Source organism: Balaenoptera borealis (assembly GCF_965194805.1).
Source record: "Balaenoptera borealis genome assembly, chromosome: X".
Lineage (NCBI taxonomy): Eukaryota > Metazoa > Chordata > Mammalia > Artiodactyla > Balaenopteridae > Balaenoptera > Balaenoptera borealis.
Genome location: NC_138881.1, coordinates 107,462,581 through 107,606,759, shown reverse-complemented (window position 1 = coordinate 107,606,759; position 144,179 = coordinate 107,462,581).

The following is a 144,179-nucleotide window of genomic DNA, read 5'->3' as shown; positions in this document are numbered from 1 at the left end:
CAGTCGAAATTCAAATGTAACATAGTTAGTTAGTAACTTGGTTAAGTTACATTCCAATAAAGTCCCAATTAAATTCAATCCAATTAACTTGGACCCTTAGTTACACAGAATTATAGTTTATTGCCATTACCTCTCCCTCTCTGAAAAAAGAAGAAAAATAAATAAAATGATGTCATATCAGGAATTTAGTGAAACAAAAATATCTCTGGATGATGTCCTGTGCTCAATAAAATTGCAACACAATGTTCTTATTTCCTGTATCATCATCTTCATTCCTAAGGTCCTGGGCAGTGAATACTGATGTTCACACTGATGACTCTTTAAGAACCTGAGGCAGCAAGGACTGATTCAGTTGTATCCTTTAGGTTCTAGGTTCTAAAGCAGAGAAGTGTGCTAAGATCCTATGGAAAGATTTTCCAGCAAAAATGAAGAGTGAAATTACAAAGAATTTTCACAGGGTATGACAGAATCTTGGCAGGATAGAACAGTGGACTGAAACTAACAAGATGAAGTATAATAAGAGCAAATGAAAAGTTCTGTACTTAACGCCCTCTTCCTCCAAAAAAAGAAAAAAAATAAAAGACTAAGGTTGAAGTGACTGCTTGTGAAGAAGCCTATGGGCTTAGCTGACTCTAGTGGCAAAACCAGTCAATGCTGGTGTTTTGACCAAAAAGCGAATGTAATCTGAGAGTACATTGTGTCTTTTCTAGAAGGTTACAGTCCCACTATCACCTGTGCTGGTCAGATGACTTACATAATATGGTGTTTATGGGGGATATATAGAGAGAATATTGACAAACTGGAGTATGATAAACAAAGATGACCTTGATGGCTAATGGTTTCTATAAGCAATGGCTGAAGAAACTGAGAGGGTCAAATCTGAGTTGCAGGTAGAGGGCATATAGCCCTTTTATAACTTAGGAAGTGCTGACATGTAGAAGACAATACATTTATTGATATTTTGTGTGGCTCCAGAGGCTGTCACTCTGACCAATGGACTTTAAAAGGTAGGAACATTTCTAGGTTCCATGACTTGATTCCTGCACTCTGCAGGGAGTTGTGTTAGATGACCTTGCTAGATCCCTTCCCATTACAACATTCAAGCTTCTGAAATGTATCCAGCTGATTGTTAATCCTCCCCTCACCTTAAGTCTTACTATAGAAAATTCATTTGGCTGGAAGAAAACAAGATCATACCAAGACAAGTTGAGCTAAACTCATTCACACCAGATGTAGGCATTTCTGCACTGAAAAGGTAACCATTGCTTCGTCTTCATCTATCTGATTTTTCTCTATATCTTTTGTTGCTTTTTCTTTCTCTCCTAATTTTTAAATTATATTTTGGAGATTCCATTGTTCAAACTCAGTAAAACCTAAATTGCAACACAGTTATACAGTATTAAGACCATCTCCATTGCCCTGGGCTGATTATGGGGACATAAATGTATGTATGAATGGGGAATTTTGAAAGTTGATTCCCCTTTTTTCCTTTCTGGAAACTTAAGAGTTTAAGTCCTGGATGGAAGAACACTAACTTTTGGGTTGATTCATAAGCTAATTGAAAAAATAGAACTATAATTCTGATACTTGAGAAAGGAATTGCTGAAGCAAAAAGACCACTATTTTACAGTTTCAAAGGCAGCAGTGGCAGCGGCAGCAGTATTAGCAGGGTCTTTGCTTGGGGTAGACATGGCAAGAGGTTGCTTGACAGAGGGGCATTATGCCATCTCATAACCTCCATTAGCCCTGCCATTCTCAATCCAAAAATACATCAGGCTAATAGTGGCAGAGGATATGTATAGTCTACCACTACAAAAATAGTCCAGCCTGATTAAGCATCTGAAAAGATGTTCAATTTCACTAGTCGTCAGGGAAATGTGAATTGAAACCATAGGGAGGTACAACTACACACCCACTAGAGTGGCTAAAATTAAATAGATTGACAACAGCAAAGCTTTATTATTATGTGAAGTAACCAAGACTCCCGTACTTTGCTGGTAAGAGTATAAAATGTTACAATCACTTTAGAAAACTATTTTGCACTTTCTTATGATTCAACATACATCTACCCTGTGACCCAGCATTTTGACTCCTAGGCACTTTTTCCAGGAGAAGTACATGTCTACAAAAGAGACTTTGTACAGAATATTTATAACAGCTTTTCAAAAAATACCCTCAAGATAGAAACAACTCACATATCCCTCAACAGGAGAATGGATGAACAAATTATGCTGTATGCGTTCATCGGAATACTACGCAGCAAAAATGAATTACTGATACATGGTGAAACATAGATCCATCTTTTTTTTTTAAATTTTATTTATTTATTTTTATGGCTGTGTTGGGGTCTTCGTTTCTGTGCGAGGGCTTTCTCTAGTTGCGGCAAGTGGGGGCCACTCTTCATCGCGGTGCACGGGCCTCTCACTATCGCAGCCTCTCTTGTTGCGGAGCACAGGCTCCAGACGCGCAGGCTCAGTAATTGTGGCTCACCGGCTTAGTTGCTCCACGGCATGTGGGATCTTCCCAGACCAGGGCTTGAACCTGTGTCCCCTGAATTGGCAGGCAGATTCTCAACCACTGCGCCACCAGGGAAGCGAGATCTGTCTTTTTTTAAAGTTAATTTAAAAATATTTACTTATTTATTTATTGGCCGCACCACACGGCATGCAGGATCTTAGTTCCCCGACCGGGCATCGAATCCAGGCCCCCTGCAGTGGAATTGCGGAATCCTAACCACTGGACTGCCAGGGAAGTCCAGATCGTCTTTTTTAAAACCACTTTATTGAGGTATGATTGACATACAAAACACTGTAAATAGTTAATGTATACAGTGTGATGAGTTTAGAGATAAGTATACATCCATGACACCATCACCACAATCAATGCCATAAACATATCCATTACCTATAAAGCTTCTTCCCACTTTTTGTTTGTTTAGATAAAAGCACAGCATAAGATCTACTCTTTTAGTAGATTTTTAAGTGTAAAATTCAGTGTTAACTATATGCCCATATGATGTACAATAGATCTCTAGGACTTAATCACCCTATATAACTGAAACTTTGCACCCTTTGACCAAGGCCTTCTCCTTTCCCCCTCCCCCAGTGCTTTTTCACCACCATTCTGTGCTCTGCTTCTATGAGTTTGACTATCTTATATTCCTCATATAGGTGTAATTTAGTATTTGTTCCTTTGTGTCTCATTCATTTCACCTAGCATAACGTCCTACAGATTGATCTATGTTGTCGCAAATGACAGGATTTACTTTATTTTGTTAATGCTGGCCAAAAAAAATATGATGGGGAAAGAATGTTCTCATCAATTAATAGATCAATGTTATATACACAAGGTTGAATGAAAGAAACCAGAGACAAAAGAGTATATACTTATAATTCCATTTCAGTGAATTTCAGGAACAGACAAAACAATCAGAACAGTGGTTACCTGGGCTAGGGGTTGCCGTGAGGGATTGACTGGGAAGAGGTAACAAGGGAACTTTCTTCTGGGAGGATAGAAATATTCCATATCCTGACTTGGGTTTTGTTACAGGAGTGTATACTTTTGTCAAAACTTATTACATTTGTACCCTTAAGACATGTGCATTTCTCTATACATAAATTTTACTTCAATAAAAATAAAATGTAAAAAGTAGGCCAGTAATTAGAAAGTAGAACCTTCATGTAAATCAAAGCAAGAACCATGTGCTTAAAAGCTTGATATGGAGATGCATCTTTGAGAGAGATTCCCTAGGTAGATCTCCAAGCAGATCACCATACCTACATTTCCTCACCATATAGAAGTTCTGGAGTTACCACTGGGTTGACTCCTATGGAAATGAATAGCTGAGAAGAAGATATAATCTTCATAGACCAAAAGATCCTGTATGGTCTGGACATTTGGCCATTGAAACATGTACTCAACCTAAAAGAGGATCTAAATAATAGGAAGAAGTCTCAGAAGAGATCATTTGAAGGGTTGGGAAAGGTCCAAGCCTTCCATATTGCTTTTCATGGAAGCCATTTGTTCAGCAAGCAAGAAGCATGACTTCAGAACCAGTTAGGTTCTGGGTTATAATCTATGCCTTTTCATATGCTCAAGCCTTTGTCTATAAAATGGAGTTCATACCATTTCCCATAAATAATTTAAGTGAGAATTATAAATGTTAGCTATAAATCCTCTAGTTCTCCAGGAAACATCTGGTTCAGTGGCTTGTACATGGGTAAATGGGAGCTAATATTAACAATGTTCCATCCTCTGCTATTGCCTCCAGTATAGCCCCTCCACTTTTACACGTCTCTATCCTTGCTCAGACTATCAGGCACTCCCCCAATGGAAGCTCTCTATCCCTCTCTGATATACCAATGTATGCCCAGCATGCAGCCTCTGACTCTTTTTTTTTTTAATTATTGAAGTATGGTTGAATTCCAATAATATATTAGTTTCAGGTGTACAACACAGTGATTAGATATTTGTATACATTACCCACCATAGAAAGTTATTATAAAATATTGAATGTATTCCCTGTGCTATACATTACATCCCTCTAACTTATTTTATAACTGGTAGTTTGTACTTTTAAATTCCCTTCACCTATATTGCCTTTCCCCTACTCCACTGCCCTCTGGTAACCATTAGTTTGTTCTTTGTATCTGTGAGTCTGTTTTTGGTTTGTTATATTTGTTTGTTTTCTTTTTTAGATTCCACATATAAGTGAAAACATATAGTATGTGTCTTTCTCTACCTGACATTTTACTAAGCAGAATACCCTCCAGGTCCATCCATGTTGTCTCAAATGGGAAAATTTCATTCTTTTTTATGGCTGAGTAATATTCTATTGCATATATGTACTACATCTTATTTATCCATTCATGTGTCAATGAACACTTAGGTTGCTTCCATATCTTGGCTATTGTAAATAATGTTGCTGTGAACAAAGGGATTCATATATCTTATTGAATTAGCGTTTTCATTTTCTTTGGATAAATATGCAGAAGTGGAATTGCTGGATCATATGGTAGTTCTAGTCTTAGATTTTGAGGAACCTCCATACTGTTTTCCATAGTGGCCGCACCAATTTACATTCCCACCAACAGTGCACAAGTCTTGCCTTTTCTCCACACCCTCCACAACATTGTTATTTGTAGACGTTTTGATGATAACCATATGACAGGTGTGAGGTGATATCTTATTGTGATTTTAATTTGCATTTCCCTGGTGATTAGTGATGTTGAACATCTGTTCATGTGCCTGTTGGCTATCTGTATGTCTTCTTTGAAAAAAGCCTCAGGTCCTCTGCCCATTTTCTAATCAGATTGGGTTTTTTAATATTAATGTATGAATTCTTTATATATTTTGGATGTTAACACCTTGTCAGACATATCATTTCACGCTCTGACTCTTTTCAACTTCTCTTTGAAGAGGGCTCCTTTTCCCTGTTTGGTCTGGCAAATTCCCCCCAAAGAAACTTTCCCTCTGTGCCTAAAGATATCTACTTTATAGTTATAGAGTTGTGCAAATTAGATGGACTTTGAAATTGGACAGACTTTGATTCAAATCCTGGTTCTACCCCTAAACAGCTGTGTGATTCTTGGAAGATAAGCTCACTGAGGTTCAGTTTTCTCATCTATAAAATGAAGACAGTAATAATACTTTCCTTATAAGATTAAATATATTATGCATGTATAAAGCATGTAGAATAGGCTCACAGTAGGTGCCCACGAGGCAGTACCTGTTACTATTCGGATCAAAGGTCTGAAAGGACCTGCTCCACCTGTAGGTCCATCTGTAGGGTGGACCCACTTGCTTGCACTTTTCTTTTAAAATGTATCATCTGCTTTCCTATTTCAATTTCATTCTCTGTTGTGTGATGCCTAGTGGGAGTTAATTACTGCACGTACACTCCGTCTGTACTATGCCTGAGCCCCTTTGCCTGGTTGAGACTTCTGACTTGCCTCAGCTTTTATACCACAGCTGATCTGCTCTTTGTTGTTTAAGTTAACAGCCAAAAGCATGATGTATGCTTTTTCTCTTGTTCAATCTGTACCCTCTTGATCTTGTCCCCTAGCTCTCTGGCTGTAACCTTGTACCTGTTTGCCATGAACCAAACATGACCTATCTGTGAATTGGTTCAGAGTCATGACTTCTTTTGGCCTGCCTTGTCCTAGTATCACTCTTAATTCAACATCAGCATTGCATGGCTATGTACTTTTCCCTGTGTCTTAGATCCCCAATTATGCCCTGTTATATTGGGAAGAGAAGGCCATGCTCATCCATTTGTTTTCTTTTCAGTGGCAAATATGTGCTTAGTCAACATCCATTTTCTGATTACTAAAGAAAAGCCAGAAGATGTGCACATATATACAGTGGAATGAATATTACTCAGCCATAAAAAGAAATGAAACTGAGTTATTTGTAGTGAGGTGGATGGACCTAGTTTGTCATACAGAGTGAAGTAAGTCAGAAAGAGAAAAACAAATACCGTATGCTAACACATATATATGGAATCTTAAAAAAAAAAAAAGGTTCTGAAGAACCTAGGGGCAGGACAGGAATAAAGATGCAGACGTAGAGAATGGACTTGAGGACACGGGGAGGGGGAAGGGTAAGCTGGGACGAAGTGAGAGAGTGGCATGGACATATATACACTACCAAACGTAAAATAGATAGCTAGTGGGAAGCAGCTGCATAGCACAGGGAGATCAGCTGGGTGCTTTGTGACCACCTAGAGGGGTGGAATAGGGAGGGTGGGAGGGAGATGCAAGAGGCAGGAGAATGGAGATATATGTATATGTATAGCTGATTCACTTTGTTATAAAGCAGAAACTAACACACCATTGTAAAGCAATTATACTCCAATAAAGATGTTAAAAAAAAAAAAAAAAGCTTTACAGACGAGCAAAAGCTAAGAAAATTCAGCATCACCAAACCAGGAAAAAAAAAAAAAAAGCCAATGCTACTGCACTGTCCAAGAGAGTAGTCATTGGTACATGTGGCTATTTAAATTTAAATTAAAAGTAATTAAATAAAATGAAAAATTCAGTTGGTCAGTTGCACTAGCCATATTTTAAGGGCTCAGTAGCCACCTGTGGCTAGTGGCTACTGTATTGGATATTTCAAATGTGGGGTTTCGATTAGGATATTATGTGTCTTTAATTATAGCATCTTGGAAGTCTGTTAGGGAGAGAATGTGAAATGTCAGATGAATTTTACCTCTGGCCTGATAATCAAAAGGGGACAAGAATAACATTAATAGTTAAAGAGTATGGACTTGAGAGCCAGATGACCTAGTTTAAAAGTATGCCTCTAACATTTACTAGCTGTGTGACCTTTGGTAATCTCTTAGTTTCTCTCTGCCTATTTCTCTATCTGTAAAGTTTGGGTAATACTAGTGCCTGTCTCATAGTCAATTTAGAACAGTGCTCAGTACAAAATAAATCCTATATACATGTTTTTTGTTGTTCTTGTTATGAAATTGAGAGATAGTGTTTTGGAAACTGGATTTTAGGGCAATTGTTTACCAGCAATGCATTTGTTACATTGCCAGTAAATAATTTAAGAAACAAAGATTTGATGATGGTTTGAATACCTGTGATTTCTTATAGTCAAGACCCCCAAATTAGGTTGTATCTCTTGTAGTTGGGACTGGGTCTGGTTTTAGGGGAAGGAGGAAATGGTTGTATTTTATTTCCATGCTGAGTTTCAAATCCTAGGGAGTTTTCTCAAGTGAGAGTCAAACAAACCAGCCAGAGAGTCAAGAATGGTCGGAGGGGAGTATTAGGCTGGAAAATTAGATTGAAAAATAATCTCTGCAAAGATAGCATTTGCAGCAGGTGGGAACACTCACTGAAGGATATATTGAGAAAACAAGTTGAATTTTAGTAAAGGGGATGATCCAGGAGTAATGTTAGGTAATGAGAAGCTTAAAGAAATACAAAAAAAAAGACAAAGAGATGTTAGCATTCCTTACTGTTCTCTTTCCCTGTTTCAATGGTAGCAGAATACCCATAAAGACATGGGGCCCATCCCCTTGTTGAGAAGAGGGTAAAAAGTCTTTTGAGTCTTAGCATTTTTTCTCTTGCAGGTTTAACTCAGGATTTAGATTCTATACCAAAGAATTTCTCTGGGTTAAAGTACTGAATAAGTGTACTCCAAAAGTATTTGGGTAACTTCAGCCCAATCTAGTCCAGCTTTTCTTGACTGGGCTGGAAGACTTCCTAAGCAGACCTGTTACCCTTGGTTCTCTTCCTCACCTCAAGTCCATCTAACCCACATTTCCTACCTCCAGAAAAACCTCCTCAGGCCAATTCAGTCCTTTCTTTGTAATAGCAATGGGTCTGACCAATGACAATGCAGAAGGACTGCCAGGAAGAAAATCAAATAACATATCTGGCACAAATAGTATAGAGTAACTTGGTATTTAATTATTTTCACTTAATACTTAAACTGAATCTTTAAAAAAATCCCTCAGTTACAACAAATAGTCTATACACAGGTAGAGAAGCAACAGAGCAGTGTGTATTTAGTTAGACGTAAGTAAATTGTTATGATTCAAGCAAGGAAAGTGGCAAGGAGGTTGGATTGGCAGAAGAGATGACACTACAGAGGTAGCCACGGACTTAAACACGAAAAGCACGTTGTACCATGCTTAGAACAGAGTTGGCAACGCAATAAACATCAGTTAAATAGATGAGCATTGGATGGTTGCGATAAAGATTTTGGAATTCATACTGTTGGGGATAAACTATTAGTGGGGAAAGAAAGATAAGAGTTGAAGTGATAATTAGGAGTGTTGACAAGACTTGATTGTGTTTGATAGGTTGAGAGACATGGAGGGATCGAGATTGACTTGTGCACTTCTGACATGAACAACTGATGAGTAGTGATGCTCTTCACTAAGAACACCAGAGGAGGAGTAGATTTGAGGTGGGGTAGATGATAAATCTAGCTTGGAAAATGTTGCCTGTGAGTTATCTGTGGGTCATCTAAGTGGAGGTTTTCAGTTGGAAGCCAAATAATGAACCTGGACTCAGGAAATACAATGGGGTAGCAGTCACCAATTTGGAAAATGATCAGAAAAAGCAGAAGAGTAGATGATTTTAGGAAAGAGAGCCAAGGAAGAAGCTTGGAATATATCAATATTTAAGTGATGGATAGAGTAAAGTGAAGGAAAATGAGGATAAATGTATAAGAAATTTGATGAGAGCTAAGACAAACTAAGCGGTACTATAAACATAACCAGAATAATTACTAAAAAAAAAGTGATGGTCATTAGAAATATATGGCACATAGAATTCAAAGATCTTTGCATTTAGAGGTAAGTGCTGAGCTTAGTGAATAACTTCAGTAGCAAGTTTATTTTATTTTATTTTATTTTTTATTTCTAGGTGCGTTGGGTCTTTGTTGCTGTGTGAGGGCTTTCTCTAGTTGCAGAGAGCGGGGGCTACTCTTCACTGCGGTGCACGGGCTTCTCATTGCAGTGACTTCTCTTGTTGCGGAGCACGGGCTCTAGGCGTGTGGGCTTCGGTAGTTGTGGCTCGTGGGCTCAGTAGTTGTGGCTCACAGGCTTAGTTGCTCTGCGGCATGTGGGATCTTCCCAGACCCGGGTCTCCTGCATTGGCAGGCGGATTCTCAACCACTGTGCCACCAGCGAAGCCTGCAAGTGTATTTTAGTAACCAGATTTTACTCAGTTAAAAGGGAAGTAGGGACAGTGAGTGTAGATTACTCATGGAAGATGCTTGCTGTGGATGTGAAGAGTGGAGGTAATAGCTAGAGGGAGATAGTTGAAGGACCGTAGTGCCTTTTTATTACCACTGAACTTAAAATATATATATGTGTGTGTGTATATATATATGTATATATATATGGAGAAGACTTGGAAATGTTTACTGACTGATGGAAAGGGTCTGTTGTCTGTTGCTTGGGAGAAGTTGAGAAAGTGAGATTGTGGCATCCTTCCCCTTACAGAAAGGACACAGAAGCAGAATTTAGGCTGAGGTCACACAAAGGTACAGCGCTACTGGAGTGAGCCGTGCCTGAAAATCTCATCTGGTGCATGAGTGATCATTAATTGCCTCCTGTATTGAGCATTAATGAGAAGGCGGTGGTGACCATTAATTAGGAGATGTTTGCAAGATGAAAAAAAGTGTTCACTCCTGGGGAATTCAATGGATGACATTAAAGGACACTGGCTCCTAACAGGATTAAAGAGGGGAAATTAATGACAGGAAAACTTGAATAAAGAGGTGTCATGAAATGGCATCCAGGCAGGTGAAAATTATCAGAAAATTCCCATCTTGAAGTGGCCACAAAATCTGTGTCTAAACAAGCAGGGCAAATGAAGATTGAAGTAATTGTTATAAAATCTCAAGGTCCCCAACCCCATTATGGAGAAAAGGTAAATGTATATCAGAACTTCTCAGGAGTGTGCGTGGCTCAGGGTCCATACCTGGGGTTTGTGGAACGCAGAAACAATCACACTCCTCTCTACCTATCATATTCTACTCATCTCCCTCCCCTTATTTATCCAGAAGGAACCACATTATAAGGAACATAAAATTAAAACCTAAAAGGAAAACAAAACAAAGTCTTTACAAAAGGCCTTCCTGTGGGTGTAGCTCCACGGAATGGGAGCAGTGCCTTCACTCTATTTGGGGCATAAGCTTGAATGGCCCACTTATGCATGTGAGATTCTGACCTGGTGTCTTTTATTTTAGCCTCAGGTGGAATCCATCTTTTCCCATCAATTACAGCCTTAAGGACGGGTTCCCCTTGGGTACTCCCCTCTTTCCTTAATTGTTGCCTTGCCTGATAATTTGGATATTGAGGGAGCCAAATTGAGATCATGGGGTACTCATTTAGCATCAGACAGGTGGATCTGCAAAAGGTTTACTGTTGGAAGTAGCTTTGAGAGAAGTCCCTTTGAGACCTGGAGAAGAAGCTCAACTCCCATTTTGAATGTATTTATTCTGTCAGTAAATATTTAAGCAGCAACTATGTTCCCGGCACTGTGCTAGGCACTAGGGATAGAGCAGTGAATGAGATATAAGCCCTGGCTTCCTAGGAATCATATACTATTGGGAATTTTGGCTGCAGAAATTTTTTATACCTTCACCCCTTGGCTCAGCATCTGATGTCACCAGACCCTACGTTGGACAAAAGACTTGACGGCTTTGTCGTGCCCTGTGTCGTGACTTGATGCTGATACACTCAGCCTGCCTGCCCACTGCCTTGCATGATTCTTGCATTTAGCCTCTTGGGTCCCAGACATGGGCCTTGAGACCTGGACCACTTTGCTGCTGTTGCTTTGTAGACCTGAGGGAGGCGCCAGTACAAGAAAGCTATTTTTTTTCTTTTTCTATTTTTTTAATTGAAGTATACTAGATTCACAAGGTTGTGTTAATTTCTGTTGTACAACAAAATGATTCAGTTATACATACGTATACATTATTTTCTATATTCTTTTCCATTATGGTTTATCACAGGAGATTGAATATAGTTCCCTGTGCTGTACAGTAGGACCTTGTTGTTTATCCATTCTATATGTAATAGTTTACATCTGATAATCCCAAACTCCCAATCCAACCCTTCCCCACCTCCCTCCACTCCCCCTTGGCAACCATATGTCTGTTCTCTACGCAGGAAAGCTATTTTACATCAATCTTGTTTTCACAGGCTGCATTGTGAGATTTAGGGGTTGAGGGGGAGAAACAACAGGGAATTAGCAAAGTCAGGCAAGGACTGAGGTTCAGGTGCTGGCTGTTGGCCCTATTGCCCTTGATAAAGTTTGAGCCATTGGGCAAGTGAATGCAATCCCTCTGTACCTTCAATTGTACAATAAAAGAGTTAAACTACATATGTAATTCTCAATATTTTCAATTTTGAAGGACCCTTTTTATTAGCAAAGAATTTCACAGACTGCCATGATAGTAATGCGTACTTAATGTACCTGTGAGTTGAATACTTAAGGACAGTAAGACTATAAAACAAATGTGTTTCTTAAATAATTGCAGCATCCTATGCAGTTTGAATATAGTACTTTGTTCATGCAGTCGGTTGTTCACCCACAGTTTACTAGCACCTAAGATGGGGCAGGAGCCTGGCTAAGTGGTAGGGAAAACAAAGATGAATGAGCCAGGCTTTCTACTTTCAAAGACTCGTTCTCCGTAGGCGAGACAGGTGAATTATTGGGAGACAGGTAGCGTGGTACAGGTACAGGGTTCTCTGGCAGCTCAGAAAAGGAGCACCTGAGGCAGCCTGTGAAGGCTTTCCTGTGAAGGTCATGTCTAAGCTAAGGCCCAAAGCGTCTGTAGGAGTTCAACAGGTAAGGAGAAGGGGCAGGTAAAAGCCCTCAGGCTGAGGGGACAATTAGTCCCATTATTTATCCTACCTACAGAGGATCCTGGCGCACATAGCTTCCTGTGCTAGCACCTTTCCCTCAGGGGCCTTTAACACATAGAATGAGAATTGCTGGACTAAGTGCACATGAAGATTCCTCCTAACTTGTATAAAGGATGGTGCTGCTTCTCTTAACTTTTCACATGATTAATGTATGCCCATCATAAAAAGTAAAGACATGCAAACAAACCAAAGGGCCACAACCAATAATTCCAGATAACGGACTTTCAGTGAAGTCATGTTTTCTTTGTTTAATTAAATTATGGAGACTTTGAGATCTCCATCTGCCTAGGTCCTCTTTTTTATAAATTTATTTATTTATTTATTTATTTATTTATTTTTGGCTGTGTTGGGTCTTCGTTTCTGTGCCAGGGCTTTCTCTAGTTGCGGCGAGCGGGAGCCACTCTTCATCGCGGTGCGCGGGCCTCTCACTATCGCGGCCTCTCTTGTTGCGGAGCACAGGCTCCAGACGCGCAGGCTCAGTAGTTGTGGCTCACGGGCCTAATTGCTCCACGGCATGTGGGATCTTCCCAGACCAGGGCTCGAACCCGTGTCCCCTGCATTGGCAGGCAGATTCTCAACCACTGCGCCACCAGGGAAGCCCGTGCCTAGGTCCTCTTGCACGTCTTCCCACTTTATGAGAATCTTCAAGGGTGCTTGTGAGTTGTCCTTGTCAAAGTGCTCTGCCCCTGCTGCCAGCGGTCCTCAGGATCAGTGGCTTCGCTCGGTACAGGGACTTTCTGTTTATGTCCACTGTGGTTATCACAACCTCAGCCATGCACTGAAGACCCTGTGACACGTCCCAGGTGCCTTACAGCTGATAAAAGGCTGAAACTTTTGAGCAAGTCTGGCTATCCAATTTGTGGGGTTCAGTGGCAAAAAAATATGAGCTGCTTGCTCAAAAATTTATTATGAATTTCAAGATGGCAACCGTACAGCATTAAAAGCGTGGCGGGACCCATCTCAGTGTGTTGCCCTGTGCACCTGCACATGTGGTACACCCATGAAGTTAGCCCTTCTTTTCAGAACATTTCGCTGAAAGATTGGAGATCATAGAAGGGAAATGCAGCATAGAAGATACTTCACCACCCCCACTAGTAGTCTACGCGGCTGCTCTCACAGCACATAAGGATTTCATAAAGGGCATCTCTCTGCCTAGGTCTTGGCTTGCTTCTGTGTGGCCAGCAGCTAGCTAACTGCCACTCCCTGCACCAAACAACAAAGAATGTGATTGTATTTACACGATAGCTTCCAGGTCAAGCTCCAGCTCCTTCTCTGCTCAGGGAGAGAAAATGTTTCCCCTTACCTCCAAATGAGGACCAATTCCCACGCTCTGATTTCCTTCCCCAAGTCCTGTCATTTTAATGACTGCTAATGGGAATGTCAACTCCTCTGAAAGGACAATTCCCACTCTCTTGTTTGAGGCCTTGTGGAATTGTACCCTTACTCTGTAAGCATAAAGACAGTGACATCAGAAGATGATGTATTCAGCATCAGTGCATTTCCAAACTTCGGATCATTTGGTTTCAAATTAAAAATACAATACATAGAATGCTACCAATCCAGTCTAATTTAAGTCACGTAAACCTTGTGGTTCCCCTTTCATTAGAATTACATGTATGCAGTAGGTCAGGTTCATGTCTGTGCTTCTCTCCTGTAGTTTTCTAGGTCTCAACTAAAGCTATCTAGTGGGAAATTGCTAAACATTTCCACATCTCCAAGTGCACAAGCAACCATCCAAGCACAGAGTGGTCTAAATTCATCGAAAGCCACCACCCTACCAACCCCATAGCAATAAAATCTGCAGAAACAGCCCTGACTCCATCATATATAAGAATTTACATTATGGAAGAGAACAGCTACTTTTGACTCTAAAACCTCTACATTCAAATTACTTTATAGTTTTCTCCTAGAAAAACTGACGTGTTTTATTTATATAACCAGGGCTGTTCAGGGGAATTTCACCAAACCTAAAGAGCAGTCTGCCCCAAAGTTGATTTGAGTTCTTATTATTTCCGAAAAAGAAAATGACTTCCGGTTTTTACATGATAGTTTTTTCCCTCTAGTGTCCATCAAGATTTCTAAAAACTTAGAGTCAATTTTCAGTTAAGGTAAGGGTACCCTGTTTGAAGAGACAAAATAAATAAGGTATTCATAATCCTGCCATCACCAAAGACTTTTGGAGTGTGTTTATCTAGCTTGTTGTCTTTATTTTTACAAAATACTAATTTAAAGAACATAAGAAAATCACAAATACATCCTAGCCATAAACCTTTCATGAAGAATTCAGTAAAAAGTGAAAGTCCCTATTGAACCCTCCTGCCCCACTCTCACTCTCTTCCGTAGAAGTAACCACCAAAAAGAGAATTTTTTGCGAACTCTCTGATCTTCTTTTATACATTTACACACATAGATGAGAGTACGTGGACATGTAACTAGGATAAGACCTAGAATATGAACGGTCACGCAGAGAACGCATATTTTCAAATGGTCATAAACACAGCCAAATCTCTCTCCAAAACGCCATGACCAATTCACACTATGATGCATAAAGTTCCCATTTTTCTGCATGCTTCTCAACATTGGATGTTATCATTTTTAATTTTTTCCAATTTGTGTTTATACTCCTTGCACTAATTCCATAATTCTTTTTATACGAGACAGCTAGTTTTGATATATAGTAGGTTACGTTCTCCTTATCTAGGCTTCATTTTTTCTCACCTGTTGAATGGGACTAATAATGCTGTCCTCTGCATAGGGCTGTTGTGAAATTTAGAGGGATACACAGGGGTCAGATCATGTACGACCTTTACAGAGTTTGGTAAGGAGTTTGGATTTTTATCGTGCATATGATAGAAATTAAGGAGAGGGTTTTAAGCATGAGAGTGATGTGATTTGATATATGCTTTAAAAGATCACTCTGGCTAAGAATATTGGTGTGTTAAAATTAAAAAGAGGCCTACATACTGGTTTGCTCCCCTCCCTCCCAGAGAAATCTGTGCTGGGATTATCACAAAGAGAGATAATAGGGAGTAGAGTTGTGAGATTTAATGAATAAAAATAAAGGATGCCTGGTTAAATTTATTTACTTATTTATTTAATTTTTATTGGAGTATAGTTCCTTTAAAATATTGTGTTAGTTTCTGCTGTACAGCAAAGTGAATCAACTATACATGTGTGTCTATATATATATATATATATATATATCCCCTCATTTTTGGATTTCCTTCCCATTTAGGTCACCACAGAGCATTGAGTAGAGTTCCCTGTGCTATATAGTAGGTTCTCATTAGTTATTTATTTTATACATAGTAGTGTATATATGTCAATCCCAATCTCCCAGTTCATCCCACCCCCCTCCCCCCTTGGTATCCATACGTTTGTTCTCTATGTCTGTGTCTCTCTATTTCTGCTTTGCAAATATGTTCATCTGTATTATTTTTCTAGATTCGACATATAAGCGATATTATATATTTGTTTTTCTCTTTCTGACTTACTTCACTCTGTATGACAGTCTCTAGGTCCATCCACGTCTCTACAAATGACCCAGTTTTGTTCCCTTTTATGGCTGAGGAATATTCCATTGTATATATGTACCACATCTTCTTTATCCATTCATCTGTTGATGGGCATTTAGGTTGCTTCCATAACCTGGTTATTTTTTTTTAATTAATTAATTTATTTATTTATTTATCCATTTATGGCTGTGTTGGGTCTTCGTTTCTGTGCGAGGGCCTTCTCCAGTTGCGGCAAGCGGGGGCCACTCCCCACCACGGCGCGCCGGCCTCTCACTATCGTGGCCTCTCCCGTTGCGGAGCACAGGCTCCAGACGCGCAGGCTCAGCAGCTGTAGCTCACGGGCCCAGTCGCTCCGCGGCATGTGGGATCTTCCCAGACCAGGGCTCGAACCCGCGTCCCCTGCACCGGCAGGCAGACTCTCAACCACTGCACCACCAGGGAGGCCCCCATAACCTGGTTATTGCAAATAGTGCTGCAATGATCTTTGGGGTGCATGTAACTTTTTGAATTATGGTTTTCTCTGGGTATATGCCCAGTAGTGGGATTGCTGGGTCATATATTAATTCTATTTTTAGATTTTAAGGAACCTCCATACTGTTCTCCATAGTGGCTGTATCAATTTACATTCCCACCAACAGTGCAAGAGGGTTCCCTTTTCTCCACACCCTCTCCAGCATTTGTTGTTTGTAGATTTTCTGATGATGCCCATTCTGACTGGTGTGAGGTGATACCTCACTGTAGTTTTGATTTGCATTTCTCTAATAATTAGTGATGTTGAGCATCTTTTCATGGGTTTGTTGGCTCTCTGTATGTCTTCTTTGGAGAAATGTCTGTTTAGGTCTTCTGCCGATTATTTGATTAGGTTGTTTGTTTTTTTGATATTGAGCTGTATGAGCTGTTCGTATATTTTGGAGATTAATCCTTTGTCAGTTGCTTCGGTTGCAAATATTTTCTCCCATTCTGAGGGTTGTCTTTTCGTCTTGTTTATGGTTTCCTTTGCTGTGCAAAAGCTTTTAAGTTTCACTGGGTCCCATTTGTTTATTTTTGTTTTTAGTTTCCTTACTCTAGGAGGTGGGTCAAAAAAGATCTTGTGATTTATGTCAAAGAGTATTCTTCCTATGTTTTCCTCTAGGAATTTTATAGTGTCTGGCCTTACACTTAGGTCTTTAAACCATTTTGAGTTTATTTTTGTATATGGTGTTAGGGAGTGTTCTTTTTTTTTTAACATCTTTATTGGAGTATAATTGCTTTACAATGGAGTGTTAGTTTCTACTTTATAACAAAGTGAATCAGTTATACATATACATATACCCCCACATATCCTCCCTCTTGCGTCTCCCTCCCACCCTCCCTATCCCACCCCTCTAGGTGGTCACAAAGCACTGAGCTGATCTCCCTGTGCTATGCAGCTGCTTCCCACTAGCTATCTACTTTACATTTGGTAGTGTATATATGTCCATGCCACTCTCTCACTTCATCCCAGCCTACCCTTCCCCCTCCCCGTGTCCTCAAGTCCATTCTCTATGTCTGCGTCTTTATTACTGTCCTGCCCCTAGGTTCTTCAGAACCATTTTTTTGTTTTTTAGATTCCATATATATGTGTTAGCATATAGTATTTGTTTTTCTCTTTCTGACTTACTTCACTCTGTATGACAGACTCTAGGTCCATCTACCTCACTACAAATAACTCAATTTCATTTCTTTTTATGGCTGAGTAGTATTCCATTGTATATATGTGCCACATCTTCTTTATCCATTCATCTGTCGATGGACACTTAGGTTGTTTCCATGTCCTGGCTATTGTAAATATTGCTGCAGTGAACATTGTGGTACATGTGTCTTTTTGAATTATGGTTTTCTCAGGGTATATGCCCAGTAGTGGGATTGCTGGGTTGTATGGTAGTTCTAGTTTTCATTTTTTAAGGAACCTCCATACTGTTCTCCATAGTGGCTGTATCAGTTTATATTCCCACCAGCAGTGCAAGAGGGTTCCCTTTTCTCCACACCCTCTCCAGCATTTATTGTTTGTAGATTTTTTGGTGATGGCCATTCTGACCGGTGTGAGGTGATACCTCATTGTAGTTTTGATTTGCATTTCTCTAATGATTAGTGATGTTGAGCATCCTTTCATGTGTTTGTCGGCAGTCTGTATATCTTCTATGGAGAAATGTCTATTTAGGTCTTCTGCCCATTTTTGGATTGGGTTGTTTGGTTTTTTTTGATATTGAGCTGCATGAGCTGCTTGTATATTTTGGAGATTAATCCTTTGTCAGTTGCTTCATTTGCAAATATTTTCTCCCATTCTGAGGGTTGTCTTTTCGTCTTGTTTATGGTTTCCTTTGCTGCACAAAAGTTTTTAAGTTTCATTCGGTCCCATTTGTTTATTTTTGTATTTCTTTCCATTTCTCTAGGAGGTGGGTCCAAAAGGATCTTGCTGTGATTTATGTCATAGAGTGTTCTGCCTATGTTTTCCTCTAAGAGTTTGATAGTGTCTGGCCTTACATTTAGGTCTTTAATCCATTTTGAGTTTATTTTTGTGTATGGTGTTAGGGAGTGTTCTAATTTCATTCTTTTTGATGTAGCTGTCCGGTTTTCCCAGCACCAGTTACTGAAGAGGCTGTCTTTTCTCCATTGTATATTCTTGCCACCTTTATCAAAGATAAGGTGACCATATGTGTGTGGGTTTATCTCTGGGCTTTCTATCCTGTTCCATTGATCTATATTTCTGTTTTTATGCCAGTACCATACAGTCTTGCTTACTGTAGCTTTGTAGTGTAGTCTGAAATCAAATTTCACATACACAATGAATAATTTTTTAGTATAGGTTTTCCCAAGTAATACGGGTGGTATACGCCTACTAAAATAATTATTTCTTATTTATCTGCAATTCAAATTTGACCAAGTACCTTGTTTTTCACCTGGGAACCATCATAGCAAGGAAGTGCTGACTATGAAAGCTATCATGCCTTCTGTTTCTTCCCTTTTATAAACAGATTCCCTGATATCTTTCTTGTCTGAATTCTTGCAGCCTTTTATCTGTCCCTTTCTTGGCAAACTCCTTGATGGAAGGACTCATGTCTTTCCTAGTAAACTCCGTGAGGGCCGAGCTCATTCACTGCTATGCTAAACACAATGCCTGCAAGTAGTAGTTACTCAGTAAATATTTGTTGAGTGAAAAATAAATAGATCTACAGAAATGAGAGGCAGGGATGACCTCAACCACCACAATCTCATTATTTTTGGTTTCCCTTCTGTATTTCTGAGGCAGTGTAATATGACAAGTCTCCTGAGAGATGATTCTAATTAGGACTGTTGGTGATTTATAGAACTAGGGACATTAGCAGGAGCTGGTACACACTGATTAATCTGCCAGCCTTAGGATGACACACATTAGCTTAATAGTCTATGAGTGATGCCTCTCAGGCTGTGTGGGCTGTTCCCTTCTCTTCACCTGCACCATTTATACTCCCTGGCTGCCTCATTCTGCTCTTTTTTCCCAGAGGGAGACAAGATCAAGTTTTTTGAATACTGGACAGTCCAGCCTCCTAGTCCTTCATAGTTATTTGTCAAAGCTTTTTTTTTCTCTTCTTCTTCTTCTGAGAAGGGTGAAAGGAAACTTGCGACTATCACATGCATTTTGTGAGGTGCTAAATGCTTCACCAATGGGTTCTTTTTATCAAGTTGAGTCAGAAAGCCAATTCTAATAACAGTGGCTGAACTATATTAGGAGGGAGCTGAACGACTGTCATTTTTTCTCCAGGAAATGTAGTTAATGTTAAATTTATTGCCTTTAAACTTGGTGTCATCGAAGAATGAGCCTGGGACATACGGCTATCTCTTGCCACTCCTACCCATCAAGACATTTATGCATATATATATGTATTTATGCTTATATATATTTACCTGTCATGTATTATGCATTATATATATTACATCTCAATCTATCAATCCAGGTGAAATCAAATCTAGTGGAAATAATAAACACTAAAACCTGTCTTGTAGGAGAAAAAATGACACATGGATCCTGAGAGGTGTATGTAGAGAGTGGGAAGAAAAGTTAAAGGTGAGAAAGGAGGAGCAAAGATGTATGGGTCAATCTAATATATATACCAGCATCAACACCAGCCAGAGTTCCTTCTCTATCTTCCTAGTTCCTCCATGAATTTCAGAGCTTCCCCTTTAAAACTGAATGACTCTTTTAGGGATGAACAGCTTGTAATTAATTTGAGACTGCCAGTAGCTAAATGTATCTTCAAAACTGGGGTGCCTGATGTTTGAGCTGATGTCTTGACATACACGTGCATAAGGCATTCTGTCTTTACTTTATGGAAATAACCAATCACCCTGGTTATTTTGGTCTCGATTTATTTTTAGATTTCTATATCGGTGTCACCTTGGGTTTTTTGGTTTAGTTTTGCTCTATTTTTATCTCTTGGACTGTTTATAGCATGTGAAAAAGAGAAGAATTTCCTTATTTGAAACACCACTGACTAAATACTGTGGTGTTTACTTTGCGTTTGGGTCCTAAATTGAATCAGAGATAGGGATGAAGATGGAGAGGTAGTTCTTTCCATGCTTTGCAAGGAACTGCTAAAATACCTTGATTGCTCAGTTTCACCACCGGCTTCCAATATGGGCTTTGACATCCCACCTGCATGTGTAAATTTCAAATGATGCTGTTACTAGGCAAAGAGCCATTCCAGATATGGATCCCAGGTGTGAATGTCCTGGATTCTGTGCTTTAGAGGTCCGTTTCTGGATCACCTGAGTGGACAGCAACTTGAAAGGGAGCTGATAGGGAAAGAGAAAGTAAACATGGAATCAGGAGAAATTGACCACTCCACCATCATAGTAAGAGAATTTTGTATACCTCTCCAAGTAATTGATAGATCAAGAAGATAAAATGCAGTAAAGATATAGATAGAAGACTAACGAAAGAATAAAAAATGAATAACAAAATTAACAAGTTGGATCTAGTGGACATATACAATTAGAATACTGTTTCCAACTATTAGAGAGTAGAGATTCTTTTCAAGCATGTAAAAAAGTGATCATGTACAATGGCCACAAAACACATTTGTAAAAATGTGTAAGAATCAGTATCATACGGATATCCTCTAACCAAAATGCATTTAAGTAAGAAATGAGTAACAAAAATGTAACCAATCCCCTTATAGTTGGAAATTTAAAAGCATGTTAGTATTTTACTCATGGGTCACATAAGAAAACATAGATATAGAATTCATCTAAAACCTAATATTAAATAAAATAGTACATATCAAAGTACAGTAGGGGAATACAGATAAAGTGGTAGTGAAAGGAAATATAGAGTCTGAAATGCTTGTATTAGAAGTTAAAAAAGACTGAAAATTAATAAGTTAAACATCCAACTTAAGAATTAAAAAAGCAGTAGGATAACAGCAAAGGTATTATATGTAGGAAAAAAAATATAGGAGCGAAATGTAAAAGTTGAGGTGCTACATACATAAAGCAATAGTTCTCAATACTTATTGAATGTTCACTTGGAGTTAGACCTCACCCCAGACTAATTAAATCAGAACCACTGGGTGAGTACGCTCAGGCATAACTATTACTTTAAGATGTTCCTCAGTTGATTCTAATGTGTAGAAAGGATTGAGATCCAGTAATAAAGGTGATACACAGAGACAAAAGTGGTTTTCTAAAAAGGATTAAAGTACTATTTAAAATGCTACCATTTAAATGTGTAATATATTTATGGAGAAAATTTTAAAACTTGTCAAAACCATTAATTTGAGAGATTTATCTTGTTCATGGAGGGGAAAACTCAATTTTGTAAATATGTCAATTCTTTCCAATTGAGCAATTTCAGTAAAAATCCCAGCAAGATTTTTCATGGAACCTAAAAAGCTGAATTTAAAAAGTGCAAACCATAAATGAAAAGGATTGATAAATTTGGTCACGGGGGGGAGGAGCTTCAAGATGGCAGAAGAGTAAGACGCGGAGATCACCTTCCTCCCCACAAATACGTCAGAAATACATCTACATGTGGAACAACTCCTACAGAACACCTACTGAACGCTGGCAGAAGACCTCAGACCTCCCAAAAGGCAAGAAACTCCCCACGTAACTGGGTAGGGCAAAAGAAAAAAGAAAAAACAGAGACAAAAGAATAGGGACAGGACCTGCACCACTGGGAGGGAGCTGTGAAGGAGGAAAGGTTTCCACCCACTAGGAAGCGCCTTCGCGGGCAGAGACTGCGGGCGGCGGAGGGGGGAAGCTTCGGAGCCACGGAGGAGAGCGCAGCAACGGGTGCGGAGGGCAAAGCGGAGAGATTCCCGAACAGAGGACCGGTGCCGACCAGCACTCACCAGCCCGAGAGGCTTGTCTCCTGGCCCGCCAGCATGGGTGGGGGCTGGGAGCTGAGGCTCGGGCTTCGGAGCTCGGATCCCAGGGAGAGGACTGGGGTTGGCGGCGTGAACACAGCCTGAAGGGGCTAGTGCGCCACAGCTAGACAGGAGGGAGTCCGGGAAAGTCTGGAGCTACCGAAGAGGCAAGAGACTTTTTCTTGTCTCTTTGTTTCCTGGTGCGCGAGGAGAGGGGATTAACAGCTCCACTTAAAGGAGCTCCAGAGACGGGCGCGAGCCGTGGCTAACAGCGGGGACCCCAGAGACGGGCATGAGACACTAAGGCTGCTGCTTTAGCCACCAAGAAGCCTGTGTGCAAGCACAGGTAATTTTCCACACCTCCCCTCCCGGGAGCCTGTGCAGCCCGCCACTGCCAGGGTCCCGTGATCCGGGGACAACTTCCCCGGGAGAACGCACGGCGCGCCTCAGGCTGCTGCAACGTCACGCTGGCCTCTGTCGCCGCAGGCTCGCCCCACATCCATACCCCTCCCTCCCCCCGGCTGAGTGAGCCAGAGCCCCCGAATCAGCTGCTCCTTTAATCCCGTCCTGTCTGAGTGAAGAACAGATGCCCTCAAGCGACCTACACGCAGAGGTGGGGCCAAACCAAAGCTGAACCCCAGGAGCCGAGTGAACACAGAAGAAAAGGGAAATCTCTCCCAGCAGCCTCAGGAGCAGTGGATTAAATCTCCACAATCAACTTGATGTACCCTGCATCTGTGGAATACCTGAATAGACAACAATTCATGCCAAACTGAGGAGGCAGACTTTGGGAGCAACGATATATATATTTTTTCCCCTTTTTCTCTTTTTGTGAGTGTGTGTGTATATGCTTCTTTGTGTGATTTTGTCTGTATAGCTTTGCTTTTACCATTTGTCCTAGGGTTCTGTCTGTCTGGTTTTTGTTTTTGTTTTTTTCTTTTTTATTAAAAAAATTTTTTTCCTAATTATTTTTTATTTTAATAACTTTATTTTATTTTACTTTATTTTATTTTATTTTATCTTCTTCTTTCTTTCTTTCTTTTTTTTTCTCCCTTTTATTCTGAGACATGTGGAGGACAGGCTCTTGGTGCTCCAGCCAGGCGTCATGGCTGTGCCACTGAGGTGGGAGAGCCAAGTTCAGGACATTGGTCCACAAGAGACCTCCCAGGTCCACGTAATATCAAATGGCAAAAATCTCCCAGAGATCTCCATCTCAACGCCAAAACCCAGCTCCACTCAATGACCAGAAAGCTACAGTGCTGGCCACCCTATGCCAAACAACTAGCAAGGCAGGAACACAACCCCATCCATTAGCACAGAGGCTGCCTAATATCATAATAAGGCCACAGACACCCCAAAACACACCACCAGACGTGGACCTGCCCACCAGAAAGACAAGATCCAGCCTCATCCCCCAGAACACAGGCACTAGTCCCCTCCACCAGGAAGCCTACACAACCCACTGAACCAACCTTAGCCACTGGGGACAGACACCAAAAACAACGGAAACTACGAACCTGCAGCCTGCAAAAAGGATACCCCAAACACAGTAAGTTAAGCAAAATGAGAAGACAGAGAAACTCACAGCAGATGAAGGAGCAAGGCAAAAACCCACCAGACCTAACAAATGAAGAGGAAATAGGCAGTCTACCTGAAAAAGAATTCAAAATAATGATAGTAAAGATGATCCAAAATCTTGGAAATAGAATGGAGAAAACACAATAAATGTTTAACAAGGACCTAGAAGAACTACAGAGCAATCAAACAGTGATGAACAACACAAGAAATGAAATTAAAAATTCTCTAGAAGGTATCAATAGCAGAATAACTGAGGCAGAAGAACGGATAAGTGACCTGGAAGATAAAATAGTGGAAATAGCTACTGTAGAGCAGAATAGAGAAAAAAGAATGAAAAGAATTGAGGACAGTCTCAGAGACCTCTGGGACAACATTAAACACACAACATTTGAATTATGGGGGTCCCAGAAGAAGAAGACAAAAAGAAAGGGACTGAGAAAATATTTGAAGAGATTATAGTTGAAAACTTCCCTAATATGGGGAAGGAAATAGTTAATAAAGTCCAGGAAGCACAGAGAGTCCCATACAGGATAAATCCAAGGAGAAACATGCCAAGACACATATTAATCAAACTATCAAAAATTAAATACAAAGAAAACATATTAAAAGCAGCAAGGGAAAAACAACAAATAACACACAAGGGAATCCCCATAAGGTTAACAGCTGATCTTTCAGCAGAAACTCTGCAAGCCAGAAGGGAGTGGCAGGACATATTTACAGTGATGAAGGAGAAAAACCTACAACCAAGATTACTCTACCCAGCAAGGATCTCATTCAGATTTGACGGAGAAATTAAAAGCTTTACAGACAAGCAAAAGCTAAGAGAATTCAGCACCACCAAACCAGCTTTACAACAAATACTAAAGGAACTTCTCTAGGCAGGAAACACAAGAGAAGGAAAAGACCTGCAATAATAAACCCAAAACAATTAAGAAAATGGTAATAGGAACATACATATCAATAATTACCTTAAATGTAAATGGATTAAATGCTCCAACCAAAAGACATAGATTGGCTAAATTTATACAAAAACAAGATCCATATATATTCTGTCTACAAGAGACCCACTTCAGACCTAGGGACACATACAGACTGAAAGTGAGGGGATGGAACAAGATATTCCGTGCAAGTGGAAATCAAAAGAAAGCTGGAGTAGCAATTGTCTTATCAGAAAAATTAGACTTTAAAACAGACTATTACAAGAGACAAAGAAGGACACTACATAATGATCAAGGGATCAATCCAAGAAGAAGATATAACGGTTGTTAATATTTATGCATCCAACATAGGAGCACCTCAATACACAAGGCAAATACTAGCAGCCGTAAATGGGGAAATCGACAGTAACACAATCATAGTAGGTGACTTTAACTCCTCACTTTCACCAATGGACAGATCATCCAAAATGAAAATAAATTAGGAAACACAAGCTTTAAATGATACATTAGACAAGATGGACTTAATTGAATTTTTTGTAGGACATTCCATCGAAAAACAACCGAATACACATTCTTCTCAAGTGCTCATGGAACGTTCTCCAGGATAGATCATATCTTGGGTCACAAATCAAGCCTTGTTAAATTTAAGAAAAGTGAAATTGTATCAAGTATCTTTTCCGACCACAACGCTATGAGACTAGATATCAGTTACAGGAAAAAATCTGTAAGAAGTACAAACACATGGAGGCTAAACAACACACTACTTAATAACCAAGAGATCACTGAAGAAATCAAAGAGGAAACCAAAAAATACCTAGAAACAAATGACAATGAAAACACGACTAACCAAAACCTATGGGATGCAGCAAAAGAAGTTCTAAGAGGGAAGTTTATAGCTTTACAAGCCTACCTTAAGAAACAAGAAACATCTCAAATAAACAACCTAACCTTACACCTAAAGCAATTAGACAAAGAAAAACAAAAAACCCCCAAAGTTAGCAGAAGGAAAGAAATCATAAAGATCAGATCAGAAATAAATGCAAAAGAAATGAAGGAAACGATAGCGAAGATCAATAAAACTAAAAGCTGGCTCTTTGAGAAGATAAACAAAATTGATAAACCATTAGCCAGACTTATCAAGAAAAAAAGGGAGGTGAGTCAAATCAATAGAATTAGACATGAAAAAGGAGAAGTAACAACTGACACTGCAGAAATACAAAGGATCATGAGAGATTACTACCAGCAACTGTATGCCAATAAAATGGACAACCTGGAAGAAATGGACGAATTCTTAGTAGAGCACAACCTTCCGAGACTGAACCAGGAAGAAATAGAAAATGTGAACAAACCAATCACAAGCACTGAAATTGAAACTGTGATTAAAAATCTTCCAACAAACAAAAGCCCAGGACCAGATGGCTTCACAGGCGAATTCTATCAAACATTTAGAGAAGAGCTTACACCTGTCCTTCTCAAACTCTTCCAAAATATAGCAGAGGGAGGGACCCTCCCAAACTCATTCTACGAGACCACCATCACCCTGATACCAAAACCAGACAAAGATGTGACAAAGAAAGAAAACTAGAGGCCAATATCACTGATGAACATAGATGCAAAAATCCTCAGCAAAATACTAGTAAACAGAACAGCACGTTAAAAGGATCATACACCATGATCAAGTGGGATTTATCCCAGGAATGCAAGGATTCTTCAATATACGCAAATCAATCAATGTGATACACCATATTAACAAATTGAAGGAGAAAAACCATATGATCTTCTCAATAGATGCAGAAAAAGCTTTCAAAAAAATTCAACAGCCATTTATGATTAAAAAAAAACCTCCAGAAAGTAGGCATAGAGGGAACTTACCTCAACATAATAAAGGCCATATATGACAAACACACAGCCAACATCATTCTCAATGGTGAAAAACTGAAACCATTTCCACTAAGATCAGGAACAAGACAAGGTTATGCACTCTCACCACTGTTATTCAGCATAGTTTTGGAAGTTTTAGCCACAGCAATCAGAGAAGAAAAAGAAATAAAAGGAATCCAAATCAGAAAAGAAGAAGTAAAGCTGTCACTGTTTGCAGATGACATGATACTATACATAGAGAATCCTAAAGAAGCTACCAGAAAACTACTAGAGCTAATCATTGAATTTGGTGAAGTAGTAGGACACAAAATTAATGCAGAGAAATCTCTTGCATTCCTATACACCAATGATGAAAAATCTGAAAGAGAATTTAAGGAAATACTCTCATTTACCGCTGCAACAAACAGAATAAAATACGTAGGAATAAACCTACCTAAGGAGATAAAAGACCTGTATGCAGAAAACTATAAGACACTGATGAAAGAAATTAAAGATGATACAAACAGATGGAGAGATATACCATGTTCTTGGATTGGAAGAATCAACATTGTGAAAATGACTATACTACCCAAAGCAATCTGCAGATTCAAGGCAATCCCTATCAAACTACCACTGGCATTTTTCACAGAAGTAGAACAAAAAATGTCACAAATTCTATGGAAACACAAAAGCCCCCGAATAGCCAAAGTAATCTTCAGAAAGAAAAACGGAGCTGGAGGAATCAGGCTCCCAGACTTCAGACTGTTCTATAAAGCTACAATAATCAAGACAGTATGGTACTGGCACAAAAACAGAAATATAGATCAATGGAACAGGGTAGAAAGCTCAGAGATAAACCCACGTGCATATGGTTACCTTATTTTTGATAAAGGAGGCAAGAATATACAATGGGGAAAAGACAGCCTCTTCAATAAGTGGTGCTGGGAAAACTGGACAGGTACAGGTAAAAGAATGAAGTTAGAACACTCCCTAACACCATACACAAAAGTAAATTCAAAATGGATTAAAGACCTAAGTGTAAGGCCAGACGCTATGAGGCAAAGATAGGCAGAACCCTCTATGACATAAATCACAGCAAGATCCTTTTTGACCCACCTCTTAGAGAAATGGAAAAAAAACAAAAATAAACAAATGGGAACTAATGAAACTTAAAAGCTTTTGCACAGCAAAGGAAACCATAAACAAGACCAAAAGACAACCCTCAGAATGGGAGAAAATATTTGCAAATGAAGCATCTGACCAAGGACTAATCTCCAAAATTTACAGGCTGCTCATGCAGCTGAATATCAAAACAAACAACCCAATCCAAAAATGGGCAGAAGACCTAAGTAGACACTTCTCCAAAGAAGATATACAGATTGCCAACCAACACTTGAAAGGATGCTCAACATCACTAATCATTAGAGAAATGCAAATTAAAACTACAATGAGATATCATCTCACATTGGTCATAATGGCCATCATCAAAACTACAAACAATAAATGCTGGAGAGGGTGTGGAGAAAAGGGAACCCTCTTGCACTGTTGGTGGGAATGTAAATTGATATAGCCACTATGGAGAACAGTATGGAGGTTCCTTAAAAAACTAAAAATAGAACTACTATATGATCCAGCAATCCCACTACTGGGCATATACCCTGAGAAAACCGTAATTCAGAAAGAGTCATGTACCAAAATGTTCATTGCAGCTCTATTTACAATAGCCAGGACATGGAAGCAACCTAAGTGTCCATCAACAAATGAATGGATAAAGAAGATGTGGCACATATATACAATGGAATATTACTCAGCCATAAAAAGGAATGGAACTGATTTATTTGTAGTGAGGTGGATGGACCTTGAGACTGTCATACAGTCAGAAAGAGAAAAACAAATACCGTATGGTAACACATATATATGGAATCTAAAAAAAGAAAAAACAATGGTCAGAAGAACCTAGGGGCAAGACGGGAATAAAGATGCAGACCTACTAGAGAATGGACTTGAGGATACGGGGAGTGGGAAGGGTAAGCTGGGACAAAGTGAGAGAGTGGCATGGACATATATACACTACCAAATGTAAAATAGATGGCTAGTGGGAAGCAGTCACATAGCACAGGGAGATCACCTCGGTGCTTTGTGACCAGCTAGAAGGGTGGGATAGGGAGGGTGGGAGGGAGACGCAAGAGGGGGGAGCTATGGGAATATATGTATATGTATAACTGATTTACTTTGTTATAAAGCAGAAACTAATGCACCATTGTAAAGCAATTATACTCTAATAAAGATGTTAAAAAAAATTTGGTCACAGTAAAATAAGAACTTTTGATCATTAAAAGACATCGTCATGAAAGTAAAATGCCCAAAATAGGAGTTAGGTATTTGCAACACATATAACTGACAAGGGATCAGTTGCCAGGAAATGTAAATATTCTGAGTTGAAAAGACAAACATCTCAATAGAAATATGGGCTTGGAGGGACATTTTACAGAAAAGGAAACACAGGCTTCCAATAAAAATATGAATAGGCTACAGTGAGAGACTACTTCACAATTAGACACCACCCAGTATAATGGCTAAAATGAAAAAGTTTGACAGCATAAAATGTTGTCAAAGTTCTGGAGCAACTGGAGCTCATACATTGCTGGTAGAAATGTGAAATGATAAAACCACTTGAGAAAATAGACAGATTCTTCTTTGTGACCCAGTAATTATTCTCCTAGGTATTTATGCAAGAGATGTGAAAACATTGTACACAATGGGCATTATTCAAGAATATTCATAGCAGATTAATTAAGAAAAATATCAAACTAGAAATAATCCAGATGTCCATCAATAGGAGAATGGGCAAACTGTTTATTCATACAATGGAATATTAATCAGTATTTAAAAAGGTGCTACTGATAATATGCAACAATATGGATGAGTCTCAAAAACACACTGGGTGAAAAGAGCATACATGCTATATGCTCATATTTATATTTAATTCTATAATAGGCAAAACTATTCTACTGTGATAGAGCTCAAATCAGTACTTCTTGTCTGGGGTGAGGGGATTGTGGTGGGAACAAAAAAGGGACAAAAGGAAGCTTTCTGAGGCAGTGGAATATTTTATACTGTCTAGAGATCTGGTTACACAAGCTATATGCATTTGCCAAAAAATGACTTAAGGGCTGTGCTGTTTTACTGCCGGTAAATTACTCCACCATTTTAAAATGTCTTGTAAATGCTGAAAGTGATTACTTTGTGGAAGTAAAAAAAAATCAAAAGGTAACTTTAGTGTTAGGATAAAATTTACCAGTGAAAGCCTCATTCTCAGGTTAAAAAAAACACTATATTTTAAACAACTTAAAAGAAAATAGAATGTGATTTTAAAAGTGGCTCTGGATTTGGTAAAAAGAAAGCACTTACGTTGACAATGGATGTGAAGAGTTAGGGTAAAGTTATTTTATGGAAGAAGTAAATAGAGGTTCAATCTCATCAGCCATCATGGAAATAAAAATTATAACCCCAATGAGGTATCATTTTAAGTCCATCAGACTGGCAAAAATGTTTAAAACCTCATAGTATCAAATGTTGGTTAAATGTGGAGCTATGGGGATTCTTCGTATACTGCTAGTGGGAGTGTATTGATGTGGTTGTATTTGAAAATAATTTGTCATTTATTAGTAAGTTGAAGATATGCGTACCCTGTGACTAGACATTCTACCACTGTATACTCTAGGGATGCATGTTGAGTAGTTTTTCATGTCTCCTAGAATAAAAGCCCAAAGTCTAACAATTGCCTAGAAGAGTCTATAGAATTCATGCTGCCACATCTCGTTACCCATCTGACTTCATGTCCTTTTACTCTCTTCCTTCCTCACTTACCTCCAACCCCGTGAAGTTCCTTGCTGTTTGCTTCACACTCCAAAAATGCCCCTATCTTAGGACACTCTTTACCCAGAAGAGAATGGCTTGCTGCCTCACCTTCTTTAGAACTTTAAATATCACTTCCTCCATGAACCTTAAAATTACACCCTGCCAACACTCCCTAAGCCCTTTTCCTCCCCTGATTTTTATCCATAGAACTTAGCATCATCTTATATGCTGAATATTTTACTTACCTGTTTATTGTCTGTCTCCATCCACTGCAGTATAAACTCCATGAAGCCAGACATTTTTGACTGCTTTTTACTACTGAAATCCATAGACCTAGATTAGTTCCTGGTTCATAGTAAGTACTCAATAACTCTGTTGAATACATGCATAGATGTTCATAATAGCATTACTTTTTAAATAGACTGTTTTTCAGAGCAGGTTTAGACTCACAGCAAAATTGAGCAGAAAGTACAAGAGTTCCCATAAACCCCCTGTCTCCACCCAAGTACAGCCCCCTCCAACAACATCCCCTACCATAGTGGTACGTTTGTCACAATCGATGAACCTGCATTGACACGTCATTATCACCTAAAGTCCATAATTTACATTAGGGTTTACTCTTGGTGTTGTTTATTCTATGTGTTTTGATAAATGTATCATGACATGTATCCATCATTGTAGGATTATACAGAATATTTTCATGTCCTTAAAAATCCTCTGTGCAACAGCATTGTTTTTAATAGCAAACATCTGAAAACAACCCAAATATCCATTGACAATAGAATGGTAAAGAAAACATGTTGTATTCATTCAAGGAAAGACTATACAGTTTTGAGAAAGAATCAACTATGACTTCACATATCAGCGTGCATGAATCTCTCTAATATGATGTATAGTAAAAAAGAAAGGCATATAAAAGTGCATGTGCTATGATTCCATTTATATAAATTAAAACATGTAAGACTAGACGTGTACGTTTTAGGGCCCCATATAAATTTAGTAAAGCTATAAAGGAGAGAAAAAACATATAGTCAATATGTTTTAGGATAGTGGTTACTTACCTTAATGCAGGAGGAGATGGGCTCAGAGAGATCTTCAAAATTATTGGCAATATCTTTTATCTTAAAGCAAATGATGGTGACATGCAGTTTTGTTTTATTTCATGTATTTATATCTTACATATAGGTTGTATATGTTATTTTGTATGCATACATGTTAAAAAATTTTTTTTAAAGTCACAAAATGTAACTCAGGAGGTGCTACTCTAGATGTAGTGGTCAGCGACAGTCGCTATGAGAAGATGACATTTGAACTGAAACCTGAACAATGTGAAGAAGAAAGCCAGGCAAAGATCTAGGAAAACATGCGTTATAGGCAAAGAGAGAGCAATTCTAAGGAGTCTGAGCAATGACTTAAGGAAGCCCAGAACAGTAACGTGTTGGAGAAAAGAAAGAGGAAACGTGGCCCAAGTATCTGATGCATTGGGGTAGAAGAGGAAGGTTTATTCTGGATAGCCACAAAAGGGTTGAAGTAGGCTGGTGGGCTAAAGGTATAATGAGAAAACTCAGTACAAGGTAAGGAAAAAATTTTAAAAATCATAAGAGCCTTACAAGAGACTACTTCAAGAAACAGGAAGTTCTTAGTCACTGAAGTGATTCTTAATAACACAGGTTTTTCATGTGTCTGTTTATGTGTATATTTTAGTTTTATTTTATTGCCCCTCTGTATTCATTTCCTCCCCTTTGGAAAATAGCTATGAGTTTCCTTCAGATTTCCTTCTCTCCACATTCCCAGTCTTGGGACTTTCTTATCCCCATTAGCACAGGATAGAGGTAGAAAATCCATTCCAAAGAGCTGTCCAGTGACTACTATCTGTCCTGGGGGGGTTTATAAGTGGTCATCAGGTTTGATGACAACAGCTTCAATCTGTGTGTAACATTTCACTTCACATATGATCGACATGACATAAATTGTCCATGTAAATGGAGAGGGCAGCTAATCTGCTCTTTGATTGCATCCATTGGCCCACTCTGAAAGGACTGTTGGTTAGCTTCTGTTATCTTCATTCCTGAAACTTAGTTCCTCACCCATTTGGTTCCTGTTGACTGTTCCTTCCATTTCATGATACACCATTCCAAGCAGTTCCTTTTTTGTTGTTGGTTTCAGCTCAGTCCTCCAACTCAGCATATGAATTCTTCTTTCTTTACATTCATTACACAGACAGTATGGTGCAATATTATCTGCTTCTAATTGTAAGATCTCAGAAGGGATGGAAATACTCACTAAATCATAGAACCTTTCATTCGGCCTTTAGTGACCATTATGAATGGTGAAGTTAATTGAAGTGAGATGGTTTGATCATATTCTGCCTTTATTTTGGTCATTGAAATCATCCTACACCACTGCTTGAGTCGCTTCAGGCAGTGCTAATAATTTGAGATAGTCTTCTAGTTAATTTAGTTTAATTTTGCAGGCGTTGTTAGGAAAAACCAGATGGCTTGAATAAAATTGCCCCCTAGATGCCAGCTAGCCATGATATTATTGGCTTTTTGAGGGTCTTCAGAATAACAGATGAAATAATAGTAGGTTTTAAAAATCCCAGTTTAGATCCGATTTTGCTGCATTTAACTCCAGTGATTTTGCAGAAGCAGTTATTATTCAGTTCTGTCTTTAATGAATCCCCCCTTCTTCTCCTCTTCCTCCATTTTCTCAGCAAATGAAATCTCTCTCTCTCTCTCTCTTTCCCTCTCTCCCTCCTTCCATCCTTCCCTTCCTTCCTTTATCTCTCTCTTACACACAGAAGCACACAAGCTAAAACATAGTCATATAGGTGGTGAACAGTCCTCAAGCCATCCTTGGTGCAACAGGAAAGCTCAATTTTCAACCTATTAGTTGCAGATTGTAGAAATGCATGATGGGCCTCTGTGACAAAAGTTATTTAGGGCAAGCCAACACAGTGATTACTTAGTCATGTAAGTGTCACATTCATTAAAAATTCTGACTAATGTTGCCAAAGTAGCTCAAATATTTGAGAGAATGTTTACCAGTCTCTTCTACTTCTAAGATCTTTAGCAAAAATAAGCCAAAGTATATCCATGCATCTTTGTTGAAATAAACCCCTCTTTCCTTTGCCATGTTTCCTGAAATGTCTACAGTTATTCCTTTGGGTTAAATTCTTCCTTAATGTGAAGATAGGCTACCTTGGGAAATTTGGGTTTAGGGGAAAACATATGTGAAAGAGATTCATAACCTGTAAAGAATTAGGAGATGGATTATTTTTATCATGAAGCTATTATCCATCATTCAACCCCTTATTGGGATAGGGGATTTTTAAAACTATGGATGAGAATCAAGAGTTTGGGAATGGTCAGTAATTTGGATTGATAATAGGAAAAGCAGGACTTCAGGTTTCCTTCAATGGCTTCAAATAGACTAACTCCATTTTCATCTTTTATGCATTTAGGGCTTCTATAGAAGACTTCATTAAACAAAAGATTTAACCGAATGCTGAAAAATGTTTGACGATCACTACGGTGACAGGAAAGTCATATAATTTTGGCAATGGAAAGGGTCCTAGAGATCATTTCATTTCACAGATAAGGAAACTGAGCCATAAACAGATTTTGTAGTTTACCCAAGGTCGTATGGCTAGCCAATGGCCATAACCTCATGATCTTGGCTTTGTGCATGTTGTCCCCATTTCCCAGAAATACTCTTTCTGTGCTTCCCTTCTTGGCACCCATAGATGAATTCATCTAGAGCAAAGGTGGTTCAAACTATGACCCCTGGTCCAAGTCTAGCCTGCATGCAGTGTTTGTAAATAAAGTTTTATTGGAAAACAGTCAGAGCCATTCTTTTCCTATTGTCTGTGGCTCTTTTTGTGCCTCAATAGCAAAGTTGATTAGCTGATACAGAGAGCATATGGTCTGCAAAGCATAAAATATTTCCAATGTGGCTTTTTACAGGTAAATTTTGCCAACCCCTGACCTGGAGCCTAAAGTGTGTTCTAACCTCTAGCATCCCCATGAGTGGAATCAGAAGGAACAAAAAAAAAACCCAAACAAACAAACAAAAAGAGGTAGATGACATGTTTTGTGGCTTCATGCCAGCAGAGTGAATCCTTGAAACGGCCCTTTTCCAATTAGCCCTTTCCTTGCCTGCCAGCTTCCAAGTCACTGCAGGCTGCTAACGCCTCCCCCACCCCCCACCATTTGCCAAGCCATCTGCATGCAATTGGTCTCCCTAGTAATAACTCTAGCACTATTTCTGTTCATTCTCAGCCTAGCTTCTGATTTTTTAAAGACCCCACATCCATTTTTTATCAGAAGACATTTTACAAAGCACATATATTCAAAATATATCAAGATATATATTTTTTAATGGAGGAGAGAAGCTGCTTCTTCACAGGGAGCCAAAGTCCAGATAGTGAGCTGCCTCATTTGCCTTGTGGCCTGTGGGATATTTTGCATTGAATGTAGAGGTAGGCCTGGTGATACAGATCAGTGTCCCAAACCCTCTGAAAGCTTAAAGGAATGTTCTTGTCCATTTGCAGGCAGTTGTCTAGTCTCAGCCCCTGACTAGGGAAGGGCTTTGGGAGAGGAGTGAGTGGGGAGTTAAAGGGCTACACTTCAGCTATAACTGTGCTTCATTCAGGGCCTGTGACATTTTGGGAGGGAGAAGGATGTATACTGAACCTTGATTATACTTTTCAATGTTGTTGGCTGATGCTAATTGATCACTTACTACCTGTCAGTTTCCTTATTACATATTTAATGTGGAGAATTGGTATTTATTTTTCTCCACATTTTATAGGTGAGGAAATTGAGACTCAGATCAGGTAACTTGCCCAAGATCACACAAGTAATAAGTAACAATCAGAATTTAGACCCAGATTTGTCTTATTCCAGTGCCTTTTCTTTTTTTAAAATAAATTTATTTATTTATTTATTTATTTATTTTCGGCTGCGTTGGGTCTTTGTTGCTGCATGCAGGCTTTCTCTAGTTGAGGCAAGCTGGGGCTACTCTTTCTTCCAGTGCATGGGCTTCTCATTGCGGTGGCTTCTCTTGTTGCAGAGCACAGGCTCTAGGCGCGTGGGCTTCAGTAGTTGTGGCTCATGGGCTCTAGAGCACAGGCTCAGTAGTTGTGGCTCGTGGGCTCAGTAGTTGTGGCACACAGGCTTAGTTGCTCCGTGGCATGTGGGATCTTCCCAGACCAGGGCTCGAACCCGTGTCCCCTGCATTGGCAGGTGGATTCTTAACCACTACGCCACCAGGGAAGCCCCCAGTACCTTTTCTTTTAATCATTTCACTAGCCTGATGTTTCATTGAACAACAATACGTAGCTTTTTAAATGTTAAGTTGCAGAAACAGAAAATAATCTGAGGAAAGAAGAAGGCTCTGGGACGGAGTAATGTCTTTGCCTAAAGATGATTCCAAAATCTTTATACTGGCCGGTCTTTTCACACGTAAGACATTCAGGTTATAGTCAGAGGTTGGCAGTGTTTTATAATTGCTGTGTTAATTTAACCAACACATTCTGGGCACCCTGTGTGTGCGAGGGGGTGTGCTGTGTTCTAGTCATCTAGTGGTGTCAGTAATACAGTCATTGCTATCCAGGAGTTCACAGGTTGGCTAACAAGATAGACATAGACGATTAATAAATATTTGTTGACTGAATGAAAGAAGTGTTGGGAATACTATGAGGGCTGAGAAAGACATAGGATTTATCTTTCTAAATCTCACAGTTCAGTTGGTGAAGCAAACATATATACAGATAATGAATGTGTTGGATGATAAATAAAATAATGGAAGTGGGCATAAGATGAGGATTTAGGAATTCGGCAGGCAGGCAGAGTGAAGGACATTTCTGGCAGGAATACCTAAAATGTGCAAAGTCCCAGAGATTTGAAATAGCACAGTGTGGTAAGGGATTTATAGGTAGTTCATTACTCATGGAGGGTGAAAGGACATGTACCTGGACAAATAGACAGGGAGAACCAAGGAGTGATTTTTTTCATTTAACCATCATTAACTGAGCATCGTTGGTGGGGGGCACTGGCACGTGATTTGTAGGAGCCTTGAGAAATAGACGATATTTCTGTAGAACCCTCTTCTCGAGATGATAGTCTGCTTCTGGGGATAAAAACAACTAGGGCACATAAGCAGGTACATGCATGTGGTCCACACTGGATGTTTGAGTTCTGCGTTTTGGAAGGAGCTTTCCTGACTTGGCTAGAAAATTTACCCTCACCTTATTTTTTCCCTCTTTTCCTAGTCTTCTACTTATCTTTATGCCATATCTCTTCCTTTTCTGTTTTTTTATTCCTACCTTTTCTCCTCCATTACTCTTGTTTCTACTTCACCCTTCTCTCCCTTTTCTCCACTTTTTTTCTGGGAGTGTTAACGAAGTACCCATAGTCAGTCTCTCTGTCTCTGTCTCTTTGTCTGTCTCTGTCTCTCTGTCGAAGGGCTGACAACTTGGAGAATTAGGGCAAGAGAGTAATCTTTTAAGTTATTTTTCATTCCATCCTCAGACAGAGAAAAGTGAGAGTCCCCTCATGTGCCAAATAGGTTTTTGGACCTAAATCTAAGTTGTGCTCTTTGAAATTTAGATAAAATTATGTGAGGGCACTATCCCACTTTCTGCTGGAAGTTCCTTGCCCTCTCAGTTTTTTTTTTTTTCTATAAATTAAAACAGCTCACATTTTATTTTTGCTTGCACTGAATTGTCATTGTTACTGGTCTCTTTCTACCTCTACTCTCTTTCTCTTTCCTTTGTCCCATGCCAATCCAGAATTGGGAGCTCAGTTCTTTGATTTCCACAACAAATACCCACTTATACAGGTCTTCCTTGTCTTACAACGGCCTTTACGTCCTGATAAACCCATCAGGAGTTGAAACTATCGTAAGTTGAAAATGCACCTAATACACCTACGGACCATCATAGCTTAGCCTAGCCTACTTTCAACATGCTCAGAACATTTACAGTAGCCTACAGTTGAGCAAAATCATTTAATACCAGCCTATTTTATAGTAAAGTATGGAATATCTGATGGAATTCACTGAATACTGTACTGAAAGTGAAAAACAGAATGGTTGTATGGGTACAGAATTGTGTTTCAGTTGTTTACGCTCGTGATCACGCCTGGGAAAAGATCAAAATTCCAAATTCGAAGTATGGCTTCTTTTGAAGGTATATTGCTTTCGCACGCAGGTAAAGTCGAAAAATCAAGGTGAACCCTCGTAAGTCAGGGACCATCTGTATAAGCTTGTGTGTTTGGTGAAATTTCGCAGCATCACAAATATCACACAGTATTACAAATACTCTTTTTTTTTTCTCCCCACCATAAACTCTTCTTTAATTCTTATGCGGGGAAGTTTAACTTGCTCTATTTTTAAACTTTTTCTTTCCGATCCAGGCTGTCCTGATCGAGCCTTTTACACCCAGTTGACCATCAAGATATTTTGTTAAAAATATTATCATTCCTTTTCTGAGGGATTCTGCCTAGTTATTAAAATCACATTTTGACTCCGATATAATAATAATTCAAAGGCTACCTTTTTCTTGGGGATTCTGCAAAGCCCCCTCCGGAGACACTGAGGGACTGGGGAGAAGATGGAGGCTCGGGCAGCAGGGTTCCGCACATACACAGCCCTGCTTCAACTGTACCTTCTTCACTTTGATCTCTTTTTCATATTTGATTTCTGGACCACTTAGGGTCAAAAAAAATGTTCCATTCCTAAAGTAAAATTTGAAAACCACTACTTTAACAGTTGAAACTTATTAACCCCCAAAGGGAGTATGAATTGGAGATGTATAAATTTGTTCCCAAAGAAGCCAGAGGCTTAATTCTTGGTAGAACCAACTCTGGGAACATGATGGCTTTTCTGGGAAGAGAAGCCCTTTCTGTTTATGGCAGACTCTGGAGTCCTGTTGTATCCTGTGTTAGTGTGGGACAGGAAGACATGCCAAAGGGGCAGTTAGAGCTATACTTGAGAAGCCCAGCTCTAAGTTCCCTACCTTTATTTTCCATCAGATGTGAATAGCAAACAGTTTGGCATTTGAGTTTAGGATGATGCCATTGATTGTTCAGGATGACTCATTGTTCAGGATGACTCATTGTTTAGGATGACTCATTAATGCCATCCTAAAATCTTCTTTCTTTGTTTCATATACTCCCCTGACGATGTGACACAGGACCCCAGCTCTCTCTCAGATGGATTGGTTTGATACACTGCTAGCAATTAAGAAAAATAAAATTCTATTAATTATGCATTTCTTCTTCTGATTAACTCTTGTGTGTAATTAAAAATAACCACTGGGAGGGCTTCCCTGGTGGCGCAGTGGTTAAGAATCCACCTGCCAATGCAGGGGACACGGGTTCGAGCCCTGGTCTGGGAAGATCCCATATGCCGCGGTGCAGCTGGGCCCGTGAGCCACAACTACTGAGCCTGCGCGTCTGGAGCCTGTGCTCCGCAACAAGAGAGGCCACGATAGTGAGAGACTTGCGCACCGCGATGAAGAGTGGCCCCCGCTTGCCGCAACTGGAGAAAGCCCTCGCACAGAAACGAAGACCCAACACAGCCAAAAATAAATAAATAAATAAATTTATAAAAAAAAAAAATAACCACTGGGTTCCCTGGGATTTAATAGAAATCTATGGCATTTTGGCTTGTTCTTCGAGTTGAGGTCATTCGTGCACATCTTGTTTCACTTATGAATTATTATCTCCTTTAAGGTAGGAGTTGCGTTTGATTTATCTTTGTGTCCTCCGTAGTACTGGGCAGATATTAGGTGTGCAGAAATAATTTGTTGAATTGAACTTTCGCCAAAGTAGTCCATGGCCTGCCACAGTATTATTCCATGTTTACAAAAAGGGGTTCTGGGGACTTACCTGGTGGTCTGGTGGTTAAGACTTTGTGCTTCCACTGCAGGGGGCACGGGTTCGATCCCTGGTTGGGGAACTAAGATCCCACAAGCCATGCGGTACGGGCAAAAAGAAAAAAAAGGGAGGTAGGGGTCCTATCTGTTGGAAATAAGTTGAGATTGGTAGGGAATTAAGAGGAAGGGAACAGACAATTTTATAAATTTACTATGTGCTACACATTATCATTGGAATCTTTTCTATGTCATCTTATTTATTGTGCTTACACAGCTACTTCACGAGTTTTGTGATAGAGATTTGGAACTTCCTTGCTAAAGTGTTGACTTCTTGTTTGATCTAATATATAGACTGTATGATTCAAAAAGTCCCATCTATGCTGCTATGACTTAATCATCATGGCTTCCTTTTGGGCTGTGACCTGAGAGATAATAACATCCATTCAGTCCCCAGTGGTTAGTTTTGACGCCACCCTTTTTGGCTATTTTCATTAAGTTTAACAAATCTACTGTACGTCTGAGGCTATCACAGGGCACAGAGAAACAATAAGACATACAAATAACCTTGTACTATTGACTTGATATATCCTCCAAATATAGCCCCTTTCTGACCTACATCCTCCCCTTCTTGGTTCTCTAACTAGTCTTCACTTCCTAGTTCCTCTGTGGTCATACCTTAGATCAGGTTAGAGATTTCCCTAAGCTTACCTTGCTATTGAAGGAACTAGTGACTGTCTTGCCCCCTAATTCCTTCTACAGCTTGGAAAAAACATCTCAAGCCTTAGGGCTCTTGAGCCTCATAGCTACATCTCTTCACAGTTACGGAATGCTTCTCTTGGTTTTAACCTCTTCCCTTTTATTTTGTTTTCCTTCCATACAGAGGCCCATGCTCCTTTTGTCTTCTGTCCTACTGGCTCCTGGCAGCCCTTCAATCCAATCACTCTAGTTAACATGCAACTCTACTTGTTTGTTTTTCTAAATAGTTCCATGTAAATCAGAGAATTGTGAGAAGGTCACATATTGAACAGCAAGCTAGCCAAGAGGACCTAGGCAATGGGGAGAACGTTTCTTCCCAGCAGGTGAACTCAGATATGAAAATCTGAATTTATGCAACAAATAAATCAAGGGATAATTTTTCACTTTACAGAAGGATTCACAATGGGGTTCCTTTAAATAGCTGGTTCCCTTAATGCATGTTACAGTGGTATTCTGTTGCAAAATAATTAAATCCAAGTGCAAGTTTCCAGAAAAGAGGCAATTATTATGACAGCTGGTAAATTTTATGGATTTTTTTTCTACCTTGAAGATACATTTTAAAAAATTAGGCCCAGCATATGCATATATATATATATATATATATATATATATATATATGGCATGATAACACAATAATTCTAAGGAAATGTAGAGTGTTGAGCGAGATCAGTATCTCTCCCCATAAACCACCTGCAGCAGAATCTCCTATGGTACTTTTCAAATGTAAACTCAGTAGGGGGAAGGCCTGTGACTGTGCTTTAACAAACTCCTCCAGGTGATTGTAATTCACACTGATGGCTTTGAGAACCATTAGACTAACTCATTTTCTGCCTGAATCTTTCCTGCTTGTATTTCCTTGACTTTAAGGAAAAGCTCATGACCTTAACTGTTTTAACTGTTTTGTCAGTGAGGAAACAAGGACACTAACATTGGGATTGTAAAGGAGGGGATATTACAAGCAGGGATGGTGAAGGTGGTGAACATACATTAGTTTGTGTTTGCGTGTATAAACAGGTTTTAAAATATATAAAGAAAAATCTGGAGAATGTTCTTATGTACATCTTTCTCATTTCTTTTGTATCTGACCCTGTGTGATAGGTGAGTAGACATTATGCAGTAGGTCCTGCTTTCCATGTTTTGGTTTACTGTGCTTTTTATAATGTATTCCCAAGTAGTCTTGTATTGAAGGATGCATTCTGTCCTTCATAGATTCCTACATTTTTTCCTTATTTGCTCTATTACTTTCTTTCTCTCACTCACATCAATAAAAAGTCAGTTCCCCCTTTGAATGCTAAGCTTTGTGCTAGTCATCATGTCAAGCTCGTAATAGAGAGATGGCCATGATAGTGAGGGGACTCCGTCAACCAAGAAGCTAGTAGAAGGTCCAATGTGATATGAAGTGGTTCTCTAACCCAGACAATAAAAATGATAGTGAATGAGCCCAGAGTGAAAATATCTGTTATAACCATTACACAGGTCAATATAAATAGCATTACAAGCTCCCAGAAACTTCCTTTATTTCCTATATTCATTATCACCACCCACCTCCCCAAAGGTAAATGCTATCTTGATTTCTAATTCTGATTGATTAGATTAACTGCCTATTTTGAATTTTATAAAATGTGAATTATATAGTTTGTACTCTTTTGAATATGGATTATTTCATTCAACATTGTGTTGATAATATTTTTTTTTATTCTGGGTATGTACCCTTTGTCAGTTGTATGTTGCAAAAGCCATTTGGTGCCTTGCGTATTCTTTTTCTTACTGGTATCTCCTTTAAATAGAAGTTACTAATTTCAATAAATACCCATTCATTGTATTTTCCTTCAGGTTAGAATTCTTTCTCTATTTCAAGGTCTTGAAGATATTGCCCTGTGTTATTTTTTGGAATTTGTGTTGTTTCATCTTTCACACGTTGATCTATAATCCATCTTGAAATTATTTTTGTGCATGGTGTGTAGTAAGGGTTAAGGTTCACTTTTTCCCTATTGATATCTAAGTTATCCAATACTTCATCTTCCCACTGCCTTCCAGTGCCACACTGGTCATTCATCAAGTATCTATATATGTATTGGTCTATATCTGGACTTCATGTTATGTGCCATTGGTCTCTTTCTACCATACCGTATCATCTTAATTATTGTAGGTTCATAATAATACTGGTTATCTCGTAGTATAAGTGCTTCAACACTGTTTTCCTTTTAAAGATTGACACTTGACCATTCTTGGCTCTTTTCATTTCCATTTAAATGTTAGAATTATGTTGCTAATTTCCACCAAAACTGTAAGATTTTAATTGGAATTGTAATAAATCTATAGGTAGATCAATTTGGGAGAGTCAACCTCTTTAAAATATTGAGTGTCCCAATCTATGAACTTGGTGTATTTCTCCATTTATTTCAGCCTTCTTTACTTTCTACCAATAATGCCGCATAGTTTTTCTTCTTCTTCTTTTTTAAAGATTTATTTATTTGTTTGGTTGGTTGGTTGGTTCCTCTGGGTCTTAGTTGCAGCTCCAGGGCTCCTTAGTTGTGGCTTGCCAGCTCCTTAGTTGAGGCACATGGTCTCCTTAGCTGCGGCAGGTGGGCTCCTTAGTTGTGGCATGTGAACTCTTAGTTGCGGCATGCATGTGGGATCTAGTTCCTGGACCAGGGATCAAACCCGGGCCCCCTGAATTGGGAGCTCGGAGTCTTATCCACTGCGCCACCGGGGAAGTCCCAGTTTTTCTGTATAGAATATATCTTTCATTAGATTTATTCCTACCGATTTGGTTTTTCTTTTCTTTTGGTTGCTATTGTAAATGATATCTTTAAAAATATATATTCTTATTATTTGTGGATATTATATAGAAATACAACTGCTCTGTGTATATGGACTATGATTCTAGTCATGGTACTAAGTATTATCATAGTTTACCTTTTGATTCCTTTATATTTTCTATATATACAATTCTGTCATCTGAAAATATAGAGGGGTTTATTTCTTCCTTTCCAGTCCTTAAAATTATAGTTCTTTTTCCTTGCCCTCTTGCTCCAGTGAGTATCTTGAGTGTAATGCTGAATACTAGCAGTGATGGGGGGCATTCTTGTCTTATTCCTGATGTCAGGGAAGAAAGCTTTCAGCATTTCACTTTCAAGCATTATGTTTGCTGTAGGTTCTATGTTAAGTCCTTTTCTATACTAAAGATATTCCTTTTAGTATTAGTTTGCTAAGAGTTATTTTTAAAAATCATGAATGGATTCTGAATTTTATCAAATGCTTTATCTACATTATAGAGAATATCTTTTTTTTTTCTTGATTTTGTTCATGTATTGAATTGCTATGATTTGTTTTTGAAAGTCAAACCAGCCTTACATTCCTGGAATAAATCTAACTTGATTTCTATTTCTCTTTTTGTTCTATCAATTTTTGTTTCACATACAGTATTTTGATGCCATATTCGTAGGTGCATACAAATTAAGCATTTTTATATCTTCTTGATGGAATGTTTCATCAAAATATGTCTCTTTTTATCATCAGTCATGTATCTTACAATAAAGTCTACTTTTTCTGTTTTACTAGAAGAATACCAGCTCTTTTTTTCTAGTGGAAGCATAATATATCTTTTCTATCCTTTTACTTTAAGTTATTCTGTCCCGTAACTTTCAGCCTTTCTGTGTCCTTGTATGTAAGGTATATCTCTTGAAAGCAGCATATATTTGTTGTTTTTAATCAAGTTTGATGATCTGTGTATTTTTATTGGAGTATTTATGCCATTCATATGTAATGAAACTGTTTATCTATTTGGGTTTAAGTATACAGTCATCCCTCGGTATCTGCAGGGGATTGGTTCTAGGACCCTTGTTGTTAACAAAATCTGTGGATACTCATGTCCATTATATAAAATGGTGTGGTATATAGTTGGCCCTCCATGTCCACAGGTTCTGCATCCGTGGACATGGAGGGCTGAGCATAACTTCTAACTAGTTGTTTTTATCTTTTATTTGTCCCACCTATTCTATGTTCCCTTATACTCTGTTTCCTTATTTTAGATTAAGTATATTTTGAACATTTCTTTCCTCCTTTCTATTAGTTTATTGGTTATATATTTTTTCTTATTATTCTTTTAGTGGTTATGAGAGAAGTTATAACATGCATTCTTGACTTATTAGAGAATAAAGTTATTAACATTTTTCTGACTTTCTAGGCAAAACAATGCCATGATGATTCTTTAACTGTATCTACCACACCCACCTTTGTGTTATTTTTACTGCATATTTTAATAACATGTATTATGTAAACCCCAGAAGACATTATTATTGTTTTGCATAGTCAGTACTTATTTAGATTTGCCCATATATTTAATCTTTCCTTTGCTCCTCACTCTTAACTGCATCTCTTTTATTGTGTGTCTGTTGGTAATTATTTCTCTTAAATCATTGGTATTAAAATGTTTACTCTGCCATCTTTTTTTCTTTTGATGATTATTTTCTTTAATTTTAGAAGTGTTTTAGATTTACAGAAAAAGTAAGATAGTACAGAAAATATGCATATACCTCATATCTACATTTAAATAAGAGCCACAAGGTGAGTATGACCTAGGTGGTCCACACATTGTCCATGCAGAGAACCTGAGAAACACTGTCTTAAACTTGCATATAGCATGGAGTATCAAGGAAAATAGACCACGTTGTTTAAGGTTCTCTTTAGCCCAGAGTCTTTGGGAATCCATAAGCAAGCTGCAAAAGTCTGTGAGTCCATAGTCCTCAAATAAATGGTGCTGAGTAAGGTCAAACTTCAGATCAGCGGTTTTTCTCTGGCTCTGTGGCCATTGTCCCATCACAGTGTACCCAACAGCCCCCTGAACCTTAGTTTCGCCATCTGCTTCTTTTATAGGCTCACACAGTAATTCAGAAACAGGTAGTCTATGGACCATAGTGGGTGAAACACTAGTTGAAATAGAAGAAGAAAACAACTATCCCATATGAAATAATTTCAGAAGATTTCAAACGCTAAGATCATTGTTACATAAGTTACCAAGATATCATGTACTGAAAAAATAAAAAAAAAAAACAAGATTTGTAGAAAGGAAGTCATTTATGACATTTAAGAGAGTAACTGAAGCAGAAAGGTAAGAAAAGAAGCTGTATTTTAGGGACAGTGGGTGTTCTTTGCCCACAAAAGAAATGAAGCTTTCAAAGTTAGGGTGTGCAGATCCCAGACACTTTCCTCCACTCTCCTCTTATAGGAAGTAAGATTCGTGGACTAATGTGTTCTGATTCACCTTACTCTTGAAACTTGTATAGGACCTGCCCCATGCCCCATAGGAAATCATCCCTTACCATACTATATGATTTTTCAATCGCCCTCATTCCTGTTAACCTCTCTTCTATCATCGTCCTAAATAATTCCCTTCATGTTGCTCACATAATCCAAAATTATATTTTTCTTGGTTATTTTCTTCCCTACTAGAACATAAATGACCTCAGGGACCTCATCTTTTTTTTTTTTTTATTGCTGAAGTTCTTGTGCTTGGGAAAGAATTAACACATAGTGTCAATATTTATTTGCTGAAAAAAGCGAGTGAGTTCAGTAGGCACTTCCGAAGGTTCCCCCCACCCCCCAACTAGCCTAATCTCTTCGCATATCTCTATCTTTCAAAAAGTCCCTGCCTTTTTTTCTCAGAGAGACATTTTCCTAGGCTAAAGCTGCTGAAGGCTTTTACAATGAAATATACCCCTGAGAAGAGTAACACGTTAAGATCTGATCAGCCTCGTATATCCTAGGTAAGATACTGAAGGAGTAGAATTTGGGGTTTTGAGCAAGACAGGAGGGAGCTGAGAGGGAACATTCTGGAATAAAGGTCCCATCTACGGCAGATAGACCTAATTGGGTTACCGCAGTAGTCGATCCAGACATTGGGTACACTGAGAGAATAGAAGGAAGGATGTAAATGTAAATTATGTGGACTTCCAACTTGGCCCAGGGCCAAATCTGGAATGAAGAAACCCTTTCTCCATCGTTCAATTTGTAAGTAGTTTTCACTTCACATCCAGGCTCGGCACCTGCCCTCCCTTTAGAAAACTGTCTTTTCAAATTCCTGGGACTTATTTGTCATTTTCTTACATGCCACAACCAGTTGTGTCTGCTGTTGCATTGTCCTCCTGACATAACATAATCTGCTGTGACAGATGCAACTATGGCATCTCAGTGACTCATAAGTGGGAGACGACAGAGGGTTGGATTCTGGAGAAGTGTGATGGCACATGCCTTTGCGGACAGAATCTTAACAAGCAGATGTGGTTCCAAACCTTCATTTGTGGGCTGAAGTTTTAGTGGTTAGATTTAGGCTTTTAGTGGAGATAGTAGGTTTAGCAGAACAGGCTGAGAAACTGCTGTGAGCTGGAGGTACCGTGGGGACCTGTAAGCGAAGCCCTCAAGATGTTTACCAAAATACTAATAATAGTAGCTAATATTTATATGGCACTTACTCTGTGCCGGACACCGTTTCAAAGTGTTTCACATATGCTAGTTTATTTAATCTTCACAATCCTGTGAGGCAGGCAAGGAAACAGAGGTACAGAGGGGGTTAGTGACCTGGGCAAAGGTGCTAGGCTATGGAGTGGTGGAGCACATACTGAAACTCAAGTCTTGCTGCCAAACTTGAGCTCTTAATAATGACTAGCCTCTTTTGGTAACTCTCAAGAGAACTGTGTTATAGTAGGGGTAGTAATAATAATAACAATTACTATAACTGCCATTATTTTGTGCTGTGACCTGTGCTACGGACTCTACGTACATTATCTCCTTTAACCCTCACACTAGTTCTACAAAGTAAGTATCATGAGAACTCTTGTGTTGTAGATGGTGACTGTGAGACTCAGAGACTGTAGGCTGTCTTGTCCAAGGTCTTGTCCCTAGGAAGGGCGACAGCCAGTAGTTGAACCCAGGTTTCTCCAATTTGGTTTTCTCAAAAAATCAAATCCTCCAACCACAGGGTTGTGCTTCAGTTAGCTTATAGGCCAACATGTAAAGGTTTCCTTTGACTTACAATGAGGCTTTCTGACAAGGTGGGAGAAATTAGTGACTCCCTCTGTGCTGCCTTATAGAGGCACCTCTGAGTATACATTATCAGCATTGCACTGCACACTTTTAGCCAGTTAGTCAAAAGTAGCAGTCTGCCTAACCTTGGGTCCTGTTAGAGGAACTTCTGTCAGAAGATTTCCGAGGCAAGTCTTCCTTCTCCTTTCTACAACCCCAGTTTTCTCTTTGCTGTTCTTCATATACAAAGATAATACATCCCACCTACTGACCCTAAATGTTACTTTGAATTGGTTCTCTTGCTGTAGGGATGGAGAAAACTGATGCTTCCGATTTTGTCTGGCCCCTGATGTAATTTTTAAAGCAGCTGGTCAAGATTAGAGGCTTAGGCTGTGGTCAGAGTTTAGGGTCCCTGTCTCGTCCAAGGGAAGGTTTGAGGCAGTGATGATGATGAGAGTAAACTCATTGTCTCACAGGGGGACGATACCCATACTTAACGGTACTGCCCTTTAGCCAGTTCCCAGCGATGCAGCAGGGACTTCAATTTTCTGGTCGTGGTGCCATTTGCAATGCAATTCAAATTGCTCAATACAGTTTTTCCTGCTCCCACCTGCTGCCATGTATTTGAGTTCCCCGCTACTTCTACCCCTCTGTGAAGTGTGTAGTAAAATGAACCTGTTTTATTTCCCTCACACACAGCAGTCAGTGATTTCCTGTTGATGCAACGAGACAAGGCAAGGGTATGGCGTCCTAGCTGCCTGCCTATTGGGATATGGCTTTTACAAATTTTTTTGAAATCCCGCCCCAGGTCATTTTTCAAGTGACCTGGTAACATCTGAAGAAGACTTATCAAAGTCAGAGGTTGACTTCCTTCCCCACCCCCAACACAGAAATATTGCCCCATTTGTCAGGAGGGGAACTCAGCTGAGCTCAGTTGGAAGCTGCTCTTTGCGTGTCCCCTGCTTCTGTTTCTGATGACTTTCCTTTGGCATTAGCTTCACTTCGCTGCCAGTGTGGACCCCTTCACCCACTGAGGATGGACTGAGATGGGCATGCTGCCTTGCTTTTATGAAGTAGCAGCAGTATCTTCTTGCAGTTACTGTAAGCACTTTCACAGGGAAAATACAGTCTTTTAAGCCTTAAAAAAGGGCATCAAATCTCCTTATTATAGCTTCTGCCCCAGCAGTACATAAGATCTCAGACCAGGACTGTTGATGACAGAAGGAAAAGCATTGTGAAGAAGGCAGTTCCGGGAAGATCAGTGGGAAAGATGACGTCTACCCTTACTGGAAATGCACCATTGTCAACTTTGACTATTTGTAAAGAAACAGCATTCTCCTCACTTGAAGTTTTTGTCCTGCTCTACAGCCTGCATCTCACGTGGAGCTTTGTCTAGGCCAGTGAGTTTCAAGGGATGGGCAAGTTTGTCACCATGTGTGCGTTTGTGTTACCGGATGCAAGTTTGTGTGCCCAACGCACAGTAAGGCCAAATAATACTGAATAATAATACTGAAATGTCGGAGTTTGGAACAAAGAAAGGTTTATTGCAGGGCCATGCAAGGAGATGGGTGGCCCATGCCCCCCCAGAACCCGAACTCCCTGAAGGGTTTCAGTAAAGCATTTTTAAAGTCAGGGTGAGGGAGGGGGCGTGGTTGGTTGTTGCAGGCTTCTTGGTGTCGGAATCCTTTGTTCTTGCAGCTGTCCACGTAGGTCAGGTCACAACGTTCCTATAAACCTCCAACAAGACAAATGTTACTCTCTGTTCTGCAACTTTTTATCTCTATATGAATGGGAAAGTGTTATACCCTTAAAGGTCAGAGCCTTGAGAATGGGCTATCCTGTATATTTCAGGTTATAGATAACATTCTTTTTTTAAAAAATATTTATTTATTTATTTGGCTGCGTCGGGTCTTAGTTGCAGTACGCGGGGTCTTCGTTGAGGCATACGGGATCTTTTGTTGTGGCACCCGAGCTTCTGTCTAGTTGTGGCATGCGGTTTTTCTCTCTAGTTGTGGCGCGTGGGCTTCAGGGTGCGTGGGCTCTGTAGTTGTGGCACGCAGGCTCCAGAGCACGTGGACTCTGTAGTCTGCAGCATGCACGCTCTCTTGTTGAGGCACGCGAGCTCAGTAGTTGTGGTGCAGGCTTAGTTGCCTGACCGGGGATCGAACCCGCGTCCCCTGCATTGAAAGGCAGATTCTTTACCACTGGGCCACCAGGGAAGTCCCATAGGCAACATTCTTAATTCGAAGCAAAAGCAGTAAAATCCAAAGGTTAAAGTGAAAGAAACAGATCTAATATGGAGTCAGATTTGTTCTTCCCTGTTGCATTTGAAGGATGCGAGGGAAAGGGAACAGTGTGAAGACAAGAGTATTTCAAAAGAGGACAGGGGGCATGTGTGGCTTAGAAAATAATATTTGATGTTATAGCGTTTTTAATGGTAGAAAGCAAAGTTTGATCAGTTTTTCTTGACTGATGGAAATCAGTAGCACACACTCTAGTTGCCCTATATCAGTGATTCTCGAACAGTCGGGTGGCAAGCTCCCTCAGAGAGGATTTATCACAACAAAGGGAAAAGTCATGTTTCATGTTTATAAAAGGAGTTAAGGGTTAAAAACTAATTGAGAAAATAAGCTTTATCTTTCAGGCCTTCCTTGCTCATGCATTTTTCCTGACTGATGGCCCTTTGAGTTCGCCAATGTTCTGAATAGGACATCCAGGAGGAGCACCTTGGCTGACAGCCCCTTTCCCTCTTGAAGGGCCACACTCAGGGTTTATTCATTTATAAGGTCTTTGATTTTTTTTCCCCCCTTGCCTTTTCATTTCACCTGTTTTCTGCTTTGACTGTTCCTGTCTAGTTTACTCTTCTGGTTGCTTTTTAATTCTGTTATCTCACATTTGGTGACTTCAGGCCACCTCTCTCTCAGTGTCTGTATTCTCTGTGTCTGCCTCCTTGTCTCTGTCTTTCTCTTTATTGCAGCCTGTCTCTTTGTCTCAGTCTCTCAATCTTTGTCATATTTTGACTATCTTTTTTGCGTCTCTTCCCTTCAAAGGCTCTACCACAGAGTTATCATGAGGATTGCCTATTCGAAAGTACTTTGAAAACAATTATTATACAAATGTAAGGTGGTACCATTGCTACCAGTTCTGAAAGTATGTCAAAACCCCAACTGTTATTCATGAAAACAAGAAAATACCAGAACAGTCCCCCTGACAGGCTCTACAAATCATCTTTTGGATTGATGGGAGTATGGGATGGAGACAGCTAATGCCAGTAAAAGTTGTGAATCTGTGTGTTTTAAAGTGTGTTGGAGAGAGTCAATTTTGTTATAATCTTATCACTTGCTAGTTATTCTAGTTTCTTACTGGTATTAACTAGATTTTGCATGATGTTAGTCAGCTTTTGAATTTTAGCCAAATTGATCTGGATGCAGGATACAGAGAAATTGAGGCCCAGTCATTTAAGGAGGCTCAGACTTACTATGGGGGCTAGAAGATTGAAGAGGCAGCACATGGAGACAAGGGAAGGAAGTATCAATCAGAGCCTCTAGCAGATGGCAATAATAGTAAAAACAACTATCTGAGATATTTATATATAATTAGCATCAGTACACAAATCCCTCTCCACTCTCCTCTATCTCCAAGGCAACATAGACAGGACAGAAGTAGGGATGCTTCTCTATGTCCTTACAAACACGATCTCCTCATGTTGCTATGGCTTATGGCATGTCATTATAAAGATGATTTCTTGTGTTGAGTACTTATTAAGTGTCAAGTATTGTGTTAAATTCTTTGCATTAATCTCATTTAATCAATCCTCAAAATAATACCATGAAAGAGAGAAGTTTTATTATTGTCCTTCTCAAGTTACAGATCTGAAAATAGGCTTGGAACAGTTGAATTTCCTTCCCAAGGTCTAACAGTTTCCACATGGCAGTGCTTGGATTCAGATCCAGGTCTTTTTGACTTCAGATCACATGCTCATCTGTTTTGCTTCATTGACCCCTGCTTTCCCAGATTTATTGCCTCTGCTTCATAATATTTCAGAATAATCTGGGGACGGAATTGTTGCCTCCCTACTGTATAAGACAAAACAAAGTGTTCTTAGAGCCCATGGAGGGGACTTACTTTCCCATGTTCCATCCTCAGTCATTTTCTTTGGAAATGCACCATAGCTGACCTCCTTTCTGAGTAGCCAGTGTACCAGTGTAGCCCCCTATGCAAGGCAAAGACCTGAGTTTGATGCAGTTCATCCTGTGTACGTGTACTGCCTATGTAATAAATAGGAAAGGGACAGAAAGCCAAGGATTTGAGACAGGGGCCAGAAAATGTGAAGTCTTCAGTGCAATTGCCAAACATCATAGCTTTTGGGAACGGGCGTTGTGGGAACAGGCGCAAGTGCTGCACTTACTTCTTGTTCTTTGACTGTGGTCCCACCATCCAAAGCTGGCAGAAAGCTTTGTGGCCATAGGCTATGAATCATATCCTCTCCCCACCCCAAATGTTTCTTGAGGTTCCTCTGTGGAAAAAAATCCATTTTGCTCTCTACCCATTAGTCTGTTCATTACTGAATATCTGCTGTGTACCGAGTTCTGTGCACTGAACTTTGTGTAATTGCTGCATTTGCTATTGTACTGCAGGTGGTGAGATTAGAATGGGGCATTAATCTCTATACAAATAGGCTTTTATAGATATTTAATGAAGTTTATGCAGCTTTTGCCAACTTCCTTTGGTTCGTTGGTCTGCCAAGTTTGGACCACTGTTGCTTAGGCTGTTTTTCCTCCATCATGGTCACTGATGCCTTCCTTTCCTGATAGCTTAGTATCGCTTCATCTGAAACGATGTCACCACTTCCTTTTTATGAATTTTATGAATTAAAACTCTTTCTCTAATTTAGTTTTTCTCAAAGAGTGGTCATGAGGCCATTGCTTCAGAATTGTTCACAATAATTCTTATTACAGTGTAGGTTTCTACATCCTGTCTTAAATTTAAGGGATTGGAATCTCTAAGAAGGTGGGCCTTGGAATCTGCATTCTTATCACATTGATAAGTTAAAGAACCCTTGCTGTAATTGTTTTCCTTCCTCCATTCCAGACAGACACCTCAGTCCTCTTTGATCTTATTGTTTCCTACTTCCAGATCAGTTTAGTGCCTCTAGGAGATACTTGAGAGGATCTTTTATGTACCCAGGAATTAACTGCTAGTCATTTAAGAGAAATACTCTGAAGCCATCAAGGTAATTAAAGCAAATGTATATCACCCATGCCCTGAGGAGTGTAAGGGCAGTTAAGAAGAAAATGTGTGGACAGTGTCTCCGTATGCAGAGGATGGCCCTATAACTAGATCTGAATGCCAGCCTATAACCCGTTCACTAACAGCACGTCTCTCATTTCCACCTTAGGTGCGTGGGTTTGTCAGTGGGGTGGCTTTCCACATCCCAGTTCATCAGCTCCATTGAACTGTGGAGACACTTTTGCCTACAAAATAACCTTACAAACACCTGGCCATAAAGGCAGAGTTGGGAAAGGGAAACTGATTTCAATTTCCAAGTGTAATAGCTAAAGGTTGCCAGTGTACTGCTGGGGTGCAAGATAATGTTATTTTGGAACACACCCTGGCTCCCAAGGTCATGTACAAAGCATGCCTAATAAGATGCTGGCAAAAAATAATCTCGTAAGGGAGAGGTTCCAAACTGTAGAGGTGCCCTGCAAAGATTTAATGCAGTTTGTATATTTAAAAACCTTCATTCGCTTTCACTTGAAGTTACTAGCCTTGAAAATATCTAGTGGTGGAAACACAGACAGAAGTCCAAATTTTCATTAAATTAGGGAAAAGATAAACATACAGTCTCCGTCCCTATTTCAGGGAGCTATACTAGTCAGTATTTTGGGATGCAGAAACAAATAGATTTGGGGAGAAGATAAATAGAAAATCAGCCTGTTTTTCCCCCTTTTCTGAATATTTAGACAACTTTTTTTTTTTTTTTAGTTTAATGTGAACACTGGGAATATGAGGACAGGTGACTGGGTGACCCATCCACCATGGCAACAGTGTTTGTTAGCTGATAACAGGCAAGTGAAAGGTTATTGTTATTACTCTGTTTGAGACCGCCCGCTAAGAGGGTCCATTACAAAAAATAAGGTTAGAATGTATATGGCTCAAGTTTGGCTTCAGGATTTGGGGCATTTGAAGTCCAGTTAATCTCAGGGAGACCCTTTACCCTTCAATTCTTTTCCTATGTTATTTTGGACACATAATAACTCACTCATGTTCTCAAAAGCACAAGAGCTCACACACATGTGCATACAGATGCACAAGCGTGCACGCTTTGTAACAGCTGGTGACTGAATTCAGCCTGATGGGGAGATCAGGATCTAGTGACCATTTAGTGACAAGAGAGTGTAGGCCATCGTCGCATCTCCAGCAGGGAGGGATATCATTCTGTTTCCTCTCTCCTACAGCGTACTAGCTGCTTAGGGGAAGAATTTTTTTCTCTAGAGGAAATTGATGGAGGCCCCTGCTGCGAACAGTCTCCCTGATGCAGACTCTTCCCTACTCTCCCTTACCTTTCCCACTTTCTTCCCTGTACACCAGATCTTCAACTTTTAGCTGACTCCCAAATTTTTAGCAAGTGAGTACTTCTCATTGAGGACACAGTTGAAGTGCTTATTGTATGCAAATGCAGGGTTGAATTACCCTGCCTAGAGCCCCAATGACGCGCTGTAAAAATCATCTATAGCTCCTGTTCTTTGACTTCCATGGGTCCCTTGGGGACTCTTTAGCCTGTATGTCACCAAGCCACATGAAGGTTGCCCAAGGTTTAGCTGCCTTTTATAGAGGATCATTTTCAGAAGTTGATCGTGAACTTTCAGGAGCTAATGTACAAAGAGTTTTTAATATTGATTTCCTGTCTGTACTGTTGGTCCCCAGGGCTTAGGCTGCTCCCAAGCACATGAACTAAGATTTCGCAGATATTTTGTAACTAATTACCCTTTTCTTTCCTATGGCTTTCTCCAGGAAGTAGCCTAAGGTTGCTGGGTGATTGGGATAGTACTTTGTTTTGTCTTTACAATCCCAGAACCAATCAGCTTTGTCCCTTACCCTTCTGGTGGACCCTGGGATATACAAAAGGACCATAATATATCAGAGTTTGAGCACAATAAAGAGGTCAGCTTGTCCAACCCCTCCTTCTGCAGATGAGGTCTCCTGCAGCTGTGGCCCTCCCCTGCATAGGCTCATATTTGGCTTTGGGATTGGAGGTGGGAAATTCAGACTCAATTAAGTTTGGGAATGCCGTGTCCTCTTTAACCCTTCTGTTTCTTTTTGCCATTTCTCCCACGACCAGCAACACGGAGTTCATATTGCGTGCTGACTTTCCTGTCAGGATTTGACAGGTTATTGGCTGCCCTCTCGCTGGCTTCTATTTCCCACAGGCACAAGTCCACGTTTCCCAGCCCTCCTCTTTTCCCAAATTGGATCAAACAAAGAATCCCACTTGTATTTCTCCACATGCTCATTCTGGTATGGAGGGAAATAGAAAGCATAGGCTTTTCCCGAGCCAGCAGGGCTCTAAAAAGTGAGAATCTACCAAGGATAGATAACCACTGGTTTCTATGCATCTCAGATTCAAACAAACTTGCAAAACCTGCTACTCCTCAATTCTTTCATTCTCCTAATTAGAATTCACCCTCCGTCAGCACTTGCTTTTAGTTCTATTTAACAGAAATCTCATTAGGCCTGGTATTACAGTACCTATGTGTCTCCTCCATTGGATTATTAGTTGCTTGAAAAGCAGGAGGCAAGGAATTAAACCCATCATTGTGTTTAACCCCATCAATAGTGTCTGATATGCAGAAGTATCCAAAAAAGTTTTTTGAATTGAGATTTAAGACATTTTTTAAATGGTCTATCTATTGCAAACCAGCATAGTTCTTGATAACACAGGGATTTTACAAACAGCATATATAGACCCTTGATTATTACTTCAGTCTTCAAATTAAAAAAAAATATATCAGATGCCTTCTATGTTCCAGGCATTAAGAAACTGGCAGGGATTTTTAATAATTTTGGCTTGGAGAGATGTAACACATGTAATGTGAATGTTCCATCACATTCTGGGCCTGGACAGCTTTACTTTGTTTTTGATTAAGCCTCTACTTTACACTCATGTAGCAACCTCAACTCAAATGAATAAAACTCCAAGTGCAAATCTATGTTCCTTCCCTGGAAATCTATCTCTTTCTAGAGCCCTCAACACTCCCTTACACCTCAGCTCTCATGTTTCCCTGTATCTCCCACCACAAGGCAATGGGAGAGGACTAATCTACCTATCGTGGTGGGGAACATCAAAGAAGGCTTTTTGGAAGAGGCTGCAATTAAGCTGGACCTTGAGGGATGGACAGAGATGAAGGGAAAGGGTAATCCAGAAAGAGACATTAGTAAGGGCAAATATACAAATAGTGCAGGGAAGTGGTCACCAACTTTGGTTTGGATTGGGATTAACTGGTGTGTGTAGGGTGTTTTCAAAAAGGCAAATTCCTGACATCCTTATTTATCTCCAGAGATTTTGATTAAGGAAGGTTTTTGTTTGTTTAAAAAAAAAAAAAAAAAAAGCTCAGTCTCCTTTAATCATCACCAATCTCTTCTACCCATTTGGCCAACTTTGAGTTTTCCCTTTCAGTGACTTTCTCCATACTCTTTCCTCACCGTAGGCTGTCCACTTCCTTCCTTTATCCCTAACCATGGCAGATCCATTGATGGAGACACGGTGCAGTCCTTATCTCTTTCCAAAGTCCTTCTTGACTGAAGCTGCTAGATGTGCGTCCTCCCTTGTTCTGAACTCTGATCTAAAGCACTGATTGGCCCTACCAAGCATTAGGGGACTGGTCTTCTTAACAGCTTATTTCAGACAGTGAGAATTCTAGGCTGAGGGAAATCCTACCTACTTTGAATTTCCCATACCACTTTGCACAGTGCCCTGTACATAGTACACACTCAGCAAATGTTTACTAAATTGATTTGGCTTAATGTAGCAGACTGGCTTTAACCAATACTTTACTCTTGGTTGCAATGGGGAGTTTTGGGTCCTGAGTATATGTGCAATCATAGAACTTCAGGAATGGAAATTGAGCATGACATAGAGGGAATGAATGAAAACAGCCTCTCTTACAGATATTCTGGCTTGAGTCATGGCCTAAATAGTTTATGATGAATTTAGAACCTTTTAATGAAAGGCTTCCTGGCAAGGAGAAATCATCTATCTCTGTAATAGTAATTTTCCCATTTTCCCTATTAGAGTTGTTAAAGCCAGTAAGCTATGCCAAGTATGTAGGGCTGTGTGTGTGTGTGTGTCTGTGCGCACGCACGCACGTGCATGTGCTTGTGTTTGTATATTTGAAGCGTTACTAAAGAAGGTACATTCTTTATGCAAGAATTTCTTGCATCTTTAATAAAATTCACATCCAGGAGCTCATGTCTTCCATCTTATTATTTTCTTTGATATCACCTTTGAGGGTGAGAGAAGTTCCTTTGTTCTTTCTGAAATTTGATATTTATTCTTTATTTTAGGGGGGAGGGTAGATGTTTATGGAAGAAAAAGAAAGAATTCTGGATCAGAGTTCCCAAATAATGTGAGGCAAGTAAGTGGTGATCCTTTGATTTTTCACTTGGGGCCAAAAGCCTAAGTACTTTTAATATCATTCTGTTCCTGAATCATCATCTCTCTAGAAGCTTGAGTGTTGTTATTAGGTTCAAGGGCAGGTTTTACACACCAGTGTCAAACTTCCTTTGCATCTTTTTTGCTATAGGGAAGTCTCTGGGTATCTGGTTTCCCTCTACTCTCGGACACACGGGAAGATTGTCTTTAGGCAATGACATATGAGCAGATGTGACATGTGGCACTTCAGCATGGTTGCATTTAGTTGCTGGCTTTCCAACCCTCTCTTCCACTGTTGACAAGACTGTAGAGGCAGGTGTTGATATGGAGGTCTAATAATAAGCCATCACATAGAAAACAGCTACCTTGGAGAGTCACCTGGACTTAGAGCACATTCTGCATGAGTGAAACATAAATAAACCTTTGTCACTGAAAGCAATGAGAGTCAAAGATTATTTGTTATTGCAGCATACACTATCCTATCCTACCACAAGCACCAAAGAAATATTGTTTTTGCTCTGGCGGGGAACACTTTCAGCCAAAAAAACATGAGTTATTTCTTTCTTTTGTCTGCACTAATTCACTTATTTAATCCCTAAATGGCATGAATTGTGAATGGCTAACACAATGTCATCTTAATATTGTACATTACTTACATCCTGCACTTAAATGAAAACTTTTCTCTGCTGTGCTTCTCTTTCCTAAATGAGGTAGAAGGACAAATTTTTTTCAACGCAATCCTACCATGTCTGGCACATAGTAGACATTCAAGGGATGTTTGCTCAACTTGATGTACAATGAGACAATCCTATTCTAAGGAATCTGGCTGTATTGAGCCAGGTTGATCCTTGGAAGAATTTTGGTATAAATGAAATTTGTAACACTTCAGCCTCTCCTTTCCTCTCCCTCCTCTCAATTCCCTAAATCATCCTCTCCCTCTCTACATTCATTTTCTACCAAATATTTGTGTGCTGTCCTAAGCTCCTCTGGTTAGGAAGGTCAGTTGATAAATTCAGTAACAATAAGGAAGAAATGAAGGCATGCATTACCTTTCTTCGAGAGAGTAGCATTGCGTTAAGGTCGTTGTTCTCAAAGCGTAGTGCCCGGCTTGTATAGCATCAGCATTATTGGAAAGCTTGCTAGAAATCCAAGTTTTGTGGCCCTACCACAGACCTACTGAATCAAAAATTATCGAAGTAGAGTCCAGCTATCTTTAAAAAAAATTTTAAATAACGAAATCTGTGTTTTAACAAGCCGTCCAGATGATACTGTGATACTGAATACAGTAAAGTTTGAGAACTTGAGGTAGAAGTTGGATTTTTTTTTTTTTATTGTTTTAGAGCTTCATGCAATATAGTATTGGGTTGGCCAAAAAGTTCATTTGGGATGTTCCGTAACATCTTATGGACCATTCCGAATGAACTTTTTGGCCAACCCAATATATGAATTTTGTGGGTAATAATTCTGTGTTTGGAAACTTCTCGCTCTATCTCATAATATGATCACTATGTTGATAGGAATTTGTCTGTGTAACTTGTATTCTTAGTCAGATTCTGAGTGTAAGGCAAGGCATGACTGTGCTTACACTTAACCTTTGAGTAAGTAGAATACTTTGCAGCCTGGTGGACATGATTTCACAACTACTAGAACAGGATGAAGACCAAGATTTACTGTTTGTCATATTCCTTGACATTTCACCATTAGAGATTCATTTCATAGTTTCTTATGAAAATGTTAACAGTGTTTAGAGGAATATGCTTTCAACCAGTATCAACCAATACTTTGCTGAGAACAGTACCCTATAGGACTGGCTACAGTGGGATATCTGGAAAAAGGAGATAGAGTCAAAGACAAACATTACTAACTGCAGAGTGTGGTCCCATCTCTGTGTACTGTACCTAGTGATGTTGCTGTTTCTCACTCACTGTGAGCCTGAGGGCCCAAAGCAGAGTGTTGATCTGGGCATTCTTCCTCTACCTCTCATTTGCTAGTATTTTTGAAATAAACTTTCCAGTCCCTTTGTAACCCTTTAATAGATACAAAATATAAAATTACAAAGGAATGTTTATATTACAATAATAAAAAAAATCATATTCTAGAGAATAGGGAGAGAGTCTAGTATAGGTTTTTTAGAAATGGGTAAAAAGTCATTTGAAATTGAATTATCACATCCTGTGCTGAGCAATTCCCAGCCCACGTGCTTCATTCAGCCCCTAGATCATCATTAAAAAGTAAATTAAAGTTAAAACAAATTTCTTAAAGTTCCAGGGACTAAATGCAGCTAACATGCCCCTTAGCCTACAGTTACATGTTTCCAGCTGACAAGCACGATCATTTTGACAGTACAGGTGCACAGCATGTAATTGAACAGAATCACACAGTGTGTATTTACTTCCCTCTCAAATGCTTCAACATTTACCACTTACAGTTTCAAACAACTTTCAGCAATCAGTACACATCTAAATATAAGTAAAACATTTATTTCGGCTATTTGGGACCATTCATCAGAGAAAGGCCCCCATGGAGATTTTGATCTGAATCATGTACAGGGGTCTGAGGCCAAAAAGCCTTTGTAATTCTTAGCATAGCAAACCAGCTGTCTCCAAGCACAGGGATGTGTACATGGCAGCCATTTGATTGCTAGTTTATTTTGATAAGTGTGGGAAAATGCAAGACACTTCTAGGAAATTTTCTTTTTAGTCTAGCATGAGGGGATGCTAAAACAACCAATATTTGGTGTCAGATAGCAAAACTAGTGAAGAAGCCCTCTTCTAAAACCCAGACTAAATAAGAAATGTCATTAACTCAAATGTTCAGTATTTGTTTAAAAAAAAATAGACTACCTGACTCTGGCTAAGAGCTTTGCCTTCCTTGGCCCTCTACTTCTGCGAGGGCTTAGGTGAAGTTAAGGACATAGAAGGTAGGTCATTTGTCTCCTGGCCAGCAGCTAGCCAAATATTGGAATAAATCAAGCCAGCCACAGCACTTCTGCTATCACAAACCCAGCCTTGGGCAGAGTCATTTGCAGAGCTCTGTCACCTGCAAGCGTGCAAAGTCACTTTTCCTTTGTTGAAGATGGGCCAGGGTAGCTGTTGTAGAGAGGCTTGCCTCAAATTTTTCTCCAAAGCTATTTCCTGCAGCTGACCACAAGTGGGGACTAAATTCCTCTAAGAGAAATGAATTTCATTCTCAGCAATCAGTGTTGTTGCCTAAATCCAGAGTCCAGCCCTAGGGTCCAATGAAGCCTAGATTCTGAACCCTCAATCACACTTAAGTTCCTGGCCTCTGCTGCCCATTGATTACAGGCATTTTTTTTTTCTTAGTGACTTCTGTGCATTTGAAAAGCCCTCCATAGGTGAGTATGGGAAGCCACATAACAGCATCAGCTAGTTCATAATGTCCTCCTTTTAGTCTATATGTAAAATATCCCTAGGTCTTGGAATAAGATACTAGACTCCCATTTCTTGAGGTCACGTGATAGTGTCCTTGGGGTTCGCACGGCCTTCCTGCCAAATGTGTAGGTCAACATACAACTCACCTGAGGCAGCAGCCAGATGTGGTTCTGAGGGTGTAACACTGGCTTACTGACCCACATTGACACATGCAATCTCTGGAAACATTTTCTGCTACTTGTGAGGCCATCCTCCGACCTTTATCAGTAACTCGGGAAGAACAACTTCAGATTCTCTCCGTGACTTCTCATGGTTCAGCCAGGCAAGTCAAAGCTTGCAACTCTGAGCCAACAACAGTCTACACACTGAAGACAAAATATATAACAGGAAAGAGTCAAATCCCTACCATTGAGCACATGGTATAATTGTCACCTAGCTCCTGCCGTGCTGAATGTGCTCCGCACTCACCCCCCACCACCCAGCAAAATCCACGTGTCACTCATTTAAAAAGAACCACTAGTGCTAACAACTCCACCTGAACTCCTAATTTTCCTTAACACTTTTTAGAAGAAGAAGCCATATTCGGGGACAGTGTTGCGACAGTCACGTTAAAGGAAGAAAGCAACTAGCCATTTTGCTTCTGAAGCATTCCCTCTTTCTGATTTGAGGGAGCTGGTCATGGTGCCCCATTCAACCAAAGCAGTGGTGCATGAGGTTCCTGTCATGCATTGAACATCTTGTAGGTTTCCATATTGCTTAGCAGATGAGGTGGACCTGGCATAGGAGGCTGGTGGCCTCCTCCTCTGCTTGGCATGCCTACCTCAGCCGGAAACTCACCAGGAAAGCTGCTCTAGACCGGCGCTGGGGGCAGGGCGAATTATGATAAATGTTACCCAGTTCCCAGTTTGAACCTGGACATGCCACCTGGCAAGCTCTCCTTTATTTCTGGAAAACAAAAATGTAAGAGAGAAACTTTCTGTAGCTTTTTGCGAAAAAAAACCCCAAAACTCTCATCAGTTTCAGCTTGACCTATTGTTTCCAGTGCCACATGAGCAAACAGCTGAGGTGGTAAAAGCCAACTGGTAATGGAACTCATTAAAAAAATCACACTCTGACATGGGCTCCAAAGCATTTGGAGAAGTGAGATGCACAGGGAGGAGAGAAGTTCCCTACTTTCTGAATTTGAGAAATGCCACCAGCTCTTTCTCAGCCATCCTGGGAACTATACAAGCTAACAGGCAAGTTGCTAGCTCCACACACCCTTTTTGAATTGGGCATGATATAGGGTGATAGGATCAACTTGTGTCACTCACTTCCAATATTTCCTCCCACCCGAAGAATGAGATGAGATGAGATTTTTTGAAGGTGACATTATATTTTTCTTTTATTTATTTTTCAAAATTTTTTAGTCAATTTTTAGAGGTTACGTTCCATTTATAGTTATTACAAAATATTGGCTATATTCCCCATGTTGTACAATACAACCTTGTAGCCTGTCTTATACCCAGTGGTCGGTACCTCCCACTCCCTCACTCCTATACTGCCCCTCTCCACTGGCCCCACTGGTAATCACTAGTTTGTTCTCTGTATCTGTGTCTGCTTCTTTTTCTTTATAGTCACTAGTTTGTTGTATTTTTTAGATTCCACATAAAAGTGGTATCATATAGTATTTGTCTTTCTCTGACTTATTTCACTTAGCATAATGCCCTCCAAGTCCATCCATGTTACTGCAAATGGCAAAATTTCCTTCTTTTTTATGACTGAGTAGTAGTCCAACACATACATACACACACACACACACATATCTTTATCCACTCATCTGTTGAAGGGCGCTTAGGTTGCTTCCATAACTTGGCTATTGTAAATAACGCTGCTGTGAACATTGGGGTGCATGTATTTTTTCGACTTAGTGTTTTTGTTTTTTTCGGATATATAGCCAGGAGTGGAATTCCTGGGTCATATGGTAGTTGTGTTTTTGGCTTTTTGAGAAACCTCCATACTGTTTTCCACAGTGGCTGTACCACTTTACATTTCCACCAATGGTGTATGAGGGTTCCCTTTTCTCCACATCCTTGTCAACATTTGTTATTTGTGTGCTTTTTGACAATAGCCATTCTGACAGGTGTGAGGTGATATCTCATTGTGGCTTTAATTTGCATTTCTTTGATGATTAATGATGTTGAGCATCTTCATGTGCCTATTGGCCATCTGTATGTCTTCTTTGGAGAAATGTCTATTCGGTGAGATGAGATGATATTTTAATGCCTTCTCATTCATTTCCTCCACACCCTCCTTGGCTACTATGAAAATTCTTTTGGAGGAAGGTTTTAATGTCAGATAATGACAGCTCATTCCTATTCCCAGGTATTTTTCTACCTTTTTGATGGGACTTCCATGCCTTTACGCAGAGAAATAAGAAATTTAGAGATTTAAAGTCAATGCAGTAAGGACTTGGATTATCATTATTCTGGGACAGAGGACTTTTCACTGACTTCTCAAGCTACTCAAGAGTCAATTATTTAGGAGTTTTCCTAACTACCGTTCTTTTGTCATCCCACACTCCTGTAGCCCCCATCCCCATCAAGCAGAAAATGAATGAAAATCAACCCAGAGTTTAACTCTACAGGTTTCACTGCTCAAAGTTTTGACATTCAGAGTGAAGGAAGAGTTAATTTAAAAATTTTTATAGCCTAGTACTTCCCACTCCTAGTTCCTTCCTTGCTATTTAAACAGAGACTTGACATTTCTAATTAGGAAGTTTTACTTCCAGGCAAGTGGAATTTACCCCCAGCTGGGAAAACATGGCTTATTAAGAGTTTGACATCAGCCCTCATTGATCTGAAGATTATCTCCCGTTTGAGACTGAAGAGCCTCTGGGAGACTGGGGAGGGGAAACAAAAGTGGGAAAGTGTGTAGAAATGCTTTCTTTGACTTCAGGGTTAGGTGGATCAAGTCTGACAGGCAGAGACTTGGGAGCAGAAATCATTTTCTTTCTTTCCCTTACTGCAGTCTCCCTCCCTTAGCTCCCCTTGTCAATATTTCAGAATCTTAACTTGCTAAAGGGAGGCAAAAGACTTGTTGATCACAGCCATTGGAAAGATTTTCCCATTATTTTAACTTCACTGACTAAATGGCTTATTGCTTTGTAATTTTCAGAGATTTGGTGGGTATGTTATAAGATGTTTGCGTTAGATGGGAAAGTGAGTTACCTCTATTTCTCTCTGAGGACCGAGTGTATTAATGGTCCTACCAATCTGATCATCATTGGAAAGTCTACCTCCCAATTGGAAATTATATATGGGTTCTCTTCCTCCTATTTTACTGGATTTCTTCCTTTGGTACCTTTGGCGTACTGGCATTTCCCATTATCCTATGTCTTCCCTCTGGAGCTTAGGGACATCATGTCATGCCCGTTATATCCATACCAAGTGTCTGTGACCTGATTCACCTCCCCTACAGGATACCTAATGGCAGAATGTAGCTTCCCTGTAGCAGAATGTCCTCTTTATTGAGGAGAAAACTCTGGTCCTCGAACACCCTAATCCAAGTCTTCAGGAACGTCTCTGGGAAGTTCAGTCCATGCTTTCATTCCAGACCTGTCTAGAGGCTACTCTAGTCTCTCTCGGGGCACCGTGCTATATTCCTGGGCCTGCTATCACTGTGGATGGTGACGTGACTGAAATAGTTAACTTTGTGTTGCACTCCACTGTATGTCTGTTCTTCAGTGGGCTGTATTCTTTAACTGCTAGAACTTGAAGGCTGTCCAACTGCCATACTTTAGAGTTGTCCTGAGAAGTCTTGTCAGAGCCACAACTCAGGACTCTGCTTGATTCTCAAGAGAGTGTGACAGTGCCTTGAGACAGCACTCGCGAATACTCAAATCTCCCTTTGCTTTGGATGAGTTCTTATTTGGCCTTAGGAGCTGTAGTATTCTTTTGGTTACCTCCTTCTAGAGGTTTATCTTAAATTTTATATAGGGGGTGTGACAAGGTTACCATCTACAAGCCTCTAATAAATCCTAGGATCCTTATGTAAATCGAGCTAGTATTTTATAGTTCTAGGAAAATATACAAATTTGACCATAACAAGGATCTAGGCTTAAACTGATAAACGTGTTAATGACAGAGAACCTTGCTACCGCAGAGTGCCTTATAAGTAAACTTTCAGGGATAGCTCCTTGCTTTTGAATCATAGCTTTAAAATGGCTGGATGGGTGGGTGCGTTATACAGAGAAGAATAGCACTGAGAGGCCTTAGAAAGCCTTCAAAGTTCCTTGAACTGCTTTAAGTAGGTGGCTACCTGCCTATGGAGCCGCCTGAACCTAGACAAAAAAGGATGAAACAAGTGAAAGACGGGGTAGTGGAAGATTGGGTGCACCAAGAAAGGAGCCAGGGTCCTTTCTTAAGGGGATCAGGGTCAAGTTAGTATCAGAATTCAAGGCAAACTGTAGGTCAGCACTAGGTGAAAAGGCCAGGGCTGGAGAAGAGAAGAACTGGACAATTTCTGGATAGGAGGCCAATCACACAAGAGCCAGGTTAATGGAAACCATCAGAGAGATAAATCAAGGGGGCGGGGTCATAGCCTGGGCAAATACTTGGATATTAGGTGACCTTCAGGAGTTAGAAGAACAGAGGAAAGCAGATGGTGGAATGTTAGCCAATCAGTTAGGAGCCAGGAATCAGAGACATTCAAACAAGTGAGTCAGGTAGAAGACAAAATTCAAACCACCAGAGATACGAGATAGAGCCTTGAGTCAGCCTAATGACCTTTGATATATTTTCTATGAAGGGAGAGCCTATCTTCTAAGTCTCGGTATTGAGGTAGAATAATTGAAAGCTGCCAGCTGGAGTGGGGAATGAAAAACGGGAGTGATAGGCAGTTCTTGAGAGCTTGAGTTATCTATTTTGTCTCCCTTCCAAAAAGTAAAATGTCCCTTTGTCCAGTGCTTGGTACATAGTGGGCATTTGTTTAATGTTAAGTAAATAAATTGTTATTTTATGAATAATACAAAGACGTAAGAATAAATTCATCTGCTTTAAATACAAGAGTTATTTTATTTACAAGTAATTAAATCCATGAGGCAAGGACCATGTCTACCCAGTACCCCCACTGCTTAGCAGAGAGCTAGGCTCACTTTAGGTACTAGATGAATATTTGTTAAATGGATAAATGCAAATATGTATAAAGGTTCCAGTTGGATCTCATGCGCTGAGGCAGAAGTTGGCTACTCTTTAACAATACTGTACCATGTGCTTGATCTTTTCTGATGTTTTGCTAATGTGATAGAGGGCGGGGGCGACCACTCAGGGTTCTCTAAGTTGTAAGTTAGAAGATGGGAATGCTGTGTATTTTATCTGGGCGGAGAGAGGAGCCTTCTCTCTCGGGCAGAGTGCAGAGTTGTACTGTCTCTAAATCCTATAGCACAGAGTAGCTTTGAGGATGGCAGACAGGGTGCTGTGGTGGTGGCTAGTAGAGTTAAAGTATGATCCAATTTATGTAAGTTTGATTTGCCCAGGACACTTCAGGAATATGGCTGTATTCTAAAACATTACATACATTTGGACACAGTATTATGGCTAATGTTTCCAAGGAATTCAAGTCACTTTATAATCATGAGCATACCTTCATAATTCACCCTGGTGGTGAGCAGCATAAATGATGATTTGGAAGAACCGAGGGATATGGATTCAAGTTGGGTCTAAATGATCAGTTTAAGATATGCATGTGCTTTCCTGTTCAGGATAGCAGGCAAACTTGGTACACTAATTCTTTTTTTCTCAGTTGAAGGGAAGATAAGGAGAGCTGGGGCAGGGGTCAAAACTCTGCAGTCAGTCAAGTTTTTCTTGGAAGCTTCAGCCTTCCTTTTTTGTTCCCTTTGCCCCTTGAAGTACTCTTCTTCAGGTTCTCAGTACCCTGCTGCTTTTTGCCTTCCTCCCTTAATTAACCAGGAAATAATTTGATCACTTTACTTTCACTGCATTCCTGTGATGATGACTTTTCTGCCAGGTGTTGTTTGTAGTTCATTTCCATTCCAATCAATGGCTGTTGAACATCTACTGCCTACGAGGTACCAACTGGGCTAGATTTGGCGGATATAAAGGCTAATGTGTCATGGTCCCAGCCTCAAGAAATTAACGACTTCATATTGAAGTAGAAGAGATGAAAGGCAGGCTCTAAGATAACTCACAGACAGGACTATAAAATATGCTATAAACAAAATTCAAAATATAACAAGAATATGTGAGAAGTGGGTTATTCTTAGGTTTTTAATTGGGACTTGAAAGTATATTACCGAACAAATGCGGATATTGGAGATGGGCGTTATGAGCAGAAGAAACTGCGAGGGAAAGGTCCACTAAAAGCAAAATGTAGGACATGTTCCAAGAACAACGATGAGTTTCCTGCAGCCAGAATGTAGAGTACACGAAAAACATGTTATTTGAAATGATACCAGACATTTGATTATTAGGAAGAATAGTTTAATAGATTTCTTTCTTTACAGAACAGTGATCGATCAGTCATTTTTGAAGAGAGGAGCTCTAATTTAGGAAGGTCAGTCTCATGGGACTATGAATTGCAGGTTGAAGTCAGGGAGACTGAAGGATGGGAAACAGTTAAGAAGTGACTGTAGTTGTTTAGGTGATATGTGATGATGCCCTAAACCAGTCTAATGGCAGAGAAGATGAAAAGGTGGAAGAGATAAAAAGACAGAAGGAAGGAGATCTACAAAATCTTAGGGACTAACTAGAATGGGTACATGAAGGGGAGGGAGGATTTAAAGACGATACCGTAATGTCAATCCTGATCATCTGGGAGAAAAGTCAGTTATAAACCAGATTTGGAAGCACTGGAGCAGTCTGTTGGAGGAGATAGGTGATGAGATCAGATTGGGAATGTGGAGCTTAGTTGTTACTTGTATTTTCAGATGGAGGTATTCAGGAGGCAGCTGGAAAGGCATGTAGTATGATTCGCAGGAGAAAATTCAGAGTGAAAAATATGGATTTTGGAAATATTATCATAGATGTGACCAATTACAGGACTGGTGGCATCACTAAAAATGGGGGTCTAGTGTGAGAAGACTGAGGACATTTCCTTGTGGAACTGGTGTATTCAGGAAATAGGAGGGAGAAGAGCTCATGATGGATATTAGAGCAAGGATAGTCAAAGATATGTGATAATAAGTTTGTACTTACTGGCCCATCTGTCTCTTGAGGACAGGAGTTTTGCTGTATTCATCATTCTGTCTCAACATAATAATTGCTCAGGAAATGCTTGCCAAATGAATGAATGAATATCACAGAAGCCAATGGGGAAGACTACTTTTCACAGAGGATAAAAGCAGACAGATGTGGTCTGAAGTTGAATAGAATTGAACCTGGGAATGGCACTAGACATAGTGATAAAAAGATCATTTATTGGTAATTTGGTGAGAGCAGTATCTGGAGAGGTGAGGACGGAAATCAGATTAGAGCAGTTTGAGTAGTGGATTGGAATTGGCTAATAAGGAAGCAGAACTGGGTATAAACTACTCTTTTAACTAAGTTTTGGAGTGCAGAAAATGAGAGCTATGGGATAGTTTTTTCATGGAAAGGATTTTTCACAAGAGGTTTGATGCCTTTAGTAAATATCCATTGATTGTCTATTTCCTAGACACTTTGCTGGATGCTGGAATGTTCCAATTAAAGGAAGATTTGAATAGGTTTGCAGTCCAAAGAGAAGGAATCAATGCAAAGAAAAAAGACTGAAAATGAAAGAGACAGAAGGGGTGAACTCGCAGACTAAGGTATTAGAGGAAGCCAGAGAGCTGAAAGGGATAGATTCAGAGATTAGTCTCCAAAGAAGTGGACACTTTTTCCTTTGAAACAAGAAGTAAGAATGAAAGGAAATTAAGATAAAAGTATAGGCAACTTTTGTGGTTGGATCACTGAGAGCTGAAAGAATTCATATGAAATGTTTTTTTCCCCTCAGAAAAGTGGATGGAAGAGATCATCTGTTGGAAGTTTAAGGCTTGGGGGACTTGAGAAACGTTGGATATCTTTGGTCTAGCTACATTGAAAAATTCTCCAAGTAGGCTGGACTGGTGAAAATAAAAGCATTGTTCATAGGCTCTGAAAGGCCAGTCAAGTTTGGATAGCGGGGGTTCATGTAAAATACCCCATCATGATATGCATAACTTTCCCCAGCAATGCTTAGTTCCCCAGGAGTAGGAAAAGACTAAATGAGTGTTTGAATCCCCTTTATAAACAATTTAATTTTGGAGTTTGGTTGAAACACATGTGTGAAAGACAAAGGAGTGAGGGTTGTGAGGGTGAGGGAGAACCTGATTGAATATATTTTTCCGAATTGTTGAGGATCTTCCAAGCCAAACTCATTGTAATAGATGCTTTTCTTGCATGGTCTAATTTGAATCTCACCATATACCTGGAAGATGAGGTGGTTATTATAGCATCCAGCTTACAGATAATAAAACCATGGCTCAGAAAGTTTGCCTACAGTTTCACAGCTAGCTTCCTGTCTCCAAATACCGTAAATTTTAAGTCTTTAGCAGTAGAGCAAACCTTTTGTCTTCCTTAGAGTTAAAGGGTGGGAGGGAGGTAAGGAATTAAGGGTATTTGGGAGCTAGGGAGGCTTTTCTTTTTCCTTTGTCCCCAAAAGAGTTAAACACCTCTCTCTTGCTGTCCCTGAAGGTACCTCCTTTATACGTAGGGGCCCAGGTTAAAGAGTGAATCAGTTCCTACAGTTGTCTTTTTCCCTCGACTTGCTAGACTGCTATGCTTTAGAATGCTTCAACTTTGAAGTTAGAATGGCCTGGATTTGAATCATGCCACAATATACTAATTGTGAAACCTTGAGTGACTTATATAACCTCTCAGGGCCTTAGTTTCCTCTTCCGTGTAATGGAGACAATAACTGCATCATCACATTAAGCCAGATGGTATCTATCCATCCCCTAACAGAGTGTTTCACGAGCTCAGGAAACGCTATTATCATGCCAAACTGTCTGTCATCATTACTGTTATATTTTATGACTTTATTAACACTGGCCTTATCCTCTCCCATTGCTCTGCCCTAGGATTCTTAGACGTTGGGGAAAATTCCTTCCACAACTGTGGTCATCTTCATTTCCAATCCCCGAGGCCTAGAAACCAATTCAAAATCTTATGGTCCAGAGTACCAGGTGCCTCGGGACATGCTGCATCCAGGTTATTTGACTGGTCCCCTAAGGTTTGGGCCTAGGGCATGAGAGAAGCCAGGCACTTTGTCTGTTAGTGGGTGAAGCACGGAGAATTGGTTCTGAAGCAAAGCAGGGAAGACCAGTTGGTTGCAGGGTAAGCTCAGAAGTTAAGGGCTAAAATCTGAGACCTGGGTTTTCTTTAGTTTGTGTAGCGAGGATGATGATTAAATGGGGTCAGTATAAAATGTCCACAATGAGGCTAAAGAACTAAAATTACAAAGAAAATTCATGAAGGCATTGTCATCGCTCTGTTTGTTCGTCCTTTCTTCATCTGGCTCTTCCTAATTTTCAGGCCTTATTCCTACTTCACACTTCATACACCAGCAGTGATGAGTTGCTTGCCTTTTCCTCACATACATTCGACAATGCTTTTGCTGCCACTGTCTTTCCTTCTAGAGTCCGTTGACTCCCCTCCCATCCTTTTACTAGTGCACTTCTCCTTCTCCATTAAGAATCAAGTCGTGTATCACTTCCTCCAGAGAGAATTGACTCCTCATTCCCCAGACCATATTGGGCTTTCAAAACACATGGTGCATATTTGTACCACAGTACTTCTAAATCATTTTATCACTTTGTCTTCTCCCTCTGGACTTAGCTCCTGGAGGACCGGGATGGCATCTTATTTATCTTTGTACTCATAACATTTAGTGTGGCATTTAGCACAGAGTTAATATTCAATGCATATATGTTTAAAAAAACATATGAGTTTGCACATAGCATAGTAATAATTATGTAGGTTATTTAATGTGCATTAAATGACAACTTTGTTGCACGTTTTATTGGATTACAGCAGTGATCTCTCTATAAGTTTGCTCAGTCTTCATAGTTTGTTGCTGATTTGGCATGGCTGTCTGCTCACAACTTAAACAAATTACTGGGAACACTGCTTACAAGGCACACATTTTTCTTTATAGCCCTTGATTCTTTAACCTCTGGGGATTTCTGAATTGCTGTATACTGTCTAGTTTGGAACAAAATCCCAAAGAATGCAGCGTCTTGCAAAACAAGTTAAAAATACGTACATAATATTTCAATGGCCGTATTTCATTGTATAAGTAAAAGCCGGTTTACCTGGCCTTCCATCACCGATAACTCTCCATGAACTGCTCCCTTTCCCCCATTGCTATTCAAAGGAAACTGGTGCTCATTACATGAGCCCTGAGACCCTGTGACTTCATGAAGTGCCTCCTGAATCATCAAAAGAAAGTTCAAACCCTCTTCAGTCTTGTTTCAGTATAGACTATATTTTCTCTTCTCATTCTTTGAAAGTTGTCTCAGGCAGAATGGTAATTATCAAGTAGAAGCTTAGATTAAACATGTCCCTTGACCACGCCAGAAAACAGAGTTCTTTAAACTGGTATGATGATAGTAATTGGATTATTGTGTAGAATTTCAGTAGCACGCCAGGTATGATTTCTATGTTTAACGTTAGGCAAGTGGATGCTGTTTCTTTTCTTTCAGGGAGAGTTATTTTAAGGATTAGTTAAATGATACCTGAATCACACCTCTGGCCTTTCAGAGAAGGGTGCTAGATAAGTGTAATATCACCAAGTGTAGCAGGTGTCACTTCTCCTAGTCAACATGGAAAAAATCTTAACCGTTTTCATCTAAGTGATGCAGATGGTTTTCCTCTTATAGTTAAGGTCGACCATCTCTTGCTTCAGTCGGATACAGAGCTTTGAATTAGTGTCTTGCAAAGTTTGCTTTTTCTCAGCTCTGTGACTGGCATTCTATTTTGTTGTATACTGGAATGAAATGAATGCTTCCTAATTAAATGACCATGGCTCCAGATTAACAGGTTAATGTCATTTTTTGGAAAGATTGATTATTTCCTTCCAGGCAATATGCTTATAAATGGTAACTATAACTTTAAATGTTACAGCGTGTCCTTTGGCTCGGACGGCCAGATCTTTTCCAGCCAGCTGAGTCCAAGGGATAATAGAAACCAAGCTGCAGGTGCCCATCTCCAGGAGAACAGTTTTCAAAGAATGGTATATGGCCTGGCTGACACCCCACATGAGACCTACTGAAGTGTCTAGAGTACAGGCTGATTAAGTTAAATAGATTTTTCTTTCTTGGGAAGTTGGAATCAGGACCAAAGATTCTAACTCTTCTCTTTAGGACACTCAAACTGGGACATCATATGAGGCTGAGGCTGGAGTAGACTTGTTTTGGCTATGTGCACGTGGAGGGGAGAAAGCCGGGAGGAAGAGAAAGAGGGAGAGAAGGAGATAGGAGAGAAGGAGAGAGAGGAGAGAGACAGAGTTTGTGTTATGGACTGAATGTTTGTGTTCCCCCCGAAATTCATATGTTGATCTCCTAATCTCCAGTGTTATGGAATTTGGAAGTCGAACCTTTGAGAGATAATTAGGTTTAGGTGAAGTCCTGAGGGTGGACCCCTATGATGGGATTAGTATCCTTATAAGAAGAGAATAAGACCAGAGCTCGCTTGCTGTCTCCACTATGTGAGGACACAATGAGAAGGCAGACGTCTGCAAGTGAGGAAGAGGGCCCTCACTAGGAACAATTTCTGCCAATATCTTGATCTTGGACTTCACTACCTCCAGAATTGTGAGAAATAAGTATTGCTTAAGCTGCCCAGTCTAATAGCAACCTGAGCTGACTCAGACACAGAGAGAGAGGTGGGGAGAGAGAGAGAGATTAAAAGAGACAAGATACCATTCGTCTCCAAAGAATAAGAGATAAAGGGAATCTGTGTTCTGATCAGCTATGCAGTTCCTGGTTCTAGGTTCTCATGAAACCTACCTATGCTCCCTAACCTAGGGTCTTTGACATACTCCTGTTTTCTTCTAATAAATTCCAAAACCCTTTTTTGACTTAGCAAGTTTGTCTTTTTGCTCCTTGTGCCCACATGAATTCTAAATAAGATAGCCACTTGATTTTCATCTTGATTTACATGGAATAAACAAGGGCAACATTATTTAACATATATATTTAAAACTGAATGGATATTTTATATTGGAAATTTGCTTACTGTTTACGAGGATGATATAAATAACTGACCTTTATGCACAGACCATTTTGTAGAAAATCTTAAGAAAAAATAGATGTTCAGTTTCCTTTTTTACTTTAACAGTATTGAGAACCATGCTGATTTTTTCACATTTTGGGGGACCAGTGCATCTTTAATGGGATAGTACATTATATGTATGCATACACACACACACACACACACACACACACACACACACACACACACACACACACAACTTATCCCATTTACATCCTTAGTGAAGATATTTAAAGGTCATGTTGCCTTTATGATTTTAGCACACTGTTGCTAGAGACTGCTGATCTTTAATTAAAAGGTCAGATCTCTCAACTTCCTCTGGTGACTTATGATTATTTTCATTACCAATGAGCTGAATTTATATGATTTAATAAATCTGGATTCAAATAATTATTTAATCTCTAGAGTTGTGGAAAGATTTATTAATTCTGAAGGCTAAATTGAACTCAAAATACTCTATTTTGTTCAAATACACCCTCCATTAAATAGCATTTTTAGAAATCTCCAAAGAGTATTTTTGATCAGCACCTTTTCTCTCTCGCCTTTGGACTCCTGAAAGTATTTCTTGGTTCTTCGAACCAAGGCCAAAGCCGCATTTGGATGTGGTGCTCAATTCTTTCCCTTGAAGCAGCATTTCACTTCCCAGGCTCATCTCAAGAACCTAATACCTTCAGAATCCTCTTGGCTACTGTAGGTGCTATCTTTCCTAAGCTCTGTCCTCCTCCCAGGTCTCAGTATTTAGCACTTGCTACCCCATAGCCTCATGTAAAATTGTAGCGGCTGAAGTTTCATCCTACAGGAGCTCTGTTTTATCTGCTGTGATCCTGGGGTAAATCAATTCTCATGACAGTGTCCACAACTACAGGTGATTTGACAGATTCTCTACCCTGGTGCAATTAAAATTGAAATTGGAATTGGAACTCCTGTCTCAACAACATGTAATGACTTAATGATAATGAAAATTTGGGGATTTGGGGTATGAGGTGTGCCAAGGTGGGTTCCTATAGGATTTCCCACTTGACATAGTACTGCTAGAAGTCTCTGTCCATCTGGAATCCTAGGGTTGACTCTGAGAGACAAAGATAGAAATGACCTCATAATGGTGCAGGAAGAAGAGATGGGGCGGTTGGAAATATTCTCTTGTTCTACTCTGACATTCTATTGAGGTCTTTGTTCTGTGTCATAATTTTACTCACTCATTCATTCATTCAACAAATCTTCACTGAGCATCCACCCTACTTTACTAGGCATAGTGCTAGCTGCTGGGCATATAATGATGGTTAAAACACACACTCTGCTCTCAAGGAGCGTGCAACTAGGGAGGGAGAGAGAAAATATACACACATTTTCATGTTAAACATGTCGTGTTATTATTGCTGTTAATAGGAAAAACATAGAAGAGGGGTACCTAACCTATACTTGGGTATTCAGGGAAGGCTTCTAAACAAAGTAACCTCTAGGAGAAGCTCTAAAGGACAAGAGGAGTTAGCCAGGTGTGTCTGTGAGAGAGAGAGAGACAGAGAGAGAAGAAAGGTATATTGGAGTTAAGGGGAAGAGAATGTGCAAAGGCTTTGAGCTCTTTTAGAGAATAGAAATTAATTTGGCAAGGTTGGAGCATAGACTACAAGGGTAGAGAAAGGTGATAAAATAAGCCGAAAAGAATCGCAGGGCCCAGAATGTGAAAGGCTTTTTTTTTTTTTTTTTTTTTTTTTTTGCCGTACTAAGGGGTCTGAAGATTATCCTGAGGCTGATGGGAAACCTTTAAAAAGTTTTAAAGCTGGAAAGTTGAATCATCATTTCATTTTGGAAAAGTCACTTTGGGTGCTGGATACCGAATGGACTTGATTAGGGCAAAGGAAAATGGTAGGAAACTAGATGGAAGGATGTTTTCATAGGCCAAGTGATGGCAGTGACAGTGTGGATGGAGAGAAGTGAGTTGATTCATAACATATTAGAGCTGAAGTGAACACTTCGAGACTATCTCCATCTAATGTCAACAAAAGTAAGTAGCACAGAGTAGGTGTTCAATTAATATTTGCTTAGTGCGTGAATCAAGGTGGCTAGGTGAAGCCTTGGTATATAATATAGCCTGTCTGGGAATAAGTATCAATATACAGAGAGAAGAGGAGAGAACCTAGGACTCAGCCTGGGTCTCTGCTCATGTTTGTAGAAGATAAACATCAATGAAAAGCTGAAGAGAAATGAAAAAGGAGTAGGATGAGAACTAGGGAGAAGAAAAAAGGGAATTGAGGTTGAGGAATTAGAAACAGCAAGTATAGCTTTTTCTTCCAAGATGATTGGTAATTTGAAGTATATGAGAAATAGGACTCAAGGGATAGAATGGCCCAAGGAAGGGTTATTTTTAATGAGTGAAGATATGAGCATTTTTAAATTCAAATATCAAAGGTAAGAAACAAGAGGTCCACATCCTAATCTCTGGAACCTGTGAATGTGTTACCTTACTTGGTGAAAAAGACTGTCCATGTGTGATTAAGTTGAGGAGCCTGAGATGAAGATTATCCTGTTAATCTGAGTGGGCCCAATATAATCACAAGGTGCCTTAAAAGAGTGAGAGGGAGGAGACGTGATGAGGAAGGAAGAATGTCAGGATCAGAAAAAGACGTGAAGATGCTACCATGTTAGCTTTGAAAATGGAGGAAGGGGGGCAGGACAATGGAGGAAGGAGCCAAGGCATGCAGGTGGCCTCCCGAAGCTGGAAAAGACAAGGAAATGGATTTTCCTCTGGAGCCTTTAGAGTGGAATATGGCCCTGCCAACGCTTTGATTTTAGCCTAGAGAGACCAGTGTTGGACTTCTGACCTCCAGAATAGTAAGATAATAATTTTGTATTGTTTAAGCCACGAAGTTTGTAGTATTGATAACTTGTTGCAGCAGTAATACGAAACTAATACAGGCACGGGTGGAGCTGTGTGCATTGAATGGAGGACTACGTCTCTTTGTGAGACTGGAGAAGACACAGGGAGTGAATGATGCAGCAGGGGGATTCCCAGGTATAAAGGGGCAGTGAGAGTTTATACGCGTCAGGAAGGCTCTTTCAAACATACTGGACGTTCGACTGAATGAATCAGGACTAGTTAACTGAGACCCAAATGTCAAAGGCAGGCATTATCCGTCATTGCTTGTGATCATTTTAATGTGGATTGGCTTTATCTAAAGTAAACGTAATATACAGTGATTAAAATATTCCAAACAGATACTCATACTACTCAGGATTATTTTTTTAAAGTGTAGATTTTCCACTACATTTTAAACTCCATGAGGGCAAGGAATACACGTCTTTTTTCACTACTACTTCCTGTGCCTAGCACAGCACCTGGCATGTCACAGGTGCACAGTCAGTATTGGATAAATGAGCAAATAAATGGAAAGGCTTTACCGTAGGGAGTTTCCAACATATTAAGAAACATTTAGTACATATTTTAATTTACACACAGGTTTTCATGAAGATAGGTTTTGTGTAAAGAGAGGGATGCCAGCACCTGGATTTATAATTTACTCAACACATTGGGTATTTTTGGACTTTCACTCTCTGCTCTAGGAATAGGGGACACAGAAATGAACAAAACCAAGTGCCTGCTCTCACGTAATGTATAGAGTTTTAGGAGAGACAGACAATAAACAGATACACTACGGATTCACAAGTATAATCCTTCCGTACCTTCTAACAGGAGATGTCATTTTTTATCCAGTATTAATAGGATGTGAGGTTTGAGTGATTTTCCAAAAAAAAAAAAAAAAACCCAAATGGTTTGGAACCATCCATGTTCTTATCTCGTCCCCCTTTTTGTTAGGTTCTACCTAGGGATGGTTATTTGATACAGCAGTAGCATTTGTTGAATGCATTCTGTGTACCAAGCACTGTGCTGTGTTCTCGCTCTCATCTACCTACCTAAAATGTATGTCCCATTTACTATTTCAAGATAAATTTGAAAGCAGTTTACATCAATTGCTTTCTTTTATTATCTCCATTTTGCACATGAAGAAACAGGCTCAGAGATGTAGGAGAATTGTTCAAGAGACAGGGTTTGAACACTTGTTTACTGCCAGAACCCATCGTGCACATACTGTCACACCACTGTGTTGAACATGACCTCAACTTCTTTACCTCTGTATTTTAGCAAGCTACGGTAAAAGACTCTTGAGTTGTCAATTTGAATTGGAGTTATAATAAGCCGCTGTGTAACATAATGCTGTCGCAGAGGAAGGCCTTGGTTCACTAAGGCAAATGATTTGAGGGAGTGGCAGATGTTGGAGATGTGAAGAAGGACCAGTGCTATTGAGGTCAAGTTTGCCAATGTGCTAACTAGCGTGCGACTCTGGAGGATGGTTTTTGAAGGGGTCTCACTGAGCCATACCTTTCTCTGAGCTCCCCTTCCCCTGTCACAAAATGTACCTTTGCTTTGACTTGCGGCCTCTCTGGCTTTCTCGAAGACGGGCTGCACTGACTGGGGGCTCGCATCCCCTGATGGGAGTCTGTCTAGTTTGGACTAAAGAAGCTGATGTGATTAAGTGCGGAGTTTATGATTCGGTGGACTTTGACAAGGCTTATTTGATTGTGTCGGGCTGGGGTTTCTTGAGGAATTGCCTCTGTCTTGAAATTGAGCCACAACTTGACATGTCTGGGAACCTGGGGTTTCCGGGCTGTGAGGCCGAAGGAGTTAATTTTAATTGGCTAAAAGTAAAGACTGAGGAATTCAGAATACCACGCAAGCCCCCATTATCTCACCCAACCATTTGTTTTCCTATCATGGACCCTAATTTAAACGACATCTGCAGGTTCTGCAGATCATTTTTATCTGTGCCCTGGGCCCGAGAGTTACAAGTGTACCAGCCAGAGGAGTTTCTTGGCCTCACCCTACAGGATTCAGACCTAGGCTGTGTTTAACTCCAGCACCCTTAATAGAGCCTCTAGGCAGGACATCTGCAGCAAGGCAATGGAGGGAGTAATGGAGGTCACAAGTGGGCTTTATGTTTACACCATGTGCAACTAATTCTTCATTTCACTAAATGCTGTAACATTATGTCCTTTCTGGATAGTGAAAACCTATGGGACCTGCCATAAAGATCAAGTTCAGTAGTTCCTTAATTACTGCAAGGCTGTATCTTGTTGGCAATTTCAAAAGAATTCCCAGGCTACCTCTCCTATGAAAGCCAGGAGCGAGTCAACATTGTGGGGAATGGGGCTTCTGTATGTACATATTTCTTGTGTTTCAGGGTTGCTGACCATTTAGCCTATATTAGTACATAGTAAATGTTGCATCACAGTTTGCCTGGGCAAGCCATCTCAGTGTTCAACCTCTGGCAGGGCACTTGGGATAGTCTGGGACAGAATGCAGCTCTCTGAGATTAGGGAAGTTGGTCTCATACTGTAAGTACCTCTGTCTTGAGCAACAAGTTATTTATTTATTTTTATTTTTTTTAACATCTTTATTGGAGTATAATTGCTTTACAATGGTGTGTTAGTTTCTGCTTTATAACAAAGTGAATCAGCTATATGTATACATATATCCCCATATCCCCTCCCTCTTGTGTCTCCCTCCCACCCTCCCTATCCCACCCCTCTAGTTGGACACAAAGCACCGAGCTGATCTCCCTGTGCTATGCAGCTGCTTCCCACTAGCTATCTATTTTACATTTGGTGGTGTATATATGTCCATGCCACTCTCTCACTTCGTCCCAGTTTACCCTTCCCCCTCTCCCTGTCCTCAAGTCCATTCTCTGTGTCTGCGGAGCAACAAGTTATTAATGCCCACCTCAAAGTTCTTAGATGGACCCAACTTTCCATAGAACTAATTCCACAGTGACCTTCCATTACCATTAGCATCTTCCTGATGACACAGAGCCTTAAACCTGTTTTTTTAAGAAACGAGCATGAATATCTGTTGAATGAGAGCTGTTTCTAAAGAGGAAGAGATGTGATACCCAAACTCAGTTCTTTGGATGAGTCTATAGTAATTGTGTGCCAGATCCATATGCTTCCCCCCTCCTCTGCTACCAACTTCTAAAAGGCAAATGTCTAAAGTAATATAAAAGCTTCAATAACCCATCCAGCCTGGGATTCAGCCAGTAACCATGTCAGCAAAGGACAGATTGTAAGGAAACGTGGTTCCTTGTGTGACGCTCTGCCAGTATTTCTAACTTCCTGAATGTTGGGAGAGACAGACAACTAAACGTACACACTCTTCCATGCTTCCCTGGCCATAGCATCTTCCTTACGAATTAAAATTAAGAAAGATTAATTAGCGTGCTGCTGTAGAGCATGTGGGAGAGATGGCTGCTTCCCCGGTGCATGTAGAGAGGGTGCTACAGGCCTGTGATGCAGTGCCCTGTCAGCAGTGGGAGATGCACTGTATGAAGATGCCATATAAATGCAAATACAAATACAAACACCGCCTTCCCCTGTTGGCTAGTGGTAAGATGCTCATCCAGGTGAGACATAAAGATTTAAAAGCAGAAAAGTAGTAGCTGGGAGGGGAGAGAAGCACAATTACTCTTCAAACAAAGTTTCCTTTTTTTTTTTTAAAGTTTTATTTATTTATTTATTTTTGGCTGTGTTGGGTCCTCGTTTCTGTGCGAGGGCTTTCTCCAGTTGCGGCGAGCGGGGGCCACTCTTCATCGCGGTGCGCGGGCCTCTCACTGTCGCGGCCTCTCCCGTTGCGTAGCACAAGCTCCAGACGCGCAGGCTCAGTAGTTGTGGCTCACGGGCCCAGCTACTCCGCGGCATGTGGGATCCTCCCAGACCAGGGCTCGAACCCGTGTCCCCTGCATTGGCAGGCAGACTCCCAACCACTGCGCCACCAGGGAAGCCCCAAAGTTTCCTTTTTAAGACAGTCATTAAAGTGCTTGTCGCCCCTTCCCCCAACCACTGACAGTTGTTCAGCAGCCTGAACCGGGAGATGATAGTCAGAAACGATGCATTTGTGATTATTTCAATTAGCAAGGGGACACATTCGGAAATAGGATTGGGAGATGCGGGGTTTATTATGCAAAAGGGAGGGGGTGTTTTCCCCAGAGGTGAGTAGCTCACAGCCACGTTGCCTCTGATATGGGCCCTAGTCATCGACTTAATAATAAATTTGGATCTTAACTTTATGTAATGCCTTACATTCTTTAAGTGCTTATGTGAAAGGGAAAAAAACAAAACCCAAAGCAACAATGAAGCAGCCCAGTGAAGGCCTAGCCATGTGCCTGGCACTTTCTTCTTAAGGAAAAGAGGGGTTTGCAGAGAGCCATTTTCTCAGTTATGCTTCCCAATTGTATTGCAGCTTGATGGCTTACTGTTGAATATATGAAGAGATCCCTTAAGATGGATGTGAAAGGAGAATGAATAATGGAATCATAGAATTTTAGAGCTGGAATGGGCCTTAGAGGATTTTATCATTGTTTCAGAACTAAAAATTTAGCCAGACCCTGTCAGTAGCGAAGCTTTTCAATCCATATCAGAATTCTTGTATAAGAGCCTGAAAGGAAGTCCCACTTGGGTTTCATCCAGTCTAGCATTACAAAAACTGGGACCCCAAAGCAAAAGATGTCTTGGGGGTAGACCTGCTTGTCTTCCTAACATCATCCTCAAACTTAAGGGACCTCCAGAACAACCCACATTTCCCTTTATAACCCATTGGAGAGATGACACTTGCTGAATTATTGAAACTCTTCTTGAACCAGTTTATATTATCTGCCTGTCTCCTGTCTTGGAACACTGTGTTCACTACAACTTTGTTCACTACAAGTTTATTGGTCCCAAAGCTATTCTCCTAGAGTTTCACATTTGGAATGTGGCCAGGAAGCTTAGTTCCAAACTTCTGGGAATATGTGAGTCTTTCCTTTCAGACTCATGAGCAAGAAAAAATATCAACAATGTCATTCAGGCTATCTTCGTGCTGTCACTTTCCTCTGCCCAATACTTCCAGTGAATTCTAATTGTCTATTGTATCTAAGCAGCATTGGTCAATTTGGCATGCAGGACCTGCCACTAATTTAATCATCATTCATCTATTGCAGGGCTCAGCAAACAAACTACGTACGGCCCATGGGGTGGGCACCTGTTTTTGTAAATAAAGTTTTATTGGAATACAGTCATTCTTTTGTTTATGTATCGGCTTTGGCTGGTTTCCCACTACAACAGTGTAGTTGAGCAATTGCAACAGAGATTGTGGCCCACAAAGCCAAATATTTACTATCTAGTCCTTTCCAAAAAATGATTGATAACACCTGTTCTATATCACTGGTTTTTATTTAGAGACACTTCACAGAATCATAGCAGGAGTTTCTCAAAATACAGTTTGCTAGAACATACCTATTAAATAAGAATATTCATGGGTGGTTCTTAGGCTTGATGTTTTGAACATATACAGTCCAGATGATATTGATACACCCTGGTTAGTAAGCATTGTTCTCTATGAACATTTTAATCAGTTTATTCATTTTTATTTCTAACAATAGCCTATGGGTACATTTGAGTTGCATCAAAAATAGCAGCACAGATTTCGCTAATTCTTGGCAAATCAATGACATAGAATCTCCATATCCCATCCAAAGTCACACCTAAGATATTGTTGGGAGTTCCCCAGGGTTTTTATCTGTAGTCTTGAATAAGTTTGCCATTGCTCATTGCCACCTACCACCAATTATCACTAAATATGCATCGTGTATCCTCATGTCTGTAAAGCACTGTCCCCTCTGCCAGGTAGCACTGTCTTCTGTCACAACTGATAAACCAGAACACCCAAGATGTCAATGTTGCATTGTGTTTCACTGGCAAGGTGAAACCTACCCTCCCGCTCCCCTCTGTGCTCCCCTATGTTACAGGCATACCTTGGTACTGGTGCTGATGCCCCAACATCTTACAGAGATCTTGGCAAAACATTTCAGTTTTGACTTGTTCTCCATAAATCTCAAACATGAATCAAATATAGACTGGGTCAAGAAATGCACCTGCTGTACTCAGATTCATCTACTCTTTGCTTCTCTGCTAAGTTGGTTGTGTCTGGCTACTTCTTCCCTTAGGAAAAATTCTCTCCTAGAAAGTTTCTCAGGCCCTCAAGTAAGTAATCCACCAGTTTCCCAGGCATGACAAGGTCGGTCAGAATCCCATCTTAGGCTCATGCTGGGAAACCATTCACTCCTCTGGCCTCTAGCTCTTATCATAGAGTTTAAGAGCATGGACTCTGAAACCAGACTGCTTGGATTCGAATTCTATCTGTACCATATACTAGCTGTGTGACCTTATGGAGATTATTTACGCCTCAATTTCCTTATCTGTAAAATTGGGGCTAAAGTAGTACTTATCTCATATCGTTGTTACAAAGATTCAATGGATTTATGCACATATAGCACTTAGAATAGTGCCTGGTAGGTAGTAAATGCTATGTGTTAGCTATGATCCTTATTCTAGTATTACTATAATTCTAGTATTGTTCTCCTCCTGGGTTTTCCAGATCTGTGAATAGACATGAGACCTCCAATTGACATCTCAAACCATTAGAAAATCCTCTTGGCTCTACCTTCAAAATACACCCAGAATTTGAATACTTCTCATCACCTACACCTCTACTGAACTGGTCCAAATCACTATTGTCTCTCTTCTTAATTATTGTAATAGCCTTCAAATAACTCTCTACTTTCACCCTTGCTCCCCACCCCCACCAGTTGTGCTCAACGCAGCAAGCAGAGTAACTACTTAAACCTCAGTTGGATTATGACTTTCCAATGTTGAACACCCTCTCATGGACTTCATTTCAGAGCAAACCCTGAAAAATCCTTAGATGGCCTTACAAGTCTCTTCATGTTCAAGCCCCAGTGACCTCTCTGACCTCCTCTCCCAATCTCCTTCTTAATCACTCCATTCCTGTCATCTTGTCTTGTCATTTACTATTTCTCAAACATGTCAGGCATGCTCCTCAGGGACTTTGCATTTGCTTTCTTCTCTGTCTGGAAACTCTTCCTCCAGATATCCACATGACTGTTTCTCACCTCCTTCAGGTCTTTGCTCAAATCTCATTTGCTCAGTGCACCCTTTCCCGAACCTATGTTTAAAACTGTACCCCCTCCAAAATCAGCACTCCCTGCTTCATGAATTTTTCTACATAGCACTGAACACCATCAGGCAAAATGTATGGCTTAATTTATTGGAATATAATTGTCTCCACCCTTTTCTGTAAATATATATGTTCTTTGAGGTCAGGTACCATGTTTCGTCCAGTGCTATAGTAGATCTGAACTTGGCCATGTAGGTACACAATAAATGTTGAATAGTGTTTAAGCTATTCTCTGGATGTTGTCTGACAACATTTCATAGTACTTACAATAGTTATATACTAAATGCTTTAGGCCTCAATATACTTCCTAATGATCTTGACTTTTCTATTGCATTTTCAGAAAGAATTACCAGTCCCAGTCATAGTTAATAGAAGGAGATCTGTGCATCTCACCAGGATCTAGAGTGTGAGTGAATACCTACTAGGGAAGAAACAATAGTGTGGGTACCTTGGTGGGAAGAGCATCACAGAGCAGTTAGAAAACCTGATAGAATTCTTAAGCTGTAAGCTGCCTTGAAGACCTTAGAGAACATATAATGCTTTATTTAACAGAAGGGCAAATGAAGGTGCAAAATGTCCCATGATTTGTTAGCAGCGCACCGAGTTTTCAGATTGTAGTCTAGATATCAAGTTCAATGCCATTTTCATTATGTGTGATCCTTATCTCTATGTGGGAGCCGCTGCACCATCTAGTTAAGGGAGACTCAACAGATAGAACAGAACAACATGAGAACAACTCTAAAACTAAGTGTAGTGGATCAAAATAGCACTGTAAAACCTTGATCCTGAAGGGAGAGCAAGAAGAATGATCAGAATTCGTGTGGGTTTATCTGAGATGCTTCTCGAAAGAGATGCATTTTGACGTACTTTTGAGGCAGATAAAGGGTTGAACTGAAAGAGGAAAAGCTTAAATTATAGATGAGAAAGAGGAATAGACTGCTCAAAATCGTAAAGCAGGAATTAGCAGGTTACTTTTTTTTTTTTTTTTGTCTGTTTCTTTGTGGAAATCAAGGTTACAGCAACAGATAACCTCAGCTAGAGGAAAACGGTCAAGTCTTCGCAAAGTGAAAGTGAAGTTAGTGGTTTGTGGGTGCTGAGAGAAGGCAGGAATTTGACGGGTTGTTTTGGATTTGAGGTGGATACAGGCTGACCAGATAGATGCTAGAACGGGGATGGGCTTAGCAGATTGGCAAGCAGAACCTAATTTTTGGAAGAGCAAGGAAAAAGAAGGAATTTGAGCATCATTCTCTACCTTGTCCACATTTTTCTCTCCACCTGGTTGTGACGGACATACCCAGTAATATTTTCATCGTCAAATCTATATGCCAGACAATTCTGGCACTTAGTAGATGTGTGACATTGAGCAAGCTGCTTATCTTCTCTGAACCTAGATATCCTTGTTTTTAGTACAAATGATAACTATAGCCATCTCTTAGGGTGACTGTGACGACTGAATGAAATTAAAGCATCTAAAATGCTACCTGGTTCATAGTAGGCACTAAATTGTATGTAGATTTTATTCTGTATAACAAAACTCCTTATTTGTATTATACTTCACCAAATATATAGCCTGGTAATATTCATTCTTATTTGTTCCTCACATAAACCTGGTGAGGCAGATGGCATTTTGGTGGTGCTTGTTTTTGTCAATAGTTTTATTTTTTGAAGGGCTATTGCTTGCCATTGTCATCACTTAAAAGCAATCGCTAGCTTATATGTAAAAAGCATACTTTTTCCTGTTGCTTTTTCTATGCAGGATCATTCTCTGTACTATGCTGTTTCAAAATCTAGGGCCAGTACCTACATTTTTCTAAATGTCTATTTCTGTGGCCACTTATTCCTTCTTTGTAGCAAACAGATGCAGGACATTTGTTGAGAGGAGCTCTTTAAAGGGCACTATTATGTTTCTGCTTTTAGAGATGGACTTGTCTGACCTTTTAGAAGCTAAGACCTTTTATCCAGAGGGAGGATAATATTTGTTTACGTTGATGATTTCTCATCTGTGAGTATCCAGTTGGATGATATAGAGGGTTGTTGATATTGAAGGTCCACATGCACTGTCTAGGCTGGGCTTACAGCTCATGTAAGGGTGCTGGAGGCTTACATGTTGGGAAAGAGCTAAAGACACATGTTCGCTGTGTCACATCCATCAGGACACAAGCTTTCCCACTGCGTGCAAACAGAGTTCCAGGCAAGAGAAACGAATGACACAATGAGCACCAAGGTGAAGAAATGGAATCAATCAATGTCTCTGAACACTCTTAGAGCTCAGTTTCTCAGGGACTTGACTCCCAGAAATACTTTCTGCATCCTTTGAGACACAATCTAAGACAGTGTGCTTGAGAGAAAGACAGAATCAAAGAGAAAATCCATACTCGCACAGTCACAGACCAAAAAAAGAGTGAAACTAAGAGAGACAGATTGAGGAAAACATAGGCAGAGATGGACCATGGAGAACTCCAGTATTCTCTGTATTAATGTAGAAGTCTGCTTTGGCCAGAGTTCAGAGTGAGACAAACAACCTGCCGTGGGGACTGCATATAAAACCAGGCACACGGGACTTCCCTGGTGGTCCAGTGGTAAAGAAACCACCTTCCAATGCAGGGGACCCGGGTTCGATCCCTGGTCGGGGAACTAAGATCCCACAGGCCGCAGGACAACTAAGCCCCCCAAAGCCACAACTACTGAGCTCGCGCACCTCAACTAGAGAGCCCGCGTGCCGCAAGCTACAGAGCCCACCCGCCCTGGAGCCTGCGTGCCACAACTAGAGAGGAAACCCGCAGGGCACAACTGGAGAGAAGCCCCATGCGCCACAACTAGAGGGAAGCCCGCGTGCCACAGTGAAAGATCCTGCGTGCCGCAACGATGATCTGGTGTGCCACAACTAAGACCCGACGCAGCCAAAAATCAATCAATCAATAAATCTTAAAAAACAAAAATTACCAGGCACACAATGTGTCCTGGACAATATCAGTGTTCTGCTGAGAGACGCCAGAGCCACTTGGGACATGTGGGGGAATCTATAACCTGGAAGGTCCATAATGAGAAATGGGGATGGGGCTTCCTAAATATCTATGGAATGTGCAACACCTCTGGAGTCACCAAAATGATCAGACTCCAGTGGCTAAGACTCACTCTGCATCTAGAAAGCCAGAGGCCAAAGCCTATCAAGTGAAATCCTATCCACACCCAGGAGGAAATTGGGCTTTCTACCCAAGAAAATGGAATGATGGGGAGATAACTGAATGATGTGCTCAAAGGTGTCAGATGCAGACCTGTGTAGCCAAATGGGGTGAGGGGGAAGGAGGCTGTACAGAAAACGTGGATAGAAATGATCTAAAAAATATGAGATATGGGACCTCCCTGGCGGTCCAGTGGTTAGGACTCCACACTTCCACTGCAAGGGGCATGGGTTCCATCCCTGGTCAGGGAACTAAGATCCCACAAGCCATACGGCTTGGCCAAAAAAAAAAAAAACATATATATATGTGTGTGTGTGTATATATATATATATAAATGAGATAATTATAACTTGGTTTATATCCTAGCAATAATTTAGAAAAATGACAAAATAGTAGACAGCCTAAGATTAAGACTAAGAAAGCAAAGGAGGTCTGAACCTACATATATAGATGGGCAATTGTTCTTCCAACAGATGAGCAATTTATTAGATTTAGATCTGGTAAATTGTTTTGAAAGTGACTACCTTCAGTGAAGAAGAGTGGACCTAATATTCCCATCCAATCTGCAGGTAAGAAACTTGAGAGTGATAACCTCTGCCAGGAACCTTCTGAGTAGAAGTCATATTTCTTCTATAACAAGGACAGGGTGTGTAATTTAAAACAATTTTAGAATTAAAACAAATTATATAAGTAAATCATGATAATGACACACAGACAAATATACAAAACAGACATGTGAAAGAGAAATTAATTAATACCACTCCTACTCTCGTCCAAAACTGACATATTTTGCCATATGTTCTTTCAGACTTTTTTCTCTGTATATATAATATTTATGCATATATTTAAAAATGCAAATCATAACATACTATGTATATTGATCTGATATCTGCCTTTCCTCCTACAATATATTATATATGCTTTTCCATGTCAATTCATACAGTTCTAGGAGGTAGCTACATCATGATTTGTAATGAATATGTAATATTCCATTGCATGGATGAAACACATTTTATTTAACTAGAATTTGAACTCACACCTGACTCCAAATCCTATGCTTTTCCCAACAAATGATAAAACGAGGCATAATTTAAAATGTACAGATTAAGATGTAACACAAGAAGGGTATGGCTGCAAATAAAGAATTCTAGGGTTCCTTGTATTGGTCGGGGGGTGGTATAAAGAGAATGATTGACTTTAAAATTTTAAGTCAAGTATGCATGTTAGAAAATGAAGGATGACTTCTAAAAATAAGAAAGAAGGGACAACAATTGAAAAAACAACTTTCCCATCAGTTTTCCGCACAGTAGTTTGAAAGCTAATGTGATTACAGATATACCTTGCTTTAGAGAACCCGCACAATGCAGTGAAAATAGCACTGGAATAGGAGTCTGAAGACCAATATTCCTCTTGTAAGTGAGCTGGTTACTCATTGTGTGACTCCGTAGACACATTCGCTCAACAGAGAGAGGTCTGTAGAAGAGGACGGATGAAGGTTTTGGTTTACTTTGTAGTTTTGTAAATTCCACCTGAAGTTCTTGTCTACCTTGTTGGGAATAAGAACAGTTTGCACTAGTCGATGTATTCGATTTATATTGGAGCATCTCTCATCAATGAGTGCCAAAGCAATTGCCCAGGTGGCTTTTCCCTTAATCTGATTCTGTCTACTGCCTTACATGTCCCTCAGACAGCAGGCTCTGTGGCTGGCATAGGAAGGTTTCTTTAGCTACGCAGCCCAGCAAGCCCATTGCCTTTGAATAGTTTCTTTGTCAACATTTTTCCAGTTCTGCCTTGGGGTGCAGGGTGACAAGAGATGACGGGCCGTCAGGGATGGGGTAGAGGATCCTGCATACTGATAGAGGTAGTTTCCTTGGTGGCAGTTACCTCCCTAAGCATAGAATTTGTGTCCATTCAGATCACCAATGACCTTCTCACAAAGGCCACTCAAATGAACTAAAAAATTACACAGATATAAAGAGAGGACCCAAACCTTTGTCCTGTCCTTAATAAGCTCTTGTTCCCCTTTCTTTTCCATGCCGTGTCTCTCAGTGCCACCTCCCTTTATCATATCCCGTATCTCTTCCCACTGTCTGTGTGCGCCTAGATCACAGAATAAGGCCTAAAGTCCACTTAACATTCTCCCAATATCAAAGTACACTCTCCTCACAGCACTGTATCCAAAGAATAATTGGTATGTTGGCTGAGTGTGCAAGCCCACGGCCTATTGTCCTATTTGTCTTTGATAATGGGACTAAGCCAGGCTGGCTAGTTAATGAGCCAATTATTTTAGGACAAGCCAGTAGATCTGGACACATAGCTCTGTAGCTTTGGGGTTTTATTTTATTAAGACCTTTTTTCTTCAGGGCTTGCCTTTCCCGTGGGGAAGCTCTTCATGAGAGTCAGAGGCCAGCACTGCAGGTACCTAACTTGAAGCAATGTGATATGTGAATGTTCTGAGTCCTCCAAAAGATAAAATTGGAAACTTTAAGGGGGAGATTGCTTCTCTCTCTCCCTTTCTCCCTCTCTCTCTCTCTCTCTCTCTATATATATATATGCACAGACATATACTTATATAATATACACATACATATACACATATGTGTATATATACACACGCTTTCTTTTTACTTCATAATTTGCTTTAATATGATGTAAAACTTTGGAAATGTGCATATCCTTTGCCCATGTGATTCTGCTTTGAGGAATTTATGCTAATGAAATAATCATGGATATGTGGATGAAGATTCAAGTTGAAAGAATGTTCATGTGATCATTATTTATAATTGAAAAGTCCTAAATGTCTGGTAATATGGGGCATCGTGTACAAATACTATGACACCATTAAAAATGGGAAAATATGTTCCTGAATATTGTTAAATGAAAAATACAGGTTGCACACAGTATGTAATATGAGTGTTTGTGTGTGTGTGTAGTTTGTAATGATCAGATAGATAGGCACCAAAATATTTGAAGTGATTTACTCTGGGTTTTGGGGCTATTGGAGACTGAGCAATAAAAACTATATCAACTATTTTATATAAATTCTTTAGAATTTATAATTATTATCATTCTGTTACTTTATTTCATCTTTTTATAAATAAAAGAAGTAAAAGCTTGCTAATAATATCAGTGTCCCTATGTTCTTCCCTCACCCCCTCATACTGAATCATACAAAATAATAAATTCTTTATATAGCTTTCCAATCACTATGAACAGTATTTTTCTTTTTGTCTTCATTTTCTCATTTGTTACAATAAAAGAATATTGCTTTGGTTATGAGGGAAAGTTATTAAATTTTCTCCCCTGATACATTTACATTTTGATTTAATTTGTAAGGACATTGTATATAAATGATCTCTTCTTCCCGGCATGAAATTACATGAAGTAAAGTATAAAGCTGTGTAGATTGATCTAAGTATATCTAGGTGTATCTTGCTAATTGGTATTGTTACCTATAAACTCTGGGATCTTGGACAAGTTACTTATCCTCTTTGTCCTTCAGTTTCCTCATCTGAAATGGGGATAGCAACAGTTTTCACCTCATAGGGTTTTTGTAGAGATTAAATGAGACAATACATGTATTTAGACTGGTGTCCAGAATTGAGGAACTTTCAATACGTAGCCATTATTATTATCATCTTTACCAATCTAAAAGGTGTCTAATGGATTATATAATATGGTAGTTTTTAAGCGTGGCCACAAATTCTTTGACCTTCTTCACAACACATGGAACCTAGCTTCCCTCTCCTTGAATCCGGGTAGACTTGTGACTGCTTTGAACAACAGAGTATGGTGAAAATTATGCTATATGGCCTTTGAGGCTGAGTTTTTTTTTTTTTTTTAATTTTATTTATTTATTTATTTTTGGCTGTGTTGGGTCTTCGTTTCTGTGTGAGGGCCAGGTATGCCCTCATTGTTCACTTTAAAGTGACTCTTCTGTGGCCAACAGACAGTTGACATTCTTGATGCCTGTCGTGTTGCATGGGAGCCAGAAGTCTTTACAGGAACAGACTTTGCCCGAGACATACTGTTGGGCTGTGGTATGGATACCAAAAAGCTGTTCCTAGCTCCAAGACATCTTCCAGCTTCTGTTTTAGTGTCTGAAACTCCTTGCTTTGGCATAAAGTATCCTCTGTGTTGGAGGCCTGGAGCAATGAAGAAACTGCTGCAAATGGGATGGGGACCTATTATTAGCCATTGGTAACCCATGGCAGATACCTTTTAGATACTTTTCCGTTGTCCTTGGAAAGCAGAGAGAAAGGCCCTGTAAGAAGGAGGTGTAAAATAGGAAGGTTTATAAATGAGAGGAGAGAGTGATCCCAAACATGGGATGGAGAGAGGGTAATTGAGAAAGACAGCCCTAGGTGGGGTTCTACAGAGGTGAGTCTTAGCAGTTGGGGACAGTCTGAGAATACCAGGTATCTATGGATGAGTTTGCAAAGAGCAAGATTAAGTTATTCATTGTTATGTCTCAAGGACGAACCCTACATGGACTTCTTTTGTGGAAACTCTCAATTGGTAAATGGAGTTTTATTTTATTTACACACACACACACACACACACATACATACATAGAGAGAGAGAGAGAGAGAGAGAGAGAGAGAGAGAGTTTGATGGCTTATTGCCCTAATAATAGTATTTCCTCACATTTGTACAGTACTTCCCAGTTTAGGAAGCATATTTGCATGCTGGGAAGGAGCAAAATATTACAGTCCCTTTATATTTTTACATGAATGAACACAGTTTTAGAAAGATGAAATGACTTGCCCCAAATCACAATCTAGGTTACACTGGAAAAATTATCCTCAAATTCCATGACTCTTGACTATTTCTGCCACACTGCCTTTAGGACTCAAAGTTGTATCTTCTTTGTACACGTCAATTTACATTCATATAGAACGCATAGAAAGTGAAATACTCTGTGTGTAGGCACTACTAATGCACTTTTTCTCCTTACTAATTGAAACTGAAATGCTCACGATACATCATTATAACAAACACCAAACAACTGTTCAGATTGAATTTAGAGCCTGGGATGCAGATCTTTAAGTATTGTATGGATCTTGGAAGCCTTTTAATTATACCAGGAATTCAGTTTTAATTTTTGATGGAATTATAGATGCCAGAAGACATAAGATTTAGAGTGTAGATCAAATGGAGTTAAAGTAAGGTAATTATGAAAAACAGAACTCCTCCTGTTTTAAGGCTGCCATGGTACATGCATACAGATAACATTGGATAAAGGGTCCAAAGCAAAATGAATTTCCCCAGGGATGAAACCATTGGGTGACTCAGCCTATCATCAGGACCCAGGTTTGGATCACATTGAGGGGGAAGCAGTATGGAAGGGCAGTGCAATATATGCTGCCGCATGATTCAAGAATCCTGGTTTCTAAGTCCTTTTTATTTTGACTGGCTATGTGGCTTGGGCAAGAGATTCTTTGAGTTTCAGTTGCCTCATCAGCAAAGCAGAGATTTATTTTTTACCTGTCTGAAGGCAGGCAGCTAGAGCAGATACTCTCCTGAGAACCCTTCCCATTTCAAGGTCTAAGATTATAGTCTTTCCTCTTTGGTTTCCCTTTCCCCTCTCTGGACCTTTCATTCGTGAATTTATCTAAGCCCTTTGTAACTGATTTATATTTTGGCCTTCACGGTAATGAGTTCCACTGAAGCTCTAATTCCTTTTTCTTTAAAACCCATACTTTCAAGTGCCGCAGGCACGTGGAGTGAGACTAGTACTCCAGGTCTTGGTCCAATCCGCTCAGTTTCCTGGTGACACTAAGTTCCAGGCTGATTTGAAACACCAGGAATGCAAGAGAAGAGCTGTGGGTAAAGGGGAAATAAATTTAAGCCCCATCTTCATTTCTTTCTTAAATCATTTGCATGTACAATCCATGTAGTATTTTCTTTGTAAATTTAAAATTGACCCCTCCAATCCTTTGCTTAATAAAAATTAATTTAGTTTAGTTTCTTTATTGTCAGACAACTTACATTTCTTAGGGCTGGATATTTGTTATAATTTTTAATTACATTATAAATTTTTGTAATCATCAGAAAATAGCCAACAGTGTTATTATATATCATGAAAGAGTTAATCTAAGTCACAGTGGAGAAAGGTACTATGGAGTAAAGTATATTCATAATCCAAGAAAATGGAACTTGTTCGCAGCAAATATTAATTATGGGAACAATCATCTGAGCAACGTCACTTATTTGAGGGACAGGAAATAACTCTGAATCTCATGCCAGTATTGTTTTACAACCCAAATGATATTTGTTTTGAGTCGGAAGACAATGTGGTTTTTAAATTGAGTTATTTTTTAAATTAAATTTCCTTTCATATTTTAGTAAGTCAGGATGATGAATAACTGTATATTAATGGATCTTCCAATGTATTTCTATAGCTAACATCAAGTCACCTCACATCTTAGGTGGGGTTTTCAAACTGGAATTGTACTTCATAATTTATTTTGTATGAAGAAACAGCCAACCCATGTTTGTTCTTTCATTCAGCAAATATTTTTAAACAATCTACCTTGGGGCAGACACTGTGCTAAACACTGGGATATCATGGTGAACAAGACAGATGTGTTTCCTGCCCTCATGGGATCTAATGTCTAGTAAGAAGACAGTCATAAAACAAGTAATTACAAGTGTTTATAGCATTGCTAAGGGCAATTCAAGGTGAGGTTTAAACCCATGCTCAGGCTATACATTATCAGCTGTGTGTCCTCAGACAAGTTACCTTCTCACAACCTCGGTTTATTTTTTTCATTTCAAATAAAGGAATAACGAATACCGCCTCACAGAATTGTTTGATGATAGAATGAGATATTTGATAGAAAAGTGTTCTGTAAAGTGTGAAGTAGTGTGTACATATTAGTGCTGCCGGTATTATTCTTTACATACATTCATTTGCTTGGGAAGTTAGTAGGCATACTTAGGCCATTTAGATTCAGAGCCCTCTTACTTGTTCCTTCATTCCTATGCCTGGTCACCAATTCTCACCTTCCTTTATTCCTTATGCCTCCTTGTACTCACTGCCCCCACTGACCCTGACCCCTCCTCAAAGGCCTCTTTGGCTCGATTAGGAATACGAGTTTCAGAGCATTAATAGTTCTATTCTTGTTAGGATATTCCATGAGTGGCTACCTAAGACATTACTCATGTCTTCTCTTGATCGATTTATTCTGTTAGCTCAGTAGGTAATGATAATTTTGCAAGGATATGGCATAGCCATTCTTTCCAGTGGTATACTTGACCCCGACTCTGTTTTCTCTCTGCCTCGGAATGCTGGTTAAAGTTCCTTTAATACAGACTCAAAACTTAAAGAACATTCATATTACCTTCTTGGAAAACAGCAACTTATAGAAGACTGATCTTTCTAATGGAAGTGGACCAGGAAAGCCAAGACTATTTGAAAGCACGGTGAAGGGACTATTAGGAGAGTTTGCTTCCATCTCAACATATCACCGTCATTTATCTTGCCAATAAGTGTGTGATTCCCTACTGTTGGTCACTGATTAAAGCCAAGGCATTGAAACTAAGAATTCACAGAAAATATTTTTTAGAGAAGGTGGGTTTGAGATAGGGTTTCAAAGCTAAGCAAAATAGATTAGTTTAATGAGAAGTAGGCTATCATTCAAAGGTTTTGAAAGGTGGAGTAATTTAGTGAAAATGGAAGTCTAAGGCGTGTTAGGTAGGCAGTGTCATGCGGGATGTTCTGCAGTGGGAGCAGTGCCAGAGAAGCATGGTGTAATGATAAAAAACCTTGACTGAGAGTTGGAAAATCTGACTTCTACCCCTGACACTGATTATGATTAGCTTTGACACCTTGAGCCATTATCCTCTTTGGGCTTCAGACTTCTAATTTGCTTAAAAAAAAATGAGGAAGTGGAGGTCAGACTAAATAATCCCTTCTATGAAATAAGAAAAGCAGATACAAGGTTATTAACATAATCTGATAATGCTGAGAAGACTAGCTACATAATGGTGGCAGTGGAAATGAGGCAGAAAGAACAAATTGGAGAATTATTGTTTGCATTCAATGAATACGTATAATAGATGGATTGGGGGAGGAGTCTAAACTGTCTTCAAAGTGTCAGTTTTGAATGACTAGGTAAATGAGATTGACAGTGACAGAGATGGTGGAATAGAGAGAACTATGTGAGTGAAGAGGGTCAGCTGTCAGTGAAGTGGGAAGAGATTCAAGATTATATGATACTCTGTTGGGATGTGAACATATATAGAAAAAGGGAGTGGGCAACCATGCCCATAGTATCGCAAACTGAAAAGAGCTTAGAAGAAAGTATTTGGTGTTTAGAAGATGAGTTCATCTGAGAGAAAATCAGTGGGATCAAGGATATGCAAACGTGTACATATACATGCACCACGCATTTCCTTCTCCATGATATGCAATATTATCTCTGGACAAAGGGAGAAAACTCACAACATCATGACCCATGTTGGAGGTCTTTGGTATGCCTTCCATTGTGTACATGTACATTGTGTACACTGGTTGGGAAAGAGTGGACTGGAAATAAAATATAAAGGGGTTGTCGATACGTTGAAGGTTAGAAATTGTGAAGCAAAGTACAAATGGAGGGACTTCCTATGATCCCCCAGTCTTATTTCTAGATACTTTTCAGTTCAAAATAGATCCTCTTTCATGGTCAGTGGGAAAGTCTACTTTTTCCTTCTCTTGATTTCTTGATTTTTCTATATGCACAGAAATCCAAGAGTCTGTTTAGTAGTTATCTGCCTTTCTTCTTTTCCTTTCCCCCTGTCATGTTCAATTCCACAACCATTTTCTTGAAAATGAGGTTGGATAGAGCAGAGATGTGTTGTGCCTTATCTGTCGCAACATACTGAAAGGAACTCACAATTGTGTACAGATTGTATAACACCTTTAGATGAATCTCATTTCCTTCCCTTGGATGGTGCTAATAGAATGTGAAAGCAAAACATGATTATATAAGATGATTACTATGGTATTGTATAAAGACCTGGAGTCATTCAAATGATTTGGAATTAAAGACAAATGTGTTTTCTGAGAAGTCCATATTATTGTTGCAGAGATGAAAACCTTTTTCTTTTAGCGGCTAGAGTCCCAAGATGTTTACCCTCTTTTCTTCTTTATCCTAGAGACTTCTCAAAATCTCTCCAAAAATAGTTGCAGTGCAAGTAAATAAAAAGAAATCTTATCTAGTGCAAGTATTAGAAAAGCTTGGTTTTCCTCTCAGATAAAATAGTCTTGTTATCTATTTGCACTGTGTCTCGAGTGTCGGTAACATACAAAGTGAAGTGTGTAGCATACCCAGACTAGGAAACCATTGTTAAAGTCTTTTTGTGTAAGAGATGTCGCTTAACTTGTCTCTCACTCTGGGCACCAGAAACTTGATTGCCATTGTCAAGTGGGTTTGACCATCCCAGGTAACTCTCAACAAAATGCCAGAGGGTTTCTTTAACACGTAACTTGAGGAGACAACAAAAAGTTTAGCTGGACTAAAGAAACACAATGTGATGACAGTTTCTTAAATGGTTAAGCATCTGTACATACAATATTCTGTAAATGATGAGCAGTGGTGCTCTGATATGAATATCTAATTTCTCTGTACGAGGAATTTTTTTAAGGCTTTAACTGCTTGAAGGTATGAACATTTCTGTGTTCTTATCGGATCCACATTTCTTTAATTTTGCAGTTGTCCAAGTTATTCTGATGCTTGTCAGAGTGCCTGGAGCTGTTCTTGCCCTATGCTGCTCTGCCCTGGGGGTGTTCTATATCAGGGCCCTTTATTTTAGCCTCTGATGAAACACTCCAAAATCATTTTTAGTTCAGAGTACTTAGTTTTATTCCTAAAGAACCAGGGATCCTCTCTGAAATGTCTCCTGTGTGTTATATATTACATTGGGAATGATTTCTTGCATGTTTCTTTAGCTTTCTGTTTCTCTCCTGTGAATGTTCCATGTTTTCTGGGAAGCTGCCTCTGTCCACACTGTGAAGATGGAAAGTGTTTTAAATTCTCCACTTATTGTGGTGGAGAAACTAACTTCCAGACTGCATCTAAGTTGTAATGGCTGAAGCTTGGATGCCATAGCGTTTACTATTTTTTTTAATTAATTAATTAGTTAATTTTTTGGCTGCGTTGGGTCTTCGTTGCCACGCGCAGGCTTTCTCTAGTTGTGGCGAGCGGGGGCTACTCTTTGTTGCCGTGTGCGGGCTTCTCATTGCGGTGGCTTCTCTTGTTGTGGAGCATGGGCTCCAGGCATGCCAGCTCAGTAGTTGTGGCACGTGGGCTCAGCAGTTGTGGCTCGCAGGCTCAGTAGTTGTGGCTCACGGGCTCTAGAGTGTAGGCTCAGTAGTTGTGGCGCACGGGCTTAGTTGCTCCGCGGCATGTGGGATCTTCGAGGACCAGGGCTCGAACCCGTGTCCCCTGCATTGCTAGGCAGATTCTTAACCACTGCGTCACCAGGGAAGTCCCTTTAGCATTTACTATTTAACACTATTAAACATTTCCCCCTGATTACAGCAGTTTAGGATTTTATTGTTTTATACCCATTGTATTGTGGACTATGCTTGATCTCAGTGATACTTAAAACCAGACATGACTTCTGCTTTCTTGAACCATAGCTCCAAGTTGACAGACAGACTTAGAGCTGAAGGAAATGACAAGAGACTATAAGAGGTAGGACTTTTTCTACTTAAATATGTTTCTTTAAGTGTGGTGGCATTTGTAATTGAGACTGCAATTAACATATTTTTGCAGATTTCTTTGTTTTAGTGGTTACACTAGTCACTGCGTGGTCAAAGAGTGGAGTCTAGGTTAAAGAATGTCTCTGTCACTAGATGAAGATATTTGCATGGAAAATCACATTAGAACCTCAAACAACTAGAGTCCAATTAAGTGCACTCCTTAATTAATTGGAATATTCAAGTGATGCTTCAGGTTTAGGAGAAAATGATAGATAGCTGGAAACAATTCCGTATCAAGCAACTAGTGACTGAGTTATTTATTCATTCGTTAGCTTAGCAGTAGACACTGGGTATACTGACAAAGGACACAGTCCTTGCATTCAAATTAGAAACAGAGAAACAGATAAACGAATGATTACAATGAAATGTTCTAAGTGTGGGCTTCAGCACAGAATAGTATGGAATGCATAGGACAGACAACTATGGGGATATCAGGGAAGGGTTCTTGAGGTGGTGACATATGAAGCTAATTTTGAAGAATTAACAGAAGTAGGCCAAGCGATGTGGTGGAAAAAGGGCACAGGGCACCCTAGGCAGAGGAGAAACATGAGGGGAGAAGGCATATAGTAAGAACTGCAAGGGGTTCAGTATGGCTGCAGCACACAGGAAGACATGGGCTGTGGCAGAAGAGAAGTTGGACCAGTAGGCAGAAGCCAGATCATGAAGAATGTGTACGTCAGGTTAAGGCATTTAGAATGTCTCTTGATGACATGGGGGAGTTACTGAAGAATTTTCAGACGCAAGGAGTCATGGCTGTATTTGCAGTTTAGAGATATCTCTGGTGCAATGTGGAGCTGGTTTGGAGAAGTTAAGACAAGAAGAAAGAAGAATAGCTGGGTGTTGTATTAGACCAGGTAAGAAATGAGGAGGTGGTAGTTGGATTAGAAGGGATGGAGGCAGATATCAGAAAGCAAGAAAGATTTATGAGGTTGAATGGACAAGACATGGTGAATCTGACACAGACTGAGATATAGAAGAGAGGAGAACTAGAAGGATAGGACATAGGGACACTGATAAATTCACTTTTGTATATGACAGAAGTACTTGGAGGTTAAAATCACATTTTCCAGGGACTTGGACTTTGGCCAGTGGCATAGAGTCTGCCAATCCTAAGGCCTTGTACCAGCCTCATTTAGCAAAGAGAGATTCAAGTATGTTCACTAGACCAGATTGATAAAAGAAAATCTCACATTAAGCCTCAGTTGCACTGCAATTTAATTAGCTAGAACCCGCCATTCCCATAGCATCTCTCTTACTGAAGCTTTATTGTGGTTCTTAGAAGATAAATCTATCCTGGAGTTGGATAATCTATGATATAACTGTCACTTTGGCCCTTTCATTATTTTTAAAATGCATCACGTTTCCCTAATCACTGCCAAGGAGACAAGGAGCAATCCTCTACTCTACAATTGATCAGATTCTCTTTAGTCTGATTTTCGCATTCTCTGATACCCCCAGAGTGGATCTGTTATTTTTTCCTTGACCCTTCACTCATGGTCGTTATTGATTTTTCCTGAAGGGTGCCAAAGCAATTACTGCCTACCTCTTCCTTCATCCTCCATGAAAGGATCTCAAATGGCTTCTTAGGGCCCTACAAAATCAAGGGTTGTTTACGCCAATCACACAACTCAACATTTTTTTCTCAGCTTTTCAAGATAAAAGTTTAAAATGCCTCCTGATTAAAGTGCTTCTGTGATTGTTGCTCTGCATCAAGGTCTATACTTTCTTTTTCTTTCCTTCACAGTCCACGAAGCAACATGGGGCACAGCCTTGAGTAAACAAAATGCTGAGAAATGAAGGAGTTCAGATTGCTATTATTTCCTCCTTACCTGTCTAAAAACTAGTGGAAACTCCTTTGTTTCTCTTGTTTTTACTTACAATCCTTTTTAGAGTGTCTAAATCTACATTGTTGCCCAGTGTGCCTGTGCTAGTGAATCAAATTGAATTGACCTTTGACGTTTCCTTTGATGAATGGTCTTTTCAGGACTGCTGCCATTATTCTGAGCTTTATTGATCATTGTCAGTTAAAGATTAAAAGAACATGGCAGGAGGGTCAGACAAAGGTGGGTTTGACTTCTGATTCTGTCATTTACTAGCTGTGTGACCTTAGCTATGTTGTTTAATTTTTCTGAGCTCCCTGTTTCCTCATCTGTAAAAAGGCAAAATCATGCACATTCTGCTTTCTTCTTGGTCTTGGTGTGGGTTTCAAATCAGGAAAGAATATTTTTCCAATTTCCAGACACTAACACATGTAACTTGGTTACTTGTAATATGTAATAGGGCATATACTTCGAAGGTATGAGAGAAAAAAAGTGAAAATTGTTACTGCTATACTCTGAAAGATACAATGAATAATATATGGTGATTGGCAGAGTTTATGTGTTAAAGCAAAGATATTTACAGGAAGTTAGTTTTTTGAAAACAAAAACGTGAGAGCTAACGTTTATTGGGCACTTACTAAATGTTAAACACTGTTCTATATGCTTTCGATGAATATCTCATTTTCTGGTCACAAGAGTGAGCTAGGTATTATTATTAAGGGAATTTTACAGATGAGGAGACTTGTTCCAGTTCACCCGGATACTAAATAGAAAAGAGAATTTAAATTTGGGCCTGATCAAAAAAGTATGATTTTAGCCACAGTGTGGTTGGACTTCATAATCTTGATATAAGCTTGTTTCATTTTGACTTGCCAATTTATCCTACAACTATATTGCAGCATAACAATCTACATTAACTGGGGTACCAGTTTTGACTGTGTGCAGGGGAGGAGATAGAAAAGTGCCAGCAGCTATACAATGCAGTGAATGATGGTTCCTAAATTTTAGAAATTACCTTTTCCCTGATTTCTGTGTCAACTATAGGAGTAGATTTAACAAAGTCCAGAACAGATACTCAGAGAGAAAACTCTTGAAACCACTTTTGCTCACTAGGCTTTAAAATTCTGGAGGGAAAGGCACCCATTCCTGGCAGAGAGGCTGGCACATAGTTGGTATCCAATGAGTGTTTGGTTTTTTTCTCTTATTTCTCAGCAGAGCTTTTATCTACCCTGAACCCCTGTTGACTGTGACTAGCTGTATAATTAAGCAACTCTGCAGAAACCAGCATAAAATGAGATTCAAATACAGTGTTTGTGTCTACCAAGCACTTCTTAAAAGTTTCTGTATACAAGAGGATTTGTATTTAATCAATTGTGAAGCATGACCAAGATATATAATTTACCTTGAAAAAAATCTCTGGTTGATAAATGTTTAGGAAATACAAGGTGTATCACATTGAAACTAGATATATATTAGGTTATTTTAGATGAAGTGAGTTTAGATAAAGACAATTGGAAGTAATCTTGAGAGGTCACGTAGACTCCCCCTACACTTTAACTTTGAGGAGGTACGTGCCAAAACTTTACAAAACTCTCTGAGGAATTACATGATGGTTAAGACTAGTTGGAAAGGGATTATGCCAGTGTTCTTATTAAAACATTTCCCTATGTTCCTACCTTTATCATTAGGGTAATAATTTTCAAATGTAATCGAGAATCAGAATCACCTAGAGCAGCAGTTTTCAAACTTTTTGCATTTATGATCCCATTATACTCTTAAAATTTATGAGAACCCCCTAATTTTTTACCCATTCCATAATTACCAAAGTAACATAGTTTCATGAAAACTTATTTTCCAAAAAGATAGTAAAATAATGAAGTTGTTTTATGTTTTTTGTAATTCTCTTTTAATATCTGGCATAACAGAAGGCAGCTATGCTATCATATCTTTTTCTGCATTCCATCTGTTGCAATATGTTGTTTTGTTTGAAGTATAGGAAAAACTGCAGCCTCATTCAGATATATAGCTGGAAAGAGAGGGAGTATTTTAAATAATAGTCTTTATAGGTGATTGTGGATATTCTTCTTTGATACTATCCCAAAATTCAACAAGTGGTAATTTTTTAAAGGTTTGTTACAATATTGCTTCAGAAACCATATTAATGAACTTTTCTTACTCTGTTTCATTAACATCCATTGATTTATTTTGCACTCTGAATGGTTCTTTGACTCATCATGATGTTGTAATATCATTTATTGGTCATTTGGGAATTTTTAATTCAGTGAGTTATACAGATCTTCTAAATGTTGACAGATTTTTATATAATATCAACAATAACATTTATTAATATCAACACTGATCTTAGAAAAATCTTTAAGGGTAGGAACCTGTCAGGCTCACAGTTGCAGATCCAAGTTTTACAAACTTTGAATTTTCCCTTGAAAGCTTGAATTTTATCATTGGCAACAAATACCATCTCTGGTTTTCCTTGAAGTGACAGGCTCACTTTATTAATTTCTCAAGAAAATACCAAGAAATGAGCAAGCCTGAATAACCATAGTTTGTCAGGCTTTCAAGTGAAAATAGTGTTCAATGAGAAAGGTAGACAACCATCATACCTCGGCATATCAGAAGTGCTTTATGTAGATTTTGCATTTTGTCACACAGAATATTAAAAAGGCACATATTCGAGGATCAAGATTTAACAGTGCTTTACCAAGGGCAGTTTAAAGTGAAACTGGCTTTTTTGTTAAATCACAAATGAATGGCAGTGAAGAATACAATGATAACTAGTATTATGTGGTGTCACCACCTGGAGTCAAGGCACCATTAGAGCAAATGTCAGCACAATGAAAAAGGCAAATAATGATTCTTATTATAAGAATAGTTTTGAAGACTCCCTGAACCAGTGAATGTCAGTGGTCTGAAGACCATACTTTGAGAACTCCTGACCTATAGACTGTCTTAAAATGCTGATTTTTTTTTTTTGTCAGACTTCCAGAAATTCTAATTCAAGAGTTTGGGAAGGGGTCCAATAATTTGTAATTTTAAATAGCACTGCAGAGGATTTTGAGAAAGTGGCCTATGGAACACATTTTGAAAAATACAGCATTATAGGAGAGATGCCTTCACTTTGGCTATGATTATATGAACTGGAATATATACCTGCCTAAAACAACTGATTATTTACTTTAGTAAAATTAGTCACCTAGCTGCTTTATTGATTTGTTTATTCTATCCAAAAGGTTGAGTTGATAGTCCTTTGTGTATATTAATTTTCTATCTTACATCTCCCATATCCACTTCTTTAATTAACTTTTGTTTTCTTCATTTTGAACCCGTTTAGACTCTGTCTTTCTTTGATAGGTTGTGAAAGTTAAAATTGGGCAGACATGCCATCCTTTTAGGCTCTGACCATGCTAAGAAGTAGTATCTGCTGTGTTTTCACATCTTAAAATAATCAAACTGTTCTTCCCCTTTGCTGTTCCTTCTCACCTATAGCCTTCTAGCCCACTATCTGCCTTTGGAATTCTGACCATGACTGAGTTCCCTGGGGAAAGTCAAAGAATATAAATGAGTCTTGCCCTGGACTTTTGTAGTTGAACAGCCTGGGCTCCTTTAGGTATTCTGTCAAAGAGGAAAAGAGTAAGCGTGAGTTGGAGAGAAAGCTTGAAAGCGAGTATTAGCCTCCCTTATGTAATTGGCCTACTTCTCTTCCCTTTCCTAACAATGAAATATCTAAAACTGGGACTCAGCTACTCCTTTGATCTCTCTTCATCTTTCTCTCTACAGATATGCTGCAACTGGCTGCCTGGCTTCAGAGATTTTTTTGAACTTGAGAGAATTCAAGCCCCAACTGAGTAATCCTTGATGCCCCATTGTATTGTTTTGCTAAAATGTACAAGTAACTTGCAGAGCTCAACCCTTTAGGCTTAAAATCTTCCCAGGTGAGAGTAGACTGCGTTGGTCTTGTTTGCATTTTTGGTTCGACCTGTTCACCTCACCCTTTAGGCCATTTCCTTTGATTTTGAGGAGTTAGGTTTTATGACCTCCAACACAATTTGCTACCCTAAATGCTCAGGCTGACAGTATGACACATCAGTGAAAAAGGCTTTCAATTATAAAGTTGCTTTGGTTTAAATCTTGCCTCAGAGTCATAATTTGTGTAATGGTGGTGTTGGCATAAGTTAACTGAAAAGAGCTTTGTGTAGGATACAATTTGTTAAAAAAGCTGCCTTCATCATAGTTGAAAACTTTAAAGGGAATATAATTTTAATGTTCAAAGATTTTTAAGTCATGGGTATGTGACACTGAAACATTTAGCACTTCAGTTTTGAAATCTGACTTTCAAATCTGAATAATCTTGCCATATTTACTGACCCAAGTCCATGCATAGCTGTGCATATATGTACAGAGCTTTTTAAACTTTAAAGATCAAGCCCTGGTGCGTGCAAGAAATTTACAGCAAATAAAAAGCTCCCAATTACACTTCTATTCCTAAAACTAATTGTATATTTGTGCAAGTAATACTTTCAGATGGTATCAGGTGTTAGCAAACACACATAGTTGTGGAGTTTGCCCTCTTTAATATAAAATTCAAATCTATTTCTGGCAAAGCAAACACTTTTTAAAATCAATTACTCCAATCAAGTCAGGATCTTTCTTCCTTAAACCATCAACAACAGCAATCAAACAACTTTGGGAATAGAAAAATAAACTAAACCATCATACATGCATTTGCAAATTTTTTCTTCTATGCGTTAGAAGTTAAACTGAGTTGTATTTTTGTCCATGACTTCTACTGATTTATATGCGACAGGATGATTTATTGTGATATTGATTTCTGTATTATTCTCACTGAGGGGGATGTTTTTTTCCTTCCCTATCCTGAAAAATAGCCAAAACTCTTTGGTTTTTGCTATGGCAGAGGTGAGAGTGGAGGATTGTTAAACTTTGAGTCACTGAAAGGAATAGTTTCCAGAAATGCAGAAGGTGACCTCCATCCGGGCCCTTTGATTTTCAGAAACAGTTTCCTGGAAGGATTGTTTAAGAGGACAAGTTCCACCTAGAGAGTAGAGCGTTTGTGTACAGCTTTCCTAAGTCTGATAGGGATCTTTAAGGTTTCCAGGAGCAGAGACAAAGGAATTTACTTGCTCACAGGGCTCTAGATGAGTGATTACTACATAATGACCCTAGAAGTTTGACCATATGTATCTTGGACTTGAGAACAATTGTGAGGCTACTTGTGAGTGAATCTTTGCTCAGTTAAGCAGACTATTATAGGAGGCAATCTGAATCCATCACAGCAAAATGACTAAATTAACTTGGATTGTCTCCTTGACAGCAGAATTCTGTTGCCTAAAATAAAACTTAAATGATGACAACTATTAGGTACTATGGACTTATATCACCCCTCAATTTCCAGTCACCACTTAAGCCTGGGATTCTGGTATAATCCTGTGAGGCCTGGGGGACATGTCCCCAAAATGACTAACACCGAGTTTAGTGGACCATTTGGGCATATTACATAATTGGGAAATGTAATGAATTCCTTAAATCCAAATATTGTGCAATAAAATCATATGTGTAACAAATGCATCTATACAAACCAGTAATCAATGAGTGGTAGTATTTTTCTCATTAGTCTTCTGATTTTCCTAATTTACACTTAGCTCACTTTTTATTCAAGTATAACACTAATTATAGTTACATGAAATTGTGCTACTGAAGAAAAAGTACTCCTGGCCCATTTGAAATAATATGATGGCATTTTCATTTATTTTTGTTAGCTGACCACCTATTAGTGTGACATAATTAAACAAATTAAAGTACTTGTAAAAGATTGGTCAGTGTTGAGGGGATTGAAGCTTGTACATTAAATATTTATTTTGATTTAGATTATGTGGAGAATTGAATGACAGAAATCTGGACTTGAATGAAGACGGAGCTATACTTTATATCCCACACTGTTATCTAAAGGTACAATTATTCATAAATTCCCTGAGACCATAAAGCGAGTTTTATGCTCTGTTCTTTTTCCTCAGTGACTTACAGGATTGTTTACTGTATGTTTACTATATACTGCAGAATTTGTGGTGTGTGTAGATAGCAAACTGGCCACCTGGAAAACCTATTGAAGCTTAGGGGAAATTGCCCAGTTCATGACATGGATATAGGAAGCTCTAAGGAAAAGATCTCACAGCTAGTCTAGTTTATTTTTTTGACTGCTACTTGCCTTCCACATAATAAACCCCAAATTGAAGGCTTTGAGAGTCTGTATTTCTATCACTACACCATGTGGTAAGTGGTAAACCATGCATTATATATATATATATATATATATATATATATATATATATATATATATATAGCACATACACATATATACGTATACACACACACATGCGCACACACACACATATATACATACACACATATATATACAAACACATCTCTAAATCAGAGAAAAGGTGGTTGGAAGAGGACCATGCCCCTTCCTACTTCTTTGCCCATATTCAATCATAAAAGACTCATTCAGGAAAAGCAAAACAAAACATAACAACAAAAGCCAAAGTGAGTGGTCTGGTTACTAGTTCAAAATTAATACAAAAATATTCAAATCATGAACGACCTTGAATTCCCCCTCAGGAGGTGTTTTTTGTTTTTTTTTTAAAGTATAGTTGATTTTCAATATTATATTTTTTTTAGTTTCAGGTGTACACATAGTGATTTGATATTTTTATAGATGATAGTCCATTTAAAGTTCATATCAAATATTGGCTATATTCCCTGTGCTGTACAATATATCCTTGCAACTTATTTATTTTATACTTAGTATTATAGCTTTTACCTCTTAATCCCCCACCCTTATCTTGACCCCCCAGTGATAACCATTAATTTGTTCTCTATATCTGTGAGTCTGTTTCTATTTCGTTATGTTCATCTGATTGTTTTATTTTATAGATTCCACATATAAGTGATAGCATACAGTATTTGTCTTTCTCTGTCTAACTTATTTCACTAAGCATAATAACATCCAGGTCCATCCATATTGTTGAAAGTGGCAAAATTTCATTCTTTTTTTAAGACTCAGTAGTATTCCAGTGTGCGTGTGTGTGTGTGTGTGTGTTTGTGTATCTCACATCATCTTCTTTTTTTTTAATTAATTTATTTTATTTTTGGCTGTGTTGGGTCTTCATTGCTGCACGCGGGCTTTCTCTAGTTGCAGTGAGCAGGGGCTACTCTTCGTTGTGGTGCACAGGCTTCTCATTGCGGTGGCTTCTTTTGTTGCAGAGCACAGGTTCTAGGTGCACAGCCTTCAGTAGTTGTGGCTCGCTGGCTCTAGAGCGCAGGCTCAGTAGTTGTGGTGCACGGGCTCAGTTGCTCCTCAGCATGTGGGATCTTCCTGGACCAGGGGTCGAACCCGTGTCCCTTGCATTGGCAGGCGGATTCTCGACCACTGTGCCACCAGGGAAGCCCTCAAATCTTCTTTATCCATTCAACTCTTGAGGAACACTTAGGTTGCTTCCATATCTTGGCTATTGTAAATAATGCTGCTTTGAATATTCAGGTGCATACATCTTTTCAAATTATTGTTTTCATTTTCTTTGGATATATACCCAGGAGTGGAATTGCTGAATCTTATGGTAGTTCTGTTTTTAGTTTTTTTTAATTTTGGTTTGGGGGATACCTGTTTTTATTTTTTATTTATGTATTTATTGAAGTGTACTTGACTTACAGTGTTTCAGATGTACAGCAAAGTGATTCAGTTATATATATATTTTATGTATATATATATTCTTTTTCAGATTGTTTTCAATTATAGGTTATTATTAGATATTGAATATAGTTCCCTGTGCTATACAGTAGGTCCTTGTTGTTTATCTATTTTATATATAATAGTGTGTATCTGTTAATCCCAAATTCCCAATTTATCCCCCCCCACTTTCCCCTATGGTAACTATAAGTTTGTTTTCTATGTCTGTGAGTATATTTCTGTTTTGTAGATAAGTTCATTTGTATTTTTTTTAATTCCACATATAAGTGATATTATATGTGATATTTGTCTTTCTCTGTCTTACTTCGCTTAGTATGATAATCTCTAGGTCCATCCATGTTGCTGTAAATGGGAAAATTTCACTCTTTTTCATGGCTGAGTAATATTCCACTATATATATACCCCATCTTATTTATCCATTCATCTGTCAATGGACATTTAGGTTGCATTCATATCTTGGCTATTGTAAATAGTGCTGCTGTGAACATTTGGGTGCATGTGGCTTTTCAAATTAGCATTTTCATCTTTTCCGGATATATGCCCAGGAGTGTGAATACACCTACCTATCTAAGGAGACAAAAGACCTGTACTCCAAAAAATATAAGATGCTGATGAAAGAAATTGAAGACCACACAAACAAATGGAAAGATACACTGTGTTCTTGGATTGGAAGAATCACTGTTGTTAAAATGACCATACTACTCAAGGTAATCTACAGATTCAGTGCAATTTCTATCAAATTACCAATGTCATTTTTCACAGAACTGAAACAAAAAATTTTAAAATTTGTCCAGGAACACAAAAGACCCTGAGTAGCCTAAACAGTCCTGAGAAAAAGGAATGGAGCTAGAGGAATCATGCACCGTGACTTAGGACTATACTATAAATCTACAATAATCAAAACAGTGTGGTATTGGCACAGAAACAGCTACACAGATCAGTGGAACAGGATAGAAAGCCTAGAAATAAACCCACACACTTATGGTCAATTAATTTAAGACAAAGAGGCAAGAATATACAATGGAGAAAAGACAGTCTCTTCAATAAGTGGTATTGGGAAAATTGGACAGCTACCTGTAAAAAATGAAATTAGAACATTTTATAACACCATATACAAAAATAAACTCAAAATAGATTAAAGACCTAAATATAAAACTGAATACTATAAAACTCCTAGAGGGAAACATAGGCAGAACAGTCAGACATAAATCATAGCAATAATTTTTTGGATCCACTTTCTAAGGTAATTGAAACAAAAGCAAAAATTAACAAATGGGGCCTAATTAAACTTAGAAGCTTTTACACAGCAAAGGAAACCATCGACAAAACAAAAAGACAACCTATGGAATGAGAGAAAATATTTACAAATGATGTGACCTACAGGGCTTAATTTCCAAAATGTACAAACAGCTTATACATTTCAGTATCCAAAAAAAATCCAATCAAAAAAAGGACAGAAGACCTAAATAGACATTCCTTCAAAGAACACATACAGATGGCCAAAAAGCACATGAAAAGATACTCAACATTTTTAATTATTAGAGAAATGCAAATCAAAAGTACAATGGGGTAATACTTCACACAGGTCAGAATGGCCATCATTAAAGAATCTACAAATAATAAATGCTGGAAAGGGTGTGGAGAAAAGGGAACCCTCCTATATTGTTGGTGGGAATGTAAATTGGTGCAGCCACTATGGGGAACAGTACGGAGGTTCCTTTAAAAAGACTAAAAATAGAGTTACCATATGACCCAGCAATACCACTTCTGGGCATATACTGTATCCCAAAAAGATAAAAATGCAATTATAATTTTTTTGAGGAAATGCTGTACTGTTTTCCATAGTGGCTATACCAATTTACATCATTACTAACAGTGCCCTAGGTTTCCTTTTTATCCACATACTTGCCAACATTTGTTATTTATAGATTTTTTTGATACAGCTATTCCGACAGATTCAAGGTGAGATTGAGGTTTTGATTTGCATTTCTCTGATGATTATCAACGGTGAGCATCTCTTTTCATATGCATGTTGTCCAACTGTATATCTTCTTTGGAAAAATGTCTCTTCATGTCTTCTACCCATTTTTAAATTGTGTTCTTTTTTTATATTAGTTGTATGAGCTGTTTATACATTTTGAATATTAACCCTTTATTGATCATATCATTTGCACATATTTTCTCCCATTCCTTAGGCTGTCTTTTCATTTTGTTGATGGTTCTCTTTGCTATGCCAAAGCTTTTAAGTTGTATTAGATCCCATTTGTTCTTTTTTGCTTCTTTCTCCTTTGTCTTAAGAGACCAATGCAAAAAAATATGGCTTCAATTTATGTCCAAGAATGTTTTGCCTATATTTCCTTCTAGTAGTTTTATGGTTTCTGGTCTTACATTTAGGTTTTAAATCCACTTTGTGTTTACTTTTGTATATGGTGTTAGAAGATGTTCTCATTTCATTTTTTGACATTTAGCTGTCCAGTTTTCTCAGCACCACTTATTAAAGAGACTATCTTTTCTCCATTGTAGATTCTTGCCTCCTTTGTGTAGATTAATTGAACATAAGTGAATGGGTTTATTTCTGAGCTCTCTATTGTGTACCATTGATCTATATGACCTTTTTTGTGCCTGCACCATACTATTTTGACTACTGTAGCATTGTAATGTAATACGAAGACAGGGAGCATGATACCTCCAGCTTTGTTCTTTTTTCTCTTTTTTCTCAAGAATTATTTGGCTCTTTGACATCTTTAATGGTTCCATATAAATTTTAATATTATTTTTTATAGTTCTGTGAAAAATGTCATGGGTATTTTGATAGGGATTGCATGAAATCTGTAGATTGCTTTGGGTATTATTGTCATTTTAATAATATTAATTATCCCAATCTATGAACATAGGGCATCTTTCCATTTCTTGCTATCAGCTTCAATTTCATTCATCAGTATTTTATAGTTTTCAGAGTCTTTTACTTCCTTGGTTAAGTTTATCCCTAGGTATTTTTGTTTTTTGGGTGCTATTTTAAATGGGACTGTTTTCTTGTTTTCTCTTTCTAATAGTTTATTATTAGTATATAGAAAAGCAATATATTTCTGTATATTAATCTTGTATCCTGCAATTTTCCTGAGTTCATTTATGCTAGTATTTTTTGTTGGCAACCTTAGGGTTTTGTATATGCAGTATCATGTCATCTGCAAACAGTTACTGTTTTACCTCTTCCATTCACATTTGGATGCCTTTTATTTCTTTTTCTTGTCCGATTGCTCTGGTTAGGACTTCCAAAACTATATTAAATAGAAGTGCTGAGACTGGGCATCGTTGTCTTGTTCCTGATTTAGAGGAAAAGTTTTCAGCTTTTCACCATTGAGTATGATGTTAGCTCTGGGTTTACTAGAAATGGCCTTATTATGTTGAGATAGGTTCCTTATACACCAACTTTGTTGAGAGTTTTTTATCATGACTGGATGTTCAGTTTTGTCAAATGATTTTTCTGTGTTTATTGAGATGATCATGTGATTTTTATCCTTTCTTTTGTTAATGTGGTGTATCATATTGACTGATTTGTAAATACTGAACCATTCTTGTGACTCTGGAATATATCCCACTTGAACATGGTGTATGATCCTTTTTATATATTGTTGGATTTGGCTTGCTAGTATTTTGTTGAGGATTTTTGCATCTATGTTCATCAAAGATATTGGCTTGTAATCTTCTTTTTTTGTAGTTCTGTGTCTGGTTTCGGTATCATGGTAATGGTGGCCCCATAGAATGAATGTGGGAGTGTTCCACCCTCTTCAATTTTTGGAATAGTTTGAGAAGGATATGTATTGTATTAGCTCTTCTTTTTATGTTTATATTTTCTTATGTGAAGCTGTCCAGTCCTGGACTTTTGTTTGCTGGGAGGTTTTTAATTAAAAATTCAATTTCATTATTAGTGATTGGTCTGTTTAAATTGTCTATTTCGTATTGATCCATTCTCAGAAGATTACTTCTAGAAGTTTATCCATTTCTTCTTTGTTGTCCCATTTTATTAGCATATAGCTGTTCATAGTATATTCTTATTATTTTTTAATTTTTCTGACATTTCTTGTAATTTCTCCCCTTTCATTTCTTATTTTGTTTCTTTTGGTCCTTTCATTTATTTTTGATGAGACTGGCTGATGGCTTACCAATTTTGTTAACTTTATAAAAAAAAAACAGTGCTTGGTTTCATTGATCCTATTTTATCTCTATTTTTAATTTATTTTCCCTTTGATCTTTGTTATTTCTTTCCTTCTGCTGACTTTGGGCTTTGTGTGTTGTTCTTTTTCTAATTCCTATAGATGGTAAATTGTTTATCTGAGATTTTGCTTGTTTCTTGAGATAGGCCTTTATTGCTCTAGACTTCCCTCTCAGAACTACTTTTGCTGAATCCTATAGATTTTGGAAAGTTGTATTTTATTTTCCTTTGCCTCAAAGGAGATTTCCTCATTGACTTGTTAGTTTTTTAGTAGCATGTTGTTTATACTTCACATATTTATGCTTTTCTCATTTTCCTTCCTGTAATTGATTTCTAGTTTCATCTTGTTGTGACCACAGAAAATGCTTTATATAATTTCTCTCCTCTTAAATTTATTGAGGCTTGTGTTGAGGCCTGTTATGTGATCTATCCTGGAGGATATTGTATGTTCACTTGACAAAAATATATATTATATTGTTTCTGGATGGAGTGTCCTATAGATACCTGTTAATACCAACTGGTCCAGTGTGTCATTTAAGACTACTCTTTCCTCACTGATTTTCTGTCTGCATTATCTGTCCATAGATATCAGTGGGTTATTAAAGTCTCCGACTATTATTGTATTATTGTATGATTGTCAATTACTCCCTTTATGTCTGTTAATATTTGCTTTATTTATCTGCTCCTATATTAGGTGCATACAGATTAATGCGTGTCATATCCCCTTCTTGTATTGACCCCTTTATCATTATATAAGGTCCCTCATTTTATTTTTTTATAGACTTTGTTTAAAAGTCCATTTTGTCTGATATGAGTATTGCTAGTCCACTTTCTTGTCATTTACATTTGCATAAAATATATTTTTACATCCTCTCACTTTCAGTCTGTATGTGTCCAGTTTGGAAGTGAGTCTCTTGTTAGCAGCATATAGATTGGTTTTGTTTTTCTATCCAGTAAACCACATTATGTCTTTTGACTGGAGCATTTAGTCCATTGACATTTAAAGTGATTACTGATAAGTATATGCCATTTTGTTACTTATTTTCTGGTTGTTTTTGTGTTTCTTCACTCTTCTATTCTTTTAGTTACTTCCCTTTTGGTTTGATATTCTTCTTTAGTGATATCCTGTGTTCCTTCCTCTCTAGTTTTTGTGTATCTATTGTATGTGTTTGATTTGTGGTTACCATGGGATTCATATATGTTGAAGTATGACTGTATCTTCTTGTTTTGCACTGGTAGTCATTGAAGCCCAGACACATTTGAAACGATCTACATTTTTTTTACTCTCATTGCCCATGATTTGTTTTTCATGTCATATTTTACATCTTCATATTTCTCCCTTTACTTTTCATTGTAGTTATAGTTGATTTTACAATTTTTGTTCTTTACTCTTCATACTAGCTTATTTAAGTGGTTGATCCACAGCCTTTACTATGTATTTCCCTTTATTAGTGGGATTTTTCCTTTCCTATACATTCTTCCTTTTTGTTGTAGCCTTTTCTTTTGCACGGATAGAAGACCCCCTTTTTTTTTTAAACTAATACATTATATTGCAGCTAATCTCCAGGATAGCCCAAAGTGTACTCAGCTTTTATTTATTTATTTATTTATTTTTGGCTGTGTTGGGTCTTCGTCTCTGTGCGAGGGCTTCCTCCAGTTGCAGCAAGCGGGGGCCACTCTTCATCGCGGTGTGCGGGCCTCTCACTATCGTGGCCTCTCTGGTTGTGGAGCACAGGCTCCAGACGCACAGGCTCAGTAGTTGTGGCTCACGGGCCTAGCTGCTCCGCGGTATGTGGGATCTTCCCAGACCAGGGCTCGAACCCGTATCCCCTGCATTAGCAGGCAGATTCTCAACCACTGCGCCACCAGGGAAGCCCCAAGACCCTTTAACATTACTTTTAGGGTTGGTTTAGTATTGATGAAGTCTTTTAGTTTTTACTTGTCCTAGAAGTTCTTCATCTGTCCTTCAATTCTGAATGATAATTTTTCTTGGTAGAGTATCCTAGGTTGCAAGTTTTTCCCCTTCAGAACTTTAAAAATACCATGCCTCTCCCTTTTGACCTGAAAAGTTTTTTTCCTTAAATTTATTTATTTATGTATTTATTTATTCATTTTTGGCCACGTTGGGTCTTCGTTGCTGCGTGCGGGCTTTCTCTAGTTGTGGCGAGCGGAGGCTACTCTTCGTTGCAATACATGGGCTTCTCATCACAGTGGCTTCTTTTGTTGCAGAGCATTGGCTCTAGGCACACAGACTTCAGTAGTTGTGGCACGTGGGCTCAGTAGTTGTAGCTCACGGGCTCTAGAGCATAGGTTCAGTAGTTGTGGCGCATGGGCTTAGTTGCTCCATGGCATGTGGGATCTTCCAGGACCAGGGCTCGAACCCTTGTCCCCTGCATTAGCAGGTGAATTCTTAACCACTCTGCCACCGGGGAAGTCCCAAGCCTGCAACATTTTTGAAGAAAGATCAGCTGATAGTCTTATAGGTGTTCCCTCATATGTGAGTCTTTGTTTTTCTCTTGCTACCTTTGGAATTATCACTTTATTTTTAATTTTGCCCTTTAATTATGATATGTCTTCATATTGGTCTCTTTGGGTTCATCTTGTTTGGAACTCTCTGTGCTTTCTGTACCTGGATATCTGTTTCTTTCAGGAAGTGTTCAGCCACAATTTCATCAAACACATTTTTTACCCTTCTTTGTCTCTCTTCTCCTTCTGGTATCTTTATAATGTGAACGTTAGTGCATTTGATGTTGTTTCAGAGGTCTGTTAAACTATCCTCATTCATTCATTTATTCATTCATGTGTTCATTCGTTCATTTTTGCTGTTTTGATTGGGTGGTTTCCATTATTCTATCTTCCAGGTCACTTATGCATTCTTCTGTATCACCTAATCTTCTGTTAGTTCCTTCTAGTGTGTTTTTCATTTCAGTTATTGTATTATTCAATTCTTACTGTTTTTTTTTAAATTATTTGTTAAGTCCTTGTTAAAATTCTCACTGTGTTCATCTGTTTTTTTGCCAAGTTCTGTTAGTCCTCTTATTACTAATGCTTCGAACACTTTATTTGGTCAGTTATTTGTCTGTTTCATCAGTTATTTTTTCCCTTTTTTGTTTTTTTTTTGTTGTTTTGTTTGAAACAAATTCCTCTGTCTTCTCATTTTGTTTAACTTTCTGTGTCTCTATCTCAGTCCTGAAAGGATGTCCTTGTGTGAGAGCATCCCTGTGCAGTCTGCACGTGCCCAATAGCTTTTGTGCATGAACTGGATGTGAAGTGAGCATCGATCACGTCTTCCCTGGGGTGTGCTAGCAGTTATCACCTTGATGGGAAATGGGGCTGGAGATAGCGAAGCTAGGGCCAGAGAAGGTGTGAGCTGGGACTTTTCCTCTGCTCAGTGGCTGACATTGCTCTATTAGGGATTGAGGTGGGTCAGTGGTACTGGAGCAGAACCCTTGAGGGTCACGTACAAATGGGTTCCATTCCATCCCAGTGTGCGCTCTCCCCCCACCTCCCAGGCATTGGTGCCTTTGCCTCATACTGAGCAAGAGGTGCCAGAGGGGAGCAGTGCTGAGCAAGAGGTGCCAGAGTGGACACCCATTGAGGGATAGGGCATGTGATGGGGTGGTCCCTGCATGTCAGTCAGAGTTCCACACTTCTCCCGATCTGCTACCTCAACAAGAGCCAGCAATGGCCATCCTTGCTACTTCCAGATATAGTGCCGTGTCTGATCCAGTTTCATCCCCCTCCTGATCTGCTACCTCAACAAGAGCCAGCAATGGCCATCCTTGCTACTTCCAGATATAGTGTCGTGTCTGATCCAGTTCCATCCCCCACAATTGCACAGTCCCCTCGTCAGTGGTAGCATTCACCCTAGTATGGAGCTGCACCAGAGACAGAGGTGCTGGAGCAGTTTTGCGTGTTGGGGCGGGGGCTGCGTTGGTTGTAGTAAACAAGCCAGAGTCCTAGGCTGTTTCAGTCTGCTTCCTCTGCCTTGTTTTGGGTGCAAGCAAGTGTGTGTGTGCTCTTCACAAGTCGAGTCTAGGTTTCTCACAGCCCCTTGTTAGACCCACTGGTCTTCAAACCAGCCAAAGGGGCTCATCTGCCTGCTGTCAGATCCCAGGGCTGGGGTTCCCAACATGTGGCTCACACTGCTCACTCCCCACGGTGGGTGGATCTCTTCTTTGTGTCTCCTCCTAGGGGTGCAGGTCCCAGCCTTATCACGTTTCTTCCCTTCATACCTGATTCTGTGTGGGTCTTTCTTTATAGCCTTGGTTGTGTGAGAGTCTTTTTCAAATCTCCAGTTTGTTTTCATTGAGAATTGTTTTATTTTTATTTGTTCGTGATGGGGAGGTGAGCTCAGCATCCTCCTACTCTACCATCTTGATCTCCTCCCCTCTCAGGAGTTTGCATTTAGTTTTTTAGGCACTGGAAAGCCACCAGAATTTCTTGAGGTGAGGAGATAGAAGTGCCATTTTAGGGAATAATCTTGTAATGGTTTACATAATAGATTGGGACATAAACGGATGTAAGCACAGGGAGACTATTTGAAACACGGTATTAAATGTAGTTAAAAAAACTGTTGGCTGTATAATTTACATTTTGCAATACTGGATAGAAATGCTTACCCCTGTTACACTGTTCAACTATTTATCCCTCTCAATTTCAAGTTTTAAATATTTTTTGTCTCATACAATTACCTGAATTCCTGACTTTCTGAGTGTCAAAATGCTATAACTGGGACTTCCCTGGTGGCACAGTGGTTAAGAATCCGCCTGCCAATACAGGGGACATGGGTTCGAGCCCTGGTCCGGGAAGATCCCACATGCCACAGAGCAACTTAGCCCGTGCACCACAACTACTGAGCCTGTGCTCTAGAGCCTGCGAACCTCAACTACTGAGCCCGCGTGCCACAACTACTGAAGCCCATGCTTCACAAGAGAAGCCACCACAATGAGAAGCCTGCACACTGCAACGAAGAGTAGCCCCCACTTGCTGCAACTAGAGAAAGCCCGCGCACAGCAACAGAGACCCGAGGCAGCCAAAAATAAATAAATAAAAATAAATAAGTTTATTTAAAAAAATAAAGAGTATGTAATCTAAAATATGCCTCATTAATAATAGAACAGAGAAAAAATTCCCTTGTGGTCTAATCTAAATTTAAAAAAAAACCAACTATTTATCTAATAGAATAGATTAATTTTGTGCTATAGATGGACTATCTAAATTGATTCCAGATTAAAAATGGATTTGATAGAATGTCACTGTCAGATATTAGGAATGAGGTTCTGAATTTTGAATTCGGGTTTAGTCTGATTTTAGTCCGTGTCAGATGTGCCTGGAATTTGGCATTCAGAGGTCAGTGTTCTAAATCCAGTTCCATTGCTGATGTATTATGTTGTTACTACATAGTAATCACAAAAATAAGATCTCAAAGGCATTGGTTTTACCGTTTAGAAAAAAATATTAAGGAGTAAATTGTAATATCCCAGATGACAGGGGTAGTGATTCATTTGGCTTTTGCATGTTGTTTATTTGGGGCATTTGTATCTCCAGTGCATACCTAGAAGGAGTGAATAAATACTTCCTGAATGAATAAATAAAAATGAAACAATAGCATAATTGCAAATTATATCTTGTTTCCTTTCACTCCTGTACCCTCAACACTTAGTATAGTGTATGGTACCCGATAGAAGAATGAATCAAGTACAAAGCTCTTTGAACAAAATCAGCAACTGAGTACATTTTAAACAATTATTTACAAGATTATAGCTCATATGTGGGAAAATGAAACTTTATAATGGGATTAATTATATATATATATAATGAAAAAAATCAGTCATTGCAGGATATTTAGTAGCAGTAGGATGCTATGCCAACTGGTCACCGTGCCTTAGGGGACATATATTAGAGCTCCTGAAACTTCACTGGCTACCAAACTGTTATAGTAGTCCTCTGTGCAGTAGTTTCAGAAGCCGTGTTGAGAGCTATGGATTTGGACTTGTGGACAGGGGGCTTTTTGAATTCAGAGGTATACAACTCCAGTGATTTATGAGACTACATGTATGAATAAGAAATGGAATGACTGTTGTCTCTAAGTAACCAATCCCTTGGATTTTAGGTGTGTTCTGGGGCATCATGTGTTTTATAGCAAATCCAAACCCGGGTATACCACATTAAAAAGGTCTGTTAGGCAAAGCACCCAAAACAATCCATGCTAAGACACAGATATTGCAGGAACTTTATATTGATAACGATGGTGATGCTGATGGATTGTAGTAGAAGGAAGAGTGAGAGGAAGAGGAGGAGGAGGAGCTACCATTCATGGGATGCCTGTGATGTGTTCAGTGCTGTTATATGTCTTGCATATAATGCCCTGTGAGGTGGTGGTAATTATTATAATCAGCATTTTACAGATGAGGAGACGTAAGCACAAATATGTTTTGTAAGTTGACCAAGGTCACATAGCATGTGGAGGAGGTGGGATGTAAAAACAGGTAGTCTGGCTTCAGACTCTTTTTTTTAAAATTAATTAATTAATTAATTAATTAATTTTTGGCTGTGTTGGGTCTTTGTTTCTGTGGGAGGGCTTTCTCCAGTTGTGGCAAGCGGGGGCCACTCTTCATCACGGTGCGCGGGCCTCTCACTATCGTGGCCTCTCTTGTTGTGGAGCACAGGCTCCAGACGCGCAGGCTCAGTAGTTGTGGCTCACGGGCCTAGTTGCTCCGCGGCATGTGAGATCGTCCCAGACCAGTGCTCGAACCCGTGTCCCCTGCACCAGCAGGCAGATTCTCAACTACTGCGCCACCAGGGAAGCCCCAGGCTTTAGACTCTTAACACTGTTCTAACCTGCTTCCCAATCAAGTGCTTTTCAGACACAATTTCCTTGAAATAATAAATGGATACAATTTTATATAGAATGCCAACATGCCAAAGTTTATGGTTTTCCAAATTCTCTACCTCAGAGACCTAAAATCTACCTGAAGGCTTTCTTCCATGTGTTTCATAAGTAGCTATACAATTATTTCATTTACCACCATTGCTTCCTTAAGGCTATTATTGGAATCATTGCTTCTGTAGAGGATTTAGTGTCTCGTCTTTTCTTCAGCTCAGATTAACTTGATCAGTCCTAAATTCTAGAAGCCTCTATCAAGTTGCTCCTTGGGAAAAGGGAAGTACTATGTATTTTGTTGTAAATGTTGTAGGAAAGTATTCTCGAAGCTGAGGAAATTTTCAGTCTACTTGTTATTTTTGTTTAATCATTGTGGTTTTTACTTTAAGCCATGGAAATAAAACCATAAACAACCTGTTTGTTGTGTATTTATTTGTATTAGACATTTTGTGTAAAATTTATTATTAATAGTTCATTAGAAATATTTTTACCTTCAATTATTATGTCATCAAAAATATGTTGTTTTTTGAAAGAGTAATTTACTTATGTCTGGAACCAAACTGTCTTCCAAAGAAGCACATAATTAATTTTACAATGAAAATCAATGAAGAAAACAAGATCCTCTATATAGAATTGTGCCTTGCAGGCAAGTTTTGGTACATATATCTACTTCAAAGGGGGAGAAATTTTCAAATTCTCTATAGTTACCCACTGTGGCAAACTCTAGGGCTTGCAAACCTTATACTTACTTTTACCTTTCTAGGGAGCAGTGCTTTGCTGTGGATGGGAGCTTTAGTCAGTGACGTTGAGGCCAGATAGGAGGTAGGTAGGCAGAGAGCTGGGATGTTTCACAACACTGTGGATCATGAGTTCTTCATGGATGTTCAGGGGTAGTGATCCTCTCTGAAACTGGTAATAGTTGTTTGTGAGTCAAATGTGAAATGATCCAAGCTCCGCTGCAATTAGAAGAAAGTGAAAAAGAGCACTGAAAGTTGCCCACTGCCTACTTCATATTGGAAGAGAGGAGCCTGGTACATTATTTATCATGCTTGATCTTGTTCTTCAACTCAGAAATAGCAGGCACAACATCTCTTTTGATAGAAGGCTTCTGGTCTACCAAAGACAAATTTACAGACTCCTGTCAGTAATGGACCTTGAAACAATAACTTCTGAAAAAGTCCTCTCAAGAGAATAGATCAAGGGTCAGCAAACTTTTTCTGTAAAGGGTCAGATACTAAGTATTAGGCTTTGTGAGCCATATGGCCTCTGCTATAACTACTCAATTCTTCCATTACAGCATGAAAGCAGTGCTAGGTAGCACATGTAATTTTTGCATGTCATGAAATATCCATTATTTATTTTTTCAACCATTTGATAATATAAAAAACATTCTTAGCTTGCAGACCATACATAGATTGCAGGCCAAATTTGGCCCATGGGTCACGGTTTGCAATCCCCTGGGATATATTAAATGTATTTTTACTGTAATCTTTTCATCGCTTCTCACCTCTCATGCCTTCTACCCCTTCCCATAAAATGAAACCAAAACCACCACGTCTCGTCTCAAAGTGAAGGTGGAAATCATTGGATGACATATAGGTGCTTTCTAAATAACCTAATCAAACTCTTATTTCAAGAGATGGCATTGGCAATACCATTTTCATAATAGAAGCAGGTAAAATAACGGGTATGAATTAGATAATGAGATGCTACAAGGTTCTGGATATCTTTTCCAGCAATATGTCCATCACAGGCCCCGCAACTGGAGCTGATGGATCAGGGTATGAAGGCTGTTCTTTCGGGAAAAAACACTGTAGACAGCTGAAACTGTATTATTGTGGATCTTGGGTAAGCAGGCTCAGTTCTCTGTTAGTGGAAGATTTGGTTTTGCATGGAATGCCCATGTTAGGAGATATGATCAAGGTATTTTTGTGGGTACACAGGAAAACAAATAGGATCAAGTTATTTTTTTTATGATTAAAAGTATCTTTTAGAACTGGTTTGTTCATTCATTTGCTTATTCATTCAATAAATATTTATTGAGAACCCACAGTGTGCCAGGCACTAATTGAACCATTTGATACATATGATCTCCTTGAGTCTTTTGTATCAATCCCCCTGTTTTTCAGGTGAATACAATGAAATTTATGGAGGTTAAATGACTTGTCCAAGGTCACACAGATGATATCTGGTAGAAATGTGATTCAAATAACTTGTGTATTGCCTGGAGATCTTGATATCTCCCAGGAGTACTGTGTCAGGTCCACTACAGGGCAGTGTCCCACTACTACAAGCACATACAAAATATAGGCGACTTGGAGATAGAAAAATTTAAAGTGAACAGAAAATTGGAGTAATAGGTAGCACTGTTCAGTTGGTTGTTAAAGTCCATCCCCTTCTAAATTGTGATCTTGTGTGCACGTGTGCTCACATGTGCGCACGTGTGTGGTGTGTAGAGGCATAAGCTTTGTTTGGCTGGTGCAACAATTTTTTTTAACATCTTTACTGGAGTATAATTGCTTTATAATGGTGTGTTAATTTCTGCTTTATAACAAAGTGAATCAGATATACATATACATATATCCCCATATCTCTTCCCTCTCGCGTCTCCTTCCCACCCTCCGTATCCCACCCCTCTAGGTGGTCACAAAGCACTGAGCTGATCTCCCTGTGCTATGCGGCTGCTTTCCACTAGACAGATGAATGGATAAAGAAGATGTGGCACATATATACAATGGAATATTACTCAGCCATAAAAAGAAACGAAATTGAATTATTTGTAGTGAGGTGGATGGACCTAGAGTCTGTCATACAGAGTGAAGTAAGTCAGAAAGAGAAAAACAAATACCATATGCTAACACATATATATGGAATCTAAAAAAAAAAAAAGGTTCTGGAGAACCTAGGGTAAGGACAGGAATAATGACGTAGACGTAGAGAATGGACTTGAGGACACAGGGAGGGGGAAGGGTAAACTGGGACGAAGTGAGAGAGTGGCATGGAGTTATATATACTACCAAATGATGCAAAAATTTTTATATTTAAAAATATAAAACAGTACCCGTCCGAGGCCCAGGGGTTGGGGACCCCTGATGTAGGGTATTTCTCCTGGGTGAATCTGTATATTCCCACGATGCTGAGCTATGGAAAGTAGGTATGCATGTGAAAAGATAGAAATTTGATATCTGGCTTGGGAGGCAGTTTAGTTTAGTGGTTAGGGTCAGAGAACTGTGGAACTAGAATGCCTTAGTTCACATCTTAAGTGTCAGCTGTGTGAGTTTATTTAACCTGTGTATGACTTTGTTTCTACATCAATAAAACTGGTATAACAGTATCTACAATAAAATTGGTATAATAGTACCTACCTTATAAGATTTTCATGAAGATTGAGTTAATACTTGTAAAGCAGTTAGAATAGTGCCAGACTTACAATAAGATCTCTATAAGTGTTACTATTATTCTTTCTATGATTACGTAAGTTATGTCATAGCCTGATCAAAAGGAAATGCTGTAGTTTTACCTGCTCAGAAAGTAAAGTCGACGGACTAAATAGCACTGGCCTAGGAGCCATAATGCCCTGGTTTGAGGCCTGGCTTTGTCGTTTGTAACATGTATGGCTTTGAAAAAAGAAGCCCTGACATGATGGTTAGGAAGGTGAGTTGGCATCAGACCGTACATAATGATGAGTTTGAAGAGCAAGTTTAGTAGAAGAGAAGGTCTAGAAGAAGAGTAGGGGAAAGAATTATGGAAGCACCATTCTTAGACCAAGATGAAGCCGCACGCATCATCTTGGCGTATAACACGCAACACCCTTTGGCACTATAGACATCTGTCTTTAAATCTCAACTCCAGTACTTTTTGGCTGAGTGACATTTTGGGTAAATTACTTATCCTCTCATTTCTACAGAACAGATCATGAATGGTGCATGGTCATAGAACTGTTGCCAGAATAAGAAGAATTAATGTTTAAAAACAATTAGAACAAACAATGGTTTCACATAATAAGGTCTCAATAAATTTTGACTATTATTATTATTATTATTATTATTATCATCATCATCATCACCTATGGGACTTAAAGATGTGGTTACTGAAGCCCAGGTGAAGTGACTTTCCCAAGGTCACAGAGCTAATTAGTTACTAGAATACAGATCTGACATCTAAGTCGCTACTCTTTCTGTGACAGGAAACTTCCACTTAACTTCCTGTGTAAATAAAACTTGGTGATTTTTGTATTATAGGCAGAATATCCAGAAGAAGCAGGACCTGTCCTTTTTTATTTTGGAAGGGTGTTTTTTTTGTTTGTTTGTTTCGTTAATGAGAAGTTCAGTCTTATTCTTTCATGCCTGTGGGGCAGTGTGGGGTCTCCTCTCCACTGCTGGCTAGTGACCTATCCATAGATGTGAATAACCATTGGTACCATGCTCAGTAATCTACATGGGCTTTGATGCTACCTGAGCCCTCATTGAAGAGCCCCTGAAAGATTATTGCTCAATGGTTATATCCTTCCCTGAGTACTTCTTGCTCTACCAATCTCCCCCAGACCAAATGTGTTGAGTTGCAAAGAATATAGTCAAAGTCTCTTAATAGGAGTTTCTTGTGCCAAACAAGGGTAGTTCTACCTAGGTTTGGGTCTTCAAAGAGCAGGATGTCTCTAGTCACTTTTCTTTCCATACCACACAGTACCTTCTTTCTCATCCCTTAGATTTGTGTCCTGCCCCTCTCCCTCACAAGACCCTACCTTCTTCACAGGAGGACAGAGTTTTATCCTACAGTTCCTTATTGTATTTTGCAAACCTGAAACTTCCACATTTTGGCCAAATGATCAGTGAGTTTCTCTTCTGCTTCAGAGGGTGCGAGACACTGCCTCTAGTCTAGTCATATCTCTCAGACTCCAGTTCAATCTTCTTAACAGGGAGAACTGGGGCTTATTTCCTCTCTAGATGCCCTGGGAATTAAGCATTATAGACAATTTAATCTATCATACCTAAAAATGATATTTTTCTTAGCACAGCTTTGTCCTGGCTCTTAAAAAAAAAAAAAAAAGAAAAAAGAGTCTGCCGTTATTAGGCTAAGAAGCATTTGCCTCTTTTCCAAGTCTATCTTGAATTACAAGACCCGCTATCTCAAGTATTTCTTAGGATGAGGGTCATTCAGTTGGACCAGTCTATAAGAATAAAACTTCCTCTTCCAGTAAAACATTTAGATAAGCATTTCTGGAATACTTAGACACGGATGTCAAGAATATGTCCACTTAAATCATCCTGGACTGTGTGCCATGAGGCATTTTGATACAAATACTACAAGTCTATTGAAAGATTATAGACTTAATCTGGATAATTTGTCTTTTTATGGCTGCTGGATTAATCAGACCAGGTCTACACTAGCAAAATGAAGGTGATGAACTGAGTTAATTATCTGGACTACCCAAGTCAGTACATTTCAATTGCTTCCATTTCCTGAACCTTTCAGGTGAAAGCCTATTTGGGCTTGAAGTATTTGGATATATCCTCAGTTTAACATTTCTCTCTGACAACGGAGCCCTTAAGGCTTCGAGTCCAGCAAGTATTGCATCTCTCACAGGCATGACGGAGAAAGTGCTCATGGGCCTTGGCACACGTTGCTTTATCAAGCTTCCTTGTAGTGCCATGTTGGAATTGGTGAAATCCATTACCATTTCCTTGGAAAATAAAAAAGAGGCATTTAATAATGATGACGGATTCACAGAAAATGACTAGTGGAAGCAAAGTCATTCTTTTCTCTGGGTAGGAATGAAGGGCACTGATTTTTCCAGCCTTACTATCACTTACTATCACTAGGCATGGAATGATTTGCTTCTTTCCTCATTTTGTAAGTTGCAATGAACTGACTTAAGTAGGAGTATAAGACACAGGCAGAGCCTATTGCAGGCAACATGATTAGGTTGATCAGGTGTGCTTTGAATGCTGTGTTCCTCTTTCCCTTGTTTTACTCTTCCTAGTCCCTTCCTGAATATCCAGCAGTATTTCATTTGGTCGTACTGTGACCCTTTTGACATCTGCCTTTGCAACTCATCGCTCTAGGACCTGCTTCTTCCTGAATGTATTTGAGCTAAAGTTGTTGATGACTTATAATCACTAATGTAATAAACTTTCTAAAAACTACATTTACAGTATCTTTCACTCATGGGAGTGAGTCAGGTAGGCGTTCCTAGTCATTGTGAAATAGCTAGCAGGAGAGAAACTTGAGGTCAGGAGGTCTTTCCAGTACCCAATTAACTCATCCCACAGAGGTGACTGCTTAGCCTACCTACGGGTAAGGATGAATCCAGGCATAGGCTATGTTTACCATATAGCAAAACACACAGAAGGAACATGAAGCATCTGGTTAGGTGTCTGGATGTGTATTGTACTATGCTCAGTTTCTTGAGGTTGACCTTATATTTGTACAAGCACATTTAACTCTTAACTAGAAGACCTTTGCAAAAACAATCTAGATAGCAGCTCTTCTCAAACTTGAACGCACTTCGAATCACCAGAGAGAATCTTGTTAAAATGCAGATTTTGACCCATTCTGGGATGGGTCCTGAGATTTTGCATTTCTAACAAGCTCCCAGGTGATGCAGATGCTGCATAAGTCTTCTTTCTATAGGAGGTGTTCACAGTCTGGATTCCCATGGAGTCTAAGAGTCTAGGTAGATGCCTCAGGGACTAACTCAGAGGGCTGAATGAATAACCAAGGGCATGAAACTCTAGACAATACCTCCTTCATTCTTTTAAAAAATATGCTCTCTTTATGTATGTTTACTATAATGGGGTCCTGTATAAGATTTGATTAGAAAGATAATAGGGTTTGGTTTCTAAAAATGCAAACAAACAGAAACAAAACTAGAACACTGATCTCAAGTATTTCACAAGGTAAAGACCTTAATTGGGGCAATTTATAAGAATGAAATTTCCTCCCGTGATGAAATATTTAGGTAGGTATCTTTGGGATATTTGAATACTTATGCGAGTATTCCCTGATTAAATTCCAAATTTCCTAGTAGGCCTATCCAAATGAAAAAGTATATTTTATAAAGTGGAAAATATGATTTGGCTATGGCTTTACTAGCCAATTTGATGTTGGAAGGGAAGGAAGATAGAATTAGCTGTCAGATCTGCCTTTCAGCTATGGCTCTGTACTAATGTATGGGTGGCCTAGGACTCGTTCTTAGCTCTGTATGTTTGTCTTCTCTTTGGTAAAGGAAGGAAATGATCACTAGCCTAACAAAATTGTTTGAAGATGGAATAAAATGATAGGTAGACTGTTACAGGGCAAGGGTGGAGGCAGGGAGAGATTATGATGGCTTGGCTGGCATGGTAGAGGTGGAGGTGATACAAGGTCATATTTTATTATTTCCAAGACAAAGCTGAGAGGATTTGTCAGTGAACTAGATGTGGGGTGTCAGAGAGAGAGGTCATTTAATTGACCAGGGTACTTATGACACTAAAAAGTAAAAAAAAAAAAAAAAAAAAAAAAATCCCTACCAGGAAATAATGCACACAAAATGAAGAATTTTGCTCACACTGATGTAAAAGGTGAATTTGTTTCCAGAAAGCAGGAAATGTTCATTGTAAGACAGAGACACAGAGATACCCGTTGGCTTACATGATGTTTTGCCAGACCCGCGTTGCTTTCTATTTTTGTCTGTTCCTCTTCTTGAACTGAGGATGGCAGAACCTTTAACGAGGGGACCATTAGACCTGATGGAAATTTGATAAGTAGTTAATCCAGAATGAAGATTCACTTCTTCATTACACTTGGGAGAATAATTAAAATGAAGTAGACTGATATTTCTGAGAAATGCAGTTCTGCCTTTCCCCGCTCGGCTTTAGGTCAGTATTCTGCATACAGTTACCTACTCAACGTATCTTCAAGGCTGTTGAATTCTGGCGACAAAAGTCGGTGAAGTCTAATTCTCCTCTCAGGTGTACTTCATTTTCTGTAACCGTCGTGTTGCTAAATGCTGGGTTATGGGGAAAGGCTTTTATCTTATTTATAAATCAATTCTTATTTTCACCGTCTTTCTGTATTTCAAAAAAAACATTTACTGATTTCCTACTAAGTGATAAATACTTTGCTAAAAGCCCAAGATGCAAAGAAAGGTAAGACACAGTGTTTGCCTGTAGGAAATACACAGTCTACTCTAGTGCATGGAATAATAAATGGGCACATATTATATGGTGTTACATCCTTTTTAAAAGATATGCATAGGGTAGTATGGGAACACAGAGGAGGAATGCCCTAATCTAGACCGGAGGTTCAGAGATAGCTACATGGAGGTAGTAATTTACAAGCTGGGTTTTAAAAGAGCAGTAAGAGTTAGCCAGGTAAAGAAGGAGGGGGAAGAGAAAATTATTCTTCTAGGCAGACATGGCTCCACGTTCAATGGCATGAAGGCCTAAGAACTTGACATGTTCACAGAACAGCTAGTAGTTGAATATGGCTGGGTGGGGTTAAGGCTGCCTGTGCGGTATAACAGAATATGAGGCTTGAGAGGAAAGCAGAAGCCAGACAGTGAATGGTTTTATCTGCCAAGCCAAGAAGTTTGGATTTTATCAATGATAGCTAGTATTTATTTAAGCTTAGTATGACTAGTAAGTTACGGTTACATACACTTTACCCTTATATACTCATATTCACTTTATATGTGTTATGTAACTTAATCCTCACAACCACACAACACAATATTATTATAGCTATTTTACAGATGTAGAAACTGAAGCTCAGAGAGATTACATAATTGCCCAAGATCATTAAGTGAACAGATCTGGGATTCAAATGCAATCAGTTTATTCTAGAGCTCTTGCTCTTTACCGATACACTCTATTGCATCCATTTAACCTGAAAGCCATGAAGAACCTATGATGGGTTAAAGATATTCACCAATTATTTGGTGCTCCTCCCACTGAGAGGTCAAGTCAATGCCTTCTTCTCTTGAATCTCAGCCAATTCTGTGACTGTCTTAACCAGAAGAGTATGGAAAAAATTATAGTGTGCCAGTGTCCAAGCTTAGACCAGAAAAAACTGGCAGCTTCCACTTCTTGTCTGTTTGAACACTGTCTCTGGAGACCTTGAGCCACAATGCTTAAGGTCCACCTACTTTGAGTTCCATGCTGGAGAGTCCACGTGTAGGTGCATCAGTGAATAGTCCCAGGTGATTTCAACCTTCCAAATATTCATACCAAGGCACCAAAATCTGTTAATGAAGCTATTTCACATTGTGCAAAATCTATCCATCTGATGACTACCACTGAATGACCTTAGTTGACACCACTTATTTGGGGCAGAGGAATCACCCAGCCTAGCCCTGCCTGAGTTCCTGACCCACAATATCACGAGATGTGACATAATGGTTGTTGTTTTAAGCCAGAAAATTTTGGCATAATTTTGACACAATTTATTGTGAAGCAATATGTAGACCTAAGCCATTGAAGGATTTTAAGCTGGTCAGATACAGTTAAATTCACAAGAAAAGCCTCCTATTTGATGAAACACTGAAATGACTGTTTATCCCACCTAAAATGCCTGGCACATAGTAGTCACTCAATGAGTGAATGAATGAACCCAATGTGTGCAGTAGCAATTTATATTTTTATACTTCGCGTGTGTGTATGTGTGTGATAAATGTGGTACCCTGTAGAGGTTGCTGTGCTGACAAACTAGTATTGAATAGCCTGAAAAGACCCAACTCTCCATCATCCCTTGGGGCTTGTCCTTTTCCTACTGGTCACATTGGCAGGAAATTTGACAAGAAGGATCTCTTTTTCGAGCTGTTTTAGTCCCCAGCATCTCACTCTTTAGAGTTCAAATTCCCTCTTCCCTCCAATCCTTGACATGTGTTTTTGGTGTACTTTTCTCTCTACTTGCTTCCAACTTCCCTATAGAGCAGAGAGAATCAGGGAGTTGAGAAAAATGAAGTGTTGCCCTGAGTGCACAAGTTATTTTCAACCAAATGTCAGTTTTAGCAGGTGGAATAAACTATAAGATGCAACATCTGAGTATTTGGTGAATGTTTAAATCCTTAGAAGCCCATTGCAACTTGGAATATGAGCCATGAAGGCATACCTGGTTGGATCGCCCTCTCAGCATTTTCCCCGCAAAAAATCCCCTAATACAGATTTATACCCACTATCAGAATATGCATTTTAAAAGACCCCCCATACATTTTAATGAACCATAAAAATGTACTTAAAAATGTTGAGTCTGGTTTTACAATACACAAAATTTTATTTGGAGTAGAATTCTGGAATTCCTAAATTTTGGAGGGAATACAGAAGTTTGAATGGTATATTTAATGTCTGCTTGTATTGAAATCTTTCATGTCCTTTTGTGTTTATAAAATAGCTTTCACTTCCGAAAGAGACCTCAACCCTTCTTGCCCTCTTTCTCTCCTTTCTTTCCCCACTCCCTCCCTCCTTCCTTCCTTTTGCCTCCTCCTTCTTCTCCTCTCTCTCTGTTTGTGTCTCTCTCCCTGTTTCAAAGACAGATCTGTCTCAGAAGAATGAAGATTTATACCCTAGATCAATCATTCACTTTTCACTAGCTCAAAGGCACATCTTTGCTGGGAGAGTTTTCATCCTTTCCAGCAGCTGAAGTAAAGCGAGTAGTGTCACTCTACTTTCTGAGACGAAAGTAAAGAAATTTATCTAAAGTGCCAAGTAGAAATGGGTACAAATGGACACAGGCTTGACTTTTGCTTATGGTTACAGCCCAGGTAGTGAGGCAGATCCACATGCCCTCTGCCTTAGAAAAGGAAGAGAATTTGTAGAGGGAAGGGCAGAGACACTTTTTTAAACAGTGGATCGAAAATAGCAGGATTAACCATGGCTGAATCATTAGAGCAGCAGCTAGAACGTTTCTGTCAAACCTGCTCTTTTGGTTCAGTAGGAACCTTTGGGGAGAACAGAATATACATTGGTTTAAGAGTAAGTGACTTTGGAGTAGGTCAGGCCTGGCTGCACCCTTGACTCTGACTCATTTAGCAGCTATGCGACCTTGAACAACTCACGTTACTATTCTGAGCTCCAGTTTCCATATCTATAAAATGAGGATAAGAATACTGCTTACTCATAAGGTTACCATGAGGATTCATGGAAATAGTATTTAGCACATGGCCTGGCACACAGTAATTGCTCAATAATTAGTAATAGTAGTTGATTTCCTGTTATTATGATTATGACTTCTTACTATACAATGGCTGTGTTCATACACATAGGCCAGTTCTGGAAAAAAAACAAGAAAAAACACTTGGATAAATTCCAACAATTGCCTAACAAGGAGAAGAGGAGGAATATTTGTTGAGAACAAATATAGTATGTCATTTAGTCCACACAGCAAGAAAGTAAGAGATTTTCCCAAATATATACAATTAGGAAGTAATAATGATTGGAATTTAAACTTTGCTCAGTCTAGTTCCAAAGCCTGTTTCCTCCATCCCACATTGTAACTCACAACAAATATTTTCTCTGCATTCAGGTTTCTGTTTATATCCTGTCTCTTTATTCAGCAGCCTTGGTCCACAGTTATAAATGCTACCACTCATTTGGCCTCCTGCAGTTATTTGCATTTTGATTCATTGTCCCTCATCATTAAGAAATAGACTATTAATTCCTTACAGGGCAGGAACCATACCTTTCTATTATTTGCGGTGTGCATAGTAGGTTCTGTTACATTTTTTTGAATGACGGTAACCAGTTTGTCTGAATTCAACCTCCCACTTCCCCTTCAAATAGGTTTCTGCATATATCTATACCATAAAGACACAGGATGAGAGGTGTCTTCTCTTCTGTAGTACTCACAAATCATAGCTACTATTTTTGCTTGAATATTCATAATCCTTCGGTTAAAAATGATAAGGACCCACTCTTACTCAAATTTTGGAAATTTCTTCTGACTTCTTCAGTACCTTCTTGAATGGAACTTACTCATTTATAACTCCTTATAACCTCTCTAACCTTCAATTTTCTTGTAAAATAGAGATAACAAAATATGTAACATACAGGTTTTGGGGGAGGAATTAAGAGACAAAAGCATCTAGGACTGGTACAAAACATGTACTCAGTTAATGTTAGTCTCTATCTCCTTTCGTCGGTAGCTCCTTTGGAGGTAAAGGTGTGCCATTCTTCATTTATCGAGATGTGCTCTTTCTGTCGTAGTGAGAACAGGCCACCCTGGGCCTAAGACTATTTGAACTTAGCATCACATAAATGTGAGACATATAGTCAGAGTCTGGGAGGAGCTTAGCTTGCAGCTAAGATTTAGAAGAAAAAGCAATCTGGCCTGCAGAAGACCAACCCATGACCTTGGCTTTTTCCTCACCTTTTTATTGCTATGGAGGAAAGGCAGTATATCAGTGCTTTGGGTGATCACAATGATGACAGGAAACAGTTAAGTCTATTTGTTTACGGTGGTAGCCAAGCACTTGTCTAGTGCCTGATTCTTTTAAGCCTGCCTAGAAACAAAGGAGCTGCATCTTTGGTCTGGATAGAAACCTTGAGGGAGCTGCTGAGGCCACAGTAGAGAGGAAAGAAGGAGTGTCCAGGAATGATTTTCTCCTACACCTGATTTTGTACAAATTTGTTCAGTTTCTTATAGGACCCTTTAAATTCAAAATGAGTAATTCCAGAAGATAGTATAGATTACCAGTAAGTGGGTAAGCTAAACGTGCTGGCCAAGCCAGTGACTTTTGGAAGCTTGTCATGGGAGATCAGGTACTCTGTGCTGGCTAAGCTTATGTCTTGCTGTGAGGTTGACAGTTGTTTAGAAAGATGTTGGGAAGAGGCCAGGGAAAAACAAAATACCCAAGTCCTCAAATTCTATTCTTTTTCTGAAGTACAGTGGAAACAGAGTTGGTTTTATGGGGTTGGGGGTAATCAAATAAACTCCAGACATGCTCTCCCAGTGAGTCAGTGTCAGTGATGTCTCTTTTCCTGTCCCTGTGTCCCGTCTTGATCCTACACTGAAAGGAAAGAAGGAAATGAGAGGAAATAAAGGAAATTTTTTTTTTTTTCTGGACACATTTGATCAGTTCACACTGCTTTAGCAAGAAAGTGAAAATCATAGCCTGAGGCTATTTTTTGAGTTCAATGGGGATTCCAGATGAAGTTAGCAACTCAGTCTGATAAGTTCTAGGAATGTACCTATGACTAAACTTCGAGCCATGTGTTGATACAACCATCTTTAACCTTAATAAATAGGTTCATGTTGCTTACCCTTTTTCCTATCTTGTCCGTTCTAGTACCTAAATATCAATGGTCTATTGTTCATATTAGGTCATACCTACATCTTCTTCCCTCATTTATTCATTTATTCAACATCCATTTATTAAGCACCTACTTTGCTTCAGCCCACTATTTAGGCACTGAGGACAAAGATATGAATGAGTAAGACTTGGTCTCTGCTCTCAAGGAGCTTACAGTCTTTAATCATTCTTTAAGATATTATGGGACAGAAACCATGACTTCTTCCTGTTAGCACCTACATAATATTGGAAACACAGTTATGGTGAGGTAAGATTAACTTAATTACTTTGGTTGAATTTCATTGGAAAAATACAGTTTTCCTGGTTGGCTCCTTAGTTGGCAATGCAGTGCATGAGAAAATGCAAGTATCCTAAGAAAACATCAAGTTTTCTTGCTTGATGCAGCATTCCAAACAACTTCAAATATAGATGGATGCAAGATGTATATTTTTTATTGGTAGGAAGTTATCAACTAGGTCTATGCAAGATGCCCCCTGGGCAACTTCAGCTTCACCAGCAGTGGCTCATTATTGTTCTGTTTAAACATATTCATCCGCCTTACTTGCGTACACAGCCCTCGTTCCTTGTCTGTGACATCTCAGAGAGGCGTGACCAATTTTTCCCAGTCTATTTATTATTTTATTTTATTCTGACCTGAAATGTGCTATCTGCAGAGAAGAGTGGGTAGTCACATAGCTACCCTAGTTTCGTACCCTTTACCCACCCAGTGACAAATTGAATTGTTTGTCATTATGGGATTCAGAGCAATTAATCCTTTACAAACTCTCCGGTGCATAACATCACTTTCCAGAGCCTTAATTTATTAAGTGACCCAACTGGTCAAGGCAACACTAGCCAAGCCAAGAGTTCATACTTTGGTTTTGGTCAAATTAAAGATCCTCAGGAAAGCAGAACAATCTCAGGATTCAGAAGTGTATTTTTTGTCAAGATAAAACGGTCACATCAAATCTACTTCCTAAGCGACTGGAGTGTTTTGTGAATTTCCCCACAATAATCTGACTTGCTTTCTTCCCTCTGCCGAAGCCCTCAGGAAGGGGAGATAAAACTGTGAGCAAAGAAGCATTTTTTAAAAAGAGAAGTAGCTTAATTCCAACCATTAGGAAAGGACAGAGCCCATGCCATTACAAGCAGGCTGCAACACTAATGTGTTTGAAGTTACCTTTTTTTCTTTCTCCATGTATCCAGCCATGTGGGTCATTTGAGTCATCTTGGCAAGTTCAGAATCCTTGTTTTGAATTGATGGGATTGAACAGTAGCAATTTGTTACATGGACACTTCTCCTTGCACACCTACAAAGAGAGAGTTCTTGGCAGATACATTGTCTTCCTCTTCCCTGAGGACTTGCTTTTTTTCTTGGTATTTTTCAGATGAGATCAAAGGAATGGAAAAGTTTAGGCCTGAACTGAAGGTCAAAATTGATTGATTGGATGAAAACTTGCCTCGGGTGTACATATTAGATATATACTCCAAAAGATAAAAATGTCTAGGGAAATAATTTTCTCTTTTAAGTAGCATATATAATTTTATTTTGTACTTTTGTAATAGAAACACTTAGAAGATGTATTTGTACATCTCGTTTCTAAAATCATATTTTTCATTTGTCATAGAAGAGTACCTTAACACTGGCTTAGAAATTCTTGTTTTCTTGCACAGGTAAGATTGTGAAAAACTTGTAATTATGGCTGGGAAAAATTATATTTATATGCACACGTAAATAGACACACATATGTGCATATATGTGTATAACACATATAGAAACATGTACTATATATAAAATTGCTAAACCTGTTCAATTCAGTGTCTATAAATAATAACTGAATGCAAAATTTTGAGTGTGACTAAAAATTAGACAAGTATGTTCATAATTGTATTCTGAAGCAGCTAAGTCTGATTGCCTCTGAGAGAAAAAAAAAAAACACCTAAAAATAAAAATGGATGCCTTCAGTTCATCTGATAGAACCACGTAGCTAATTTGGATTTCAGTGGGAAAAATAAGGTATAATTCAACTTTGGCAAAACCTACGATTGCTGAAATCAATGTGAAAAGGTTTGTATCTGTTTATCAGCCTGATGTAGTTCTGTGATGCGCCTCTCCTGTTGGAGCGCCTCAGTATTTGCAGGTCAATCAACTCAAGGCGAAGCTCATCCCTGTCACTGAAAAAATGATGGTGACAATCCAACGTGGATCATCACGGTAGCAGACCTCAACCACCAGGCAACCAAGAGTGAAAGTGAACCTATATTGAATTAATTAGGCTGTCATGACTTTGTGATGATAGATGGAAGTCCACCAAGTATACCATGGGGCAAAAATCATAATGACCATGTATACTGCCAAGTGTAGAGACTATTTCTGGTAAGTGGGTGTTCTCACAATCTTTCCTTTAACATTTCTGGAGGACAATGTATTTTATTTTTTTCAAGTTCTATTGAGATATAATTGACATACAACACTGTCTGAGTTTAAGGTGTACAGCATAATGACTTGACCTATGTATTGCGAAATGATTACCACAAGTTTATGTAACATCTGTCACCTCATATAATTACAAATTTTTTTTCTTGTGATAAAAACTTTTAGGATTTAGTGTCTTAGAAGCTTTCAAATTTATCATGTAGCGTTGTTAACGATTGTCATCATGATGTACATTGCATCCCTTTACTTATCTTAATCAGAAGTCTGTACGTTTTGCCCACCTTCCTCCAATTCCCCCACCCCCTACCCCGTCTCTGATAACCATAAATCTAATCTCTTCATCTGTGAGAGTTTTTTAAAGATTCTACATATAATTGAGACCATACAGTGTTTGTCTTTCTCTGTCTGACTTATTTCACTTAGCATAATACCCTCTAGGTCCATCCATTTTTGCAAATGGCAGGATTTCCTTCTTTTTATGGCTGAACAGTATTCCACTGTGTATAGGTATGTGTGTATCTATATCTATATATCTATGTCTGTATCTATCTCACACTTCTTTATCCATTCATCTGTCGATGGACAGTTAGGTTGTTTCCGTGTCCTCGCTACTGTGAATGGTGATACAATGAACATGGGCGTGCAGATATCTCTTCGAGAGAGTGATTTTGTTTTCTTCAGATATATACCCAGAAGTAGAATTGCTGGATCATATGGTAGTTCTACTTTTCATTTTTTATGAAACCTCCACACTGTTACTGTGCCAAGTTACATTCCCATCGACGGTGCACAAGGCTTCCCTTTTCTCCATGTCCTTGCCAGTATTTGTTATCTCTTGTGATGATGGCCATTCTAACAGGCATGAGGTGATGTCCCATTGTGGTTTTGATTTGCATTTTCCTACTGATTGGTGATGTTGAGCATCTTTCATGTACCTGTTGGCAGTTTGAATATCTTCTTTGGTAAAATGTCTATTCAGCTCTTTTGCCCATTTTTAATTAGATTATTATTATTATTATTTTGCTTTGAGTTGTACAAGTTTTTAAATATATTTTGGATATTAACACTTTATCAGATATATGATTTGCAGATATTTTCTCTCATTCCATAGGTTGCATTTAGGTACTTTATCCTTATCTCTTAATACCCCACATATTTTTCCCTGCCCCAAATATATTTTGGGGAACCTCACGGATTATTGCAGAAAAATGTTGACTCACCAAGAGCTCATGGTTAGAAGGATTATTTGTTTGTTTTAACAGTATAATGTATATAAGTAATACTACATATATTAACCCCTGCTGACAAAGAAAAAAACTAGTTATTGAATTTGTTTCAGCAATTCAGAAATTCATGATATTCAAATCATGTCCTTTAGTATGATAAGGTGTTCAACAGCTGTCTCTGATCACTCCTTTTGTACATTAGTGCCTATGTACATTTATTGTACATGGCAATGTGTATGTTTCTTAGCCTTTTTTTTTTTTACTGGCTTTATTTGCCCATACTTTTTCTCTTCATTTAGATTTTAAAGTCCTTGAATTTAGAGGAAACATTTTCTGCTTTTCCTGAATGCCTTAGTAAGATTAAAAAAGGAAGAGAGAGGGAGGAATTTACTGCTGAATCACAATGTGCCAGCCAAAGCAGGATTGGGGATGGCGGGGAGGTGGTGTTAAAAAGTACATTTACTTGAAGCTGTGAGGTATTTTTAACACATCTGCCTCACTTTTTATCTGGGGCAGAGTTCAACTAAACCGATTTGGCTTCTTTCTGGAGATGATTACCAGTTATGGGCTCAAGGCTCTTAATATCCATTAGGAAGTATAAGATAGGGCAGAGAACAAATCATCTCTGTCTAGGGTTAAAGTTCAAATCTGCTTATTAATGTTGATTTTTTGACCCCTTTAACTTTCTAGACTCTGGATTTTGTCTGATTCCCTAGCCATTTACCACCTGCCTGCTGCTCTCCACCTTAGTCAAGCTCTCTGAACATAACCCGTTCCTTGCCTCCTAGATCTATGGATCTCCCACTTACTTGATGGAAAATACAGTGCTGGTACCTCCTGACCAGCCACATATTTTCGTCACCTATACCTTAAGTAACAGAAGCTGAAATGGTCAATTGCACATCTTGAGTTTATCCATGTACAGCAAGGTTAAATACCAGTTTGGGAATTACCAATGTAGATTGGTGGAGGGGCAGCTACCGTGATTATAATATTTACTTTATACAATTGATAAGACTATTAAAAGAGTAACTCTATACACAGGGCTTACCACATGACAATAAGCACATGGTAAATGCTATTTTAGTTTTTGTATTTTTTTCTAAATCCTTTATCTGTTCTTGCCTAAGATCAGAAAGATTGTAAATTACTCTGATGATAGTCATACACACACACACACACACACACACACACACATGCACTTACTCACATACTACTTTGAAGATCTATTCCCTTTCCCACATTTGTATAACTAAAAGCTGCTGAGTCTTTATTCCTCTCCTGCCCCCAGGTTCTGAAGAACCATTTTTTCTTTAAGATTACGTATATATGTGGTAGCATACCGTATTTGTTTTTCTCTTTCTGACTTCACTCTGTATGACAGTCTCTAGGTCCATCCACCTCACTACAAACAACTCAATTTCATTTCTTTTTATGGCTGAATAATATTCCATTGTATATATGTGCCCCATCTTCTTTATCCATTCATCTGTCGATGGACACTTAGGTTGCTTCCATGTCCTGGCTATTGTAAATAGAGCTGTGATGCAGATGTAGAGAATGGACTTGAGGACATGGGGAGGGGGAAGGGTAAGCTGGGATGAAGTGAGAGAGTGGCATGGACATATATACACTACCAAATGTAAAATAGATAGCTAGTGGGAAGCAGCCACATAGCACAGGGAGATCAGCTTGGTGCTTTGTGTCTACCTAAAGGGGTGGGCTAGGGAGGGTGGGAGGGAGATGCAAGAGGGAGGAGATACGGGGATATATGTATACGTATAGCTGATTCACTTTGTTATACAGCAGCAACTAACACAACATTGTAAAGCAATTATACTCCAGTAAAGATGTTAAAAACTAAAAAATAAAAAAATAAAAGCTGCTGAAATGATCAGAGCTGAAAGGTCAGTACCTTGATCCTTAAACATCAGTGGAGATATAGACAGAACTTTTGATAAATTCCCTCTTATATCATTTAGGTTGTGTGCTTATTGGCTAATACTGTAGTTAGTTTTCACAAAGGTAATATCAACACCATAATGACTGAGTATAAGGTAGTTCATAATTTTCACTTTTATCAATTATTCAGTGAAATCTCAGTCTTGGTAATATGGGACAAATGAATGAAGTGCTTTTGAAACAGATGAGCTACAATATGACAAATCCCGTAGATCAGAGCTGATGTTCCAAGAAGCCATTTTTGAAATTCAGTGGTGATTTTTCATATTGATAATTGGGCAAAAAGGAAGCACAATGGCTGGTCAAAATAGAACTTCCATCTGTAACATATGATTATTGTCACTTAAATGGTCTATATTACACTAACCTGTTACAGGCCCATGGCTTGTAATGCAAAGAAAATGTCATGCAAATAATTTACAGCCTATTGTATGGGTAATGAAGTGTCTTGTGTGCACACTTTTTTCCAACTTGTAGTTTGAACCATAGGCTTTCAGAGCCAAGGTTTCCATTCTCGCAGTCACTGCGTGACTAACCTTTCAGTTAGTTGGGTGAATTTCATATTCCCATCCCAGAACACTGATGAGGATAAAATTTTGGTCCATTTGATCCATTTAGAATAGTCTTTAGCATTGTGACTACATTCGTTAATCTTGCTAACCCTTTTTTATCCCTGTCTTAGATGTTCAAAGAAAAAAATTCTTTCAGTTGGTGCGGTTTTAGCAAAATATTAAGGTAGAAATCCTTTCAGGGTTCTGTCTACCCAAAACAAACAAACAAAATGAGACCTGCCCAAGTGCCCTCCTTCCTGTCAAGTTCAGGATATATTGATACTTCTGATTGAAATATGCCGGGACAGCTTCACAGTAGAGCAGAATGGTCGTTCCCCTTTATCAGGCAGCTGGGCTATCCCTCTAACCATCTCAACCCCCCTTCAATGACCCATAGTTCTACTGTTCAGGAGCTTTTCAAAACCTTCTTCAATCCTTTATGTTTTTAATGGGCACCATATGTTCATTTCCTTTTGTATAAACTTAGAAAAAGCATCTAGTTATTTTGGGGACTGAACAAGTAGCTTTATTTACAAGGAGGACCTATAAGCAGCTCCTTCTGGAACTTTCAGACTCAATTGAGGTAGAAATCTGCCAGTTAGCTATGATTTTGATCAGTGTGGACAGCTGAACCAAATAGTTTATCAAAATCTATGTTACCCTTTGCAGTTACTGAGTAAAAGGGTATTGGGGAATTTTATTCACGAAGCATATAGGCTAGGGCTCAGTTCATCCTAGGGATAGAAGTAAAAGAGATGAAGAGAAAAAGAATGCAGGCGGAGTGCACATTTTGGTTGGGGCAGATGTTTGTGCACTCGGGCAATATCACCAGGGAGATAAGGGTAATCAAGTGTCAAAGTCAGACACAGCAACAATGAATACAACTTATGAAACTAGGGTAGCAAATCATATAGATTGAAAATAATTCTCATAAGCTATTGAATAATAACACGGAGATTCTTATAGAAGGCCCGGCCTGGGCTCTGTGCTCTGGCATCTGTTGACCTTATTTACACAAATGACTAGGTGTTTATTTGAGAAACCAACTAAAATGTGACCATCGTTGAATACAGGCTGTGTTCAGATATATTTCTAAATTCTCGTATTAACGCGCTTTCATATACTGCATCTCACTTTATATGTAAAAAGACGTAGGTGTTTTCCCGCAATGAGATAGTATAATCCTGATAGCTAATATCAAACTAAGTATCTTTTTATGAAAATGCATTTTTAAGAGTAAAATTCCACTTCAGAGTCGACCGTCTCTTTTAGCAGTGAAATGGTTTCTGTGAGGTATAGAACTATTATCTCTTCTCTGACCACATACAATGATTTTTCTGAGTGTACATGTTCAAGCGAGATGAAGCAGGTTCTATAGTCTTAATTAATTTGGGGTTCAACGATCCAATAAAAGAGAAAGGTAAATGTGCAAAAGATAGGTTTTTCTCTTGACAAGTGGCACGTGTTGGATTTAGGGATCTATGAAGGGGCTTTTCTTCAAGCCAGGGCGTGGTTAGGAAATTGGAGGGATTAGGCAATAACTTACTTAAAGAAGATCATTCTTTATATTTATTCTTTTTTCATTGAAGTCTAGTTGATTTACAATATTATGGTAGTTTCAGGTGTACAGCTTAGTGATTCAGTATTTTTGCAGATTATACTCCATTATAGGTTATTACAAGATCATGGCTGTAATTCCCTGTGCTATACTGTGTACCCATGTTGCTTACATATTTTATACATAATAGATTGTATCTGTTAATCCCATATACCTAATTTGCCCCTCTCCCCTTTTCACTCCGCTTTGGTAACCACAAATTTGTATTCTATATCTTTGAGTCTGTTTCTCTTTTGCTTGTACATTCATTTGTATTATTTTTTTGGATTCCATATATAAGTGACTTCATACAGTATTTGACTTTCTCTGTCTGACTTATTTTACTAAGCATAATATTCTCGAGGTCCATCCATGTTGCTGCAAACAACAGTATTTCAGTCTTTTTTATGGCTGAGAAATATTCCATTGTGTATGTGTGTGTATGTATGTATACAGTGTGTGTGTATATATACACACAGCACGTCTTAATCCAGTCATCTGCTGATGGATGCTTGGTTGTTTCCGTTTTTTGGCTATTGTAAACCGTGCTGTTATGAATACTGGGGTGCACGTATCTTTTTGAATTATTGTTTTCATTTCTTCCAGATATATACCTAGTACTGGAAATGCTGAATCTTGCGGTAGTAATATTTTTAGTTTTCTAAGGAAGCGATATAATGTTTTCCATAGTTGCTGCACCAATTAACATTTCCAACGACAGTGTACAAGGCTTCTCTTTTCTCCACATCCTCTCCAACATTTGTTATTTGTAGGCTTTTTGTTGATAGCCATTCTAATAGGTGTGAGGTAATAGCTTATTGTGATTTTGATTTGCATTTCTCTAATAATTAGTGGTATTGAGCATCTTTTCATGTGCCTGTTGGCCATCTGTATGTCTTCTTTGGAAATATGTCTATTTAGGTCTTCTGCCCATTTTTTGATTGGGTTATTTGTTTTTTTGATATTGAGTTATATGAGCTGTATGTATATTTTAGATATTAATTCCTTGTTGGTTGTCTTATTTGAAACATTTTCTGCATATCCATAGGTTGTCTTTCCATTTTTCTGGTGGTTTCTTTTGCTGTGCAAAAGCTTTTAAGTTTAATTAGGTCCCATTTGTTTATTTTTGCATTTATTTCTTTTGCCTAATTCTTTTAGATGGTAAGTTAAAATGTTTGAAGCTTTTTCTGTTTCTTGAGAAAGGCCTGTATTGCTATAAACTACCCCCTTAGAACTGCTTTTGCTGCATTCCATAGATTTTGGAAAGTTGTGTTTCCATTTTCATTTGTCTCGAGGTATATTCTGCTTTCCTCTTTGATTTCATCATTGACCCCTTGGTTTTTTAGTAGCATGTTCTTTACTCTCTACATCTTTGTTCTTTTCTTGTTTTTCTAGTTGATTTCTAGTTTCATACTGTTGTGGTGGGAAAACATGCTTGATATAATTTCTGTCCTCTTAACATTTGTTGAGGCCTGTTTTTTGAACTAGTATGTTGTCCATCCTAGAGAATGTTCCATGTGCACTTGAAAAGAATGTGTAATCTGCTGTTTTTGGATGGAATTTCATGTAAAAATCTATTAACTCCAATTGTTCTATTGTGTAATTTAAGATCACTGGTGTGTTATTGAGTTTCTATCTGGATAATTTGTCCAGTGATATCTGTGGATTGTTAAAGTTCCCTACTATTATTATATTATTGTCTATTTCTCCTTTTATGTCTGGTAGTATTTGCTTTATATATTTAGGTGCTCCTGTATTGGGTTTGTGTATGTTAACAAGTGTAATATCCTCTTCTTTTATTGATCCCTTTATGATTATATAATGCCCTTCTTTGTCTTTTGTTTCAGCCTTTCTTTTAAAGTCTGTTTTCTCTGATATTAGTATTGCTATCCCTGCTTTCTTGTCACATCCGTTTGCATAGAATGTCTTTTTCCTTCTCCTCACTTTCAGTCTGTTTGTGTCTTTAGTTCTGACATGAGTCTCTTGCAGGTAGCGTAGTAGAGGGACTTGTTTTCTTATCCAATCAGCTACCCTATTTCTTTTGATTGGAGCATTTATTCCATTGACATTTAAAGTAATTGTTGATAGATATGTACCTATTGCGATTTTATTATTTGTTTTCCAGTTGTTTTTGTAGTTCTTTTCTGTTCATTTCTTCTTTTTGTTTCTCCCAATGTTATGTGATGATTTTTTTTTAGTAGTATGCTTGGTTTTTTTTGTTTTGGTTTTTTGGTATCTTTGGTTTTTGATTTATGGTTACCATGGATTTCATATATATTGACCCATAATTATATTAAATTGATTTTAACTGGTAGTCACTTAAGTTCAAGCACATTCTAAAAGATCTACATTTTTTTAATTCCTCTCCCCCACATTTAGGTTTTTTGATGTTATATTTTACATATTTGTGCTTATCCCTTTACTTTTTATTGTAGTTATAATTGCTTTTACAATTTTTTTTGTCTTTTAATCTTCATACTAACCTATTTAAGTGACCTTCAATCCTTACTATATATTTGCCTTTTCTATTGGGACTTTCCCTTCCCTGTAGATTCTTACTTCTTTTCCCTTTAGATAAGACTCTTCAACATTTCTTTTAGGATAGGTTTAGTATTGCTGAATTTTTATGGTTTTTGCTTGTCTGAGAAGTTCTTATCTCTCCTTGTATTCTAAGTGATATTCTTGCTGGTTAGAGTATCGTAGGTTGCAGGATTTTCCCTCTCAGCACTTTGAGTATATCATGCCACTCCCTTCTGACCTGCAAAGTTTCTGCAGAGAAATCAGCTGATAGCCTTATTGGGACTCCCTTGTATATGACTCTCTGTTTTATCTTTCTGCCTTTAGAATTCTTTCTTTATATTTAACTCTTGATATTTTAATTATGATATGTCTTGGTGTGGGGGTTTTTGTGGGTTCATCTTGTTTGGGACCCTCTGTGCATCCTATGGGTGGATATGTTTCCCTCTCTAGGTTTGAGAAGTTTTCAGGCATAATTTCTTCAAATACATTTTTGATACCCTTCTCTCTCTCTTCTTCTGGAACCCTATAATGCACATGTTGGCACGTTTGATGTTATCTCTGAGATCTCTTCATGTGGAACTGTTTTTTTTTGTTTTTTTTTAAATTTGTCTTTCTGTCTGCTCTTCTGATCGGGTGATTTCCATTATTCTATCTTCCAGATCACTTATGTGTTCTTCCGTGTCATTTAGTCTGCTATTCATTGTTTCTAGAGTGCTTTTTATCTCAGATATTAAATTATCTTTCTTTGATTGAGTCTTCTTTATATTTTCTAGTTCCTTGTTAAAATGATCTGTGTTTACATCAGTTAGCATTTTTATTAATAATGTTTTGAATTCTTTGTCCAGCATATCATTCATTTCTGTTTCATTATTTAATTTTCAGAGGTTTTCTCTTTTTCTTTCAACTGAGAACAGTTCCTGTGCCTTTCCATTTTGTTTAACTTTCTCTGTCTCTGTGTATTTAGGTGAAATAGTTGCCTATCTTGTTTCTAAAGGGGTATTCTTATGTGGGAGTGTCTCTGTGTAGACTGCATGTGCCTAGTGCCTTTGGTGGGAATGCTGGATTTGATGTGGACACCAGTCACATCTTTCCTCAGGGTGTGCTGTTAGATATCACCTTGGTAGGGAATGTGGTTGTGATGGAGGAATTAGAGCCTAGGCAGGATAACAAGGCAGGACTTCTTCTCTGCTCAGTGACCATTGCTGTCCTGTCAGGGGTGGGGTCTGCTCCCAAGTTGCTGGAGTAGAAACCCTGAGGGTCAGGCTTGAGCTAGCTCTGTTCTCTTTAAGTGTGAGTTTTTCCTTCTCAACTCACTGGGGCCTTTTCCCCAAAGGAGAGGAGTGCTGAAATAAGTGGGACTTGGGCACTTACAGAGTTCTAATGCTCTGCTTGTGTAAGTGTCTGTGGCTCTGCTCAGATGCAAGCCACAGTCACATTTTTCCCCTATCATGGCTGCTCCAGTTCTAGTGCTAGCCTGGGGTATTGAGTGAGTGGGGCTGGAGTGTTCACTTGACTTCAGCTGGGGCATGCAGCTAGGTTGTTGCAGGAATTCCAGCAGCTGTGCTACCCTCAGAAATGTTGGCTATTTCTGGGGAGCTGGTTGAGTAAGCACCAACAATGGCTGCTGCCGCCCTACCTGGGCTTTGCCTCAGATCCCCAGGTCGCCCCTGAGTCCCTAGATCAAGTCTTTTCCCAGGTCCTGGCCACCCTAGATCCAGTGCCATGCTGGGACATGGAGTGAATGGGGTCGGGGTGTTCGCTTGGCTCGGACTGGGGAGTGCGGTGAAGTAGCAGCTGCTAGGGCACACCTCTCTCTGCCTTGTCTGGGGGCAAGCCAGCACCTGTGCACTCGTCATGAGTAGAGTCTAGGCGTTTACAGCTTTTCTTTCACAGCAATTCTCTAAGCAGCCAAGGGGGCTTCTCCGGGACGCCCAGTCTGTGGCTTAACCTGTTCACTCCCCAGAGTGAGTGTCTACCTTCGTGATCTCCCTTTTCCTCTGAGTCCCCTCCCAGGGGCACAGGTCCCACCCTGATGCTTTTCTCTCATCCTACCCAATTACACGTATATCTTTCTCACAGCCTTGGCTGTACAGGAGTCCTTTTGCCAGTTTCCAGTTTGTTTTCCATGAAAATTGTTCTACATGTAGATGTATTTTTCATGTGTTCATGGGGGTAGGTGAGCTCCATGTCCTCTTACTCAGCCATGCTCCCTCCAGTATTTTATATTCATTCTTTCACTCTCAGCGATGCCATGATTTCCTGAAAGTTATAAGTTGGAAGATTTTTTTGTTAGCATGTACCCTTCCCTTTACTCAGGAAAAAGAAAAAACAAAATGTGTTTGCACTAGCAAAGTATATTGTATCTGAAACTATATTATGTCTAATATAGTTTGTCTCACATATGGTACTGGGCCCCACTCCAACACTGTTTAGGTCATAAATAATATTAATTATATGTATATAATTCATTGTGGTCTCATAGGGTGAACAACAATAGACTGGGATTTAGGAGAACTAACTGAGCTGGTCTCAGTTGTGCCTCCAAGGGGCTGTGTGAATATATATTTATCACTTAGCCTTTGTAGAGATCTGTTTTCTCATCTCTCAAATGGGGAGTGGGAATATTTGTCCAGATTAGTGATTTTCTGGGTAGTTTGTTTATAAGTTTTTGTTTGTGCGTGCATTTTCTCACCATAAATGTTGCTTCAAATAAAATCTTGTGTAGAACTCCCATATATAGAACAGATTAAAATAGAGCTATTCTGCTTGAAGCTACCTCAGTTTCATCAAACCATTCTGAACCATGTATCAGCTCTTAGGCTCATTGGAACATAGTTTAAAAATCACTAGTTAGGGGCTTCCCTGGTGGCGCAGTGGTTGAGAACCTGCCTGCCAATGCAGGGGACACGGGTTCGAGCCCTGGTCTGGGAAGATCCCACATGCCGCGGAGCAACTAGGCCCGTGAGCCACAACTACTGAGTCTGCGCGTCTGGAGCTTGTGCTCCGCAACAAGAGGCCGCGACAGTGAGAGGCCCGCGCACCGCGATGATGAGTGGCCCCCACTCGCCACAACTAGAGAAAGCCCTCTCACAGAAACGAAGACCCAACACAGCCAAAAACAAATATAAATAAATAAATAAATAAAAATTTAAAAAAAAATCACTAGTTAGGATCTAAGGTCCCTCATCACTCTGATCTTCCATGATTCATGTAGTTAGCAGTTTTGAGGCAATAGGTCCAAATGACTCAATAAAGGTGAACCTTATCTTTATTCACCAGGATGAGAGAAACCATCGACTTATTTAGCAGTGCCTAACATAGGGAAGATTGAGCCAAAGTATTTATTGTGGTAGACACAGTGTCAGATGTGGTGCATTAATTGTTGCAGCCTTTTTAAAAAAATGATCAGAGCTCTATGTTTAATGAGCCACATGCTGTGCTAAAAATGAA